At 39.5% G+C, this 144,179-nt stretch overlaps 2 protein-coding genes and 1 pseudogene across 3 annotated transcripts; 2 read left to right on the top strand and 1 right to left on the bottom strand.

Moving 5' to 3' along the window:
* The first annotated feature begins 6,325 nt into the window (after positions 1-6,325).
* On the top strand, positions 6,326-71,573 carry DNAI3 (dynein axonemal intermediate chain 3). The gene is made up of 22 exons (XM_045835544.1): positions 6,326-6,407; positions 6,813-6,851; positions 15,608-15,789; positions 17,132-17,236; positions 19,647-19,805; positions 20,869-21,068; positions 26,511-26,627; positions 29,894-30,084; positions 30,873-30,997; positions 32,939-33,028; positions 35,319-35,405; positions 36,236-36,364; positions 39,055-39,128; positions 42,180-42,324; positions 43,622-43,709; positions 53,859-53,989; positions 58,496-58,563; positions 62,869-63,010; positions 64,798-65,002; positions 66,084-66,175; positions 67,263-67,385; positions 71,427-71,573. The coding sequence occupies exons 1-22, from the start codon at positions 6,326-6,328 to the stop codon at positions 71,571-71,573; spliced, it is 2,721 nt and encodes a 906-aa protein (XP_045691500.1).
* Positions 71,574-87,621: 16,048 nt separating this feature from the next.
* Positions 87,622-138,451, bottom strand: SYDE2 (synapse defective Rho GTPase homolog 2). 2 transcript variants are annotated; one of them, XM_045835517.1, is made up of 8 exons: positions 137,003-138,451; positions 128,170-128,862; positions 117,227-118,329; positions 110,611-110,737; positions 98,438-98,619; positions 95,192-95,423; positions 90,321-90,368; positions 89,620-89,756 (listed from the first exon to the last, which is right to left on the bottom strand). In XM_045835517.1, the coding sequence occupies exons 1-7, from the start codon at positions 138,315-138,317 to the stop codon at positions 90,358-90,360; spliced, it is 3,663 nt and encodes a 1,220-aa protein (XP_045691473.1). In that variant the 5' UTR covers positions 138,318-138,451; the 3' UTR covers positions 89,620-89,756; positions 90,321-90,357. The 2 variants fall into 2 exon arrangements, with proteins under 2 accessions (XP_045691472.1, XP_045691473.1); XM_045835516.1 differs by lacking the exon at positions 90,321-90,368 and having other exon boundaries at positions 87,622-89,756.
* On the top strand, positions 124,116-124,198 carry LOC123816590 (annotated as a pseudogene).
* Positions 138,452-144,179: the final 5,728 nt, after the last annotated feature.

Below are 144,179 nucleotides of genomic sequence, written 5' to 3'. Positions count from 1 at the left end.
AACTAAGAAGAACTGGGAACTCTAAAAGCCTGTAGAACAACTTCATCTTCCTTTTTCCTTGGTCGCTAGTCAACATTTTAGACATAGGAGTTAATATTTGTGAAAGTACAAAGTGAGTTGTTCTGGTAAGGTAGCATACATTTAATGTTTCCTCAACTGTTGTCACCTGATGTACTGATGGAAAATTGACTTTGTTTTCCCCTGAATCTTGAAAGCTGAACCAGATTACCAAAGGTCATTTAATAGCAGCATTTGAAAAGAACTAGGCACAGTGATCACTTTATTTCTTGGGATGATTGTGTTAAACTGATACCTACATATTCAAGTTTAATACTAGTACAGCACCTCCTACTCCCTGGGAACTGAATATGTTAGCGTCTGTGTGCAAAGAGGAATTAAAGTTGCTAATCAGCTGATCTTAAAATAGGAAGACTATTATTCCAAATTTTCTAGGTGGGCACAGTGTAATCTTAGGGTCCTATTAAGTGAAAGAGGGAGAAAGAAGAGAAGGTCAGACAGAGTATGCAATGTGGGAAGGACTTAACCAGCCATTATTGGTTTTGAAGATGGTAAAAAAGAACCCACAAGCCAAGAAATGCTGGTGGTCCCTAAAAACTGGAAAAGGCAAGGTAACAGATTCTCCCTTAGAACCCCTAGAAACAATGGAACCCCACTGATACCTTGATTTTAGTCTAGTGAGATTCATGTCAGACTTCTGAATTACAGAACAGTAAGATAATAAATTTGTGTTACTTTAATACACTAAATTTGTGGTAATTTGTAACAACAGCAATAGAAAACTAACTCAGTATGCATATAGGTAATTCCTCGGGCCATTGGACAAAAGCCTTTTGTTTAGCCTAGAAATTCATAAGCTAAGAATGGTGGAAAGGAAGGGGGGAAGAAGGAATTATTAATTCAACCATTTTTTAAGTATGTACAACTCTGCCACTTACAAAGCTTACACCCTCCCAGAGTTTATAATCTAGTTTACAGTCCAACTTTGCACACCCAAAAGTAAACTCCTGATCTTTCCTTTCAAATCTTCTCTTCCTGAGGGATCCCCATCTCAACACACAGCAACCCCATGCTTTCAATTTATTAGGCTAAACTCGTTCAAGACATCCCTGATCCCTTTCTTTCTCTCAGAACCTACATCTGAGTCATCAGCAAATCCTACTGGCTCTACTTACAAAAGATACCCAGATCCTTGCCCCAGTGTGTGGCTCAGCTGGTTGAGCATCATACCACAAAGCAAAAAGTTGCTGGTTTGATTCCTGGTCAGGGCACATGTCTGGGTCACAGGTTTGGTCCCACTTGGAGTGAGGGTGAGAAGCAATTGATATGATGTTTCTCTCCCTTTCTTTCTCCCTCCCTTCCCATGTCTCTAGAAAATAAATTAATAAAATCTTTTAAAAAAAATAATCACTTTTTCCATTGTCACCTCCTTGGTCTCAGTTGCCATCATCTCCGTCTCAGAGGATTGAATGTCTCCTACTTGGACTCCCAGCTTCAGCCCTTTCCTCATTGCTGACAACACAGCAGCCACAGTGATTCTTAAAATGCGAGTCAGATCAAATAAAGTTACCCCTCAGCTCAGTATCATCCATCAGCTCTCCACCTCATTCTGAGTAAAAACCCAAGTCCTTATTCATGATATAGATCCCTTGTGGTATATTATATAATCACACCCGCCTGTCTCCTCCTTTCTCTGTAAGAGGATCATATAATCTCACCATTGTCATGGAAGCAGATAGTCTTCCCCCTTTATTGGGATTGGCTGTGTGATTTGCTTGGGCCAGTGGAATGATAGCAGAAACGACAGTCTGTCGGTGCCGAGGAGAAGATTTAGAAGGCATAACGTGGTTCTGTAAGCTCTCTCGCTTTTTCTTCTGCCATGAAAGTGGATTGTATCAAATAAGGACTGCTCCTCCAGCCCGGTTCCCAGAACAAGACTTGAAGCAGCAACTCACTCACAGAACATGAGAAGACATAAATGATTGCTGTGTGTTACTGAGACCTGGGGGATATCGTTACTGCAGCTGAGCTGACTGATATATACCCCCATCACCTCTCTGACCAACTTCATCTCCTAGTCTTCCCCTCACTCACTCTACTCCAGCCAGCACGACCTTCTTGCTGTTTCCTTAAATGTGCCAGGCACACTCCTGCCCCAGGACCTTTACACTTACTGTTTCCTCCCCCTGGAAATCCCCTTCTTCCCTCAGATACCTGCATTTTTGCCTTCCTCCCTTCTCTGAGGTCTTTGCTCCAATGTTGCTAAAGTGAGGCCTTCCTTGACTATTCAATAGAAAATTACAATGTCTTCACCCCTACAATCCCTCTCCCCTTCTTACTTGATTGTTCTCTTTAATAGTTATCACCATCTAAATCACTAATTATTTTGCTCCTTTATTTTTTTGCTGCCTGTCTCCCCCCAAGAATCTGAGCTCTAACAGGGCAAGGGTTTGCCTCTTTTGTTCACTGCTGTATTTCTAACACGTAGGACAGCACCTGGCACATAACAGTTTCTCAATAAGTATTTCTGGAATGCACAGTGGTGGGGTGATGGTGGTGATGGTGAAGGTGTGTGTGCGTGTGTGTGTGTGTGTGTGTGTGTGTGTGTCTGTGTGTGTACGGTGAGTCCAGGTGGTATTCGTGAGTATTTTAAGTCAAATGCAGCTGGAATAGAATATGGAGAGGGGTGCTTTTACAAAGAATATTTTGGAAACAGGATTCATTTCCAGACATGAAATTATGCTGCAGCTGGAAAGTGAGATGGGCATCTGACAAGCGGAAGAGACCAGTCAGAAGCACCCATTGCAGAGTATTTAAAAAGTAGAAATTCCTAATTGTCAGAAACATAAAATGCTAATCACACCATAACTTTCTAGATAAAGATAATTATTTTAAATAACTTCATTTGTACTGAAGCACAGTAAATAATTACTCCTGAAATCCAAGGCATAGTCTTTTGTTTTTTTAAGATTTTATTTCTTTTTAGAGAGAGGGGAAGGGAGGGAGAGAAATATCATCGAACCGGCGACCTTTGGCTTACAGCTCGATGTCCAGTCCACCAAGCCATGCCGGCCTGAGCTGAGGGACAGTCTTGTACAAAGTTAGGAGCGCAGACCTTGGAGCCAGACCCCTGGGGCTCACACTTTGCCTCTTGCTTGCAGCTTATGTGTCCCCTCAGGCAAGTTACTTGGTCTCTTTTGAGGCCTCTGATTGCATGTCATAAAGTGGAAATAAAGATAACAGCATTAATAAAATGCCTACCTAAAGTGGTTAAAATTAAATTTAAAAAATACATGCAAATTACTTCGGATCATGCCTGGCACATAGCAGTCAACAAACATGAGCTATCATTATTACCATTTGAAAAAATACATGTGAAAAATCCGAAGAAAAAAATGTGTGTGTCCAAACACTTACACACACACACACACACACACACACACACTTTGGTCAAGATTTAGTAATGGAGGCAGGAGGCATGTTTGGCTCTAGGTAATGGCAGGGTTACAGACCCAGCTGCCTCTAGGTGTGTCTTAGTGGTGTGTGGATTGTTTTGAGCTAAAGGCAACCAAAACCCTGCAGGCTTGAGAGAAACTGCTGCTCTCCACCCCTAACTACCTAGAAGAATTTAAATTAGGAGCCTGACCCACAAGAAGAGTTAAAACCAAGAGTGACTTTTAAGTTACCTGTCTGTGTGGCAGGACAAGATAATGATTACTGAACACGTGCTCTCTTTGAAATAACCGTTTGAAACCAGGGTGCATTACCTCTGCCCTAGCTCAGAATGTCATATGTACCTCAACTTCTCTTTCTGTCTCTGAACCTCTTGTGCATGTGGCATCCCTGACTCTCTTGTGTACTCAGGGTTCCCATACAAACATATATGTTAAATTTGGTTATATTCTCTGGTTCATCTGTCTCATACCTATTTGATTATTAGACCAACCAAAAGAATCTTGAGGGCAGAGAAAAGTGTCATTCTTTCCCATACTGTGAAAGAATATTCAGTCTGTGTTGGGTTATTAAAATGAGTCAAACGGTGTAAGATGACTGAATTGATACTGATGTAACTTTACATCATGACATCCTCACAACCGCCTTGTGAGATAAGTTTTATTATTGCCATTAAACCAATGAGTCAGTTGAGAATTAGAAGATCAACAATGTGCCCAGAGTTACACAGCTGGTACAGCCTGTTTTTAAACCCTGCTGGTTATGTTAACAGGAGACACCTGGTTCTTTTTGCTAACGCTTGTAACGGATTACAGATTGGCAAATCTATCAGCACGCAATCAGGGTTTATTGGTGATCCATTGCCATGAAAGAGAACCGGCCCAGCCAAGGTCAGGGGGTGGGGGAAAGGCATAGGTTCAGGGCAAAGCAGGGCAGTGAAAGTAAGGGCAGCCAAAGGCTGGGGTGGCAAGCACCATGGGTCCTTTGTTCTGAGGACTTACATAGTTGGCAGGATGGGGTGAAGAAATTACATATTGATGGACTGGTAAAGATGGTGCCAGCTTTCACGGGGGAGTTGAGTACCCAGACTTAGGTATGTGTGGGGGTCTGTCAGCCCAAATCCTTATCTTGCTCCAGACTCCATTTGTTCATCTTGTTGTAAAACAGATACATGACAGGAGGCAGTTGATTAAAGTTGGGGCAGTTACCCAGAGTTATTTATGGGCTCTTTATTTAAGCATTAGGGACTCCCTCATAGACAGTGAACAGAGGTGGGCAAATAACCAAAGTTATTTCATGGGCTTCTTCCTTTAGGCATTTTGGACCCTCTCCTGCCTTTTAGGCCTTGGGATAAAAGCACTGCTTCAAGGCCTTCTTCCCCAGATAGTGGAAACGATACACAGAATTTCAAGGACTTCCCTCCTCCAGCGCTAACATAGTGTTTCTTGTGATGTTGGAACACCTGGCAATATTATTGGACCAGGCTCAGGACTGCTGAGTTAGCGGGTGAGACATGTCTCCCACTCCTCCTCCCTACCTGGTGTGCCATTCATTCTACCTAAGTGCTAAGAGGCATTTCCCGGAAACCAGGATGCTAGACACTGGCCAATAATGGCAGTGCAGACTCAGAGTTCTTCCTATGTTGTCTCCTGCCTCGGGTAGTGTAGGAAACTGTTCTGCGTAGCATGGACCCAGCTCCCACTGGGAGATGCATGGGATCTACGCCCACAGATAGGTTCTCCCGTGGGGAATCAGGCCTGCAATGTACCTAGGCCACTATGAGTCTTGCTTTTTGCTAAAACTTCCTCACCCTGAATTGAGGACATTTACTGCAAAGTAACTTCCTAAAATCCATGCTAAACCTTCCAAGGTTGAGTGTAACCATTCAACCACTTTTGCCTTTTTACTTGCCAATATCTCTCTTCTGTGATCTGAATTAGTAGCATTGGCTCCTTTGTTTTCTGTAAAAGGTAACCACCTTAAGTGAACCTGTGCATAGTAAATGAGGACCATCATGTAATGGGCAGAGAAACCCAAAAAAGGCCTGTCATGGCGGAGGCTGGGGCTTTTGCTCCTCTTGAGAGAGAAGCCATGCTGTCCCTTTTCCTCCACCGGACTCAGTGGTCTGTGTGAATGTCTCATTTCATCCATAATGATGCAGACACTGCAGGCCAGTGTCTGCATCAGGGTAGACTCCTGAAATCACAATCCTAACCATTTAACAAGAGGTGCACATCGAACAGATGAGGAGGATTTGATGTCTCAGTAAGACCCCTGGCCAGTGTTACGTCCTGTCAAAACTACTGAGCAATTTCGGAGAAACTTTCAGAGGCATTCTCTGACAGTGCAAATAAGGACAAGTGGTTACATGTACACATGCTAGGACAGAAGTACTGTTTAAATTATGTTAATTTTAAAATTATGTACATATATGCACATTGTGGGCCTGTGTCTGACCACAGACTTTAAACCTCTTTGTAGCTGGGACACCTGCCAGGGAGGCAGGCCCTGGATGGCACAGAGCAACTCCCTGGGTGCAGAACTGCAGCAACAGGCCGGGGGAGCAGCGTCCCCCTGCATGCCTGGGGCTGAAACCGTGAAGTGTTGGCAGGTCACTTCCTGGTGCTTCAGCTGAATAGCGAGCTGCAGTGGCAAGATCTGTCAATAAGATCATTGTTGCAACAAACCTTTGCCCACAGAAAACCCGTTCTATGAAGATACATGTTGATTTAACTGCAGGCTAAACTTGGAAAGCATATTCTCATGTTTACTAAATGATAATGCTTACTATTTGAAACTGTAAACCAGACACTTCCTAATGATATTGTCTCTTTGTGCAGCCTAAGTCACAGCCATGGCTCCAAAATCGAAAAAACAGAAGAGCTCAGGTGTCAAAAAAGGGATAAAACATGACAAAAATAAGGAGTTACCACCTGGTAGGATTGTCTTTTTGATAATGGGATTTTTAATGGCTTTAGTATTTGTACATATATTAGCAGCAAAACTGCTCATGGTTTTTGTATCAAATAAACTTAAATATTTTGGTTTTAAAAAAGCTAACATAAGTGGAATTCAAATATGGGCATTTATTCTTACTTTGTATTTATTTCATTATACTATCAAATAAATGCCATAGGAAACATATCATTAAGAGATAATTCTATGGGAAAGGCAATTATTCAGATTCTGTCTACTTAATTATTCATAAAATAAGCTTAAGAATTCATTGTATATTTGCATTTATATTTTGTGTTTTGAGACCTAGTTAAAAAAATGTAATAAACTAAGATATTTATTTGATTCAAAAAATGTAAATTTGACATCATTTTATTACACTCTAGTTGGTGAAGAAGAGGAAGCCATAAACATGGAGAGCATGGGTAAGTGGAATACAATTTAGAAATTGTCCCGAGTTACAATAGTTCAATATGCAATAAGCAAGTGAAAATATTGTAAATTGAAGTGATTAATCAAAGTGTAGATGGACTAAAATTACACCAGGTCATTTAGAATATAAAATGAAAATGTTTAAAGAAAGAATAAAAAGCAAGAGTGGAAGAGAGAATTTTAAATTGAGAAATAGATTCAGGCCAACCAGCCCCTTCAAAATCCAAATTGAATGATTTTTGAGAGAACTTTTGTAATTATGAAGTGTAAAACTGCAAGTTATTACTTTTAGTAGAATAATATTTTTTAAAACTCTGACTCATGAGCAATATTTATCTGTACTTCACAGTAAGATTCTAGTATTTCAAGGAGGAAGGCTGATTTTTAAGCAAAAAAAAAAAAACACTAGAACTTAGACAACCAAACTAATGTTGGTCCTACTTTTAGAGATAAATAACTAACAAGCCTTTATTTTTGTTGTTGTTGAAACTTTCTGTTAGACTTGAACTAGATGATGCTCATTACATCTAGAAACAGAGGAAACAGCCAGGGTGGAAAAGAGGAAGCTCTAAAACCTTGTAGACCATTGCCAAGATTTTGGCTATTAACCATACAGGATAGACAGGTATTGGTGGTATTTTGGCAGAGGAGTGACGTGATCTGACTTTTGTTTTGACTGGGTCACCCTGACTACTCTGTTGAGAAGGGCAGTGGCAAGGGCAGAGCAGAAAATGGTTAGGGAGCTATTGCAACCATCCAAGAATGAGAAGGGGGTGGGTTGGGCCTGGGTGGCACAGGGGTGGAGACCTGGAGTGCAGAGGTAGGGAGACAGTGGAGGATGTCAGCGAACAGTAAGTGGCGGTGGAGCAGGCTATGCCTCCCAATATGTGTTTATTGAATTAATGAACGTACCACCCAGAAATGTGGGAGTCATTCTTGACCCCACTCTCTCCCTCAACACCTCCCCACTGCCATTGAAACCATCCTGGCTCCTGTCAATTCCACCTCTAAAATACATCTCAAATCCATCCATTTCTCCTTGTCTCCACGTCTACTACCTCAGTCCAAGCCTCCATATTTCTCACTTAGATGACTTGCTTAGCTCCTACCTGGTTTGCCGCTTCCACTCAGCATCCTTCAACCATTCTACACATGGAACTTGCCATGTCTCCTTCCTGCTCTCCTGTGGCTTTTTGGTCCTTACGGTGGTCCTGGCTCTGCCTTCCTCTCTGATCTTTTCTCTTGACTTTCCATCCCCACCTGTGGTTCGCCACTCTTGCCTAGCACAGAACATAATAAATTTGCTCCCACCGCAGGTGCCTGGATAGATTTTCCCCTCGTTCTGTATGTAATTATCTCCTCATCATTCAGATCCTGACTCTAAACCCATCTCTGGAAGAGGCATTTCCTGAAGACCTGTCTTTCACCTAGTACCCTTGCCTTCATAAAACTTATCATAATTCTGAAGTTAAAGTACAGTCAATTCTCATTATTTATGAAAGGTCCATACAGTTGCTATGAACACTGAATGAGCAAATATTGAGCCATTGCTCTTAGGGGAAATACAGGGTTAGGCTCCCATGAGCCTCTGGTCATAACATTTTCATTAACCAAGCAATATATAGCATTTTACATGTGTTTCTTTTTAAAGACACTTTACTTAATATACATTCTTAATTCATTAACACTGAACTCACAGACAACAGCTCTATAACTCATGCCTTAACCCTACATATCTAATATATGTATTTTCTCTACAAAGCACATAACAGCCTTTTTGTGCTTAGGAACATTATACAGCACTTTAGTACCACGCTTGGGTATCCTATTTAAATAACAAAATCACCAATAAAAAGCACAAAAATGTGGACAATGTGCCACTAACTAGACAGGGGAAAGGACACTTGTTTCCAGTATGAGAGCTGAAACAAGATGGCAGAGCATTTCCCGGTCTGACTCAGTGGGACTGACTTAAGGGGAACTGTGACTCAGAGCTGGCTGCAGACTGCGGTGGTTACCACAGTGGAAGAAACTCCCAGTCTCACATGAGAGTTCATTGGAAAGTGGGCTAGAACCCAGCAGGTGAGCTGCATTGTTCCCTCTCTGGCCCCTCCCCAACAGGCATTGCTGCAGCACAGCAAGGAGGGCTGCCCTGCCAAGGTGAATACCTCAGGCCCTGCCCCCTTACAGCTTAACAGGGGCCCCAAACAAATAGAGCCAAAATGAAAGAACACAGCAAAACTTAAGAAAGAAAGCTAAGTGATGAGGAGCTAGCCAACCTATCTGATGGAGAATTTAAAGCCCTGGTAATCAAAATGCTCACAGAACTGATTGAGCTTGGTCAAAAAATGAAAGAACAAATGAAGGATACCCAAAATTAAATAAAGCAAAATATTCAGGGAACCAACAGTGACAGGAAGGAAACCAGGACTCAAAGCAACAATCTGGAACAAAAGGAAGAAATAAACATCCAACCAGAACAGACTGAAGAAATAAGAATTTAAAAAAATGAAGAGAGACTTCTGAACCTCTGGGACAACTTGAAATGTTCCAATATCCAAATTACAGGGGTGCCAGAAGGAGAACAACAACAGCAAGAAACTGAAAACTTATCTGAATGAATAATGAAGGAAAACTTCCCCAATATGGTGAAGGAAATAGACTTCCAGGAAGTCCAGGAAGCCCAGAGAGTACCAAAGAAGTTGGGCCCAAAGAGGAACACACCAAGGCACATCATCATTAAGTTACCCAAGATTAAAGACAAAGAGAGAATCTTAAAAGCAGCAAGAGGAAAGGAAAGAATTACCTACAAAGAAGTGCCTGTCCATAAGACTGTCAGCTGATTTCTCAAAAGAAACCTGACAGATAAGAAGGGGCTGGAAAGAAGTATTCAAAATCATGAAAGGCAAGGACCTACATCCAAGATTATTCTATCCAGCAAAGCTATCATTTAGAATGGAAGGGCAGATAAAGTGCTTCCCAGATAAGGTCAAGTTAAAGGAGTTCATCATCACCAAGCCTTTATTACATGAAATGTTAAAGGGACTGATCTAAGAAAAAGAAGATCAAAACTATGAATAGTAAAATGACAACAAACTCACAACTATCAACAAATGAACCTAAAAGAAAAGAAAAACAAAAACTAAGCAAATAACTGGAACAGGAACAGAATCAGAGAAATGGACATCCCATGGAGGGTTTTCAGTGGGGAGGGGGAAGGGAGGAATAGGGGGGAAAAGGTACAGGGAAGAAGAAGCATAATCGGTAGACATTAAGTGGACAGAGAGAGGTCAAAAATGGTATAGGAAGCAGAGAACTTGAAGAACTTATATGTATAACCCATAGCATGTACAAAGGGGGAAAGAAAATTGGGAAAACTGTAATAACATAATCAATAAAATATACTTTAAAAAATGGATCATAAACCTAAATATAATACCAAGTATTACAAAACTTCTAGAAGACAACATAGGAGAAAATCTTGTGAACTTGAGATACCACACCAAAGCCATAAATCTTAAGAAATTTTTGCCTAATCAACTTTTTTCTTTTATGGAATACTAGTTAAAACACAAAAGGATAAACAATTGCTACATGCAACCACATAAATGAATCTCAAAATAATTATGCTGAGTAAAGGAAGACAAAACAAAAAGAACACATAGTTTGCAATTGCACTTATAAATATTCCATAGAAAAACTAATTTATAGTTAATTTATCGTATCAGCAGGTAGATCACTAGTTGCCTGGAGGTGGGGAGGGGTGTTGAGAGGAAGGGGCCAGAGGAAGTTAGGGCGTTATGGATGTGGTCTTTATCTCAGCTGTGCTGATGATTTCAGGAGTGTGTGCATTTATTTAGTAAATTGTATGCTTTAAATACATGCAGTTTATTATTTGTCAATTAAATCTCAATAAAACTTTTTGAAAAAGTAAACAGCGATGAAAATGTTTTTTAAAAAAGATACAGATGACATGAATGGAAGTTATTTAAATTAATTCTGTTTCAATATACAGGACATAATGTTTATTGCCAAGGCCTCTTCCCTTTTACACAGTAAGGCTCTGAGGAGTGAGTTGTGTAGAGGTTGAGCCTGTTTTTGGCCCCTGCTCCATCAGTCTACTAGGTGAATAACTGCCACTCACTGCCTCCTGTGGAATGTAACCCCTGTTAACTCTGACTGTGTGGAGAAGGAGCAGGGCCCTCTCCTGTGCTCTGCTGTGTTCACAAAACCAGAAAAGCTGGTGGTGTTCATGCCGCCTGCCACCTACCAGACCCAATAAACTGAGACAGGGATTGAATCTTTATGGGCACTTTATTCAGATGGCCAGCGATCTGAGAAGACACGGGTTTGTACCCTAACTGACTGTCCCACATTTCCTCTGAAGCCAGCCTTTTTATAACAGAGAACAAAGTGCAGTGGTGGGTTTTGAAATTCATGAAAAATTAGATTAAAAAACTGCAGCACTCTCGCCCTGGGCGGTTAGCTGTCTCTGAATGGGCGGTCATCTGCCTCTTCCTGGAACACAGTGGCTCGGATGTCTCCAGCTGTGCCCCAGGAGGTCGGCTGTCTCCCCGGGAGCCAGGGTGGGCCGCACCCTGCAGTTCCTGAAACAACAGCTTTAACATATTACCTACAAGGCTTATTCCTATTTACCTTAAACTAAAATATTCCAACTCTTGGGTTCTCTGTCATTCACACATCAGCAAGAAAGCAAAGCATGGTAGTAAGAGTGCAGGGACTTCGGTTTGAATCCCAGCTCCCCTGTTTCCAACTCCTAGCTCCTGACCTTGAATATGGTGTTTGAACTCTGTAGGCCTCTGTTTCCTCAGCTAAAAAAAAAATGGAGACGATTATAATAACCAGCCCAGAGTGTTGTTGTGAACATTAAGTGAATTGACCATCTACTTAAAGTGCTGATAGCAGCACCTGGCATTCAGTAGGTGCTCTACAGAAGTTACAATAATTAGACATTGAAATTAAGAACAAATTGACAGTAACCGGAGGGGAGGTGGGAGAGGATAATGGGGGTGAGGGGAAAGGGGAAACAATTTTTCAGGAACATATATAAAGGACACGTGGACAAAACCAAAGGGGGGTAGGATCAAGGATGGGAAGTGGGGAGTGGTGGGGGGAGAATGGAGACAACTGTACTTGAACAACAATAAAAAAAATGTGAAGGAAAAAACCCTGGGAAAACCTACTCTCCACAGCACCTCTTGACAGGAAGGCTTACAAATTTTTACTTTTGCAATAAAATGTATTGTACCTGGCTGATGCCTCAGAGAATTGTGTCCAGATCTTGCCTGTGGAAAACGAACACTAAGAATAAAAAAGCAACAACAAGAAGTTGACGCAGACACTGGCCCACAATGTCCAAGGCATCATGGGTGAGACATGAGACATTCACATGGACTACTGAGTCCTGTAGAGGAAAAGGGACGGCCAGGCTACCCTCTCAAGGGGAGGGTGCCTCAGAGAAGCCTGGCTACTCCCTCAAAGGAGAGTGCCCCGATCCTTCCTTCACAGGGTTTTTATTGGGTTTCACTTTGCACAGGAATACAGGTAAAGTTCACTAATCACTGTCAGGCAGTAAGGATCAAACAACAGATAATGTTCAAAGAACTAAAAAGGGCTCCCCCTGAGTTGGGGCCTTATCACCTAAAAAACTACAGCACTTGAGGAACTAAATTCATTTCCTGTCTGGGCCTTTATAATCTAATTAAGAGCATCCTCAGTAAGCAGGTTTCACAGGCTTGTACATATTCCTTTTTCAGGTCTGATCCTCTGGGGAAGTCCGCAGTGACCAGTGTGGATTGCACCACCTCTTGTTATTGTCACAGGCTTGAGTCGGGCAGAGGAGACAAAGGCAGCCGGGAGGTTTGGATGTCTCTCAGGCAGAATGAGGACTCAGGCTTTGTCAAAGCCGAGGGGCAAGGGTTGATCACCCCTTTTTCCACAGCCCCCCAAGTCCTTCCCTGGGGCCTTCACATGATCATGCCTGTCTTAGCTGATCCCCCCCTTGGAGAATCTTACCTGTCATTGGCTAACTGATCAAGTATTGGGGGCCAGGCAAGGAGCAGAAGCAGCGCTCCTGCAGGAAGATAAGCTTGTCTCCTTAGTGGCTTCTGGTCCGGAGGTCTCTCACTCAGCCTTAGCCATGGGGGGGTCACAGCTCCTGAAATCAAGCAGGGTGGACTCTAACAGAAGTCACAATAATTAACATGGCTATTATTCACCCACATTGTTATGCACTCAGCAGCCTAGCCCAGCACCCTATCCAGCAGGTCTTGCCCTTGTGGCAGGACCCCTGACCTCTGTAAGCTTCAGGTGGCCCTGTAGGCCTTCTCCTCTGCCCTATCATCTTTCTGATGCTCCTAGAGCAACCAGCATCCCACTCTGCTGGGCCAGTAGCACTTAGCGTACCCCACTGCTAATCACCACGGCCTCCCTCGTTGTTATATGCCCGGGGTGTTGTCTTCAGTGTAGACCTCAAGGCCTGAATAACAACATTCTTTATTGAATTTTGCCAGAGACCCTTGGGAGTGGCCAAAAGCATCAGGCCTACCTGTGTTTAGTGTGGCCATTGTTCAGGTGGTGCTGGAAGGTAGCAGACTGTGGGAGTTTTGTGTGGTCTGTTGGCTACCAGTTGCCTAGAGTTATCACTGATTGCTAATTGCAGTGAGAAAGAGTCTATTAGTTTTACTACCAGATAAAGGAAAGTTAGAGCCTATGTGAAAGTTGCCTTGATAAAGTCTAATTAGTGTGAAAGGGTCATTTTAGGGGAAAATGTCCAGCTAGTAGAATTTGAAGCATGTTTGGTGGGAGGAGGTGACATCGAACACAACCTTTGTCACTGTCTTCTGTTTCCTGGGTGGCAGAGGGCTTTCTGGCTTTTGCGAATACCTCCATTCGTGGGCCCCACAGTTCCACCTAGTGGTTTTCTGCAGGCAAAACTGCAGAACTTTTTATTATGCATTAGACACTACAAATTATCCTTTGCAGAATGTTTTCACAGGGGCAATCTGTATGTGAATAAACTAAACTCAACAGCTGTTTATTGAGTGTCTTCTACATGCCAAAAGTTAGGGTTAGCACTTTGAGGAAGATAAAAATGGGCAGTTGTCTTTAACTTATGAACAACTTGTATTCCAAATGTTTATTATGCCAACAGATTGCAATTTGGAATACACATCCATATATATAATCAGTGTTATACATATAATCATTAACCCTCCCCCCAAATTACCTGGATAACTGTACCATAGAGCCACCAACATGAAGTGTAAATGTTTGTGTGGGAAAATTCAGAATTCCAATGTGAGAGGCCACATGCACTGCCCCCCTTGACATACCTGAGCAGTAGGAGGGAGGCTGTCAGGACATCCAGGCGTGTAGGGCCTGGAGTAGCTGCAGGACCCTCAGCCTGGGAGGGACTCTCAGGCTGGAAGAACGGAGTTGGGCAGAGAGTTCTGGGGGCAGGTGCAGAGCTGAGACTGGGGTGCCCGAAGCTGATGTGATAAGAAAATGAGAAGAAGGCTTGTTAGAGGGGATGACATCAGACAAGATGATACCTATCCTCCTCCACCCCCTGTCCAAGGGCCTGCTGCAGCCAAGGACTGGCCTGGGGTGGGGGAGAAAGGGACAGGAGGGACAGGAAGAGAGAAATGGAAGCCTCTTGAACCTCCCTTCCCTCTTCTTCAGAGGGCAAACCTGGGACTGCGGAACCACAAGAGGGAAAAGGGAGTCCCTACCCCACCTTCCTCCCCATTTCCAAGGGTTTGCTAAGAGGACTTCTTTGGGAAGTCAGTAGCTTTAAGATGTGAAGAATGGAGTGACAAGTTTAACTATGAAAAGAAGGAGCCCTAGGGAGCAGAGGTACCTATATAAAGTCAACAGAAGGTTTCTTCAAAATGGGAGGCCACTGGGCAAATCTGCATGCTGAGGGAAAACAGCCCAGAGGCAGGACAAGTTGAAGGGCAAGGAAAAGTGAATGGGCCTGAAGGCTGAGAAGGGTGGAGAGGGGCCGGCAGGTCTCTCAAGAGGAGGGGAGGGTGGAAAGGCGGTGCCTGTGCCAATCAGCTGGGAGACCAGGCTGCGGGACTGCCAGAGTCCTGTGCTGTACAGACGCAGAATCAATCACAGAATCGTTTCTGCGAGGTAGGAAGTGAGGCCACCTCATGAGAGAGAGCGATGGGGGAGGGAGTGGGGTGGGGGTGATGCTTTAGAAAAACAATACAGTCTTGATAGAGCCTGAAAAGGTGATCATACCTTGGGACCAATAATTTCAATTTTTAAAAATATCCTAAGAAAATTTGAAATGTGATTTTAAAAAATTATACATTAGATATTTGCTTGTAGAGTTGTTTACAATCATTGTAAAGAAATGAAGGGAAAATGTAATGTTTTTCAACAACAGAACTATTAAAAACTATAATACATAATAAAATACTTGTGACATAAGTGTTAAAGGCAGGATGTAAAATTTCATGTAAAATACTACACATGGAGTGGCTGGAAGGAAATAGAGGGTCTCCCTTGAGATGTAGTATTATGGGTAACTATTATTTTCCTTTTTATCTTTTTTGACATTTTTTGTAATGGATAGACTTGCTTTAAAAGGAAGATTTTAAAGTCTTTTAAAATTTTTAACCAAGACAAGTATTTAGAACAAACAATTGCATGTTTCCCATTGCTAGTATTTTAAATGGTTACACTTAATGTCAAAATTCGACTTTGTCTTCCCTAGGTCATCCAGAAATCTATCCGTTAGTGCTAACTACAAAGACCCAAGAAATATTTAACTGCCGAGTAGATGAAGACATGACAGATGAACAACCTTATAAGTTTCTCAAAAAACAAGATATTTTGGCAGACTTTTCCAACAGAGCTGCAGTGTCTGATTTCTACCCAGTCAAAAAAATCATCCAGGTAAGCACAACATCCTGTTTATTTTTCAGTCTCGCTCCAAGGGGTTCCTGGTACATAACAATGAAAGTTGCAGAGATTGCCGCATTCAAATCTGGCATTTGCCATCACTTAGTACAAATACTAGCTTGCCCACACGTTCTTGGGAATCCTTCTTGGTGATCTCTGCGAAAAGCAAACACATACCTTACCCCACACCCAGAAAAACTGATCCTTGCCCAGTTTTTTTTTATTTTATTTTAATCATTGTTCAAGTACAGTTTTCTGTCCTTTACTTCCATCCCAGCCCACCCACCTACCCCTCCCCACCTCCCTCCCATTTCCATCCCCCCCTAATTTTTCTTGCCCAGTTTTAATTAGAGTAGGAATCTATCCTTATGTTCCCACACTGCTTTAATTGTTTAGTTCATCACTTTGGTCCTGATTTGTCTCCTAGCATGCAACAGAGCATAATGCCAAATAAAAGCAATGCTTCTTTTTTTTCCTGTTAGAAATATCATTGCTTAGTACATTTCTCTATTTGGACCTATTGTGTTTTAAAAGATTTTTGGAGTTAATAAAACTCATTTTTTTTTAGTTTGCAACTTGGGTTTATTAGCCATAGATTAGCACTAAGATAACCATAGATAACTATGCTTAGCTTTTATGAGTGATTGATTAGAGAAATATCAAATTTTTTAAAGATTTTTTAATGTATTGTTAGAGAGAGGAGAAAGAGAGGGAGAGAAACATCAATGTATGGTTGCCTCTCACGTGCCACCTTCTGGGGACCTGGCCCGCAACCCAGGCATGTGCCCTGACTGGAAATTGAAGCCACGACCCCTTGGTTCACAGTCCTGTGCTAAATCCACTGAGCTGTGCCAGCCAGGGAGAGAGAAGTATCAATTTTGTATTGATGTCTGCATAAATAGAATGACCACTGGATGTCATTAACCTTCATTGGCTCTCTCTTACTATTCAGTAGCATATTGTCTGTTTAATCTCTACATATTGTAAATTTTCCAGTTTTCTTTGTGTAATTTATTTCTAGTTTCATGCCAGTGTCATCAGAAAATATGCTTAATATAATTTTAATCCTCTTAAATTTATTAAGACTTGTTTTGTGACCTAACATATCATCTAGCCTTTAAAATGTTCCATGTGCCCTTGAAAAGAATGTACAGTGGTGGGCAAAGTAGGTTTCCAGTTGTATGTGAAGCACAGTTTATTCTTGTATTGTTACTTATTACTTATTGCATTGTTTTCCATACAAACAACTGTAAGGCTACTTTTGCCAACTCCTGTATATTCTGTTGCTTTGGGATGAAATGTTCTATAACCTTCTCTTTTGATTAAATTCCTTTAGGCATATCCTGGAGATGAGATTCTGCTTGTTTATGACAAAGACTTCAAATATGGCCTTAACTTTTATATTATTGGAACTGAAGAGGGCAAGGAGCTCTATTTCAATGTAAGCACACCCAAGTCCTTGGGTTCTGTGCAGTGTCAGAAGGAAGCAGTGCCTTTGGGGGACATCTCTGCTTGGTTATGATCCTTCTTGTTCAGCTCCATTTCCCTGGGGCCTAGAGCAGGTTCTGGCACCTAGAGGAGGTGAGCAGTAACTGGGACAAACTAAGTCAAACATCTCAGGGTAGCAGGTACTCTACTTATCTGCTTCACTGACCCCGGGAGAGCCCAAACAGGTGACCTGGAGTACCACTGCTCTCGGCCACTCCTTGGCCTTATTCCTGGTTCTCCTCTTACAATCTGCATAACCTGGGGTGAGTTCCTGCACCACTCTGTGAAAACAGTGGTGCCAGGGGTATCCCTTTCCAAGGCTGTTGTGAAACTTAAACGGATGAATACAGGGTAAAACCTTTGCAGTGCCTGACACAGAGCTGGGTACTCCACGAGCGTTTGCCATGATTATTTAAAAGAAGGAGTTTGAAAGGACAACTTGGTCAGTGGGCAGTTGATGGGGAGGGAAGCAGAAAAGAAAAGAATGGTAATTTCCAAAGAAAAAAATCAGTTCACCTTTAGGGTGGGTTTTTTTAAAGTGGTTATGGAAGTTAACAATTTTCTGAGACTTGCCTTCTGATCTGGCATTCTTGTGGGGAGGTGTGGTAAAACGGAGGCAGACAGAGGGTTTTGAGTGGTTGTTCAATAAACAAGAAAAATAAAGGAAAGCATAGAATTTTAAAATATCTAACACTTTTAAACTAAAAATAATCTTTTACTTAGCCTTAACATTTTCAATTTTATTTTTATGGTTGTTTTTCTCTGTGTTTAAATTTTTTTTATCACAGTCTTGTGCTGCTTAACCACAGGGACACACACATCTGAGAAATGTGTCGTTAGGTGATTCCCTCATTATGGGAACATCACAGGGGGCACCTGCATGATCCCAGGTGGTGCAGCCTATTGCTCCTGGGCTACTATTACCGCACAAGCAACACGAGATTAAATCAAGCACAAGACAAAATAATGCAACCAAGATATGCAGTAAACATGAGATATTTGCAGTTGCTGTCGACGTACCACGGCCTGTTGTGTCTTATAGCAAACTATTTTCGTAATAAGAAGGAGTACACTCTACAGTAATGATAAAAAGTATAGTGAATACATAAATCAGTAACATACTACTCATTTATTACCATTGGCAAGTATCATGTACTGTACATAGTTGTGCGTGCTCTACTTTTCTACGTCCGATGGCACAATAGGTTTGTTTGCGCCAACATCACCACCAACATGGAAGAAGTACATTGTGTTATGACTTTACCACAGCTACCACATCACCAGGTAGCAAGGAATTTTAGCTCCAGCATAATCTTACGGGACTATCATCATTGACCGAAATGTCATTATACAGCGCATGACTGTGTATAGTGGAATAGTTTCAAACATATAGAAACATACAGAGAGTAGTATAACAAATATCCATGCAAACACTACCCAGAACTAACAAATATTAATGTCTGATCATATTTACTTTATTTTTTTAAAGAAATAAAATATAATAGATAAGGCTCCACTCCCCCTCGTATCCTCTGTAATTCCACTTCTCTCTACAAGGAACCATTATTCAAAAGTTGTTCTGTTTTCTTCCTGTCCATGGTGTTGTGTTTTTACCACATGTGGATGCTCCACAAATAATGTACTTTATTGTTTTACTAAAAGTCACATAAAATTATGCAAATCATTCTGTAATCTTTGTTTTTCATTAAATGATAAAATTCTAGGCCACCATCCATGTTGATATATTTAGATATCATATATATGTAGATTAAGTTTGTTTATTGAAACTGCTTTGTGGGATTTTGTTTTATGATAACACAATGTATCAGTTCACTTCTATCGATACTTATTCAATTTATAGATAGATTATAGAGATATAGATATAGGTTTTGATATATTGACATGTGTCTCTATGTATCTTTTTGTGGACATTTTGATTTTAAAATGTTCACTTATTATTTAATGTATATCATATTTATTCATACTTATAATCCTGTTGTCAAAGAAATTTTATTAAGTCAGAGAGAACTAGTTTTATACTTAACATTCAGTTTTAGTATTCCATATTTATAAAGATATGCAGTAAATGCTGTCTTATTATCACATATCTTTTCCGTTTTTACTCTCCCATCTTTTTATTCTGTTATTCTGTCTGTATCCTTGATATTTTTTTTGTTCTTTGTTCTTTTTTTTTTTGCTTGGTTTCCTTTTCATAATTGAAAAGCATGAACCAACAAAGAAGAAAAATAATACAGAAGCACTTAGTGAATTTATATAAAAGTAAACTTTGTTGCAAAACATACAGATGCAGCTATAACCTAAATTTGGTCATATATTTCGGAATGTTATTTGTGTTACTCCAGCCTCCAGAAGTTCCAGAAGAACAGGAGGAACATATAGAATTTAAAGAGCTTGCTCCTGAAGATGTGTTTACCTACAAACCACCCTGCTCTAAACCATGGGTTTCTTTGGGCAGTGAAAAAGAGATCGAGGAAGAATCGGTTAAGGAATCTACAAAGCAGGTCAGAGGCTTGAACTGTTACCTCCAGTCATCACCTCCCTGTAGCCGAATAACATTTATTCCTGAAGGATATGTGAGGCTTCCATGTTTGCTATAGTCACGTGGTTTTTCTTTGGATAGAAGAATGGTCTTTGTCTTAGGTGTGCATTATGGGTTGAATTATCTCTACCCCGCAAAAGATATGAGGTCCCAACCCCTAAAACCTCAGAATATTACCTATTGGAAAATGGGAGGGTGCTTTTCCAATAGCTGGGGTTCTTATAAAAAGAGGGCCATATGAAGACACAGAGACACAGGGAGAAAGAACAACATATGAAGAAGGAAGCAGAGATTGGAGTGCTGTTATCTACAAGGCAAGGGACACCAAGGATTGTGTCACCACTAGAAGCTAGAGAAAGACAAGCAACAGATTCTCCCTCAGAGACCACATTAAAAAACCAACCTCCGACACCTTGATCTTGGACTTCTAGCCTCCATACTGTGAGTGAATAAATCTCTGTTGTTTTAGCCACCCAGTCTGTGGTACTTGGTTATAGCAGCCCTATAACAGAGAGGCATTGCCAGAGCAGCCCCTGAGAAGAGGATTTGGATGTGAGTAGTGTGAAAGTGTCCCATGAGAAAACAGGCAAAGCAGTGGGAGAGGGACCTGGGAAAAACCTTGCAGGGGTGCAATCTCAGGCAAAATTTCTGCGGAGGGAAGACTTCAGTCAGAACCCCTAGGGGAACTCTGGGTGGTAAATTACACCTCAGAGTTGTCCCAAAGAGAAGCAAGAGAGATGAGCTTCCCAACTGTCTCCTGCCAGTCCATGATGGGTTGAGATGTAAATAGCCAGTCACTTCTTGCTCTTTGTACCTACGGTAAAAATGGTCTCTATAGCCCTGGAGCAGTGCTTCACAGACCAGCAGCAGGGGGTGGCCAGAAGAACAAAAAGCACAAGGGGCTCGAGGGCGCACAGAAATTACACACAAAGTTCACGTGGGCAGAGCACCCTCGTGGGCTGCCACACGTCCATTTTTCTCCAGGTAATTGATTGTGTTACCTTTACTGCTCACCTGTGTTGTAGATTACATATATGATTTCTCGAAAACGACATGAATTTGGTGCACCAATTAAGTTTAGTGACCAGAATGCTTCCAGTGTGAAAGATGGGTATATTGAATGTACAGCCTACTCAGATAGAAATTTTGTTATTAAGCAATTTGAGAAAGATGTTGGCATGCAAGCAATCCCCCAAGTCATGGACACAAGTACTCAGACAAAATGGTAAGTAAGCAGTGGGTTTATGTATTTTCAAAGGCAATTACAGTAAAATCTAGCAATGTCCAGGATTATTTTGAGAGATCTTTTTAATAGAAATGGATTGACAATGGTGACATAGATCTCTATAGAGTCAATTCAGGAAGTCAATTGCTTTCAACTATGCCTTTTCAAATCTTAATAGGAAAATGTGATACAAGTATATAAGACTGTAAGACTATATGGTGGGAAAATGATGGATGTTGGTAATAATTACAGTATTGTTTTCACCTGGAGTATTACAATTGCTGCCTTCCTGCTCCATTCTACCTAAATCATTTTACACACCAAATCAGATTGTGTCACTTCACTGCCTAAATCTCCTCTTTGCCCCATTGCCATCACATCCAGAGCCCTTGGGACAGCATTATAAAGTTCTTCTTCCCTGTCAAGGCACTGTAGGGCTCGCCAGCCTCTTCCCCCTCCCCCACCCCACTCCCAAACAAGTCCTCTGTGTTCCGGCCCTGTTCTGCTTCCGTCTCCCAGAACACTCGCTCTTCTGCAGCTTCCTGCCTTTGCCAATGTTGCTCTGCCTAAAATGCCCTTCACTGCCTTGTCCAACTTGTCCCTCTTTACCCTTTAAGTTCAGTGCCCTCTCCTCTGTGATTTCCTGGAAACACCAGGTAGAGTTGATCGCTACCTTCTCTGGGGCCCCACTAGACCTTAAAGGTATCTTTATCACAGCACTGAGGACTCATATTGTGCTCATCTGCTTACCTGTCTGTTGGCCTAGATCCAGAGCACCTGGAGGCTACAAACAACACCACATCACATGTCAAGCTCTTACTTAAATATATTCAGTGAGTTAATTGATGTGAAATGGATTGTCAAGGGAGTACTTTGAGCTGAGCTTTGAATGTTGTATAAATTTGGAGGTATATTTAGCTAAGCTATATATTTTACAATAAAAAACATTTTATTTTGAAATAACTTTAGATTTATAGAAGAAAAACCACAAATGTTACATATAATTTGGAGAAATGGAGAAAGGGAGAGCAGCCCCAATTTTTTTCAATTCAAGAGAACGGGAAGAACAGAGTTTGCATGGGACCGCGAGGAGCCCAGCCTGGGTACAACGAAGTGGGTAGCAGAGGTGGACAGAGAAGTGGTTTGTCTGTGCAGACAGTAGGGAACTTTGCCAAATTCTGAAGCTAAAGAGAGCGGCAAGGTGGTAAGGTATTAAAATCAGATGAGCCAGGCAGTATGTATTGGAAAGCAGAGGGGAAACAGGCCTGGAGTGGAAGCAATTGGCCAAGTAGGAGCCTGCTGTCATTAAACAGGGAAAAATGTGACCAGTGTCTAAAGTAAGGTGGTGGCAGTAAACTGAGAGGAAACAATGGAAAGGAGACATGTAAGGAAAAAATGCTGTGACTCCCACCATTTAAACAAATAAACAAACAAATAAAACCCAACTTTCTTGAACCTTCCAGCTATCATCTCATTTCTCTGTTTTTCTTTGCAACAAAACTCCTCACAGCAGTTGTCCACACTCTCTACTTCCACTTCCTCATCTACCACTCTGTCTGGAGCCCATTCTAAACAGTCTTCAGGTCGCCAAAGACCTCCAATGGTCCGATTGCCAATCCAATTGTAATACCTCTTCTTTCTCTGCTTCTCAGCAGTATTTAACATGGTTTACTATTTCTCCCCTTTATGACACATTTCCACTTGGCTTATGGACAGCACTTACTGTATACTTCCTAACTCACTGGCAGCTCCGTGTCAGTCTCTTCACTGGATCCTTCTCTTTCCAACTTCTAAATATTTGAGGATCCCCCAGGCTAACTCCTTTAGGTGTTTCTTCTGACTACACTTAGTCCCTGGGTGAACTTATCCAGTCCTTTGTTGTTACCCATTCTCTGCTTGTTCCCAAATCTATGCCTTCAACCTCAGTCGCTCCCCTGAACTCCACATGCTTATGTTCATCTGCCTTATTGGATGTCTAATAAGGGTCTCAAATTTAGCATGCCCCCCAAAATTTAAAAAAAAAACACCTCTACCTCCAAATCTGAAACTCACTGAATGTTCCTCATTTCAGTAAATGACAATGATATTCTTGTAATTACTCAGACCCAAAACCTTGGATTTTGTTGGGTCTACCCTCAAAATATATTCATTGCCATCATTTTGCACCAATCCATCCTCATCTTCTTTCTGGATTATTGTAATGCCTGCGAACTGAACTTCCTCTACCCATCCCTGCCCTCCTGCATTCTGCTCTCCATAGAAGAGCCAGATTAAGTTGGATCCCACTTGCCCTTCTGCCCTCATTTCCCATAATTCCCCTGGCTCACCCCTCCCAGCCACACTGGCTTCTCTGTTCCTTAAATTCAGCAACCATACTCATACCTGGTGTGTTTATGCTCACAGTTCCTCTACGTAGGCTGCTGTTCTCCCATCCTTAGGGTTCATTTCCTCCTTCATTCAGATCTCTTCTTGAAAGAGGAATTCCTCAGTATTCCTTTATAAAAGCAACAGCCCCTATTTCTATTTGTCCCCTTACTGTATTTTTTTCTTCATGGCGTTATTATCACTTGTCTCTCTTTTCTCACCTTCTTCCCACCTACCACTTAGAATTTAAGCTCATGAGACTGGAACTTGGTCTATTTTGTTCATGTCTATATCCCCAACTTCTAGCACAGTTCTTGGCACAGATTTATTAAATGAGGGGAATAAAGGAATGTTAAAGGAAAGAAGAAACAGAGAAATCAAGTTAAGGATGAATATCAGAATAGATGACTGGCTTGAGTTCAATGTTAAGAGAAGAGCCACGAGCCCTGGCTGGTGCGGCTGAGTGGACTGAGCGCTGGTCTTCAAACCAAGGATCACCAGTTCAATTCCCAGTCAGGGCACATGCCTGGGTTGCAGGCCAGGTCCCTAGCTGGGGGCGTGTAAGAGGCAACCAATGGTTACATCTCTCATGCATTGATGATTCTCTCCCTCCCTTTCTCTCTCCCTTCCCCTCTTTCTAAAAATAAATAATAAATTAAAAAATATTTTTAAAAAGAGTAATATATACTTATAAAAAAGAAGGAAAGAAGAGAAGAGCCCTGAAATATCAGCAGGAGAGACTGTGGCCAGGAGAATCAGGTTCAGCATGTGGAGTGTAGTAAAAAACTAGCTTTTCAGACCTACATTATGTGATGCGTGTAGTACAGAGTTAAAGTCGAGGCACACATACATAGAATCCAGGGGTTGGGATAAGAAATGGGTCAGAAACCAAGAAGGCAGATGAACATACAGGCCAGAGCCAAACAGTTGAAGAGAAAGACAAGGATTGATACTTGGAGTCTAAGCAGAGTATTAGAGCGTCAGAGATTCATTAACACCAAGAAGTGAGGGTGAGACTAGAAGGAGAGAGATGGTGCATTAGTACCAACAAATCTTAGATTTTGAAAGAAATTTCTTGGTCAAGCCAACTAGAATCTTCTTTTCTGTTCCTGCCAGGGTACAGAAAAGTGACAAGAATGAGTCAGCCAGGGCAGACTCAGGAGGCAGGCTCAGAAAGGGACAGGGAACTTTCAACAACAGGGGCCTTGACAGGATCTCTATGGATGCTGACTGATGGCAATGGACAGTTGTTTCTATACGGCTGGAATGGACGGATGAGAAACAAGGGCAGGTTCTCACCTACAAAGTGAAAAAAACAAATCAAAAGAACTCAAATGGTTCAAATCTAGGTGACAGAGAATGCTGGTACCACTGACTAAGATTAGGAAATTAGCTTGTTTGAGGAGAAAGTGGGATATATGATTGTGATGAGAGAAGTAAAAAGAAATCAAAGATGAAGTTTGAAGAATAATGACAATGAAAGCAATGTTTACAGCACTCTTACCACATAACGGGCATGCCTGTAAGCATTTTGCATACATCGGCTCAATTAATCTTCACAACTGCCCTTTGAGGTAGGCACTATCCCCATTTTACAAACATAGAAACTGAAGCAGAGAGGTTAAAAATGAAAACTCAATATTTGGAACAATTTAAATTTGAATCAATAATGAATAGATTTGCTGAATAACAACAACACAAATCACATTAAAAAAATAAGAGTGCCCCTTAGCCATGTTGCTACTTTGATGAAGCCGCCAGGTGTCATATAATCCTGTGAGACAGAATTTAAAGGTGAAGTTATGATTTGAAGCCAAGTCTCTTCAGTTCTAGTACCAACATTCTTTCTTTGCATCACTCTGCCTCTGCTGTGGATGCGGATCTAGGCGGGAAAAAAGGATGAATTACTGTATTCAATATAAGTAAAACTCTTTTTAGCCCTCTGTTTGACTACTCTCATTCAATATATTTACCTCTCACAGAGACATTTTACTGGCATTTGCTTTAAAAGCACGGATTAAATACAACCTAATAGTTTATTAAGCACTTAAAATGTGCTAGCAGTGTTTTAAAAGCTTTGTATGTATTAACACATTCAATTCTCACAATAACCCTACCTATGAACAAGGTACTTGAAGAATTCTATTTAGAGATGAGAAAAGAGGTGCAGAGAGGTTCAATAATTAGCTCAGGGTCACATAACTAGTAAATGGTAGCATCAGGCTTCCAAGCCAGGCAGCCAGTCAGAGTGCACACTCTTAAGGACTGTCATATGGCCTCTCTGTAGCCCCGCACTCTACGATCAAGGAGCTTCCCCAGTCTGGCAGGTGAGGCTGACAAAGCCCAGAGGTACAATACTACATGCTATGTTCAAGGGTGAAGGTAAGCTCTGCAAGCAGTCGGCCTGATTGGAGTAAGTTTTTCTCCAGAGACTGTACTTCCATTGCTGCCCAAATGTAAATTGTCCTTAGTTTCGTACATTTAGAGCAGAATTTCCTAACCTCAACACTACTGACATTTTGGGCTGCATAGTTATCTGTTGGGGGAGGGGAGGGGCCTCGTGTGTTTCAGGGTGGTTAACGGCATTCCTGAGCTCCCGTCACCAGGTGTCTGTGGCACCTCCTACTTGTGACTACCAAAAATGTGTTCAGACATTGCCAAATGTTCTCAGGGTGTGAGGGCAGAACAGGATTGCACTGGTTTAGAAACACTGATTTAATGAAATGAAGAGAAATAAAATGATAAAGAAATGTGACAACTTGTTAAAAATTGATGAATGGGAGTAAAGGGTATATGGGAATTCCTTATACCCTTCTTATAACTTTCCTATAAGTTTAGGATGATATTTAAATAATTTTTTAAAATAAGAGCTTATTGATTATGTTTGAGAGAAATATGCATATAGTTTGAATGGCAGTCAATATCAATTGTCTACAATAAAGAAAAAATTCAATGTATAAATTTTAAATATAAAATAAATCCTAATACTGTCACAGAAATAAATCTTTGACCTGTCATGATTATATTTGCTTTTCTTTGATCTAATATTTATTATTTAATTTTCTTTCAATATATTAGGGCATATCCCAAAACCGCTACTACGCAATATTATCCAAGAGAATTTTTAGAAGAGGAAAAAGAAATACTAAAACAATCAAAGCCATTAGCTGATTTTCTTAACAACATGAGCATAAGGTAAAAACTGTGTTTTAAATTTTGAAAATAAAACACAAAATGTGTATTTTTAGTTAATAATCATAGTCTTTGAAAACAGTCCCATACATGGTATCTACACAATCATGAAGCCAGTTACCAGACGTGCAATCGCAAATGACACTGTACGCAGATCCTCGGTCTTTCTTTCGCCTTAATTGCTAAGCAGCATCTTGAACCTCGAAAGCGAGGGCCACACCAAACAGGGTAAAAATGGAAGAAGTATACAGTTGAGCATGTGAGGATGTTTTCCTAACAGCAAATTAACATTTATTTACCATGATCTCTTTTAAGTTTTCTTCTCCACTCTGCACTCCCCTTCTTAGCGTCATTGAATTGTGTAGGATTACAAAGATGAAGAGGCCATGGATGACAATGACCATTGTTACAATGATGTCAGGAACTTACAAAAATATCTTTGTAAATAAGAACCTGAATTCAACTCAGAGGTACTTCTTGGATGGCATCGTCCTTATCTCTAATTCCTGTGTTGCCACCACCCTTACTGATGCTGAAAGAGAGGTGTCTTCAAAATGCCTCTGCAGTGGCACTAGGACCCTGGGCAGAGCCTGGTGGCTTCTAGACCAGAGAGAGAGCGTGACAAGTTCTCATCAAGTTGATACCAGAGTTCAGAGAAGTAGAACCAATGATGGACAGGTTTGCCAGTTGCACCCAATAGGCTGGTTTCCATTTCTTTCCGTAATTAAATATTTGGTGGTCAAGTTCAGAGATGGTCCAAGTTAAGCTTTTTTACTTAAAAAAAACATCATTAGTTCTTTCAACTGTATTAAATGTCATGAAAATTATCCATGCCTAGGGAGAATCTAGTTCAGAAACTCATCAATGATGCAGAGTGTGCATTAATTATTTGCCACTCATAGGAAGCATGCTATAGTTCTATTTTATGTGGGCAAAAAGAAAGAAACAAGAAAACCAAAGGTTTCTTTTTCCCTTTATGAAAATAAAGCATCTAAATTTTTCCTACTAAGAACATTAAAAATGAGAAGTGTATAACCTATTTCAAGGAAATAATTGGCCTGTAGTCATTTCTCAATTACCCACATTGTGCATTATCTTTAGTCTGGAGTTTTATTCTTCCCTTTCAATTGCTGTGTTTGTGAAGAGAGGAGCATAATGCCTTCCCCGAGATGTGGGAGGAAGAAGCCGGAACTATAAGAAGAGAGAGGAAATGGGCACAAGAATTAAAATAGCACTGGCCAGGAATAAATAAGAAACCCATGTTTATACACTGCCATTCTTCCCACTATAGCACTGCTTACGGCTTTTTTTTTTTTAATTTAAATTAATATAAGCCTAGATTTGTTCTGGAAAAGAGCTCTTTCATAAAAGAGTTTTGTTTTTTTTTCATAGAGTTTTATCCAAAGTGAACCTAAGGGAAGCCTGGCTTGCAAAAGAAGAAAATTATGTTAGAGGAGAGAAACTTCCAGGGGATTCTCAAAGCAACTAAGAAACTTATTTGGAGATTTAAAAAAAAAAGATACCCAGGGACTTGAGCTCAGATAACAGTTTTGCCAGCCTGCAATTCCTGACCCTCGGGAACCAGGCGGCAGAGTGCAGGGGAATCAAGAAACAGGAAACCAGAGAAACACACCGTGGTTGTGTCTGCCCTGCAGAGGACTTCCCCATTCAGCTGGAAGGGAAGAACAGGAAACCAGAGCGAAGGCCCTCTCTCTCATTTCTCCCTCCGAATTCCATTCTTATTCTGGCTGAAACAGAGAGAAACACAATTTTGAAAATATTTACAAACGCTTCTACTTGAAACTGGTTTAAACCCTGAAGCTCCAGGGTGCCAACCTACCCTACCCACGGTTACTCAAATTTTAATGTGCATACACACCCCCTGCGCATCTGGTTAAAAAGCAGGCTCTGCCTCAGTCGTCTGGGATGACGCCTGTGACTCGCATTTCTGACAGCTCCTGGCAGTACTGACTCTGCTGGTCCTAGGAAATGCTCTCATTGGAAAGATGAAGGGCAAGAAGAACTTAACCCAGAGTATTCAATTAAGCAGCAAATGGTAGTGTTAATGTTTAGTGACAGAGGGCATTAAATGGTGTGGTGCCTTTGCTTAATTTTGAAGCATATCTATTATGATATTTGATGTTTATGTCTGGTTGTCTAAATAAGTTTTTTCTTATTTTAGAAAATTCCTAATTCATAGGCACTCTTTCAGCTTACCACACCTATTACAATAGCAGGCTACTTGGACTTTAAATCATTAGGGTAAAACCGTGGGTGGAATTCTTGTGCAGCAGCTCCTAAAGGCCTTGGGAGTGAGTGCAGCTTTCAAACCTATGCAAATGAGGGGACAAGAAACAGTACAGTAACTTAGTGTAGCTTGTAGGACAGGAGCCTGTCAAGCCAGGGACCTTAGACTATTAGGAGATGAGCGTAGCACTGAGATTGTTTCTTAAAGAAGCAAGCGTAGTATTTTTAGCCAGATACTTCTCCATTTTAGGGACTATCTCATGCATTGCTGGAGGTTTAGTAATGGAATTAAACACATGAGATCCTCCCAGGCATTGACAAGTAAAACCACTATCACTACACACACACACACACACACACACACACACACACACCCCTAAACTGCAAATTCCCCCTTAAGAATCTCTAATTTGTTGTTTTGAATTATACACACACACATAACTCTAATTATATGTTAATATAATATTTAGTACACATGATTGCTTATTACTGAATATAGAGCTAAGAAAATTGCTTTTTTTGTCCGTATGGAATTTTCAGGAGGCGAATAAGACCAGTTCAAAGTGGAGGCTTACTGGGGGATACACTGTGGAAAATAAAGAATAAGAAGGAGGATCCGGTAGGGAGCACTTCAGATGGTCTCAGCCAGCCCAGCAGGGAGCTGCAGAGGGAAACGCCTGCAGGAGGTGCCCAGCTGGAGGCAGAGGCACAGGGCTCTGCTGACCTCACAGCTGCCATGCTCATTGGCCTGGGAACCCACTGAGGCAGTGAAGGTGCTAGACGCTGTCCACTAACCACGTCCTGGAAGCTGAACAGCAAGTTCTTAGAAGTCCTGAGTAGCACACTGCCTGAATGCTTTTCTCTTACGTCCTTATTTCACATGAGGTTAACCCTTAGTTACCAAATGTAATTGAGAATATTTTTTTTGGTACAAATGAGGCAGGAAGAGCTAGTGAAAGCATATCATTGAGTAATAAAATCCAATGTCTTCATTGCTTTTATTTTCTGTTTTTACAAAATAGTGTTGAAATAGCCCTGCAACAAAATGAAATCACAAACACATTTATTGATGACTGGAAATGCCTGGCAGAAGAAGAAGGCACCTTTGGGGACAAGACTGATACCCACCTGAAGGAGTACCAGTCTTTTACCGACCTTCATAACCTAACGGAGAAAATGGTCACCTGTGTTTCGTGGCATCCACAGATCTACGGTGAGATGGAAAAGACTTCAGTTCCATTTGGGATGACATTGTAATGGTCTGTTGCTTTTATGTGTAAAATTGAAAATCAGCTCAATTTCAGCAAGACAACTCCCATTTGCTGAGTGCCAGGCACCTGCTAAGTTCTTTCTTTCTGTACCTTCTCTCAGTTGTGTGTCTTCCAAGCAACTCTGGGGTACCCACTGTGACCTCTACTTTACAAGGATAGGACAGACCTCAACTCAGGGAAGTGGTTGGCTCAGGTCCCCAGCTGGTGCAGTGCCCAGTCTGGATTTGACTCAAGCCTCCAGGGCACAGAAGGCTAACTTTATTCTCCCGACACTTGCCTCGCTGGTCACTGGACCAGACAGAAGCTTCACCTGCTTTAGAGCTCTCAGCAGCCAAGGGAGGCAGGAATGTGTGAAGGTGGGACTTCAGAGCGAGGGGGAAGTCCTTGCCCTCCTCTTTCTTCCTCCTCTCCTCTCCCACATTGGCCCTTTCCTCACATGCACACACACAGATTTTTTATACTAAATATTCAAAGTCTGCTGTTTATTTTATACTATCAGTATATCTCAATTTGGAGTGGACACATTTCAGCTGCTAAATAAGCCATGTGTGGCTGCTGGCAACCACATTAAACAGCGGAGCTCTAAAAAGCTCCTGGTCTCCTGTAGAATATTTTCACTCGAGTTTCACCTAAAGGGAAATGAACAGTGATCACGCAGAAGCGCAAACCCTACAAGCTCTTCGCCACACACAGCCGCTGCAGACCTCCATTTTCATTGTGTTTCAATCAGGGCTAATAGCCGTGTCAGTGGCCGTTCGACTCTCCTTCGAAGACAGAGTTCACTTTTCTGGCAAATTATTGCTGCAGCCATCACTGATTCTTTTTTGGAGCTTCTCCGACCCCATACATCCTCAGGTAATAAGGGGGCGTTGTCCCCATAGTCTAAAAATTTCAAATATCACTTCCACATGTCTCTTTTAGCAGTTTCAATCAGTGCCACAAAATGATTTACAGCTCTCAATGTTGTAAAGTTTACAGTGTAAACCCTTATAAAATCAGGCTTTCTTCAATTCGGAATTTGTAGTCAATTTGAGCAAAACAAAACTTTACACTTCATTTACTGAAAAGGTTTGTTAAACAGATCATATTATTTTTTAAAAAAGATTGTAAGAGCAATAGTCAACCGATTTTAAAGAGCAATCTCTTTCATGGGCTTTATTTAAATACTAATTGTTCAAACGCAAGTAGATTTTAGTTTCACATGAGTTTCCTCAATTCCCAGGATCACCAGTAGGTGCTGATAGTGAGTAAAGACGAGTGTGTGGGAGAACGGTGGGAGCCCATCTGTGGGGACAGCTGCTCGTCAGCTCTTACTGCCAGGTGGTCCCACTTGGGAATTATCAAGAGAATCCAGTTAATTGGGAATTTTGTGTGAAATCTCCAAATTTTTAAGTAGCTATTCTACAGCCAAACCAAAACACACAAAAGCACCCACTCGAACCAAACCAAAACACACAACAATCCAAATAAAACAAGGCTGAAGTCTGAGTTTGCCCCACCTGGTTCTATCTCCAATATCTGCTCAAACACAGTTCTGCTTAGGGGGAGGGCACCTTATAGGGTTAGATGAGTTTTTTTTTCAATGTACTTAAGTATAATAACAATTTGTTTCTATAAAATATTGTGTAGTTAAGGCTTCCCTAATAAATACTAGCCCTGCCTTATTCCTTCTTCCTTAATTCATTTTAATGAAGTCAGTTTTTCTGTAATAAAGTCTAGATACTTTAATTATTATAGACTCAGAAAGCAAAAAGACAGCTCTCCAGTTATTTCTTATCAGCCTAGTTAGCACAAAAAATGGTGCCACTCTCTTTCCATGTTCTCTGTTGTTTGCTAGTCCAGTAGATCTGCTCACTGCCACGTGACCTGGAAGTCTGCCTGAACTTCCAGGCAAATAGCAAGAGGAAAGACTCTCCTTTCCTCTATTTTGATGAATAGCTTAAAAAGACAAATAATTTCTTAAAGAAATGATGTAAATAATTTATTTTGTCTTTGTTCTTATCAAAACTATAAGAAAGTGTTAAAAGATTTTATTTTCAAAAGTAGAGCTTCTGTAGAAGCCACAGAGTACTAAATTAACCAATTAATCCACTTCTAGTTTACAATCTTTAGTTCAGTGATGGCAAACCAATGACCTTGGGGCATCTATTTTTGGCAGTTATGTTTATAGAAGAACAATAACCACGCATATGTTTTGCTTGGTGATAACTCAACAGTGCCGACACTACCTGTGGTTAACATACCTATTCCTTCACACTGGCGTATTCCTTGTAGAGCTTCCTCCCGACCCTACAAGCACTTGAGTTTATCTTCTGGGTTCTGTATTGTTTTGAAACGTGAACTATTATCACTGGCAACACCTTCACCCTCTCCCACACAACATGTTTTATTTTTGTGTGCCCCCATGTGCCAGCCTAGGTACGCAGCATGGAACAAAACAGACAAGTACCCTGTCTTCCCGGAGCTTACTTTCCATACTTTCAAAAAACATTGATCTCACAGTTTTTTTGTTTATGAAAAATTGTAGGATGTCCCAACAATGACCTATGGAGCATGGGTGAGGGTAGACCTGGTCGCCTTGAAAATACACCTGCTCCCTCCCATACATATGGCTAATGTTCACAATAAAATTCAACACAGGCATCTCCTCATTCAGAGGTATAATTCTGGAAATGTACTCTCTGTGCACGTTTCTTATAGATAGCTATAAAGTTAGACTTTTAACTGTCTCAACATTATTTTCTAGCCATGATCTTAGGTTTTCTCACTCTGTTGAATTTTGGGGGTTTCCTTTAGTTAATGCTGGAGAGCCCGGAAGACATTTTCTGCTTCAAGTTCTGTCCAAGTAACCCTAACATTATTGCTGGAGGCTGCATAAATGGGCAGGTACGCACGGGTTTTTTCCAGCTAATTATTAATGTAGACAACATTCTGTAATACATTTTGATTGGTAGGTTTTTGAACTTAAGGAGCCAATTGAGCAGAAAGAAGGTGTGCCAGCTGTGTGCCATGCCACCATGCCACCGTGCCGGCAACTGGAAAATAAAGATGTGTTAGGAGGTTGGGGGATGGGAATGTAAAAAAATAAAAATTTTAAAAACCTGCCTGCTGTAAGTAAATAAATAAATATATATTAGATGTGGTGTCAGGGCTGGAGATATTCACAGGGTGACCCAGTCATGATAACTGGAACAAAACCAGGTCATATCTATTTGTATTGCTGAGATAAAAATCACACGTTGGACCAGATTTCATGGAACAACAAAAACCACAAGCATTAATACCTCTTAGTCAGGAGGCCTCTTTTGAAATTTTCCTAGGGGTAGGAGATAGCAGATGGTATGAAATTTAAACAGAAATTCTCTGGAAAACATATATATATTATTGAATTTGTATGTGTAATTTGAAATCATGTTTTCCCTTTGTTATCTAACTTATGTAAAATTTAGATCCTATCCTAAATTGCCTATTTTTCCAATAAAGGAAAACACAACTCTTAAAGCTACTTTGTAATGAAAGTTTAAATTCACTGTGATCCAGGGAATCTGACCATTACAGGGTAGATGGTCTTTCCTGGTGTGCCTGGGAAAACTCACCGTGGTTGAAGTGCAAATGTCTGCAGCACCCATGCCCATTTACCCAAAACCAAATGCATCCAGGAAAACAAACTTTCTCCCAGGGTTTTGCCCAACAACAGCGGGGAGTCATCATGATGACCCAGGGACCAACGTCCAGGCCCAGCCATCCCTGAAATGCCTTTGTCACTCATTATGAAGGTTGTACTACTGTGTTTTAAAGTATTTTAGAAAAGCAAATGATGAAAATAAAAGCACTCACAGTTCTGTGATCCTGACATGTTAATATTTTAGTGTGCTAAAATGAATTTAATCATTAAAAACTAATCTCATTAGTGTTGCATGTTATACTTCATTCTGATTTTCAAAAAATGACCATGACTGTGCAAATTTGGAGTTGGCCATAACATCTGATTAAATAGAAATCATCATTTCTTAGACATTTTGGACAGTTGAGTGTATTTGATTCTGGAGGACAGGCCCTTTGCTCCTGGGTCTAAAACGGTTGTCCCCACAATCATAGCGCATTTCCCCCAACAGAGGGCGAACTCTCCCCAAAGCAGGGGGAATTGCATGCTGTTTACCTTGGATTTTAAAAATTACTGGCACTTTTAATGCAAGCACTAAAATCAAAGTGTTGAAAATACTTTTATATGGAAGAAAACATTTCTTTTACATTGGGTTGGCCAAAAAATCCATATGGTTTTTTCTGTAGAATAAAATACCTATTTTTCATTTTCACCAATAACTTTATTGATTTGGATATTTTGAGTATGTCAGCTATCTCCTACCTATTATAACGTTGATTGTTCTCAGTTAATATCTTGATTTGATTGCTGTCAACTCCAACTGGTCTACCCGATGGTGAAGCATTGTCCAGCGAGAAATCTCCAGCACAAAATTTCACAAACCACTTTTGACATGTTCGATCAGTCACAGCACCTTCTCCATACACTGCACAAATCTTTTTCTGTGTCTCAGTTGCCTTTTTAACCTTTCTTGAAATAGTAAAGCAGCCCTGGCTGGTTTACTGAGTACACTGAGCCCGGAGCTCAGTGGATTGAGCTCCGGCTGCAAACCAAAGTGTCGCAGGTTCGATTCCCAGCCAGGGTACATGCCTGGGTTGCAGGCCATCACCCCCAGCAATGATGTTTCTCTCTCTCTCTCTCTCTCTCTCTCTCCCTTCCCTCTCTAAAAATAAATAAAATCTTTAAAAAAAAAGAAATAGTAAAGCATAAGATGCCAAAAATGTTGCATATTTTCTTCCCTCTTTGATATTAAAATGGCTACACAAAAATTCACCAATTTTGATGAGCTTTTTTAATGCACACTGATATGACAGCTGTCATAATACAATCTAACAAAATTATTTCAAATGAAGTTCAAGACAACTAAATGCTACTAGAGCCATCTTATAGAGAAAAAAACTTAACTTTTTGGCCAACCCAATGTGAGCTTTAAAAGCTCCTGACTTACCTAAGATGTAGGCTGAGTTTGATTATCCCCCAAGGTGATTGATTCATCCAAGTGCATACCAATATGAATAAATTGTTTTAATCTTTAACCCTGAAAATATTTAGTAACATTTATTTCTGTTTCAGATTGTCATGTGGGATATCACTGCACATGCTGATCGCATAGAAAACATTAAAACAGGCGGTAGTAGAAGTAAAAAAGCCACACTCAAGGTTAGCTTTTTACCGTTTTTTTCTCTTTTGCCTTTTTTTCTGTCCAGGAGTTTATCAGAAAGTACACAATAGGGTTGCCAAGTTAAACAAAGACTCAATAGGAAAAAAAGTACTGTTTCCCAAACCTTCACATCTGCTTACGACACTGTTCTAAATCACTTCTTTGTAGGCCCTTGATTAAAAACACCGCAAAACAGGTGGCACCAGCCGTCCCAGGCTGTTAAATTCACTTTGTTGGTATTGTCATTAAATTAAACGAAGGGGCCGAGTGGTGTTCCTGAAGTGATGTAGTTGGAGGAGCACTGGACAGAAGGGCCGTGTACCCAGGCTCTGGGTCGCAGTCCTGTAAGCTCCGACATTTCCCTCACCTCAGCAAACATTAATTTTCTCCTGTATAAAATGAAGGGGGAATAATATACTAGGATTTTTCGAAGCTGTGGATTCTGCCAGGAGGGTTGGGGAAAGCTCCCCGAGCTCCCAGCTCGGTACTTACCCACCATTTGCACCGCTCCACCCCAGCGCTTCAACCTGAATGTCAACTGGTCTCTCAGCAAGAAACCCAGGGCCGCAGACGTCTGTGCACTGAAGGAAATACTCCTTCGGAGGTGGGATCTCACTGATTCCTTAGGCAGTGGGTCAACAATTTTTGAAGGGGAAATGAACATAATCTTATTACCTAAATACACAGTACATAGACACACTAATTTCTGTTTTTCTTTGAATTGGTATTTCTCCAAGTTATTAATTTTCATTGGTATGATGAGACAAGTATGAGTTCATTCATCAGATCTCTGAAGTTAGCACATGACTTTCTTTTAACAATTTTCCAGCCCATGTTTCTCCTTGAACCAGACATGAATAAAGAAGAAATGTATATCAGACACTGTGCCGTCTCCTCAATAGAAAACGGACATAAGAAAGTAATTACAGATATACATTGGCTGCCTGACACATTTGAGGTGAGTCTCAAGGGATTCATAGTCTTCTTCTGCTGGATTGAAAATGTTTGGAACATTTTGTTCAAAGAGAATGTTTCAAATCAACAAGCCATGTACATTTAAATTGTGAAACAGCCAGGAACTAGGCACCAGACAGTGATGTCACTGTTACCAGACCCACATCTGACTTGGAGATGAGAGCAGGGCCAATGTTTCAACTACCGTGGTTTAAAAAGCACTAAAAAATGCAGTTGGTGTCAATGCTGATATAATACAATAGTGCAGAAGATGAGGGTTTAGTATGTAAAAGTAGAGTATAAATATTTTACACCCTTGACAGATTTAAATATTGTAATGTCAGCTATTTGGAGCAGGCAGTTCCAAAGATCTGTGACATGGGAAGATGTCATTTTGCCCAGGCAGTCTCGAACTGAGTGCACCCTGCAGCTGTGGGGGCAAAAACTAGCTGTGCGGTGAGTGAGCCCAGCTGACTGCCCAGCCCCTATGCTGCAGTTTGGCTCTGTGGTTCTCAGCTTGACTCACAAAGTCATTTTTGTGAACTTGGAAACTGGTAAGATCCCCAATGTTTCACTCAATGGCACTAAAGGTCTACTATGTACTCTGAAGAACTAACAAGTGAAAATATAAAAGTATATCTGAAAAATGAGAGCTATGAAAGATGATTAGCCCTTTAAGGTATTCAAATGGGGTATGCAAAGCAAATAGGCCAGATATAGTTTCTGTTAAAAATAAAAGTTTAACATATAGTAATGGAATTTACAACCCAAGGGAGGAACTCCATTTTAACTCACACCATACACATATTAATTCAGGTGACTATAAAGTTAAATAAAAATAACAAATTACAGGAAAATTACAACACATCAGAATAAGATATCATATTTCTGTTATGGAGATAGTTTCCTAAACTAATTTATGTTGAAAGAAATTGAAAGTATACATGTAAATTTCTCAATTAAACAATAAAGAGCAAATAAAATGAAGAAAAATATTTGCTCCAAATACGGTAAATACAAAATCTCCAGTAAATAAGCAAAAGACATATACTGACTGGAAAACAATTAGTTTATAAACATGAAAGTCATTTAGCCTTTCTAACACCAAAGAAATTAATAATAGAGCAACAATAATTTGGACCTTTTACATTTTTTATTAAAAATTTTAAATAATAACCTGTATTAGATACGAGATGGTGCAACCATAAATTCTAACCATTGTTGGTTCCAACATAAAACTTTTAGAATACCATTAATCAATGTGCTTCTTAGGGCCTCCAAATGTTCAAACTTTTGACCAGTAATTTATACTTTGGGAATTCATACAAAGAAATAATGAAATTCCTGTCTCAAGATACAAAATTATATGGACACCCTGACAGATCATGTTGAAGTATATCCATAAAAGAAGAATGGGAAAAAACATAAGGTAGAATTATATTTTATTTTAAAACCTATTTTCCAAACCTATATAATATGCTTTTTTAAATAATCTAAACATAAAACCCCAATGCAAGCATATGTCTGGAGTCTCACACTTTCTACACTAGAGAAGCTCATTAGAAGAGGCAATGTGGTTTCTAGACTGTTTATTGGGTGCAAGTGGAGATTGCCGAGCCTGAAGCAAATCAGGCCACAGTGGTGTCAGCCAGGTTTCCAAGATCCGAGCCCCTGGGATGCCAACAGGCCTTGCCAGAACCTGTGGTCTTCTTCCTGTCCCCAACTTCACTGTTGATTTGCTGCCGGAACCCCTGTCTCTGCTGTTCTGCTCATCAGTCCTACCACGAGGGGAAGGCATGTTTTCCTTTGGTTCGAGAGTGGCACCTGCACAGGTTGCCCCAAAACCTGTTACCTCATTTGGGAGCTAGCTGGTTGGGATTTTGGACCTTCCAGGACCCCAAGGACTACTGATCCGCCTTGGAATTCTGTGAGTGCTAGCAGAGCTGTGCCACTGGTTACTCAGAAAATGTAGGTACCTCGACATTCACTGCATGCTGCTGGTGTCTGATCTAACAACAAGTCTCATTGACTTTACCTGTTTACCAGTCTCATAAAAGCTCCTGTTTGGGCTCCACAAACAATAGTAAAAATCAGAAAGAGCTACATTTCTAATAATAATGGGTAATGAAATTTATGATACATCATCTATAGATTATAAAACCATTAGAATGACTTATGAGTACACAGGTAAATTTTTCAAATTATAATCTCAGGATTGAAATTTATATGCATACTAATTAAAACTACATAAAAATGCATCTGTGAAAAGAGACTAGAAAATATATGGCAGAATTGTATTTGATTTTAAAACCTTATATTTCCCAAGTTTCTCTGATAGTGTTATGCCCTTTTAATAAAAATTTAAAACAACAAAAAAAGAAAAATTAAAAATATAAAAAAGCTGTGAGAAGCCCTAGCCGGCATGGCTCAGTTGGTTGGAGCATCATCCCAGAACCGAAGGGTTGCCGGTCAATTCCCAGCTGGGGCACATGCCCGGGTTGTGGGGTGATCCCCGGCTGGGGCACGCGCAGGAGGCCCACTGATCAGTGTTTCTCTCACATTGATGGTTTTCTCTCTCTCTCCCCCTTACCCTCTCTTGAGTGAGAATAAAATAAAACCTTTTTAAAAACTATGAGAAGAAAATCATTACTGTTCTAGGTTCACAGAACTTAATTCTTGCTTTTTTTTTAATAGATTAACAGAATGGGTTCCGTCTTCGAGAATCGAAGTGGGATATGCTGTCAGCTTGTCACCTGTTCGGCAGACTGGTAAGTCTTATCTTAAACATCACTGAATCTGTTTTCATGCAACACGTTCTTCTTTTCTTAGACGTTTCGAAGAGCATTGTCTTCCTCTCCTCCTTAAATAATCTTTATTGTGGTCATTAAACCTTGTATAACTAAATGAAAGAATGTTATAGATTGTTGCTTGTTAAAAAATATATTTATAGATATGAAATATGTTGTAAAGAGAATTAACTAGATTTCATGATTCATACTGTTATATAGCATTATCCACAGGCATTCTGCTTCTTCAAATTCTCTTGTAAGTTTGCAGTTTGTATTGTTTACATTCATTTTTGTCTCACAATTATGAAGAGTATAACATTTAATTTGAAAAGCTTTTATAAAGTAAGAGTTTTAGATTTTTATTGCATATTTATAAAAAGTGTTTTATAAATAATTTTGTAACTATGTTGAAGAATGTTTATTTTAAAAATTACATTTCCCAATTTATAGAATTCAAAATCATAATGAAATAGGAAATATAAAGAATAATAGTATTATCTAGCATCCAAATGCTGGTACAATTTTACCATTCCAAATAGCTTGGACCCCAATAGAAGCAATGATGCCTCAAGCTATAGGCTCTTCAGAAGTGTGTGGAGTGGCAGGCAGAGTCATCAGTAACATCAGCTTGGAAGAGGGGTGGAAGAGACAAGATTAACCCTGTGGGCATGCATTGGGTAAGGTTCTGTGACTGCAGGCAGTAGAAACTGACAATGGCTAACTTAAGGGGACAGAATAAATTTGCTGGAAATACATTAATTGGAAGTGTATGCCAAAACTCTACTAGGTGCTTTAATAGGTTAACTCTTTTATACTTGCAGTGACCCTGAAAAATACTTATAAAGGAAATAAGACTCAGAAGGTAAAGTTCACTATATATACTGAGTTATATATGTGCTTAAATCCTATATCATAGCTAGTAAGTAATGATGTTACTGAATAAAAGGAAGAGCTAACTCGGGTCTCAGAAAGGGCCCCAGGCATTTGGGTAGCGGGAGTAAATGGCCAACCCCTTCATTATGAATGAATCAGTCCGGCCCCGTGTCACTGGGGAATCTAGCTGACTTCCCTTACATTATGAACTCACCCCTTTGGCCAGGGAAGGAATGGCAGAGCACTTGGAAGGACAGTTTCAATTTGACTGCATCCAATAGGAAAGAGGCAGTTCCCTCCAAACAATTAGAAGGCTTTTGCCAAAAAATAGGTGAGGAGAGGGCGATTATTCCCCAGACAAAAGCAACACATGACATGTATAGGGCCATATGGAATATTGTGCATCAATTATAATTATATTATTATTTCATGGAGAAATGCTTGTGGTATAATGTTGATTGTAAACCACAAAGGCAGAGCTATACTGTTCTTCAGCAGCTTTGGAAAACATTTAGAAACACTGAGCAGACTAAAAATATTACATGTTCTATATTGGACATACAGATCCTTGATTATTATTTATAATGATGTCCCTTGAATTTAGAAATATCCTAAGAATAGTTCCTTGAAAAGTTGTTAAAATAAAAAAAAATTTATGCATTTAAAAAAGCTAACTTTTAGTTACTAAGATAAATGTTCCAGTAATTAAGAATGTGTGACTAATTTATACAGAAGTTCAACTGAAATTTTATGTATTTAACATAACAATTTCACAAATAATGTAAATTAATGATATAAATGCAATTCAAGAAGAGCTATATAATTTTGAAACAGTTTTAAATGAACTATAATTATATTTTTAAATAAATCTTATTTCATCATTTGTGGTACTCTCCCCAAAATTTATGTTTTTTTACAACACAAAATGATTACTATTTTCAATATTTTTATTTTAATAATTTCTTCATTTAAAATTTAATAATTTTATCAAAATTAACTCAAATAATTTTAATTTAACTGTTCATTATTAAGATGAATAAAGTATTAGTATTAATTAAATAATTTACATAAATGAATACAAGTCTTGTTTCTCTTTAGTTACCATCCATTTAGCTAAATGCATATAGATATAAGTCATAATAACATCTTAAGTCTATTGAATCAGGTTACTCATAACCTCAGTAATAGAAATTATGAAGCTAATATGGCATACTTTTTGTGGTTTTCATCATATGTTTTTACATAATTAATATAAATACCCTTTATACTACAGTACTGTACAAGTTTCACTATAAATTTTTACCAAGTTTATCACACTAAAAACATTATATATGTGCAGAACTTCATAAAGAATTCTCACACACATTGTATCATCTGATTTTCATAATCAACCTGTGAGGAAGGAGAAACAAGAAATGACATTTATTGGACATCAACTATGTAAAAAGCATATTAAATCCAACTCCGTCTGTATATGTGATGTTTTCACTATGTGTATATGAATAGGGAGTGACTGCTAACCTGTACAGGGTTTCTTTTAGAGGTGATAAAAATCTAAAATTGCCCTGACTGGTGTGGCTCCATGGGTTGAGTGCTGACCTGAAAACCAAAGGGTTGCTGGTTCAATTCCCAGTCAGGGCACATGCCTGGGTTGCAGGCCAGACCCCCAGTAGGGGGCACGTGAGGGACAACCACGTACTGATGTTTCTCTTCCTCTCTTTCTCCTTCCCTTCCCCTCTCTCTAAAAATAAATAAATAAAATCTTTTTAAAAAACTTCTAAAACTGCTGTGGCAATAGTTGTACAACTCTGTCAATATATTAAAAACCATTGAATTGTGCATTTTAAATGGATAAATTCGGGGGTATATGAGTTATATTTCAAAAAAGCTGTTATGTTAAAAAAAAGACCTTGTCAATCTCCCAACTCAATTCTCATATTTGATAATATAGTCTCAGGACCAGCAAAATTATTAAGTAACTCTATGAACTGCATAATTCTCTAAAATATTAAGAATTCATTTCATAAAAATCCTCCTTCCAGAGATATTAAAATATAGCCATGACCACATTGCTAATATGTAGCAGCAACAATCGTAGTCTGGAGGTTACACCTCTTATTTGTCTTTATTTTTAAAAATGTAAACTTTTTTTTAAAGCACAGTATGTTTTTGGGATATCAGACCACTGAAAACCATGACCCCTCAACCAACAGACAAAAAGAAGGAAGAAACTATTGAAATTCCTTCTGATATACCATCTACGTTTTTGCATCTAGATCTCTCCTGGAAACCCCTCGCTAAGGTAAGTAACATAGGATTTATTCTATATTCTTTATAATTTATATGCATAGGCATACATACATACACTCTAGAAGTAGAGCAGCTCGGATTCACATAGGACTTTATAATTCATGTATTCACACACTCAGTAAATCCATTGATTCGGTTATTATGATGCCTGCCTTCATCAAACCAAAACCCACAATCATCGTGACTTGAAATTTATATTTGTTCATGTGTAAGCAAGCCACAACTTACAAATGGCTTGCATAATAATTAATCAATTGCATATTGGTTGCTTTTGAGTGGGTATACTTTCAGGTTAGCCCTGAAAAGCTACTTTTACCTCTATTGTAGCCCAAATTCTGGATATTTTGCACATCAATAGTAGGAAAAGAGTATTGTAATACCTATGATCAAATAAAAATGAAAAGTAATTGAACAAGAAATTATTTGTACTTATCTTGAATGGCAGAGCTCTAAGAAAAAGAATTTTAATTTAAGGAAGATAAGGTTGTAGTGTGGTGAGTGTGCAAAGTACGAATGAGCTGCTGACATCGATGTCTGGCTGTCTGAAACATCTAACTCCAAAGTTAATACTTTTTTAAAATTGGATTTATAAGTATCACTAGAATTGAATTATTTTGTATTTGTTCCCAATAGAAGAGAAGTAACTAGGATTAGAAATTAGAAAGAGAGGATAAGAAATTTTCAGGGCTAGGATTCCATGAGCTGTAAATAGTTTTGAAAGAAACGAACAAGCAAAACCTCACCTGAGAATAAATGTATAGCATATGGACAAACATCCTGACTGAGGATGGCTGGCAGGGAGCCCAGAGGGGAAAGTGTAGAGTGGGACCATTTTCCATTCTGGTGCAGACCCAGGGCCACTTCTGGAACTCAAGGGCACACGTGTCTCCCCACGGGACTCAGCAGTGCTGGGCAGAGGCAAGGTTCCTGAACATCTTTCTGGAGCTTCCTTTAACTGAACGACTTAGGGAACAGAAGAATGAGCCATTGTTTTATATTAAAAGCAATAAGGACATGTTAGGAAATAGAATACAAAGCATTTTCAGAAATTATATAACACATAAGACTTTGGGATTAGGAAATGAGCCCCCACAGAAGTCCCTTTCAGCAGCATGGTTTCAGAAATGGTGTAGGTGCTTTCCCCAGGGAAAGGCAACTAGAACTTAGAGGGAGAGTGGGAAAGGAAAAAAGAGGGGGAGATGGAAGACAGCAATCTGGGGGCAGAAGGTAAAAGCAAGAATAACTGAAGGTTATATGGAAATCATCTTTCTTGTGTGTTCTCCCAAAAGCTGAAACTATCTAAAGGTGAAACAACTTTAGACCACTGCCCAACCAAAATAAGCCTGGGTGAGGAGCGTCTCCTTTACAAAACACAAGGTAACTGCCTGGGGTTATTAAAAAGGTATTTGATAGTCTGAGTGTTAATAGCTTTTTATGTCTAAAGTTACTTGCTAGGATAGTCTAATTTGTAAAAAGAGTACACAAAGTGAAACTCCACGCTGTGGAACTTTACAATGGCTATCATAGCCACAGCCAACACATTAAAACTGCATTTACACACGAAAAGATTTGAAACTATTCACTTCAATCCGGTTTCACATTATTGAGCTCATTCGTGTATTTGTGAAAGCTTAATACATTAAACAAAATTAATGAAGCCCACTTAATAAATAGGTGTATGTTCTAAGTATAATTCTGTAGAATGGGACATTTCTCAAATCTAGCAGAGTAACTTGTGAAGTACTAAAAAACAAAATTACCTTTCTCAATCTGAATATAACAGAAGAATTAATATTTTTACAGCACCATGACAAAACTGATAAAGAATAATAATTAACTTTTAAATCCATTTCAACCATACATCTTTGTTGCAGCAATTGAAAGGGGCACTGTAAACTGTCAAAACTACTAAAAAAAGTGTGTTTGACATCGCTGAGAATAATGCATAGTAAAAACGTACAAGAGTCACTAGCAACTAAAGGATTTTTCAAATATTTGCCTCATCAAAATGATTTCCATTTATAAATTTTTCAACCTTCTGTTAAATGATGGGACATCTAAGAAAAATCTATTCCATATCTAAAATGCACCTTGGGTAAAACTTGCTTTGAAGGCATGTGTTTTGTATAAGCCAAGAACTCATGCTAAAAATAAACAAAAATAAAAACAAACACAATGGCCTTCTGCCCTGGATGGTGTGGCCCATTTGGCTGAGTGTCAGCCTGTGAACCAAAAGGTCTCAGGTTCCACTGGGGTTTGGGATTGGTGGTGGGGGGGCATGAATAAAAGGCAGCCAGAGTTCTCTGCCTCTCTTTCTCCCTCCCTTTCCCTCTTTCTAAAATCAATAAGGATGTCCTCCCCTCCTGAGGATTAAACACACACACACACACACACACACACACACACACACACACACCTAAAGACTTGGAGGCTTGAAGAGAGATTCGTCCACAGTCAATATAATGGAAAACTCTGAGACTTACATGCTTTTTAACATCAACTTGAAGACTATATTAAAAAGCAGAAAACCAGAGGATTACAACCAGAGTTTTGCTTTAGAAAGGTGACAGAAGAATGTGCGTACAGATAAAAGGGACCACACTGCCCCACACCTGTCATGCTGTAGCAGAGAGGTTCCCTCAGACACTTCCCAAGTTTCCTGATTCTTACAAAAGGCTGAGAACAGTGGACAGTGGTCAGAAAAATCACGGCCCTTTCTTCAAACTCCGTGGCGTCTAAGCCCACCTATGCAAGGAGACGCCGCTGGCCCCTCTGCAGCCCAGCGCAGAGAGGATGCCAGCCACCGGGCAGAGTGCCGCCCTGCAGCTGTCAGGCGGGAGTTGGTTACCGAGGCGCGAGGAGAAGGTACCGGCAGCAGGATGCGGAGAGGAGCACCTGGCAGTGTGGCAGCAGAAGCATCATGCAGATGGAGGGTCCTACAAAGAGAATGAGAGAGAGGCGCAGGTGGAGCCAGGGAGCGCAGAAAAGCCAGGACATGGGAAGAAGAGCCACAGACAGCAGGACACCACCAAGGAAGGACGGAGGTCCAGCAGAGAAGCAGCCACTTCGGAAAGACAGCACGCAGAAGAGGGGCCTGCGGGATGAAGCTGTCCTCAGCAATTGCTGCTGATGCTAAATCAGTAACACTATTGTTCTGATATTAAATGATTTGTGTCCGTTGGAAAGGCTGGAATAAATTAGAATAAAGCCCTCAAGAAAACAAATTTAGATTCCCAACTCAGACTCTGTTAAAATAGAAAACCTAGATGGTTTAAAGATGTAAATGTAAAAACTAAAATATAAAATACTAGAGGAAAATTGTTTTTAATCTCGGAGTATGAATGACCTTCCCAAATAATACACATTAGCCAAGGGCCGTAAAAGAAGAAAAAATAATACATATAATTACAGAAACATTTAAAATCTGTAGGGGAAAATTGGAATCACTATTCAAAGCAGTATTAAAAATTGAGCATATTTTTTTATCTATTTCGGATTTTTTCATTCCAGGGGAACTCTAGGTGAGTTTCTTCCACCCAACCCCTCCCCTCTATATTCAATTATTGGCTACAATTTATTGAATTCCAGCCAAGGGTCAGACACGTGCTAATACTGCACATGCTTTCATTCACTTAGCAGATATTTACAAAGTGCTAGGCCCTGAGGGTACCACAGTGAGTAAAACAGACAGATGCTAATGGTCCCAAAGTCCTGCAAGCTGGGAATTTCCATTACCATCTCACAATTCAGGAAACCCAGACCAAGAGAGGTGAATGCAACTCATAAAAAGCATTAAATGCCCCAGTCTTACTTTTTAACCTCATTAAAAGAGTTGGTTAGGAGGATGTTTATTGCTTTTATACAGTTTACAGTAATGATATCACTGTATGTTTTAAAGGGTGTTTTTTTTTCCTTTTTCACTTTTATTGAAATGTAGTTGACATACAATGAAATGCACATGTGAAAACATTCAATTTAATATGTATTGACATAGTAAAAACCTGTGAAACCATCACTATAACCAAGGTAACGAACATACTCATCACCCCCAAAAGTTAACATCTAGAGGAATTCCCCTGGTAGTCCCTCCAGCACCTCCCCCACCTCCGCCCTCAGTCCACCACTGATTTATTTTCTATTGCTATGTGTCAGTTTATATGTTCTACAAGTTTATGTAAATTGTATGATATATACTCCTTTTTGGTCTGGCTTCTTTCAATCAGCTTAATTATTTTGGGATTCATCCATATTGTTGTGTGTACGAATGAATACTTTATTCTTTTTTATTGTAAAATAGTATTTAATTGTATAAATATACCACAGATGTTTACCCATTCACCTCTTGATGGGCATTTGGATTGTTTTCAGCTTAAGACTATTAGAAGAAGAGTTTCCGTGAACATTCATATCCAGGTCTTTGTTTGGACATATGCTTTCAATTGTCGGGTAAATACTTAGGAATGGAACAATTAGACTGTGGGCAAGTGTATGTTTCACTTTTTCAGAAACTGCCAAAGTGTTTTCCAAAGTGGTTGTACCATTTCACACTCCCCCCAGCAGTGCATGAGGGTTCCAGTTTGTCCACATCCTCACCAACAGTTAGTATGGCTAGCCCTTTTAATTTAATCATTCTAAAAGATGAGCATTGATGTCTCATTTGCATTTACCTATTGACTAACGGTGTTGAGCATTGCATTATTAGATATGTAAATGTTTAGGATTATTACATCCTCTTGATGAATTGGTAATATCCTTTACCCAGAAATCTACTTCGTCTAATATTATGGTAGCCATCCAGCTTTCTTTCGGTTAATGTTAGCACAGTATACCCTTTGTATCCTTTGACTTTTTACCTGTTTGTGTCACATTTGACATGCATTTCTGGTAGGTCTAGCTTTTTAAAAAATCCAATTTGGTAATCTTTGTCTTTTCGTGGGAACATTTGGAACATTATAACATTTAGATTTAATGTGACTATTGATGTGATTAGGTTTGAAAATACCATCCTTTTTTCTACCATCTCTTAGGGATTAAGGTCCTTTGTGATCTAATGTCCAATTTTAAAAAAATTTTAGTTTTATGTATTTTGCCTGTTTTTTGTTGTTTCACATGAGAGAGCTTAAGTCCAGCACTAATTGCTCCATCTTGGCCACAGCAGAAGGTTCTCTAATGTGTGTTTTTGAAATGTCTTTGAGATATGACTTTTTTAAAGCAAATGTATCTAAACTTCAATATCTTCAACGTGAGTGTAATTTCTGTTGATCCTTTATTTCTTTACCAGTATTATTAGACTCCTAGGCAATGTCTTGCTGTAGACTGCCTAAATATGGTACCATTTCCAAAGACAGAGGCCTGTTTTGCCTTTTAAAGAACATTACGTTTTATGTTGGCATAGGGACTGCTAACACTATGGAATAGACACATAATGCTAAATGTGACCAGAAAATTAAGATGGAAATATTGTGATCCTTTAGTTTTTAAAAGAATAATGTTTATATTGTTATCTCCTTATTTATATGTGTGTTTATTATTCAAAACATTCATTAAATTTCTACAGAGTGCCAGGCCCTGAGGATACAGCTGTGAAAAAGGCCAGTCCCTCCTGCCCTGGGTTTGCATTCTGTTGAGATAGACACTGAAATAACTGACAAGCACACATCCACCTCCACTTAAGGAAGTGCCTGTTTAAACTGAAGAACCTTGAAGCATGTCCCAAATGGTATCAGATGGGAATATTCCTCATCAAATGAATGTTCTCTTTCCAGTCAGTCATTTGGGGTTTTCTTAAAGAAAGGCATATTTGGCTAATTCAGTTCATAAAGAGAATGGACACGTTTTTAGATTCTCATCTGAGACTCTAATTGGCCATGTCCCCTTATGTATGTCCTGAAATCCACGTTACAGACAATTCCACAGGTCCGGACAGAATGACATTTCACTTGGCAATGCTGTGGACCTTGCTGACTCTTGCCTCTGATCTCTAGTGGCTGTTGCTACAGCCATGTCCTACCTCTTATGTAGAGGGCCAGCTGTCAGGACTTACTTGAAATCTAACTATGGTCTTTCGGGTCTCCTTCACACACACTGACAGCTGTCCACCTCCTCTGGCCTGACTTGGGCCTGCTGACTAAAAAACACTCACATGCCTCTTTACCACATTTTGCTTTTTGACCTGGTAGTGGTTCCTCAACTGTCAATCACAAATCCAGGCTGTTCTGAAGGCCTCACTCATCTCAGTGTCAGCATCTGGTTCTCTGTCGCCATCTAGTGGCCACAGGCCACTCACCCTTTGCCTGCCATGTTAGGTTGTAATAGTGCCCTTCCAAGCAGCTTGAAAGAAATCCAGCATTTATTCCAAAGAGGAAAACTTTGCTGTAAATGGCTTTGGAATTCCCCATTTGGGATTACCTTTGGAGCCTGTGTTATGTTCTTCTAAGCAATGTGGCATAATGGTTAAGGGTGTGGAGTCTGGAGTCCATGGTTTGGGTTTAAATCCCAAAACCACAATTTATTGTTTGACCAGGTTAAATTACTTTACCACTGTGTGCCTAACTTTTTTTTTAACCTGTTTGCCCAGAGACAAAAGAAAATAGGAGGGGGCAGGACAGGGTAAATAATAGAGATAAGTACCTCACAGAGTACTGTGAAGATAAAATCAGCTGTTATGTGTACAACTTGAACAACAGCACATGACCATCTCACAATAAATGTTAGTCACCAGGTGTGACATCTTGGCCAAGTTGCTTAACCCCTCTGAGCCTCAGTTGACTCTTCCTGAAGGCAGATTAATGTTTAACCACCTCGAGTCATTGTGAGAATTGAATGCAATTGTTCATAAGCACACAGTTTAGTGCCTGGCATGTGGTAAGCTTTCAATAAATGTTCACTGCTATTATCACTACTCTCCTCAGGGGTGGAAAATCCATGAGGATGACGGTGAATTTAATAAACACCCAAGTTACTTCCGTCAAGTCTGAGTAAACACGTTGATGATAACATTTTCCTTTCGCCACCTGCTCTTTGACTGTACCACATTAAATACTACCCACTAAGCCCCTTCTCTTGCTTTTGTGATTTTTTCTGTTACTCCTTTAGTTTCTCTTCTCAGCCTTCTTCCCTGGTCCCATTTCTACCTTGCTGCCCTCATCATGGAATTATACCTCAGATTCCAACTTCCGCTGTGTGCTTTCATCATTACACTCTCCCCCCAGTGATGTGTACCCCTTTATCTATGCCAAGGATTCTCCCCCTCCTTTTTCTCCTTCTGCAGAGCAGAACTGGAGTCACCTAGACTCTCTCCTCAGGCCCAGATGTCCAGTCCTTTGCCCAGAACAATTAAGTTGTCAGTCACAGTGCGTCTCACACATGCCTCTTCCTTTGCATTACCAGTAGTGACCCCTGGATCAGGCTTTTGTCTTCCTTTGTTACGCCAGAGGGCTCCAAATGTTTCCATTTTGCACCCCTTCCAGAAACCTTTTTGAGCACATATTCCCAATGAACATGTGTTTATTTATAAACTATGTACATGTCCTACTTTACTAGTAGATATTTTCTCTTCCAATTTGTATGCTGGCTTTATTAGGTTTGGTCTCTAACCCTCTTACAGCTTGTTTTACTTTAAACATGGCTTACTTTTTTAAATTTTATTCTAAAATTTTTTTCAGCTAGTTTACATTCAATATTATTTTATATTAGTTTCAGGTGTACTGCATAGTGGTTAGACAGTCACATACTTTACAAAGTGTTCTCCCTGGTATTTCCAGTACCTAAGTGGTACCACACATAGTTATTATAATATTACTGATCATATTCCCTACACTGTACTTTCTTTCTCCATGACTATTTTGCAACTACCAATCTGTACTTCTCAATCCCTCCACCTTTTCACCCAGTGCCTCCCACTGTCCCCCTGGTGACCATCAGTCTGCATTCTCTGTGTGTACCTATGAGTCTGTTTGGTTTGCTTGTTTATATCATTCTTTAGGTTCCACGTGTAAGTGAGAACCTACTAATCTATTTATGTATATTGTTTCAGAAGAGAAAGACATTGAGAGTGAAATGAGAATTTAAAATAAATAAGTTAATGACTCTAACTGTATATTAAATGGGTACAAAGTATCTTTTTGCTCTTGCTAAATGTATTAAGAGTATCTTTTCATAAGAACAATGTGTTTGAATGTGCCTAGTTATTTCTGAAATGCTGATGGACACTTTGTAACCCAGTTATCTAAAGATGTGATCCATGGTTGGCTTAACTTGGATACTTGTTTTTAATGTCTTGTCTAATAGGGAAAACAAACCCCCTCAAAACATGCTGATCCCAAACAATGGAAGTGTTGGTTGACTGCACCTACTAAGTCATGATAATTATTTTTTATGCTAAAGATTTTCTGAAATGCAATAATATATTTTTAGTGGAGCTGAAGTTTTCTTCTTCTATTTTAGTTTTCATTTGTATGTTTGTTTGGTTGATTTTGTGTTTGTGTTTTGTTTCCCCGGGGGCGATATAACCTGGGGGGTATATTGAGAAGATGTGGTGAGGAGGGTTTTGGGAGCATTGTTTCTCTACCATCTTTCCCTGAAATTGAATATCATATTTCTTAAAAACTAGTAAGTGACCTGAAGCAATGTCTAAGATACATCATTAAGAGAATAGAAAAGTGAGCTATAACACTAAAATACCCAGTTTAAACACATACACACATACACAGAGGCAACTACAGAAAAATATACCAATATTTTCATAGCAGTAACCTCTGCAAGATATAATAATGGATGAGTTCCATAATTTCCCTCATGCTTTTCTCTTTTCAGTAAATCATATTGATCAATTTTAGATCATAAAAATTTTTGTTTTAAAACAAAATGACATGAGACACTTTGGAAAAGAAACAGGCCACACTTGAATCTCATCCCCCAGATCAGCTGTGCTTTTCTGCTGACAGGCGTAGTTACAGCTGCAACACAGTGGGGCCCCTGATGTTCATAAGCAATAGATCTGGGCTAACCGGAAAACAAGTAATATTCTACCTGCTGTGCTTGTGACAAGCAAGTGATACATTTTAAGTGAATTTATTTTTTAGAAGTTAAAGAATTTTTTCCATATAAAAGGGTAATCTCGAATTGTTTGAAAATTTTCCAAGGACTTCCGGCCAAGATGGTGGCACAGGTAGACACACTGTGCCTCCTCACACAACCAAAATAAGGACAACAACAATTTAGAAACAAAAACCAACCAGTACTGACAGAAAATTGAACTGTATGGAAATCGGACAACCAAGGAGTTAAAGTAGACACATTCATCCAGACTGGTAGGAAGGGTGGAATCGGGTGGCCGGGGCAGAGAGAGCTTGCTGGCAAGGCTGCAGCTGGCAGACCCAGCGAGGTGGTGGATTGTGGAGGGGCGCAGCGCACAAGGCGGCTGGCAGACCAAGTGGTTCCACATTCAAGTGCAGATAAACCAGGTGAAGTTGGGGAACAAGACAGACCACACAACCCAGAGTCCCAGCTCAGGGAAATAAACCCTCAAAACACCCATTGAAAACACCTGTGGGGATTGAGGCACCAGGAGAGACTCCCAGCCTCACAGGAGAGTTCCTGGGAGAGACCCACAGGGTCCTGGAACATACACAAGCCCACCCACCTGGGAATCAGCACCAAAAGAGCCCAGTTTGCTTGGGGGAAGCAGGGGAAGTGACTTAAATCCAGCAGAGAGCGGAGCAAGCACCATTTTTCTGTCTTGGACCCCTTCTGCAAATACAGAGTCACAACCCAGCGATGTGAGTTGCTACATCCTGGTGAACACCTAAGGCTCAGCCCCTCACTATATAACAAGTATGTCAAGACAAAAAAATGGCCCAAATGAAAGAACAGATCAAAGCTCCCCCAAAAATACAACTAAGCGATGAAGAGATAGCCAACCCATCAGATGCATACTTCAAAACACTGGTAATCTGGGTGCTCACAGAATTGGTTGAATTTGGTTGTAAATTAGATGAATAAATGAAGGCTATGCTAAGTGACATAAAGGAAAATGTATAGGGAACCAATAGTGACGGGAAGGAAACTGGGACTCACATCAATGGAGTGGACCAGAAGGAAGAAAGAAACATCCAATCAGAAATGAATGAAGAAACAAGAATTCAAAAAAAAAAAATTAGGAGAGGCTTAGGAACCTCCAGGACATCTTTAAACATTCCAACATCCAAATTATAGGGGTACCAGAAGGGGAAGGGGAAGAGCAACAAGTGGAAAAGTTATTTGAACAAATAATAAAGGAGAACTTCCCCATTCTGGCAAAGGAAATGGACTTCCAGGAAGTCCAGGAAGCTTAGAGAGTCCCAAAGAAGTTGGGCCCAAAGAGGAACACACCAAGGCACATCATCATCAAGTTGCCCAAGATTAAAAACAAAGAGAGAATCTTAAAAGTAGCAAGAGGAAAGGAAAGAGTTACCTACAAAGGAGTGCCCATCAGACTGTCAGCTGATTTCTCAAAAGAGACCTTACAGGCAAGAAAGAAGTATTCCAAGTCATGAAAGGCAAGGACCTACATCCAAGATTGCTCTATCCAGCAAAGCTATCATTTAGAATGGAAGGGCAGATAAAGTGCTTCCCAGATAAGGTCAAGTGAAAGGGGTTCATCATCACCAAGCCCTTATTATATGAAGTGTTAAAGGGACTTATCTAAGAAAAAGAAGATAAAAATCATGTACAGTAAAATGACAGCAAACTCACAATTATTAACAACCACACCTAAAACAAAAACAAAAACAAACTAAGCAAACAACTAGAACAGGAACAGAACCACAGAAATGGAGATTACATGGAGGCTTATCAACAAGGGAGTGGGAGGAAGAGAGATGGGGAAAAAGGTACAGAGAATAAGTAGCATAGATTGTAGGTTGAAAATAGACAGGGGGGGAGTAAGAATAGTATGGGAAATGTAGAAGCTAAAGAACTTACAAGTATGACACATGGACATGAACTAAAGGGGGGAATGCAGGTGGGAGGGGGTGTGCAGGGTAGAGGTGAGTGAAGAGGGAAAATGGTACAACTGTGATAACATAATAAAATATATTTTAAAGAATTTCTATGTGGCACCAACTGAATAAAAATGACACAAGTTTCTCATTAGAAAATTGTATTGAGAATATCAAGGGCGAGAGAACCCAGGGGGTGTACTTTGTGTCCAACATTTACTGTAAGTGATTTCAAAATGATGTAAACATATAGAAGTGGTTTCCAAGCTGTGTACCGGGCACATTTCAGAGCTCCCTGCAAGGGAAACAGTGGGGTCTCCCTGTTACCTCCCAGGAAACACTTCAAAGAGCAATGCAGCTTCTATCAGTTTTATATACCGGGCGCCCTACATAAACTTCTACTGCTAAATTAGAAGTCTAAAAATGCTTGGATTGTTGCCTGCCACACTGAGGAGGAAATGGGGCAGTCGTATAAACATAAACTCACTCATTTTAAAAGATCATCCACTATAAATATGTGCTTCTTCCACGCACACTTCTCTGAAAGACAAAGCGTTAGCTGAGAACAAAGCCATGAAGTCGGGAGAAATGAACCCCTACCAGAACCTGGAAAGCGGGCTGGCCAACATTCTCAAGCCAATAGAGGACTTCTGCACAAAGTTCTTTGTGGGCACTGAGGTGAGTGGAATTATAGTTTTTAAATTAATATTTTAGTTGTACTGAAATATATGATGATAACCTCTATTGCACCTTTGCTTTATGAAAACTTATTTATATCATTTTCACATTTTAAAATGCTTATTTGCTCTTAACATTTTTAGCCACAGTGCCTCATAGATTCATGTTTAAAATGTCCCTGGAAAAATTTGTAGAATTAAGCATGATCATTTTTAATAATAATGTATTGATTAACCTGCAAATTTTATCAAGCACCACTACCATGGAAGAAACCATACTAAGTGCTAGAGATTTACTATTTTTTTAGGCTGCCATCATCTACCAAGAAAGATAGTAAAAAACTCACTCAATTTAAGAGGTAAATAACAGCTGGATATAATAACAATAACACCTGCCATTTTTCAGTTGTTACTATTATAACCAAAGTGGGCTCACTTTTATTAGACATTTTCTATACAGCAGTCTGTGCCAGGTATTCTCCAAATTACATCTCATATAGTCTTAATAATCCTGTGAGGGTGATATCACTATTCCCATTTTATAGATGAGGACACAAGGCTCAGAACTTTATTTTATGGCCACGCAGCAGCAGAGATGCCTGGTCATTCATGACTCTGTTTTCCTGAAATAAAGGGTCTTTCTCCCTGGCGATACCACTGTGGGGAAATGCTGTAGTTCAGTCTCACCTATAGCTCAGTCTAACCAAGTGCAATTTGCCTTCACACTTCAGTATTACAAGGGAATTAGTCAGTTCCATCAGCTCTTGGGAATGTACTGCCTGCCAGGCGCTGCACTAGGCCCTGGATCAGAAACGAATGGATAGCATGGTCCCTGCCCTCAGGGTGCTCACTGCCCAGTTAAGGTGTAGACGCATGGACAGCACACCAGCACCAGCCCAGGGGCCAAAGGGCCAGGAAGGAAGAGGCTGGGGAAGGTGCTCTTCGAGCCAACTGGACATTGGAGGCTGCGGAGGCACCTGAAAGGTCAGGGTGAGGGTACACTTTGCAGCAGACACAACAGCCTGGACTGTATTTGGGTTACAAGGGGCTGGGGTTTGTCTACAGACAGTGGGACAGTTTGGTGCAGGAAGCAAAGCTATGCCTAGAATGTTGGGTCGGGGCCTACAAAGGGTCTTTTCTGCCTCATTAAGTAACTTGAATTTCACTGGGTGAGCAATGGAGCACTACTGAACAGAAACATGTTTTATAACATGGGCTTCCCACCAAAGTTTTTAGGTTTTTTAATTCTGAAAAACACATAACAAAATTTACCATCTTAACCACTTTTAAGTGTCCAAGTCAATGGTAATGAACGCATTCCTGTCACAGAGCAGCCACAGGCACTGCTCCTCCCCAGAACTGTTTCGCCATCCAAACAGAGTCTGCGCCCACTAACCCAGCGACTCGCCTTCCAACCCCCATCCCCCCCCGCCCCCGCCCCAGCCCCTGGCAGCCAGCACTCTGCTCCCTGTCTCTCTGAGTTCCACGACGCTGGCACCTCGTGTGAGTGGGATCACATAGTTTTAGTCCCTGTGCTCACGAAAATTTTAAAGCAGGGAAAGACAGCTTTAGAAAGATAAATAACTGCAAAATCTTAAAACAGAAATTAAAACATAATACCCTTTGCTTAAACTCTTCATTGATGACTCAGCGAAACATGAATAAAATCTGAGTACCTCACACTGTGGCCTATAAGATTCTGCATAATTCGGCCCCGCCCTGTGTCTCCATCCCATCTGCACCAGTCTCCCTCAGCCACTCCAGCTGCTCCGATTTGTCCCTCATTCTTCTTACCCACCAGACTCTTTCCTGCTTACCTAGCCCTTGCCCCGCTTGGAATTAACTTCATCCATCATTCATCAGGTATCACTGAGCATTTAATACATGCCCCGCACTGTTTTTGGCCCAGGGAACAGAGCAGTGAATAAAACAGACAAAATTCCCTGCCCTCATGGGCTGGCAAGCCAGTGGAAGGATCTTGCCCAACCCTTGCCATGGCTACTCCTTCTGTTCTAGGACCTGGGCAGCTGGTGCAGGGCTGCAGCAGGAACGCAGAGGGGTCAGACTGGCGAGGCTTTCAGAGGGCCAACCCAGAGACAAAGAGGCCCTGACCAAGGGGGCCGAGAACAGCACCAGAGAGGCTGAGGACATTGGAATTGTCAGAACTGAGTAACCAGATGGAGAAGGAAGTGATGCTTTCCGACTACATGGCTGATGATATAATGAGGACTCAACACTTGTTACAGAACAGAGCCAAGGCGGGTGTACAATATACTATTACTGAAAGGACCCCCCACTAGGTTCACCATTCCTGCTGCCAGAGGAAAGACGTTTCTCAATGCCAGAGATTTGTGAAAAGGAAAGGAAATATTTATTTAAAGCTATACAGACTTAGAGTAGTGACTTAATGTCTTCATTAAAACATTAAAGTTCTTTAGGATACCCACAGATGCACACAGTCCTTCCTTCTCCCTCTGCCTTAATCTGAGTACCGTATCTCAGGAAAAGAAGAAGTCCGTGCTTCGGGCTCCTGGCACCATCCGCTGTGTCGCCGCCACGATCTCCCGTTAATCCAAAGCCGTGTGGCACCTTCTCCTGGCCCACCAGCAAGAGTCCTTTCACCCCCTTTCTTCCAGGCAAAGTCTCTCCTGCTTCCTAAGCCACATGGCAAAAGGGAGCACCCCAAAACCACATGGTCCTCACTCTTGTCAAGGCTGCGGGGTCCCCACTCTGCCAAAGCCATGTGATTATCTCCTCGCATGGCTGCCATGTCTGGGTTTAAATCCCCGTGCCATTCTTCCTCTGCAGCCCCATTTCTGACTCCTACAATCAGTTACACCTGCCAGCATTCCTGTATTTTCCAGGTTTACTGGGCTGCCATCATAAGTCCAGGCAGGTGTGGCCCCATGTCATGGAGCCAATCTTCTCCAAGCTCTCACACAGGCTCTGTAACCAGGGGGAGCTGCCCCCCAGTTACATCTTGGGTGGAAGTCACTCCTCTCCCCCTGGCTTAAAGCATGGCTGCAGCTATTTAACATATCTATGAAATCAGTTAAAGGTTATAGATATGTTAAATGACCATGCCAGAGGTTAGCTGCAAAGCCCATGGCTGTACAAAACAGCATGGTCCTGCCCCATGTGTCCCTTTCCCCAACTCAAACCTGTGGGGGCGAGGGGTGAGGACACCCTATATATTTTCCTAATATTTCCTGGACACCTTGAGTTCTGGACCCCATTCCAAATCCCTATTTGGGGCCCCCCATCTTGGCTGTACCCTGTTACACATTGACTAATTGGCCTGATTCTAACTATTCCTGTTTGACTTGGATTCATTTCAGTGCTCTATGTACCAGCCATGAGTCCCAGGAGACTTTAATAACTCTCTTACAGGACTCTGGGAAGGGCTGGGGCCACACCCATAAAGCTCCTCACAATTCTGGCAAGCAGTGGGTGCTCAATGAATGGTAACGACGACAGGCTAGCCGTGTGCAGCCTGTCTGCACCCTTAGACTGTGCCTGTGAGTGGAGGGTGTGTTTGTCCTCTCACTGACTTTCCAGCACCGAGCACACTCCTTCTTTGTTAAATACATTAACAGGATGAATAAAGCACAGATGGGTGCATGAGTGGGCCCTGGCCCCAGTGAGCTTTTCCTTCACTTTGCATAAATGAAATGTCTTCCCAGCTCCCCTCCCTCACCTACACATCCCAATCCATCCCTTCCTCCGAGTCCTTTCAACTTCTGTTTTTATACAACCTTCTCTGTGATGTTCCCTTATTATCCAGTGGGGGTAGGGGGAATTGAAATGAGGAGACTGCATTTGGATGACCTTGAGTAAGTCACTAAACCTCTCCAAGTCTCAGGTTTTGCATCTGTAAGACGAAATTTGAGGGGGCTAAATCTTTTCACTTAACCTCTCCCTCCTCTGCCATTGACTGGTTCTGTCCTTCCCATTTGTGTGGCTGTTTCTGCCTCTTCCTCACCCAGGTCCCTCTGCCTTCCCCTGTCCTTAAAGTGGCTGTAAGTGGAAGTGGGATATATATTACTTACCATGTTATTTGGATGGGATTTTATGGTTCCTGTTCTCAACTGTACGTGGTAATGAGTACCATACTATGAATCCATATTCTTTCTTTCTCTCTTACCCCACAATTATTTATTCAGTACTGTTTTGTAACATGCTGAGAATAAATCATGAGTAAGTTGGATGAGATCCCTCGCCTGGAGCTTTCAGTCCCTTGGGACAATCTCCTATTGACAACAAAACTTTGGAAACCCAGTAGCTGGAACGCATATACATAGATTATCTCCATAATGGTTGGTGTTCTCCGTGTCACTGTATATAGATAAAAGCTCAACAAACTCATTTTCTTTTGGTTTAAGATAAAATCAAGTAATCATGTTGAGACTTTTCCCAACATTGTATTACATCTTAGCACATGACTATGAGGTATTTTCTTGTTTTTTAAGTGGTCACTGTACTCATCAGGAACCTGTGATATTTTTAGGAAGGTGAAGTGATATACACAGATTGGAAACTGGAAAGAGACCCTGAAACTGGCCGACTGATGAGTAAGTTTTGATGTGTGTGCCATTTTTAACAGTTTGTCCCTGTTTCACAAAGTCCTGAGTAACCATGGCCTTGCTAATGGAATGGAAGGCACCTGAGGCCTCGAGGCCACACTTGTCACTCAGAGCGAGGGCCTCAGACAAGCAGCACAGGTGTCAGCTGGGAGCTGGTTGGAAATACAGAGTCCTGGACCCTATCGCAGGCCTACTGAATCTGAGTATGGATTTTAATAAAATTCACCAGGTGATTTGTCTTCACACCAAAACTTGAGCACAATTTTAAAAGAATCATGCTGAGACAGGATAGTAAGGATCTAGGAAAATTCTCTGGCAAGTGGAAAAGGAAAACTGAGACAAATCGCTGAACAAACTGGCCCAGTAATTTACAACCTGATACAAAAGGTCACCTCCCTAGAGATAACATCCAGGAGTCAGTTGTATGTCAACTGCAAGCTAAAACACAGAAAAGCAGTAGAATCAGGTGGGCAACACCAGAACCAATGGCAACGACTAACACCTGTCCTGTCACTGACCAATCAGGGAAGACCATGGCCCTGAGGGGTGCACCTGGAGAACAGATGACTGTTCAACTGAAACCCTCCCCTGAGACCTGCCCTGAGATTCCCTCCTGCAAGAGATAAAAGCCTCAGGACAAAGGACCCAGTGCACACCCTCTTCCTCGGAGGAGCACCCACACCATCCCCTTTCCCTCTCTCCCTCCCCACCAGGCACAGCATCTCCTGACCTCTAAGGGACCCTGAGACTTACAGTCAAGGGAGCAATGGGCAGCAGCAGCTTGTCGCAGGCTGATCCCCTGAACTGTCCCCAAGGCCCCTTTTCTCTGACTTCCCAGTGAGCTGAGGCAGCCCAGCCTGGGCTCTCCTGTTGCTTCTTCTATGCTAAGCCCTTCCTCACTTCACAGTCCCCAGCTTCAATAAATGTACCCTCACAGTCACCTGGACTCGTGTGGTGAAATCTTTCCTACATGAAGTCACGAACCCACACACAAATAGCTGGCCTGGGCAGACCCACTCAGGGCCAGGCCCTTGTCTGGTAGCAATGCTGTTTCAATAACTCAACAACATGGTAGTTCATCTATGTGGAAAGTCTAAGTCAATGTGAAATTGCAAGCTATGAAAGTTATGATCATCTTGAAGACCTCGGGGCAGTATGGGAGAAGTACCTGTAGGACCCTGTTTTGGGGCTAGGACTGGCGGTGCCCATGTGTTCCCTGTTTCCAGGGCCAGACTTGGGGCAGCTGAGCAGAGGTATTAGGGTCACACCCAGGGGTGAATAGGAATCAGCCAAGATTCAGGCTCCTTGGTAAGCAAAGCTTCCTGTCAAAGCTCAAAGCCTTGGAGTTTCCTACAGTGGCTACTTACTTTAAAGCTTTGGAGTTTTCTTGGCACAAAAGTTTATATGATCCACAGCCCAAAGCAGGGAGTAACCATAAGCAAAGGAAGAGGCAGCTTGCAGGAGTGCTAGAACACTGGAAAGCAGTGAGGTGGAGCCACCGGCCTGATATTGCTCAAGGGGATCTGGTCAATCCCATGAGTGTCTGGACAAGTGGACGTGAGTGACTGACAGGGTCAGAGGTCAGAGCCACAGCCTGCAAGGAAGAGCTGCTGGGACTCAGGGTTCTGCCTCAAACTTCACTCCCTTCACTTCTGTCTGCTGAGTTGGGTTCCTAAACTAGAGCCTGCCTCAGACCTGGGAAGGCTTGCTTAGTCAGCATCGCTTCCAGGGAGCCATGTTAGTCTGGAAATGAGCATTCCCACTTTCCTGACATAGGGTCCCCTGGACAGACACCCAAAGGGGTGTTATTGATGGGATTAGGGCATTGAGAGGGGATTAATGTGACCCAAGGGAGGGTCAAGTGCATGCAGAACTGAGACTGATTTTCCACCTTCAATTTACTCCCAATTCTGTGATTTGAAGTTGAATACGAAATTATCTATTGGATATAATGAATTATAATCAGCTACCTCTATGCTTATCATGTTTCTATTTATTCAGTACTTTACTAGTGTGCATTGTGCACATATGAATTCCAGGCACCGTGTCCGTGGCAGCAGTCCCCACCACGGCCCCAGGACTCAAGCATGAGGCTGGGACTGATTACACACAGGTGGACACTGGTTCCTCCTGGTTTCAGAGACTTTCTGGGGGCCTTTCCTTCTCCTGCAGCTCCTGAACTGCTTTTGAAAAAGCCCAAGATAAACAGGTTTAGTTATTTTTTTAATTAATTTTATTCCATTTATAGAATAACCAATCACAATAAACTTAAAAACCAAAAGTTTTATATTTGAACCTCCCTGATGTTTGTTTTTTCTTTCTTAATTTCATTTATTCATCAAAGCACCACTAAGAACCTACTATGTACCAGGCACTGGTGATACAAAGGTGAACAAGATACTATCCTCCTCTAGAGGAGTCCCACAGTCTACTGGAAAAGTCAAACACATAGAAGAATGATGACTGATTCTCTTGAGCTGTTAAGAAAAGGCCCTACTGCACTGGCCAGGTAGCTCAGTTGGTCAGAACATCATCTTGATACGTCAAGGTTTTGGGTTTGATCCCCGGTCAGGACACATGCAAGAATCAACCAATAAATGCATAAATAAGTGGAACAACAAATCGATGTCTCCCTCTCTGTCTCTCTCCAATCAATAAAAAAATAAATTTAAAAAAAGGCTCTGTTGAAGAGAGATGCAGTTGAGCTGGATTCTAAAGCGTACATTGCAATTTTTCAGATGAAGAATGACATTTCATGTAGAAAGAGTAACAAGTGCATAAACATGGAAGCCCAAGAGACCAGGGGACAGTGAGGAAACAGGGACATCTCCTGGCCCAACCATAGCAATAAAGAAGGCAACAGCAAAGAAGAGATGCCAGGAAGGACATCAGGTCCAGGTGGCAAAGAGATCTGGGTGCCCTGCTAATTGCTGCAGGCTTCATCCTAGACCCACCAAATAATCAGAAAATCACTCTGGCAGGAGGACAGGAGCTGGATTAATTTATTGGTGGTAGTTAACACTCATCTCTGAGGCTTGTGATGTGGGCAGCAAGGAGTGAGAGACATCCAGCTCTGAGGACAGGCCTGGAGGAAAGGAAACCCAAGCAATGGCATGTAAACAGGCCAGAGAAGCTGGAGGCCCCCGGGCCAGGGGCAGAGACTGCAGGGGAAGTCCTGATCTTCAAGTCCAAACCCGCTCCTCCTCTAGTCTCCCCAGTTTCCATAAATAAAAACTCAGCAGAGCCAGTTGCTTTTACCAGAAGCCTGGCTGTTATTCTCAGCACATCTCTCTCACTCCTCGTCTTTAAGCCATCTCCAAGCCCTGTCTGTCCTAGCCTGCAAATGTCTCGATTATCTACTCTTCTCCATTGCACCCGCATCCAAGTCGACATCTGCTCTCACCAGAACTACCACAACAGCCTCTTCTGGAGTTCCCTCTTTGCTTTTGCCTGCCACTAATCCGTTCTTCCCACAGCAGCCAGAGAATGGTTTGGGAATATCAATCAGATTGTCTTCTAGGCCTAAAGCACGCATTAAAACATATGACACTTAGAATATACCCTAAGCCCCTTTCCTACAAGGCCCTGCATGGTCTGGAAGCACCTGGTCCCTGTTTGTTTTACATGTCTCACCCTGAGATTGCCAGACTCGATCTTACTGCTCTCTTCAAATTTATTAAGACACAAAACTCTCGTTTCTCAGGATTTGGGTGTATGTTGCTCCCTCTGTCCGGGATGCCCCTCCACACCAAAATCTTCCCTGGTCAAACTGCTATCAGGCCTAAGTGACTCACCTTCAGAGAAGACTTTTCTGTGCTTTCAGCCTAATTTATGCATGCCTTTTTAATTTTTTCTTGTAATATTTTTTATTTGTAACACTTCTCACATGTTTTATTGTGTAGTTTGGAATTTGTGTAGCAAGCACATGTCCATTTTTCCCATTAGATTGTGAGCTCCATGGGGGCAGGATCATGTTTGTTTATTAACCATTGTTTACTCAGCCATCTATAGTGCCTGGTGCATAGAGTCAGTGCATGAATTTTTATTGACCAATTGAATGAATGAGAACATGAAGTATTCCTCTGAAAAGTGGCTTTGATGGGAAATTCCCTAGGCATTTTATGAAAAAGAAGAGGAGCTATTCCTTCATTCATTTGCCCCAGCTGACCTGTGATTCTTTACTCTTTGGTCTCATTCATCAAGACCTGTCTGTCCATCCATTGGAAGTCACTTCATTATTTTATAATGTGTACAGTGTTATTAAAGGTGAAATGGCCTTTTCTACTCCAACAGCAAGGAAGCCAGTGAGCCTCTACACTGTCCATGATAGTGCCGTCCATGATGGTGCTGTCCACACCGTTCAGAGGTCACCCTTTTACAAGGACATCATCCTCACCGTCGGGGGATGGAACGTGGCCATCTGGAAGGAAAATGTCATGGTACGTTGCTTGCAACAGGGAGGAATGGGTGTGTGGTCCTTTGTTATTGAGAAAGACAATGGGAACAATAGGCCGTTCTGATATAACAGTGCCTTTGGGGCACTTTTTAGGGAAATTGAAACAGATGGCCTGGCTCCAGCTTGGCTCCAGCAGAACTACTTATAAGCCCTTTGAAAACCCAACCATTTGCTTTTCTTCCCTGAGGGAAGGAAACATTTTTAAGTCACTTGTTCTCTGAAAGCTAACAGTCTTTTCTTTGAAATAGATATATATAATGATCAGATGATTAGTATTTTTCCTCCCCTTAACATACAAGAAGGGATGCTGATTGTTATTTGAAGCCCAAGGAGAAACACAAGTCCCGTCACCCTTGCTGCTGTACCGGGAGTGTGTCAGCAGGTTCAGGAAGTGGGAGTCAGAAAGCTAAAGCATCCATCCCAGGCAGACCAGAGGTGTGCATGGGTCAAAGTGAGACAGTGCTGAGGAGATCCAGTGGTCAGGGTTAGGGAAGGCCAGGTCCTGACCGATAGAGGCTAAACTGCCAAAAACTAGAAAGACTGAGAAAATCCAGTGAGATAAGGGTATGGAGAAATCATTATAGTATGTCCCTTTGGTGAGCAATTTAAGATGATTAAAACCTTGAAAAATATATATATATGCTTTGAATAAATAATCTGTGTAATGTACTTATGTATACATACAAATTTTTATGAATATTTTTTCTTTGCCCTAACACTTTCACTTCTGAGACTATAACACAAATCTCAAAAAAAGGAAAAAATGCATGAATATATGTACAACTCCTTCACTGAACAAATTAGAAACTACTTCAGTGCCTATCTGCAAAAGAACTTCTGCTTTGTACAATTTACTTCTGTATCTCCTCCTCCTCCTTCTTTTACAGTTGGCAAGTGCTAGTTTTGTAATTGAAGGAAAATAAAAAGGAAATCTAGGCAAGTTTGTCCAAAGACCATGCAGGGGCAGTAGGCGGGTTACCCACAGAAGCCACGGCATCTGGCAAAGTGGGCAAGGTCAGGTTTGAAGGGTCACCTTTTAGGCGTTCCTCCTTCCCCGGAGGAAAGGTTGCTTCTTCTGCATGTACTGGAGGGTATGAGACAGTTCGGTTGAGTTCAGTTCCTGCAGATGTAAATAGATAAATGAGCATACCTGGTTGCCAGGTGGAGCACAACAGTGGGACGAAGAAAGCACACTTTAATCTTCTGTCCCTGTGAAAACCTCCCACAGAAGGCAAATCACCCCGTGGTAGAGAAAGGACAAGATGATCTTATGATGCTTTGCTGGTCTACAATCTCTTCCTGATAATATCTGTAAGTCATTGGATGCAGCTCACAGCTAGAATTGGCTTTTTATTTGCTTTTCCTGGCTACCAGAGCTGTTTTCATGGAAACAGACACCTGAGAGCAAAATAAAGGTATAAGCAAAATTTTATAGTCTTTACTTATCCAATATACACCAATCTCTAGAGGAATATCAATAGACTTCAGTAGCAGTTGGATTATTAGGATCATCGACAGCTTGATTTGAAGGTTTGCTCTTTTGTAAAAAGCAATTAAAATAAGAAGAAAATGGTATTATAAAAATATATGGGAAAGAAGAGAACTGGCAATATATAAAAATCCTACAAGGAAAAGAAATAGGAGCTCTCAGTAGGCATAATTGTGCTGTTACATGAGCATAGCTATCTATGTTGTATTTAAAATCATTGTGAATATCCCTTTGATAATAATGCAAGCTTTTAATTTGTCTGTTAAAAAATTTGCTTACAGATTGGACCCCTCCTTCAGTCATCCTGTGCTCCAAAAAGGTACACCTCAGGGCACTGGTCTCTGACAAGGCCCGGAGTCTTCTATATTGGCCGAGAAGATGGATACATCGATATCTGGGACCTTCTAGAGAAAACCCATGAACCAGCCCAGTCACAAAACATCTGTATAACTATGATCACCTGCATCAAACCCTGGACCTTTTCTGGTATGTTAATTCTGGTCAAACAAGCTAAGTCATCTTGCCTTTTTTGTGTAACTCAAGAAAATATTGACATTTACCTGGAAAGCCTCCAGTATTTTCTCAGGTTCCTGTTTTTCTTCCCTTCCTCCCTCTTTTCTCTCTCTTCCCCCTCCCTGCCTTTCCTTCCCATTCCGCCCCTTCTCTCTTGCACTGTCTTGGATACAACCTGAGCTTCTCTCACTAATTTCCTCATCAACAATTATTTCTGAGACACATTTAGTGCGCTGAGCAGAAGGTGATTTTGAATCACACAACAAAAAGCATCCTTCTTATCTTCTCCTAATAATTTATTTCCTTTGTCCCAGTTTCAACCAAGTACTATGTTCTATGTTAATTCGATATATTTGCCTCTTTTTAAAGAAGTTAAAAACACCAAAGTATGTTTTCCTCTCTTTGCTACAAAACATTGCCTTTGCATACATAGAGGGATTACAAGTTTAGGACTTAGCAATTTGAACCAGATTTTCTGAAAATGAGAAGAAGGAAAAACACACACATGATGAAATAAAAAATAAAAATGCTCAAACACATTTGGGTTTTATATCCATCTCAAAAGCTCAAAGGGAACAATGTGGTGTTCATTCTAGCTTCTGGTTTTGGCTGTGTCTCTGAAATTCATCTGCATAATCCTTTAGCCCTTCCTGTGTCTTTGGTCACCATTGGCCTCATGAGTTTTCTCTGGAAATCTTTCCATGTGTTTTCCCTGCTTTCCTCCCAGGTCTGCTCAGTGGGCCCCGCCATAGAGAGAGTCAGCCTCAGCAAGGGGCCACGCTTGCCCACAGACACAAAGGAAGGAAGATTTGAGATGGGCAGGGTGGCTGACAAAGGCTCAGGGTCTCAGCTTTCATTTCATCAACTGGAAACAATGACTTCAATGTCCATATGGTCCCCACTCATGAATGTCTAACAGAGATGCCAACCAAGGTCATTGTAACCACTGCAGATCCTTTGGGAAACCACAAAACAAAACCACATCTCCTGTTTATCCTCTAAGATGGGTTTCTGGTTGCTGAGTTGTTTCTTTCCCCTATTTTTTATCTTTCAGCTAAGCAGCAATTTATAGCCATAGCTGATTATTATGGGACTCTGCATATATTAGAAATTCCTTGGACATTAAGTCACCCTTCTGCCAATGAGGTCAGTAACTTTTGGCTTTGAGAATTTATGTGACTGATATTGCTGTGGCATGTTTTAAAAATGTGTTCAGAAAAGACAGCATTTTTACTTTATAAAAGAACTAAAGACTCATCCAGTCATAAATAAGGGGATGTATTTCTGTTTTATGACTTAAATAGTTTGAAACTGGAAAAAAAAAAAAGCATGCAATGAAAGGGAAGCCACGTAAATAAAACCCAGATCCAGAGAAGAATGATTTGGAGATTCATAATCATAAGATGTTATTCCTGGGTTGTAACTGAAGCGTGGGACCCTTATGTCAGTGATGCCCTTCCCAGAGGGTGCATTTGACATTTGTACTCCTCTTCCCATTGCCCACCACCACCTCATCCTCCCCCGACTTGGTGTACAACAAGCAGCATGTCTGAAGTGGCAATATTCTGCCCCATCATACCCACCACCCAAGGGTTGCAGGCAATGTTAATAAGGTGGTTATAAAAAGATTAATAAATAGAACTACATACGCACACATACACCCAACATTAAATATATAGATTGCAATCTGTTGCAAGTCTCGACAATATCAGCCTAGTTACTGCCAGGCAAAACACTTTCCCTACCCTGGTCACCTTGCCCAAGGTCTCTGTCTACTCTCCGGTTTCTATTCTGACGCCTACACGCCAATCCCTCCAGGGGACCAGGAACTCAACTCTGCTCCCAGTCCTTTTTGGGTCTACTTTGATGCCCTCATGTGCTTTTTCCAAGTTCTGTTGATGATACAAAACGTCCTCTAGTGTAGAAGTGAGAAGGAAGGAAAGGGGAAACGAGTAACTCCTCACTATTCTTTCTACAAAAGTGCAAATTTTTTTGCAGCTCTCTCCTTGCCATCTCACTCCCTTCCTGGAATACTCTAATTCGCAGGGTCCTGAAACTAGTTAGCACAGAAGCCCCCAAATTGTGTTACTTTAGTAGTAGACCTGCTAGCAGTATGCCAAAATAGGTAGTGTATCTGGTGAATTGCAAGCTGCCAGAAGTCTTCCAGAGCTTTGTGAAGAACATAGTGGGTGTCTGTGTGGGCTCCCCTCATGTGGGCCTGTGTTTCCGACAGGTATCAAGTGTAAGCCACTACTTTCAGAGAGAGGTCAAGCACCTGGAATATGTGAGACAGCGCAAGGAAATTCGTGAGCAAGAAAAAAAAGAAATGGAGCTGGAGCTAGAGAAGAAAAAAATTGTAAGTTAAATTTCAGAAATGGTAGTTGATTTCCTCTAAACCCAGTGGAAATAAGTGTGCTTGGCTCTCACGCTTGTATTCCACAGTTTGACCAGGGAAATTATACCTTTTCACATTCTTCTCTCATCCTCGTGAGAGTCAGGAAGTCATTTGTCCGATTTCCTAGCTTACCATGCAGGCATGAGCAACCATCATCAGACACATAAGATCCTGCCTCGCTGAAGTTTCTGTAATTTTCTATCATATCCAAGTTTTTCAGATACAATGATATCCAAAGACCATTTATACACACAATGATTCAAAGTCTGAATGCTTTCATTATACAGAATTTTAACATCTGGTGACTAATGCACTGAAACGGGTAGTGCAAAGAGTGGAATATGGAATCAAGACACGTGAGCTCAAGTGCCAACTCTGCCACTTACCCACCATGAGATCGGGAGCCAGGCTCGTATCCTGGCTGAGCCTCAGTTGTCCTGTCTTTAAAACGGGAATCCTAACAACTACCTTTTAGGATGCCTGCAAGGCTTCCAGTTAAGGAACCTGAGGAATGGTACACTTCCATTAAATGGAAGCTCGTGTACAGATAGACACACAGACAGCCAGACAGATATGAATTTGGCTCTAAAATACTGCTGGTGTGAAATCTGGGACAGAGGAGAATTTGCTTCAGTACGCGCTCATCTTCAAAGGCCCTCCGGCGCTGAGTACCCGCCCCCATCCCCCTCCTTTTCTGCTTCTCTGGTTGACGTGAGCTCTGTCACTCTGTGGGCCTTCCCTCGCCCACGGGAATGTGAGGCCTTTAAACCTGCTGTGTGTTGAGCCCTTCTCTGTTACCTGAGGTCCTCTCAGCCCCTATTGCTGTTTCTTTCTTGCTCACACTCTCCCTTGCCCTTCTGTCCCCAGCGTTTCCGTCCCTAATCCCACCTGTGGTCTCCCAGCAGCAAAATGAGCCTCCTCCGACCCAACTGCTCACGTGAGGTCCTAGGCCTCAAGAGCACGAGCCGGTGCAAATATTTCAAAATGCTGAATTAGCAAATCGATTAAAATTAGTGATTTTCAACCTTTTTCATGTCACGGCACACATAAACTAATTACTAAAATTCTGCAGCACACCAAAAAATACATTTTTTGTTGATCTGACCAAAAAATAGTTATAATTTTGATTCATTCACATCAACAGTTGGTGTGTTAGCTGTTGTCGTTTTTCAATTTGGCAACCTAAAGGAAAAGAGGTCAGTGCCCTGACTAAAGAGTCAGGCACGGCATGTTTTAAAAATTCCTGCAGCACACCCGTTGAAAACCGCTGGATTAACATGACCACATATTGATAGCTACTAATTAGTGAAATAAAACAGGGGGCCTCGTTTCAGAAACTGTTTCAAGGTGACAGGTCCAAAAGAATACCAGTAAGCTTGCTTCTCACTGCTTCCCCCAGCTTGCAAACAGGGGTCTCGGTTGGTTTTCTTTGTAGTCACAAATAGTGTTGGAATTTGGTCACGGGAGGTGATCTGCCACCCTGTCCCTGTGCCGGCAATTGTCTCTGATTATTATGTGTTTTCAAATACCATCGCAACAGCTCCTGCTTATCCATGTCGGTGGAAGCAAGTAGAATTGTGGGTGATAAAACAATAGTTTGCCCGTGAAATACTTTTAAAACATCTGAATATTATAATAATCATAGTATATCATGTGTTCAAGTTTCCAAAACTTTTCCAACTCCCTCTGGTGACTTTATCTCCCTTGGACGCTGCACCCTCTTTTAGGTAGAGCTGCCACGGCTCAGGTGTCCTCTGGAGCTGGACTGTGTCTCCGCGAGTGGACTTTAAAGGGCCCCTCTGTTAGCACACAGAACATGAAAGGTTACCAAGGAAAAACAACTAGTATTAGTCAGAAATATCTTTTTATCAGCAACTGCCGATGAAAGGGAACATGGAAACAATGTACCAACCCCAGAGGACTGCCGTGAGGACTAAAGGAGTTCATATATTTATAGCACTTAGCCAGGGACTGGCACACAGAATGTGCTAGTAAGAGTTTGCTATTCGTACCATTCCAGAGGGCAGGAGAACATCACATGTCCGTCCAGCAAGGCTGGTCTTTAGGGGTGCCCCCCAGTTGCCAGGGAATACACTGGATGCCACAACCCATGATATGAGGGAAATACTACACCCACCTCCTTGTAAACATTGAGTCTGAATTCATTTCTTAAAAAAATAGTAGTAATTATAGCTCAAACAGGAAATAGGAATTTTCCTAACTGGAATTTCTGCTAGAGACCCAAAGCTGGGAAAAGCAGCAGTTTCCATGGGGTCCGTAAGCTGTGCCCTCTGTCTGGGACTTAGAAGGGAATTCTGTACCCTCTGGTCGAGTACCCACCCTCCAGATTGCAAAAGGGAAGCAAGAGTTACGGGGAAGGAGACTGAAAGGGGTATGGTTTTTGGAGAGAGGTGTCAGAGGGCTACGTATTCCCTCCTTTCCACTTCTGCAGCAGCAGACTTGTTAGAGACAGCTCGGTGGCCAGGATAGACATTTGGCTGCTGACACCTGGCAGGAGGCTTGCTGAGCCACAGAAATCCAAAGGCCAGGAATTACCAAGTGACCAGAGTAGAATGTCTAAGGAGAGTCTGAGAAACCCGGAGACTAGGGCCTGGACTCCTGAGGCTGGAAAATCTAGAGGCAAGAGACTGATTTAAACTGCTCGGACAGAGGCAATGAACTTCTACTGATGGCAGAGTGAGGGTGCTGAGTTTTCCTGGGGCCGAGTGGAGCTCTGGAAAGCAGCTAGGCCTCAGAAGTGCCACAAGGACTTTCTCACCAGGTGAGGCACCCTCTGCAGAAAGAGGCTGAGGGCGCACAGTATAGTGAGAAGGCCCCGAGGGGCAGTCTCCATTTTGATATTAAACTTGCCTTCAAATAGCTAACATCTACAACTATCTCAAAGTGACACTATTCCTACTACCTAAAAGTGATAGGAAGTACTATGGGATCTGTCACATATGTTGCAAAGGACCGGATTGGAAGAATAGTATTTTCCCACTCTCACCCTATCAAGTCCTGCTCTTTTGTGAATTGGTTACTGTCACTAACATTTCCGAAGTGCTTACTGGGCGTCAGGCACTATTCCGAGGACTTGATGTGTTTAGTAATTCCCATAACCCTCATAGTACTATGAAGTAGGTACAACAGGGTGTGGACACAAGGAATCTGGAAAAGCAGCTACACTAAGAGAGAAAAAGCAAACATAAGGAAAGAATACGGCAGAGGGAAGGGACCACCCATCATTGGGAATGCTTAAAAAAGAAAATATCTCTTAGATATGATTCTCTAAAAACACTAGAATAAAAACTTAGAGTACTGGCCCCTGGCTGGAATCGGCAAAGACAGAGCTTTGTGACACAGGGGCAGAGGCACGGCGGGCAGCGGGTGAGGGCATACTGAGAGGAGGAGAAACAAAGGCCACTCGAGGGTGACACCTAAAATTCGTCAGAAAGAGGACACAGATGAGGGCACAGCTCTTGAAAATCACAACCGCCTGGGCCGATGTCACAAGGAACTCCAATGCTGCTGTCGTTAGACCAGAACAGCACTAGCACAGACACTGACAGGCCCCAGACCCAGACAGGCTACTCAGCAAGTGGTACATTCACTGACTAAATGCCCCTTGTTGTTGCTATTCCCCCTCCCAGTGTGCTCCTCCCTCAGTCAGAGGCAGGAGCTCGCAGGCCAGCCTGGACTCCCCACAGCCCCTGAGAGGCTATATCCAGCCCACCGCACGCCGTGTCTGCCCGCCTCCAGGAGACGCCTAGAGGCCACCACACTTCTCCACTCTGTCCCGGCCACTTGCCGTCAGAGCCAGCAGCTCCTCTCCCTGGCTGTCTAAGAGATGCCCTCCCACCTTCCTGCCTCCTGCCCCCTGCCCTCCTGCGACCCCCCCACCCCCAGACAGCAGCCAGGCCCACTGTTCAAACACAGCCCCTTGTCATCCTTTGGTATCTGGAATGTCAGTGTTTTATAGGAATGACTTGTTTCTCCCCCCAGAAAACTTATCAGAAGACAAAAGAACAGCTGGAGGCTGAACTGAAACTGGAGTACGAGAGCTATTTGGAGCTAGAAAGGACAACCCTCATCAACCTGGGCCTGCTCAAGGCGCCCGACACGCTGCCGTCGTTCATGGAGATGATGTAGGAAGCCCTCCGTGGAGCTGTTTAGGGGGGTCGTGGGCCCTTCTTTTCTTTTTATGCATTGTTTTTTATGTAAGGTGAACTAGCAAACTGAACATCAAATAGGCTTATTTAGAAATAGTAGGCTTTTATCTCATGGCTATTAAAATTTTTGAATTATAACAATTAGTAAGACCTGTTTTGATTTCTAAACTGACTATGTACTGAACTTTGTACCAACTCTGAAAGTTATGGATAATGAAACTTTCATTTCCCTTTAGAAATACACAGCTTCAGCCACCCCCTCCACTCCCAAGCCTCGACATCCACTCAGAACCCCAATCCCAGTCAGAAGTGGAAATTAAACTCTGCTCCTAATTATCTGGTTGCTTTTGGTCACCTTCCCAAAAAGTACTCCCTTTGGGCCACTGCACAGATTTCAGGGCATATGCTAAACAAAATATTAGCAAACTGAATCTGGAAATATATGTATAAAGAAAGGATAACATATGAAGATCATGCTGGGTTTATCCAGGGAATATAGTTAATTTATCAGCAGAAAATAAATCAATGATTGATTAAAGGAGAGAAATTATGATACCCAATAGATGCAGGAAAATATTTGATAACACTTGATAATAGATGCAGGAAAATATTTGATAACACTTGATATCCATTCCTGATAAAGACAAGAATAAATCCTTAGCAACTACAAAAAGAAGGAAACATTCTTAACCTGACGCAGGGCATCTAAAACAACCTAGGACAGGCAGCATACTCAAGGGTGAAGGTTGAAAGCTGGACTCCGACGTGTGGAACAAGACAGATGCCCGCCGTCATGTCCTCTCCTCAGCCCCGTACGGGCCATACTCCCGCAGTGCGGGCATGAAAAAGAAATGGCATGTGAAACTCAGCTGTGAAAGAGCTTGGTGTATCCCAATAAGAGATCCAATGTCAGAAAAGTGACTGATACGGGACGTGGGGCCGGGGGAGGCCAGCATGAGATGAGACTGGAAGAGAAGCTTGGAGCCAGATTGTAAAGGCTCCTGTAAATCAAGCTTAAAAAGCTGGATTATAGTTTGCACATAATGAGGGATTAATAGCAGGGCCAAGCAGGAAGGTGGCACAATCAACTTTATGTTCAGGGAGATAAGGAATGGATTAGAGCTGGGAGAGAGAGTCTCGTGGCAGGAAATCCTATTAGGAGACCGTAGGAATAGTTTAAAGTAAAAGATCAGGTAGGGAAGGATGATGCCAAGGTTTATGAGTTCAGTTGCCAGAGGAAATGAACCCAATGCTTTATTTATTAATTCTACAAAAGTCAGATAGACAGCAGCACTTAACCATCTGTGTGCCTTTGGACAGATGTTTTTCACTGAACAGATCCCACTCCTTTCAAGGCAGGTTGAAAGGGTTTACCCTGCAACATTTTTATAAGGACCCAGCACCTCGGCATCCTCACCGTGGGCCTGTCCCAGGACTCATCCTTGCACTTGAACATCTGTTTTCCTTGTTCTGTCTTTTAACCCACACTCATGTCTTGGGTGAACCCATCCAGCCCCACAGCTTTAATTACTACCTATGCCCCTGGCCTGGACCTCTCCCATAAAAACAAGAGCTTTGTGTCCTTTGACTACTTAACGTCTCCACTTGAATGTGCAATAGGCATCTCAAGTTTAAATATGTTCAACAGTGAGTGCCTGGTTTTCCCTCCGAAACCCAGTTTCCCTGCAGACTCCCCAAAGACTTTGCTTCTAGTTCCTCAGGCAAAAAAATCTTGATGTTACCCTTCATTTCTCTCTCGGACAATCCACACCCAATCTGTGTGTGAATCTTTAAAATACACGCAGAACCCGATCGCTCCTCTCCCTTCACACTGCCACCCCATGGACCGAGCCTCTGTCAGCACCCGCTGGGGTCCTTGCAGCGCCCTCCCGACTCTTCTCCCTGCGTCTCGGTTACTCACTTGAGCCTCTCTCAGCCGCAGCCAGATGGTGATTCCAGATGGAAGTCAGCTCGCGTCAGTCCTCCTCCTCCTCAGCGTCCCAGCGCACTCAGAGCAGGGGCCAAAGGCTGTCCTGTGACCTGCAAGCCCTCGTGTGACCGGACCATCCACTACCCCCCGCCCACCCTCCGTCGCACCTCTCCTTCCCCACCCTCCTCCACACCACCCGGTCACGCTGGCCTCCAATTCTCACCACACGTGACAGGCGTGTGTCTGCCCCAGCACAGCTGTGCTTGCTGTTCCAAATTTTCTTCGATGATTTTTCCCTACTTTCTTTTCATGTGTTCACTCAAAGAGAAAAAAAGATATTTTGAGTGCTTAACTACGTGCCCTAACTACATGCCCTGGTTTACCGTTGTAAACGGAGTGCTCAGGCTAGGTCTTACAGGTAAGGCGACATTTACGCCAAGGCCTGCGAAGGTGAGGGGTTTTGCCCTGTTGTCTTCGGGAGAAGCCTGCTCCATCACCCAGTGCCGCAGCGCCACCCTTAGCCGGCCACTGCTTGGGTCTGCTGGACAGACCTGGGCTGTGTGGGCGCCCCTCTGTGCAAAAGAAGCCGGGACTACAGAGAACAGGGGCGTCACGATTGTGTGGCATGAGCTATTACCTCGGGCTGGCACGTTGTCTCAAACAAAAGCAAGGTTTTATTAGCATAGAAGAAGGGGGTAATGGAGAGTGAATTAGTGTCTGCCTTTTATCAAGTGAGGAGCTTAGTATAGTATCTGGCATAAAACAAGCAGTATGTTCGCCATCATTTCATCTAATTTATAAATGCAACATGATTATAATATCTTTGCTATAGAAACTAAAACATGAGGTTTGTCTTACTTATGATAGAAATTATTACTGATTCAGTACGATATCTGCATTGTGTGTTACATCCTCAGTTTTTCCAGGTCTTGTCCCCTCACCAGCCTACAGCCACCAATAGGGTCACATAAAACAGCCATAGCCCAAGTTTTAACAGCTCTTGCCCCACCTGTTTATTGGATATTTCTTCCCACTGCAAAGGGCCCCCAGGTGTGTCCTGTAAACCCTGGGATGAAGATGGAGTTCAATAAACATGTGTAAAAGCAAACCTGCCACCACCAGGCACTCCAGGCTCCCATCTCTCAATATGCCTGATGGCCTGTAACATAGGTGCTGGGACGACACCTCTGTGCTAGTTCAGGTCTTGCAAGAAGCAGACGCCAAGGTAGGCTTACGGGTGTAAGAGATTTACAGGGAGAGAGAGCAAAAGAAGCCCAGCGAGTCTCGGCCCTCTCTGCGGGTCTGGTGCCTTTGGAAGGAGCGAGGGAAGGAAAGAGGAAGGGGTCGAATGCCCGGGACCACTCCTCGCTCTGCACACTCACTCCCCTCTGACTCTGAGGCACTGGAACTCCGGCAGACTCACTGTGCTGCCTCCTGGGAAGAGTTCCCTCTGAGACTCTGCAGTTCCTCAAGCTAATGTCTTTTCTCTCACCCAGACTCTCCACGCTGCAGATAGGCCAGACCTGCTGAATTGCAGAAGAGAACACAGTTAAGTCTCAAGCCAGGAAGCTAGTAGCTTCCTATAATTGAAAATGTAGGAATACTGGGCGTGAATAAAAAGGGGATAACCTGGTACGCCTCCTTACATTCCCCTTTACCCCAAACTTCACCCTTTTCCAAGGGCACCATGGGGTCAACCCAGTCTCCTTATCCTGCCCTCCAGTCTTCTGGTTTGGCGTACGATACTGAAAGGAAAGGGAGCTTGGGATCCTGGCAGACCTGAGTCCAAATCCTAACCTCGTCACCCTAGGCAAGCTGCACTCTCCCTGAGCCTTGGTTATATCATCTGTAAAATGGGGATAATAGTTCTGCCTACCTCAGACAAATATCATACAAAGACAATGTATGTAAAATACCGAGCTCATAGTTGGTGTTTAATAAATGTAGTGCCTCCTTTTCTTGCTTGGTCTCAGGTACACACACACACACACACACACACACACACACACCATGTAAACCATATGTTTCCTCTCTGTCCTATGTAACAATCTTCTATTTTAACATTGTTATTAATAATAATGGGAGTGTCTCTCCCTCTCAGATAGGACTTATGCAGGGACTCTGCATGCCTGGTTTAATATTGGCCTTTGATTACTTTAATGAGACCAGCTATACTGGACACAGTATTTAAAATCTGAGCAGTAGCTTTCTTTTTTGCATAACTTAAAATGCTTTTGGCTTCTCAGAAAATTAATCATTCTAATAATGCTGGATTTATTTAGATTAAGTTTAATTACCATTCAACTTTACACATTGCTTTTTACCCCTCAAGAAGTGTTGTAGAAGTAAATGTATTTTCAGGTCCTCAGATAAACATTATCACTTCAGCTGTGTGCACTTCAGCTGAAAAGACAGTCTCTCTAGGAGATGCTGGCCCGGGTCCACTTCCACAGCTTCACTAATCCGCCACTGTAAATAATTAACATCTCATTGGGCCCTCAGCCCAGGCCGCTTGGGATAGATGGAGTGCCACCAGGTTGCTAGGCTGCCAATTGCCTGGTCAGATACTGTGTAACCAAGCAAGGACCCACAACGGAAATGAAATATCTCAGCGAAGGGCAAATTAAGCCCTGACTGATGAATTCCTTTCTTCCATGGCTGATGAGCTGTTGGAGGGTGGCAGGCTTGTGTAAAACAACTGCACACACAATCAGACAAGAATCCCAAACACCAAAGAAAACAACCACACAAGTTTATTGGGGGAAACAATGGTTTCAGAAAAATAAGTGTAATTGCTTCGAAATGCTTTGTTGTTCACAAATAGGACATTAAAAATAGACACAGTGACTTTGGTAAATAATATAGGTTGTTTTTTCATGTAATAATATCAACTTGAAAGCACAGAAAATCAGTTTGCTCTAAGTCCCCTGTATATGTGATGTTCTAGGCTGTTTTTATTTTTTCCTTAGCGAAGGCAAGAAAATGTAAAGTAGAAGATTTCACATTCTTTCCTGTCAACTAGGGACATTTTCCAGCCCTTTTTAGGAGCCATATTTTAAAGAATAATCCCCCCACCAAAAAAAAAAAAAACTCTAAGAAGAAAACAGCACTAAGTCAAATCTAAAATATGACCAGTGTCTGTTTTATTTCAGCCTTAATAAACAAATTAAATTAACAGTTGAAATTAATGACTGTTTTTCACTTTTAATGAAGTTGCTAGACTGCATGAATCTAAATATAACAAATTAAAAAAAAACAAAATTCAAATTTTCCAGAATTCTAACAACCAAAACTAGAACCTTATTATTTTCTAGTTTTGCGATGAACATTTATTATGGCAACACAAGACAAATAACATCTTGTTGGTAAGAGTGCTAATGGAGTTACTAAGATAAACTGTAAACTTCATGTTAAAAGAGTGAATATTAGCCAGAACAAAATTGTAATGTGTAGAAGGAATCCATATGCCCATCAATAGAAAAATGACAAAATAGATTCTATTCAACCGGAAAAAGAGCTACCTAGTCTTTAGCTGAGCTGAGGAATGATAGATCTATTCACTCTGACAAAGAAAGATATCCACAAATTATTTAGGGAAAAATAAAATTGTATAATAATTTGCATACTGTGAACACATATGTCACATTTGTATATGTGTTTATACAAATATGTAGATATGTATATTTTACTGTATATGTGCCAATGGTCCAGAAGTAAGACCATCAGAATGCTCCTTATGTTTACTGCTGAGCAATGGAGTGGCAGCAGAGGGAACCTGTGCGAAGCAAAGAGGGAGCTTTTCCGTTCCAGCTGCGATAAAGATCAGTACAGGGCTAATCTTTAATCTACTGGCCTTTCCCTCCAGATCATTTTGAAGCAAGGGGACTTTTACTTGTATTTCTTGAATTACTTGAATTACTTGTACTACTTGGATATTTTATAATAGGCCTTTATGGTTTGATAGTGGTTCTGCTCGCTGCTGAAAACTTAATGGCTGCCGTAGTAGTTACAACAACAGCTAACACTTCATGCGCCCTTGCTACAGTGTCAGTTATTGTTCTAGATGCTTTAAATACATTAACTCATTTAATCCCCTCAACAACTCTGTAAGGTAGTGGTACTAGAGTTATGCCCATTTTACAGTTTAAAAAACTGAGACATAGAAAAAGTAGGTTCCTTCCCAAGCCACATAGCAAGACACAAACCATCTGAGTCCAGAGCTTGTGCTTTTCACTGGCAATATTATGCTCCTCTATGAGTCTAATATATATAATACACATATACACACTTTTTTAAAATTAAAGTTCATTTATTTTTAGAGAGGGGGAAGGGAGGGAGAAAGAAAAGAAGAAAACAGTGATGTGGTAAGAGACGTCAGCTGCCCTTCCTGTGCTCGGGACCTCTGACAGAGCCTGCAGCCCAGGCCTGCGTCCTGCCCAGGAATTGAACTGGAGAGTTTCTGTTTCTGCAGCAACGCCCAACTAGCCCAGCCACAGTCAGGACACCGACACACCTTCAATAGTGTCACTGAGTTATAACTTACATAAAATGTACCACATATATTTAAAGTATACAACTGGTTGACTCTTGTCGTATATATACATACATGAAATTAACACCAAAATCCAAGAGCTAAACATACCCATCACCCATTCAAGTTTCTGAATGCCCTTCTTTAATACTCCCCTGACAATTCTCTCCCAGTTCCCAGGCCGGCACTGACCGGCTCTCTGTTACTGTAGAGTGGTCTGTCTTCATTTTCTATTTTATATAAATAGAATCATATGGCATTTACTTGTTTTGTCTTATTCTTTAACTTTAAGAGTCATCCATGTTGTGTGTATTGGTATCATCACCCATCATTGCTGAGTGGTGTTCCATTGTACGGACACTCAGGGTGGGGCAAAAGTCAGCTTACAGTTGAGAGCACACAAACAGTTTATTCCTGTATTATTATTTATTCATCATTGTGTTGTTTTCCATATGAGCATGTGTAAACCTACTTTTGCCCCACCCTGTACTTACCATAATGTGTTTGCTAGATGTTTGGTTTGGTTGTTTCCATTTTGGAGCAATTACAAATTAGTCTGTTCAAACACCACATGATTATGCTCATATGTGGAATCTCACGAACAGACCAAACAAGGAAGATGAGGACAGACTCGCAGATGGAGAGCAGGATGACAGCTAGTGGAGGGAGGCGAGGGGTGCAGGGATGGAGCAAAAAGGAAAAAAGGACTCGTGGACATGGTCAACAGTGTGGGGTTTGCTGGGGGTGGGGAGTATAAAGGGACAAAATGGTAATGGAAAAAATACAATAAAGAGTAACTTTAAAATTAGTCTGCTAAGATCATTTTTTGCAAGTATTTTTATGGACATATGCTTTTATCTTGGGTAACTAGGAATAGAACATCTGGATCACGCGATGTGTGTATGTCCAACTTTTTAAGAGATTGCCGAATGTTTGTAGAGCAGGGGTGCCATTTTGCGTTCCCCCCAGCAGTGGAGGGCAGCCGCGGTGCTCCATGCGCTCACCACTTACGGGCAGGCTTGGCATTGAGCCGTTCTAATCAGTGTGCAGTAGCAGTCACTGCAGCGTCCATTTGCATTTCCTCAATGACTAATAATGTTGAGACTATTTTCATGCGTTTATTTTTAACCACGTATCTTCTTTCAAGAAACGCAATGTTTGTTCACATATGTTGCTCATTATTTTTGTAGGGTTACTTTTATTATTGAGATTTGAAAGTTCCTTGTATATACTGAATGTAAGTCCTTTACCAGACACATGCAAACATTTACTCCCCAACTGTGATGTAGCTGCTCATTTTCTTAGCTATGTCTTTGAAAGGGCTGAAGTTTTCAAGTTGGATGAAGTTTAGTTTGTCCATCTGTTTTTCTATGAACCATGGTCTTGGTGACCTGAGAAATCTTTGCATAACCCAAGCTTTTCTTCTAGAACTTAAGGGTTTACATGTAGGTCTCTGATCATTTCAAGTTGATTGTTACATGTGGGATGAGGTGTGAATCAAAGTTGTTCATTCCTTTGTTTATTTGCATACGACTGTGCAGTTGTTCCCGCAGCCATCATTGGGAAGACTAACCTTTCCCCACTGGGTGGTCTTTGTCAAAAAGCAGTTCTACTGTGTGTGGGTCTGTCTGTGGACTCTCCGTTGGGTTCCACGGGCTTGTCTGTCTCTCCTGGTGCCAATACTACACTGCTTTTGTAACAGTCACTTTATAAATTATCATGAAATCAGGTAGTATTAGTTTTCCAACACTGTTTTTCCCCCCAAAGTTGTTTTGGGTAGTCTAGGCCCTTCATGTGTATATTTATATTAATTTACATATGCAATTCTGACTTTCATAAGATTTCCACTAGGTGATTTGCTAGAAGCCCAGTGTCTCCGTTACTCAAGGCCCGTGTCAGTGCATTCACAAGAGCGTAAGTGCTGCTCTGTGCCGGGTGAGGACACAAGCAGCTGCGGGAAGCTGAGACGGCTAACACGAAAGCTGACAATCTTTCAGAAGTGAACAAGACATGCACGGGTGGCAGCAGCACCGAGGGACCCCAATTAACAGAAAGAATTGAAACTAAAGAAGTTCCAATGATAGTCTCTTGTGCACATCCTTTAAAAGTGGTTTAATAAGCTCTCATTTTTAAAATAAAGTACTAACAAACTCACAGGTGAGACCACAGAACCAATGGAAAGCAACTTTCCCCTGGAGGCAGAGGAGGCCGAGGAGGCAGAGGAGGGGGTGGATCCTGCCAGGAATGGAAGGAAAGGCCAAGACTGGTTGGGATACTAAGGCTCAAGGCAGCAGAGCTGGCCATGGCACAAGATTTATCAAGGGAGGTTAGAATATGCCCAACTTTGGCCACTTTGCACATTAACTAGAGTGCCCAATGGCAGTAATTGCCTAGCAATTATCTGAAAAGTCTTTACATATTGTTTTTGGCAGCCAACACACAGTTCAAAGTTCGGCATTCCCATTTCCTGCTCCATCTGATGAAGGGCCCCAAAGTTCATCCTGTGACACAGGGTCACCGGGGGAGGAAGCAATAGGAGTGATTGTGAAGGGACAACACTCCGGACTTCTCCTGTTGCTGCAGATGGGAGGGAACTTCTCCACCTCTCGAGAGGGAAGCACACGGGAGGCTCACTTCCAGCCTCTCTCTGCACCACCACCCCCTACCCCCTGCCCACCAGCCACATTTAAGTCAGAAGACTGGCTCCTCTGAGCTACAAACCGAGCAGGGCTTGCTCACGCTTGGCTGGAAGCCTTCTGGCTTCTCTCACCCACAGTGCCAGCACATGTGTTTTTGTAGCGCTGGCAGGCTCTCCACCCCTGCCGGGAGAGGCCTGTTTTGAGCCAACTCTGCCAGTTACTGGATGGAAATGATCACATCACGGGGGCTGCAGAAAGAAGCCCACTTGGCCATAGACCCAAGCTATATTTTCCAGTTTACCTTTATCAGTAGGAAATCTGGTCTTTTGACCTTCATATGTCTGGTTCCTGTATCTGGGTTCTAAATTCAGGAAGGAAAGATGGGTGTGTGGTGGTCTCCCGCCACACCTATGATCACACAGAGGTAGTTTGGAGAAGATATGCTGGTGGCAGAGGGACAAAATATAAGAGGAAACTGAAAGAAAAAGAAAATGCAGTCAGGACCAGAGCCCCGAGAAGTCCACAAAGTAGCAACTCAGGATGCGAGGACTGGGCGTTTGGCCCTGTTGCTGCCAGTGCAGGCCTGCGGGGCAGCTGGGCTTCACCACAGAGGGCTCCCCTGGGGCGCCCTCTCAGACAGGCCACAGGCCCTTCTCGGCCCTTCTGTGGGAAGCCTGTCACCTGTCCCCATTGCCAGCTCACACTCAGGCTTGGGAGAGTCTGCATGTGGTGCTTTTGTCCCTGAGAAGGAGAATAGCCTGGTGTCATCCATGTTCAACTTCCAATGCAGTTTTGACTCTTCTGTGTCCAGTATTTGTGATGAAAAAGGGGAAGGATGGGGACTATAACTCAGTATTTCCCAAAGCATGGAATGCAGGCCAAGATGTACCTTATAAATTTATTTTTAGTATGTAGAAAAAACACGGGTAACTTGTTTATGACAGAGGATACATACTGCTTTTCCATTTATGGCAGTAATATGAAGTTTGACTCTAAAGATAACCTTAATTGAAAAAAAGGTATTTTAGACTCAGGCAGGGTGTCCAACCTTTTGGTGTCCCTGGGCCACACTGGAAGAAGAGTTGTCTTGGGCCACACATTAAATATATTGTGACACATAATCACAAAAAAAATCTCATGTTTTAAGTAAATTTATGATTTTGTGTTGGGCTGTATTCATAGCCATCCTGGACACCCCGTCAGAGGAAATAAGAAAATATTCCACATAGTACCTGAGCATGGCAGAAACTGGGAAGGCTGTCTGTGAGTGATGGGAGTTGGGGAGAGCTCAAAGTAATATGGAAAGGATCACAAGAGACCTCAAACATGTAGTACTTTTTAGAGGTTGTTAATAGCAATGTTTGATCTTTCTAACCATGATGAAATCTAGGATTTGTGGCAAACATGTGCTATGTGACTCTTTTAGAGGTTAGTTATATTCACACAAAGTTCAGCTCCAATCCAGGTGCTTCCCCCCCCACCGCCCCTGCTTCTGAAATGACACTTTGTGAAATATACTTACATCTTTGACTTGCTTTAAAATATACCAAAATTAAGACAGTTAATGGGGGGTAGATAGATGATCAAATAAATATGGCAAAATGTTTAAAATTATAGAATCCAGCTGGTAGATATATGGGTATTCACTGTATAATTTTCAAGTTATCTTTATATTTTAAAATGTTCATCATAAAATGTTGATAGAAAAAGACACTAATGTGTCTTCTTTTATGCATGGTTTGGTTGGCTTTACAGATGAGCTTTTTTTTTAAGATTTTATTTAATTATTTTATTTATCCCCCAAGGTGATTGATTTATCTGAGTGCATACCAATATGAATAGATTTTTCAAAATCTTTAACCCTGAAAATATGTAATAACATTTATTTCTGTTTCAGATTGTCATGTGGGATATTACCACACATGCTGGCCACACAGAAAACATTAAGACAGGCAGTAGTAGAAGTAAAAAAGCCACACTCAAGGTTAGCTTTTTATAATTTTTAAAAAGATTTTATTTATTTATTTTTAGACAGAGTGGGAGGGAGAAAGAGAGGGAGAGAAACATCAATGTGTGGTTGCCAATGTGTGGGAGCCCACAACCAGGGACCCAGCCTGCAACCCAAGCATGTGCCCTGATAGGAATCGAACCCGTGACCCTTTGGTTCACAGGCCAGCACTAAATCCACTAAGCCACACCAGCCAGGTCTACAGATGAGTTTTGACATCAGGTACAGGTCAAACACAAATTCATAACCTTGGACAGACAGCACTTTATTCTCTGACATTTCTTATCTACCAGTTTAGACATGTTTCACTCACTTGATGATTCAAACTTGCTCTTCAGTTAAAATGTGGGCTTTGCAATGGCTACAGGGGGAAGAGTTAGGCAAGAACAGATACAACAGGCTGGCCACCTGCCTCCCTTTTCTTGTACAAAGGTCAAGAACAAGGGGTGACTGTTCAGTAACTGCAGCTGCGGGAGAATGTGAGCAGCAGGCTTTGCTGTCTCATCACTTGCACAAAAGCATTTTGGAGGCGAGGGACTTTCCAATTTTTTTATTTAATATCCATTGTACTTTTTCTAAAGTTGGCATTTTAAACTCTCCTTGGAAGAGTTTAGTTTGAAGAGACTGTCCAAAGAAGTATAAGGAATATTGAGGCCAACTCGCACTGTATAAATACCTCCATTAAGCAAAAAAAGATGAACTCAATGACTTAAAAGCATGCCAGTGGCCTTATCAAACAATAAGGATTAAGTTGACCCAACTCAGAGGTCAATATTTAGGCATTTTTCTCACTTGCTTGAAACAAACACTTGATATTGAGAAAAATAAAAGTATTAAATATAGTGTCTGTTTCCCAAAGTGGTTTCTGCTTTTCTTTCTAATCAGAGTTCTATTTATAGAGTTCATTCAACTTTATGAAGTCAACTTTATGAAGTTAGTAAGATGAAAAATAGGTTTTTCCAGTTCTAGCAAAAAGTGTACACTGAAGTCAATCAGGCCAAAATTAAGAGGACATTATTTGCTCACAATTTCCATAAAGAAATAAATGATACATTTTAACAAAAGTTTTCTTAGAGACCTTCCTTTCTTATGGTGAGATGCACTTTTTCATACGTTATTTAAATAATTGTTTTTACTGAAGTCTGCAGCAAAAAAATTACAAAATGTTACCCAAAATTTACCAACCCACTAACATTTTAAGTCACTAATTTTTGTAATGCCATTCTAGTTCCAAAAGAAACATTAAGTCATTTTTTAAAAAAGATAATGTTACTTTCCTAACCACAAATAATTTATTACTCAGGAGCGAATACTTGAAAAATTACGTAGACATGGCATCTCTTAGTCCTTAGTCTTTTTCTGAGAAAAAGACAATCATTCTCTGACAATACCTTTATATTTATTCATTTATTAATAATTAACTCAACATCTTACAGTTTCTTGGCCCATGGCAACGAACTAAAAATGCAAGGTTCCTGCTGCCACGGAGCCAACATTAAGAAGGGTAGACATAGGTAATACAACAGAGTAATTTCAGATGGTGATAAAAAGCCTGTGAAAATGAGCCAGGGTGATAAGACGGTGACAATGGACTTTTTAAAGTTTTTCTTCTCAAATTTAGTTTAAGTGTAAACATTTTACAAAGGTATACCTGTTTTGAGTTTAATCAAATAGTACCATAACTATTTGGTACTTGTTAGGGGAAATAGAAATCTCCATCTTTTTCTTCCCTCAGTTCTCAAAGCAGGTTGCCAAGTGGGTTTTCAGAGCAGTCTCTGTAGTAACATTTGAGCAGAGAAGTGAAATGACAAACAAGAGCTACCCAAGTAAGAGCTGGAGAAGCAGCTTTCCAGACAGAGGGAATGGCAAGTGCTAAGATGCCGAGAGAGGAATAGGCCCTCAGTGATGCTAGAGCACAGGGAGCAGGAGATGGTGTGGACCTAGGAAATGGTGTGGTTTATCATGTTAAAAGATCGCCTTACTTCTGTGGATAGAAAGGACCGTGGGTGTGGAGAGAGGAAAGTGATAGCAAGGAGATGAAACAGGAAGAGACAGGTTGATGATGGCCTGGACTGCAGTGTTAGAAGTAACATGTGCACACTATCAGGATACAGCAGAATCCGAATTGTTGATGGGTCGGATATGGAGAGCAGGAGGAAGACTCCAATTTGGGGGGCGACAGGAAGAGATGAAAACTAGGGAAGGCTTATGGATATTTGTTACTGCTCAGCCTGCTCTGTAGCTAAATCCCCTTCTTACATTCAGAGAATGTACCATTGTGTGAGTTTCTGGGAAAGGATGTAGTTCTGCCTCCTGGAAGTTGGGACACAGTGCCATGCTTGTCAGGGACTCTGAATCAATCAGGAATGGTGCAGAAGAAAAGGGATGTTTTACAATCCCAGGGGTGTCCACAGTGGGCTATCAGGTGGCAGTGACAGCAACAGCAGCACTCTAGTCAGGCCTACCCTTGGCGACTGTCATTCTTGTCACCTAGCCTCTCTGAGACCTGTTTCCCTAGCTTTCCCATTTAAAAAATTGCTTAAAAATATATAAAGGATATGTATATTGTAGAATTGTATACCTGAAACTTGTATAATTTTATTAACCAATTTCAATTTCATCCCAATAAATCAATGAAATATTTATAAATATATGTAAAGGACACAAATCTTAAATGTACAACTTGATACGTAAACATCGGTGAAACTTCTGCCTAGATCAAAAGTTTCTGCCTGGGTTAGCCGGTTTTTAGTCAGATTGCGATGAAGAATACTGATTTCTGGACTCTCAATGTGTATCAGATGTGAGCCTCACTAAAGTCAACAGGAACACTGGGCAGGAAGAAGGGAGCACTCCTTTGTACCAAAGTCCTCAAGTCCAAAAGACTCAGATAAGTACTTGTTATTAAACATGCTACAATGTTATCACTATCCAAGAACCTAAAAACCAATAGTTTTAAATTATAAAATCTTATGACTCCAAATCATTCTACAGTCTGGAGATTAAATTCTTTTCAGGAATCATACCACTGCCCAAACCCGTTTCTTTAAGGTCCCTAAGATGAAGCTACACAACCTGACATTTTCCAGGCGGTTATGATGTGGGACTTTGCTTAGATACACATGAAGCCCTCTCACCTTCTTATACTCACAGTGACTCTGAGGGCATCATTACCAGGTACAGAAGCATTAGTACTTTTGGCTAACTGGGCATTACAGGACATTGGATAACTATTAATAATAGCAACGTCCATTTTAAGGAGCTCATTTTTAAAAATATGAGAGCTCTGGTTGGTGTGGCTCAGTGGATTGAGTGCTGGCCTGTGAACCAGGGGGTTGCCAGTTTGATTCCCAGTCAGGGCACATGCCTGGGTTGTAGGCCAGGTCCCCATTGGGGGACGTGTGAGAGGCAACCACACATTGATGATTTTCTCCCTCCTTTTCCCTCTCTCTAAAAATAAATAAAATCTTTAAATAAAAATATGAGAGTCATCTCAATCTCATTTGATGGTAACCCCATCCTTCAGTTATAACTAGTAATTTAAAGTCATAAAGGAAACCAAAAGAACTAAAAACATAAAATAGGGAGGAGAAATGAAGTAAGATAAACTGCTTAATCAACAGATATTGATTAAATGACAAATCAAGGAACAACAGCAGTAACTCTTGAGTGATGGAGGTAGTACTTGAAGAAAAAGTTGTATATCTGAAATTTATATAGTTATTAGCCAATGTTACCTCAATAAATTTAACTTTTTTAAAAAAGCAATTGTTACCTCTGAAAAGTAAGATTGGTATAGATGGCAGGGAGAAAACACTTTTACTCTTTATCTCCTATCTACCTGGATTATTTAAAATTTTTATTCAAGTACATACACTAAAATTCAATTGCTTTTAATCCTAAAAAACATTAAGGCTGACAGACTTTGAAAGAAATGACAGTTGAGTCTAATACTATGGAAAGATCCCAGGAGATTATAAAAAGCAGGTGTAAAAACTCAAAAATTTGAAATAAAGGTCATTTAAAATAAAAATACAGCCCTGACTTGGTATGGCTCAGTGGACTAAGCACTGGTCTGAGAAGCAAAGGATCTCTAGTTTGAGTTGCAGTCAGGGCGCATGCCTGGGCTGCAGGCCAGGTCCCCAGCAGGGGACAGGCCAGAGGCAACCACACATTGATGTTTCTCTCCCTCTCTTTCTCCCTCCCTTTCCCTCTGTCTAAAAATAACATAAATTAAAAATCTTATAAAAAGTAAAGGTACAAACTTATTGAGCACTACTGAGTACAGCTAGAGTCAATTAAAGAGGTTTATAGTTATGTCTCGGTGAGTCAGACAACAAAAAATGTTTAGTATTTTCTATTTAAAATGGCAGAGATTAACTTGAAAATTATTTCCATCCAAAATAATATAACATGTCCCGCCTGGTGTGGCTCAGTGGGTTGGAGTATCAGCCTACAACCCCAAAGGCCACCAGTTTGATTCCCAGTCAGGTCACACGCCTGGGTTATGGGCCAGGTCCCCGGTTGGGGTGTGTGCAAAAAGCAACCAATCGCTGTTTCCCTCACACATCGATGTTTCTCTCCCTCTTTTTCTCTCTCATCCTCTCTCTAAAAATGAATACTTAAAATCTTTTTAAAAATAGCCCTGGCTGGTGTGGCTCAGTGAATTGAGTGACAGCCTGCAAATCGAAGGGTTGCCAGTTTGATTCCCAGTCAGGGCACATGTCTGGGTTCCAGGCCAGATCCCCAGTAGGGGGCGCATAAGGGGCAACCACACAGTGATGTTTCTCTCTTTCTCCTGTCTAAAAATAAATAAATAAAAACTTTTTTTAAATCTTTAAAAAATAATAATATAACAAAATTAATGTGACCCTTAAAATATATCAGATTCTGGGAAATTCAATTTCTGACAAAAGTTATTACATATATTTACAGATAACATATTAATGGGCCAATACTTTAACACATTTGTTTAAAAAAATGGCATTAAAATAAGTGAACCTTAAAATCATTACAACAGCATGACACCAAGATTATAATATTTTAATAAAATTTTACATTTCTGGAACTTAATTAATACAATATACATGATATAGCAAACAAAAGGAAGAAGCCTGAGACAGTCTCCCTTCAAATTACTTAAAGTACATTTCTTCTGATTGTTTACTCAATCTATATACCTGTCACATATTCTTTTGGTATTCTTCTGAATTATTATACAAAGCTTAAAAACTGAAAATTTCACATAAAAATATTTATCTTTTTTAAACAATTGAGCATTCAAATTAAATAAAAAGGTGTTTTGTTTACCGATGTATATTGCATAGAAATAGTTAAATACTTTAATATTTAGAAAAACATCAAGTCAGGTTTTTTAATGGCTGCTACATCTTTTAAGTTGGTATTTCAAATTTTATTTATAATTTTAAAATTATACATTCTGTAGGCATAAAAAATTTTTAAATACATTCCAATTTAATTTAAAAAGGCTTCTAAATGTACATTTCAAACACTGCTGTGATTACTATAATGACTACCCTGTAAATATACTAAGCCAAAATAAGTTAATTTTTAAAAATCAGTAACATAGTATGCTGGCAAGATTTCTTTAGAAACAAATGAGGGTAATTATAACATCAATGTTATAAGTGTTCTATTACCAATAAATGTTTTATCTATAATTTTTTTTTAAAAGTAGAACTTAAAACTGCACAAAACAGATGAAAATTTTTATAATCTAAGTCATCAGTGCAGAAATCTGGAACTTAATCCTTTCAGTTAGAGAATTGCAGTTTAAAAGATGGCTTTTCATTGGGAATATTGTGACTTTCTGTAAATAAAAAAAAGTCTATTATTTGTATTCAGATGTGTCTAGTGTTTTGGTTTGTGTGTTTCTATGCACCCCCTTTAACTTAAATGTTCTCTCCCTGAAAAAGATATTTTTAAGCTAATGATTTTGGCCCCTTGACATATATATTTTAAAGATACATGTGATTTGGCAACCATTCTAATAACTACACATATATGAACTTAAAAACATATACATATTTCAGGATTATAAAAATATTTAATTTTATAAGCTTCAATAATTACTGTTAATACAGAATACATTAATATTTGTATACTTTTACTTTTATTTATAAAAAGGTTTTCTTATAGCAGCATTTGCATTGCAAATGGAATGGGATCAAATGGTGGTGCAGAGCACGCGGACTCAGCTGCAATGGTCCTCCAAAAGGAGCACCTGTGTCAGTTGCAGAGGAGCAGTTCCTGTAACATACAAAATCTTGAGGGGCTAATAACTTATCTGAACCCTTTAAGTGCACTTAAAGTTATCTCCACAGAATTGGCAAGATTTATTAAAATATATCCAAGAAGTCCAAGTTATCTTTACCCAACGTAAAATTTTCTAGTGAGATGTTATATTAGTGAATAGTGTTTTTAATTGAATCACATTAACTTAGTAGAAATTAATTGAAGGCTTTGAGAAAAAGATAAAAACATCATTGTGAGAATGATTTGAAACTTTAAAACATTATGAAAAAACAAAAAAAAACCTCTTTAATCTCAAACACTCATACTAAGCTTGTTTTTGTTGAGCTCACGCTCCAGATTTCCAATCAGTGTATCAATACTTTCTTGTAGATCTTTGAGATTGACTTTTTGATCCACTGTGGACTCAATTGTCTGCATTGTCAAATATGTCTGAAATGTGCACTCTTTGGACAAGGAAATTGGCTGTTTAATCATTATATCAGGTCTATACATTTTGCTGCAATTTTCTCCATTTTCTCCATCTTCTGAAGGGACATCATCATAATCCACATCATTTAAATTTTCTTTTGTATTTAAAAAGTAGTTTTCTCCACAGCTGCTCCAGTCTCCTGCATAACGATTGCTAAGCGGACTGTCTAACCTGGCTTGCCGTGGCCTCAGTACTCTCGATGAGTTAGTGTCACTCAAATTTAACATGCAAGGTCGTTCCTTCTTCTTCCTCAAATAATTTAGAGAAGATTTCTGCTCTGTTGTTGATTCTTTGACAGTTATACGTTGCACTAAAAACAAAACATAAATTTGCTTTGGTGATAGTAATCCAACTAGCCTTTAAAAAACAGAGCTAAGGATAAGGCATTTAATAACTACAAACATGCATTAAAACAAAAACATGCGCACTATCAAAGAAAGCATTCCGTAATTATTTTTTCTATGACCAGACATAATCAAGATTAGGGACAGAAGCTAGTAGAATGTACAGTGATGCTAATTCATGCTATATCATAACATCCCCAAATGAATCAAATTTCCAGTGTTGATTAATGTCTGTTAATTATCTACCCATAATTCAAACAGTAGCTAAGGTGGTAGCTTCTTCTAAATTAAAAGCTACAGCAAAAAGCAGGCAAGGCATGTTGATATGCAAACAAAACAAAACAAAAGGTTCCTTTGTCTGCAAATATATAAATGAGGCAAAGGCATCTAAAGTGCTCACTCTAAAAGTTCTGACCTTTGTGATTTTTTGCAATTCTATTAGCAGCAGTGTCATAATTTTCTTTACCAAGCAGCCCAAATTTCACTTTGATAAAATGCACAAATATATACTAGACTTGACCAAATGTTACCTGAGTTTGATTATACAGCATTAGTGACTTATAGTCTTCATTTATTGCCTGAAAATAGTACAGATATTTTATTTTCCCATTGCGGTTAGGTATCTAACAATCTAAAGTAACGTTCTTCATAGGAAGACTAATTTCTTCTAAGGGCAGACATCGTGCTGACTATACAGATAACCACAGAAATGCACATTATCTCATAACAAACCAAGGCTTCAGCATTTACTTTTGTGTATATTGAACAAAACATTTGTCTAAGATTCTTCTGTATATAAAACAAACTTAATTTAAATATTGAGGCATAGCTATTAAAAATCTTTTCATAATACCTCTCTCCTTCTGCTTATTTATTCTCTGTTACTAAGTATCTCTCCATTTATACTTCCCTTCTCTACAATAAAGGGAACATATCAGTGATAATGCAGCAACTTGACACTCTCCAACAGATACTGAACACTTGTTTCCTATTATACAAAATAAGATAATTGAAAAATAATACATACATGTATTGTATATGGTTCTAGTTTTCCAGACTTAGTGATATTATAGCATTTTCTAGAGATTACATCATTTTTTACTTATTTATTAAAATAATAATTATGTGTAGATGTTTTTAACATTTCTGTTTATCTGAATTTTTTATGATGGTTATTACATATTATGAATAGCTAAAATCTCTTGATTTAAAGATTCTAGAAAATAAAGGTCTGGTATTTACTTTAAATTGATCTTTAATATCAGTATTAATAAAAAATATCCCACACCATTAACTGATATAATTGCAGAATGTATATCTAAATTTTTCTACTGTTTAATTATTCATATTCCTTTTTCTCCTCTAGCTTCTTATCTCCACTATGTCTCCTTCCTTTTCTCTCTTCATTTTCTGTGGTATTTCTTAGTGCCTAAGTGTCATGCTTGTTGTTTTCGTCAACCCATGACAGTCTCTTGCTAACCCTGAGGTCATCTGCTTCGTGATGCAACCACACTAAAACAGTTGTTACTCTGTGTTTGAGCTTGTGTACTGCGCCTGCATTTTCTGACATTCACCAGTAAAACCCAGGTTTATTTTACTAAGTTGTTAACCAAATCTTTATTCAAACATTTTTGTATATTTTCTTAGAAAATATCTAAGAAACTTACTATGGTGATATTTATATCTTTTAGACTAAAAATTCAATTTCTGAAAAATCAATCTCACTGGCTTTTTAAACTACTGATGGTGGAATGGTTTCCTATTAATAATGCAGAGAAAATGGCTTTTTAAAAAAACTCCTCACTCAAGGATTTCAGAGACAGAGGGAGGGAGAAAGAAGCATGGATTGGTTACCTCCCATATGCACCCCAACTGGGGACTGAACCTGCAACCTAGGTATCATGGGAATCTACCCGCAACGTTTGGTGTATGGGACAACATTCCAACCAAATGAGCCACCCAACCAAGGCAGAAAATGGCTAATTTTAACCACTCCAAAAAAAGTTCTAGTTTTCCCAGCACTGCTGACCATCTACCTTCAACAGAATAAAATAAAAACTACAGGCATTATGGTTGCTGGAAAAGTTTCAAAATATAATGATAAGTACTAAGAAATTTAATTTTCTTATCTTGTTTTCTACCATTATGTTTATATCTTTAATAAACCACTTTATTAGCCTTTTATCTACAGTATAATTGGCTTATTTAACAGAATGTATTGGCTGGTAGTGCCAAGCATTCTGTTAGGAGTTGGGAATTTAAGTCCCTGCCCTCCTGAAGTTTTGTCTAGTGAGAAAAATTAAACAAAAAGGATTAGGAAAAAATCAATAGCGTTTCCAAAAAACCCTGCCCCAAATCTACTCAGCACAGAAAATGTGATAGAGCAAACAGCTAGTCTAGAGTTACACTCTCTCTAAAGCTATTTCCCTATCTGTAAAGTGAAAGGGTGGTCTACTAGTAATTTTCAATATTCTTCTTAGAAGAGATACTTATTTTTAAAAAACAACAATTTTGTACAAACTTACTACATTAAGAAAATATGAAAAGAAGACTGTTTTGGTCAAAAGGGAAGTGGGTTTCTATTTTGTTCCTTAACATGCTACCAATCTGGCCCTGAAGCTGCTTCTAAAGAACCTTAGGGCTTTAGCAGAAGAAAATCTGAAAAACATTGGTAGGACGATTTCTCCTTCCAATGCAAATAGGCTCGAGTTCTAACTGATCACTTTGAAGACAAAATTTATCAAATGGAAAGCTCAAAGGCAGTTATAATCTTATCCAAAATGAATAAAACAAAAAATAACACAAAACAAAAAACTAATAAAGCAAAAAGAAAGGGTGGAACTAACTCTTTTTAAAGATTTTAATTATTTATTTTTAGAGAGAGGGGAAGGGAGGGAGAAAGAAAGGGAGAGAAACAGCAATGTGTGGTTGCCTCTTACATGCCCCCAACCAAGGACCTGGCCAGCAACCCAGGCATGTGCCCCAACTGAGAATCAAACCAGCAATCCTTTCATTTGCAGGCCGTGCTCAATCCACTGAGCTACATCAGCTAGGGGAAATAACTCCTTTTACCTCTTCAGTGGAGGAAATTCCAAAAGGAAAAGTAAGTAAGATATGCATAGCAAGGAGAGCCAAAACCTTCTGCTGAATTCATGAGATGGGCATTCACCAAGTTGATAAGCTGTGGCCCATTCTGTGATCCCCTCAACTTTCTCAGGCTCAGTAACTGCCTCATGTTTACTTGATTTCTGCCTTTTCTTGAGTCCAAAAGGAAATGGTTTAGAAGGCAAAACTAACTGCTGTTTCCTCTTATCTTTGTTCCCTATTCTGTCCTTTGGTCAAGGAAGAATAACTAAAGAAAAATAAAAGATTATAGAAAAAGTGTCAGTTATTATTAAATCTAACAATACAAATCTTTGGAATAATGTATTAATGCACTAAGAGTCAGTTGTTTAAGGCTATCATTGAAATACAGTGAATCTGAAATCTAAACCTGCTTTTTCTATAACAAAGGATATGATTTAATTTTTGCTTCTAAACCCAAAACAAAGGTGGCTGTTACAAAATAATGAAGTGACATGAACCTCTGGTACAGAATGATAAAGCACTCAGATACTAATAGTAAACCTAATGACATCTCCCGGCAAGCAAGTTTTCATTTGTGCTTAGAATAGTAAGAAAACTCCTCTCCCAATTCCTGATGTTTACTGGAATTAAAGCAGTTTTAGGAAAAGCTAGGAAACACACTTTTAAAACTTTAACTGAAGTGATTTTCCTTATATTGGGCACCAAATACAGAAATCAGACCAATTATACAGAGAATCTTGACTAAGAATTTTAAGATAATAGTACATACTAATTCAGTTAAAATACCAATTAGAAATTATTTTTAAGCTGATGTTTAAAAATTTTACTTTCTAAATTTAAAAGTTGAAAAATTTTATTAGCTTAAATTTTAATTCACTTTGAAAAAGATTTTCTTTTAGTTTTTATTTATTTATTTTTAGAGAGGGAAACATCAATGTGTGGTTGCCTCTCATGCACCCGCTACTGGGGACCTGGCCGGCAACCCAGGAATGTGCCCTGACTGGTAATTGAACCTGTGACCCGCTGGTTCTCAAGCCAGCACTCAATCCACTGAGCCACACAAGCCAGGGCTAAAAAGATTTATTTTAAAAGACTAAATCAGCCCCTGGCTGGCGTAGCTCAGTGGATTGAGTGCAGGCTGCGAACCAAAGCATCGCAGGTTTGATTCCCAGTCAGGGCACATACCTGGGCTGCAGACCAGGTCCCCAGTGGGGGCCACATGAGAGGCAACCACACATTGATGTTTCTCTCTCTCTCTTTCTCCCTCCCTTCCCGTCTCTAAAAAAATAAATAAATAAAATATTTTTTAAAAAAAAGACTAAATCAGGCATTCTTTGTACTTTAATCTCTCCTTCTCATATATGTCTATAAAAGAATAACAGGGCACATTTATTGAAAGCTAACTTTGTGCCAAACACTCTATTCGCTGCCCTAGATACTTTATCTCAACCTCTACAACAACCCTGAGGTAGGCACTATTTACAAAGAAGCAAACTGAAGTTTGAGGAAACTAAAGTATTTGCCTGAGCCCACACTGTTGGTGAATGCCACAATCCAAATCTGAACCCAAACCTGACTCCAGGGCCAAGGCGCTTTTATTGCCGTGCGTTCCACTAGGCCTCTGAGTACAATACTATGCAGTGCTGGGGGAGGAAGCAGGGGTTACTTCAGGATAAGAAAAATTTGGAACTTAAATACAGGATCCTTTATGGAACATCTAATTAAATACATGTTTCTTTTACCTCTGAAACTATATAAGAGATATATGTGGAAAATAACGGTCAGCCTTTTGTTACTATTACAGGGAGGGATAAGAAAGATAAAAAGGTCAAAGATAACTGTCAATTCAAGCCTGAATAATTTGAAGAAAGACTGTAAATACAGTAAGTATGTCAGAAAGAAGAAATTATTTAAGGAGAAAAATAAATTACATTTGTTGAATACCTATTATGTGCCAAGGAATGTGCAGAGCACCTTACATACCTAATTTTTTACTCAGTCCTCCTTTAAGTTCCACAAACACATGAAAGCCGTATGACAAACGGTGATACTGAGGCTCTAAGTTGTTAAGGAACCTGCCCAGGGTAAGACTGCTAATAAGTGACACAACCAGATTCAAATCCAGATCTGACCAAATCCAGAATGTAGTATTATCAGAAAAAGCATAAAATTTAAATGGAGAAACCTACAGGGCAGGTATCAAATACCAAAGTCTAGAAGAGATTTTCTTCAATCACATATGATATATTTAATGATTAGCTAATTCAAATACCCTATCATTGAAAGAGAAAAATATTGCCATAGAACCATTTACCTGGCCAGAGCTGAAGTAAGTAATGAAGAACTTCAATATGTTTTTTAAAATCCAAAGCACTTGCAAGTTCTTCTGAATCAGTAAAGACTCTGTTGTTATGATTGGAAGTCTCTTGCTTCTGACTTAACAATACTGGTCCAAAGCACACGGCTAAATTCTGGCAGGTCATCTTATTCACTTCATGATAAGAAGCCACCAATTTCAAATGATCCAACAACATCTTGAGGGTTGCCTAAATTAAATTAAATTAAGTTTCACTTAATATAATTATATAAGGGAAAACTCAAGGGCACAATTTATAGCAAAAAATATAGTTAGGCATTCTGTTACTTTTGAAAGATTATTTCATGAATAAGCAAGACAAACAAACAAACAAAACTAACAGACACAGACAACAGCATGGTGGTTACCAGAAGGCAGAGTGGGTCAAATACATGGTGACAGAAGGAGATTCAACTTTGGGTGGTGAACACACAATGCAACATACAGATGATGTAATACAGAATTATATACTTGAAACCTATGTAATTTTATTAACCAATGTCACTCCAATATATTTAATTAAAAAATTTAGAAAATAGAACCACCCAAATAAAAACAAATAACAAGTCATTTCAAAGATCTGCTTATAAGTTAGGTGTTTGGAACTTGAAACATTTAATTATAGAAATGTTACACAGGACCCTTAGGTTACAACAACATTAATTTGATCTATTAAGTGGTTAAAATATATACTCTTTATAAAATGTTCATGAATGCATTCCAAATTTCAGCTGGAATCCTAGGTAAATACACCATCAACATTTCCCTCTCTTCCCTCCTCTAAAATGACAAGAGTGAAAGGATTGTCAGGGAAAGAGGATTAGGGTAAGAGTGCTCGTTTTTAAGTGCAGACAAATCCTGTAGTCAAAAGTAGGGTGCTGTCATCCTTAAATCTAGGAAGCTGAACATTTTAGAACATGGCCAGGTTCTCCTGTGACCTAGATTAGGAAAAAGACCAATGTGCTTCTTAACTAATTGATATTTTAAGTTGACAAACCATGGAAAAGGGAAAAGCAGTATAGTTACAAATTAAAGCAAATTTATTGAGAAAAAATCCTTAAAGAAACTAATCCAAAAAAAAAAATCCTTAAAGAAACTAATAAGGGGAATTTGCTCAAGAAATGGAATGATTATTTAGGTTTAAGTAATTATGAAAAGGAATGATTTTTTTTAAGTTACAGTAGTGGTATGCAATAAATCATTTAACAAATGAGTGCGTAATTTCTTCTTCATAATTGTACCGAAGAAATGAATCCCAACTAAAACTGTAATTTTAAAAAATTATAAGAACAAACAAAATGAAATATTTATTCCTAGAGCTATAAGTGACACTTGGATTTGGGGATCAGAAGGTCATTAGTAATCTTGGCAAGAACAAATCCAGAGAGATGGGGTAGAAAGCAGGATTACAAAGTGTTGAGTAACAAATGAGCAGTAAAGAAATAATGAGAGCTGGAATAAATGTTCTTTCAGTGTTTAGCTATGAAGAGAAGGAAGTAAGAGAAAATGGAAGCTAGAAAAGAATATAAACTGATATTTTGAAATAAAGTTCTGTCTCATACACACACACAAGCACATTTTTAACTGGTTAAAAATATTAGGTTCAGCCCTGGCTGGTGTGGATTGAGTGCCAGCCTGCAAAATGAAAGGTTGCTGGTTTGATTCCCAGTCAGGGAACAAGTCTGGGTTGAGGGGCCAGGTCCCCAACTGCAAATCTGCAAGAGGCAGCCAATTGATGTATCTCTCGTATGTGCACGTTCCTCTCCCTCTCTTTCCCCTTCCCTTCCCCTCTTTGTAAAAATAAATGATTTTTTTAATATTTAAAAAATATTAGCTTCAATCTCAACAAACAAAAAATGCAACTTAAAATAAGAAATCTATTTTGTCTATTAAATAAGATGAGCCAAAAACATATAACTCTTTTCTCCCTTTTGAAAACTAATATAAAAACATTATTAAAAGCCTTAAAATGTTCACATCATTTAAATCAGCAATTCTACTCTGAGATTCTTATATAATTCTAGCTTAAAAAAAATTTCTGAATATATACAAATAGATTCAAAACCTCAATATTATACAAAAGAGAGTAGTGACATATCAAATCCACTCAGTGGAATATTATGCAGTCTTTTTAGAAAGGATGTTAATAGCAAGAGGTTTAGGGTCAGAAAGACGTAAATTCATGTGACAGACTATTACACTCATAAAAGTTGTCTAGCCTTGGTCAAGTGATTTAAATTCCCTGACATGAATTTCTTCACTTACACGTAAAATGACACTTACATTGGTGTCAATATGTCAATGTTAAATGATACCTTGTATCGGTGAGGGAATATTTCTGCCCTTCACTCCACCCTTCTACATCTGCTCACCTCTTTATAGCTACTCTCCTCCCTCCACCAAAAGGAGTAGTTAATTGCTAATCTAACTGGACAGAGTACAGGACAACCAGAAGACTACAGTAAACCAGTGAGTGAAGCTATTGGGCTTAACATGTCTACCCACTAACTCTTGACCATTCTGCCCTCACATAAGAAATCTAGGCAGTCAACCTTACCTAGACAAGCTCAACCCCATGTTTTTCCCTTATTTTTCCTTTTAGTCTAAGAAACAACAGCTAAAGTTAGGTTAAGACTGGTTCTGCACATCCAGCCATCCTACTCTCTCTCCTGCAGGCATACCTGAAGACACTGGTCCCAAGATTGAGATTCTGGGGAGGGGACTAATGGGAAAAGGCAAGCAGGAAGGAAATAGTGCTGGGGGTTGCTTGACTGTTGAGGCTAAGCCATATACACCAAACCAGCTGCCATATTTTTAAAATACTAAAAGGAAATAAAACAAAATATTAAGTATAAGTTGCCTATGGGTTTTGATCATTGTAATTTTTCCATCTTTCTCTATATATTCCCAATTATTCTATAATAAACATATTATTGTAATAATAAGATAACAATACTCTTTAAAAACTTATAAGTATTTATGCCTAGGCAAAAATAATACAGAAAAGATAACTATTTTTTCTAAATTTATTCTGTTTAAGAAGCAGTTTCTAGATTTATACTGTTTAAGAAGTCATTAGTAAAGGCAGAGCTAAAATGCAAGAGTGCCACAAATGTCAAAATAGCTAAAAAATTATCAGTACTAGAGCTAAGTATATAATTCACTAGCTGGTTTTCATGAAAAATGTATGCCAATTACGTTTACCTTCTCGACATCAGGCAGGCAGTCCAGTAGGTCTACAGTGTACTTGGAGTCACTTGTATCGTTCTCACAACCATTTGATGACATTTTCAAGGGATTTTTTGCCATGGCATCTAATACACCCTCATAAAGCTGCTTTGTTATCAGAGGAGAAGGGAGTTCTCTTAAATAATCCTTAAGAACACCTTTAGAAAACAAACAAACCAGAGACAATTAGCAATTGGTCTTCAAAGTGAAATAAAAAAAAACTGTGGTGATTTTTTAAAATTTAAATATTATTACAGCCAACTTTTAATATTCTAAAAATCATAAAAGTGATAATATAAAAATGTATAACAAAACACTAGCATTTTGTATTTATTAAGTGTCTCATCAACTGACTTTTAGTTTTGAACCCATCCTAAAAATGCATGCATATAATTTCCAATGATCATACATATTAGGTCTGTTCATAAAATAAGTCATTTTTGGTATACATACCCTATTGATTCTGACCCCTCATAAGAAGCTTCTCTATGTACATGTAAAAGTTAAGAAAGCAGGGCATTTCATAAGTTATTCCAATTATATGAATTTTGGATTTCTAGATTTTTAATTGATGGTGAAAGAGTACCAATGGTCCAAAGCCTTAGCAAATAAGTGAGCTATATATTTTCTCTTTAATACAGGACATATGTCTTACACATATGTACTGGATGGCTGGATTATCTCTAACACTACACTATGGAAGAGAAAAATCATTCCTAAAACCAAATAAACAAAACCAAAAGCCAAGAACAGAAAACATCAAACTTGTTATTATAATAGGAAAGAAGTTAATTTCAAACACATCATAATTTCAAACACAACCTTAGTTCATAAGGTTATGAACTAAGAGTAGAGGAAATGGTTGTTACATATAAGCAAGGTAGATAAGTTTTTAGTTAAAGACTAGAATGTGATCACAAGGAAAAATAAGAGGTATTTCTGACACCAAAAACCTAAGTACAGACAATATTGATGCAGAACATGTTCTGATCTTGAAACTTAGTTTGAAAGCTCAGTTTGAACTTAAACATGATCATATAGAAAACTCCCCATCTGATAATCTTTTAAATTTTAATAGTAGCCATGTTTCATTAGTTTCTTATGCATCCTTCCAGTTTTATGAAAATATGTATTACCATATGTGATAACAAAAGTACAAATTATATATTATTACACTCCTCTTTCGTACATAAAAGATAACATGTATGTCCTGTTCTGTTACTGGTTTTTTTATGTACATCATATGCTTGAGATCTCTTTAGCACATAGCCTCCTCAAACATTTCACAGCCATATCATGTTATTTCAGTGCATGGATGTCCCAAAGTCAATTGCTGCAGATGGATACTTGGGTTGTTTCTAATGCTTTATTATTCTAAAACATGCTACAATGAATAATCTTATACATAATTACTTTGTATGTGTGGAATAATTCCCAAAACAGGACTGCTAGGTAAAAAAATGCACTTGTAATTTTGAGAGAAAAGGAGTAAGGCTGTTTCCTAGGTTTCGGGCTACAGCGTCAAGGTGAATAGTAGTATCATTACTTGAAACAGGAAAAAAGGAGGAAAACAATGTTTTCAGGGGTAGATAGGAGTTTTATTTTGAACACATGAAGGTACCTATGAAACATGCAAAGCTGCTGGATATAAAAATCTGAGGCTCAGGATAGAGATGGCTAGAGACACAGACCTAAGAACGATCAACTTAAGATGGTAACTGGAAGCCTAAGAATGATGGACTATGAGGGAGGCGTAATGAGTGATATAAGAGGACCTAGTGAAAAGTAAAGACCCTATCCCTGACTGGTGTGTGTCAGTTGGTTAGGCATCATTCTGCAAAGCCAAAGGCCACTGGTTCAATTCCCAGTCAAGGCACATGTCTGGGTTGTGAGCTCAGTCTCCAGATGGGGCATATATGAAAGGCAACTGATCAGTGTTTCTCTCACATTGATGTTTCTCTCCCTCTCTTTCTCCCTCTCTTTCTTTCTTTCTAAAAATAAATAAATAAGATCTTTTAAAAAAGAAGACCCTGAAGAAGGCTCTTAATGGGTCGTCAGGAAGAGCATCTTCAAAAAGTGACTAAAGGATAAATGGCTAAAGAAGTATTAGTGGTAAGAAGAGGTGGAGAAGGGGATGGAGGATGACTGGAAAATATGCTGCCAAGGAAGTCAAGGCAACAATGTTTCAAGAGTCCACAGTATCAATTGATACCCAACAACAGTAAGGTTAGATAAGAACTGTGTTAAATACTATGGTGAACAGTGTTTCTAAAACTTGACTACACAATGAAATAACCTGAAGAACTTTAAAACAATAGATTCCAGAGGCCCATGTCAGTTGTACTAAATCAGAATCTCTAGGGGTCAGGGCTCTTGTCCCATATTTTTAACAAATATCTGTTGTGGTTCTAAGGCAACAGGGTTTTATAAATAGGGATAAAAAACAATGAGACAAGAACCAAAAAATGTACACCACAGAAGAAAAGCAACCTTGGTAAGCACAATTTCAGGACAATAAAGGACACAGAAGTCAAGTTGGAGTGGATTAGGAAGCAAATGGACATTAAGGAAATAAAGAAAAAGGGAAAAAGATAGGCAACCTGCTCCAGAAATTTGGCTTTGAGAGGTGATAACCACAGAGGAGCAGAAATAGCAAGGGTGAAGTAGGATCAAAGTAGGATTATTTTTTAAAGATGGGAGAGATTTCAACATTTAAATGCTAATGAAAAGAAAATATTAAAATTGTTTTTAAGGTCCAGGAAAGAGGAAAACAGTCAATTGAGCAAAGCCCCCAAAGAAGAAGGAAGAAGAGACCTGTGAGAACACATGAGAATTAAAATTAATCCAAAATGTGAGGAAGATCATTTCTATAATGCTGCAGAAAGGATAGCGGAAAAGCAGGCAGGTTGGCAGGTTGAGTCACAAGAAGCAGAGCACATTCCTACCTGATAGTTTCTATTTTCTCTGTGAAGTTGGAGACACAGTCATCAATAAGAATGATATTGTTGAAATAAGAATAGAAGAGAGTGAGAAGATATTAAATAGACATTCCAGAGAATGAAAGAGAAGAGAGAGACAGAAAATGAGAACAAGAAAAGATAAATATTAACTATTTTATTTTCATTATCTTTTATTTATTGTGTTCACTTCCTTCCTCCCTCTATGCCCCCATCCCCCACCACCAGAATGTAGCCTCCATGAGAACAGGAATCTTCTCTCTTTTGACCCCTGTGTTCCCAGCACATACTGTAGAACACGCTCCAGTACATGATCAACTCAACCAAACCAATGGCCTCAGTTTCTTCCTTAAGAAACTAAAAAAAGAGGAGCATGTTATACTCAAAGTATGTAGAAGAAGGAAAAATATCAGAGTAGAAATTAATGGAGCAGATAATATAAAACAATAAAGAAAATCAACAAAACCAAAAATTGGTTCTTTGAAAAGATTAACGAAAATGACAAATCTTCAACTAGGTTGACCAAGAAAAAAAGAGAAGACAACTTAAATCATTACCACCTCACAGAAATAAAAAGAATTTTAAGATAATACTATGAACACCTCTATGCCAATAGATTAGACAACTCACATGCAAGTAGAACTCAAAGAGATAAACAACTGAAAGTTATGCAAGAAACAGAAGACCTGAATAGACAAGATATTGAATTAATAATTTTATTAATATATTTTATGGATTATGCTATTACAGTTGTCCCATTTTTTCTCCCCTTTATTCTCCTTTGCCCTGCACTGCCCCTCCCACCTGCACTCCCCCTCCCCCCTTAGTTCATGTCCATGGGTTGTACATATAAATTCTTTTGCTTCTCCATTTCCTATATTATTCTTAACCTCCTCCAGTCTTATTTTGTACCTGCCAATTATGCTTCTTATTCCCTGTACCTTCTCTCCCCCTTTCCTCCCCTCATCCTCCCTGCTGATAACCTTCCATATGATCTCTATTTCTGTGGTTCTGTTGCTATTCTAGTTGTCTGCTTAGTTTGTTTTTGTTTTTTTTATGTTCAGTTGTTGACAGTTGTGAGTCTGTTGTCATTTTACTGTTCACAGTTTTGATCTTCTTCTTAGATAAATCCCTTTAACACTTTATCTAATAAGAGCTTGGTGATGATGAACTCCTTTATCTTTACATTATCCGGGAAGCATTTTATCTGCCCTTCCATTCTAAATGATAGCTTTGCTAGACAGAGTAATCTTGGGTCCTTGCCTTTCATGACTTCAAATACTTCTTTCCAGCCCCTTCTTGCCTGCAGTTTCCTTTGAGAAATCAGGTGTCAGTCTTATGAGAACTCCTTTTAGGTAACTGTCTCCTTTTCTCTTGCTGCTTTTAAGATTCCCCCCTTATCTTTAATCTTGGGTGATGTAATTATGATGTGCCTTGGGTGTGTGCTTCCTTGGATCCAACTTCTTTAGGACTCTCTGAGATCCCTGGGCTTCTTGGAAGTCTACTTCCTTTGCCATATTGAGGAAGTTCACCTTCATTATTTTTTCAAATAAGCTTTTCATTTCTTGGTCTTCCTCTTCTCCTTCTGATACCCTATGATTCTAATGTTGGAACATTGTCCTGGAGGTTCCTAAGTCTCTCCTCATTTTTTGGAATTCTTGTTTCTTTATTCTGTTCTGGTTGAATGTTTATTTCTTCCTTCTGCTCCAATTCATTGATCTGAGTCCTGGTTTCCTTCCCTTCATTGTTAATTCCCTGTATATTTTTCTTTATTTCACTTTGCATAGCCTTCACTTTTTCCTCTATTTTGTGACCATACTCAACCACTTCTGTGAGCATCCTCACCAGTGTTTGGAACTCTGTGTCTGATAGGTTGACTATCTCTTCATTGCTTAATTCTGTTTTTGGAGCTTTGATCTGTTTTTTCATTTGGGCCATGTTTTTTGTCTCAAGGGGCCTGTTATGTTGTAAGGGGCAGAGCCTTAGGTATTCACCAGGGTGGGGCAACCCACGTGACTACATTGTGGCACTGCATGTGGGGCAGGGTCAGAGAGGGAACAATGCCTCTTGCTCCGCTCTCAGCCAGCTTTCAGTCACTTCCCCATTGGGCCCTTCTGGTGCTGATTTGTGGGTGGATAGGTTTGTGTACATTCTAGGACCCTGTGGGTCTCTCCAATGAACTCTCTTGTGAGGCTGGGAATTTCTTCTTCTGCTGCAACCCCCACAGGTTTTTACAGCCAGAGGTTTGAGGCTTTATTCTCCTGTACAGGACCCCTGGGTTGTGTGATCTATCTCTCTCTCTCCAGTTTTCCTCCCAGTTTATCCGCACGCAAATGTGAGACTGCCCAGTCTGCCAGCTGCCACATCTCACCTACCCAGTCCACCAGCCACTGCCTTGCCGCACATCCTCTCTGCCCTAGCTGCCCATCTCCACCCCTCCTACCGCTCTGGATAAATGTTTGTTCTCTAACTCCTTAGCTATCGGACTTCTACACAGTTTGATTTTCTGGCAGGTCTGGTTATTTTTTGTTTTTAAATTTGATGCTGACCTTCTTTTGGTTGTAGGAGGAAGCAAAATGTATCTACCTATGCCTCCATCTTGGCTGGAGGTCTTTGAGTTAGTCACTTTAAAACTCCCCACAAAATAAAGCCAAGCCCAGATAGTTTTTCTGATGAATACTACCCAATATTGAAGAAATAATTAATATCATTTTTCACAAAGTCTTCCCCAAAATAGGAAAGAACATTTCCCAACTCATTCTACAAGGCCAGCATTACCCTCATACCAAAACCAGACAAAGACATCACAAGGAAACTACAGGTCAATATTCAGGAATATAGACACAAAATATAGAAACAAAATACTAACACATTAGGAGTTCCAGCCAAGATGGAGGTGTAGGTAGAAATTCTTCGCTTCCTCGCACAACCAAAAAGAGGATAACAACCAATCTAAAATCAATAAACAACCAGAACTGCCAGAAAATCAAACTGCATGGAGGTCTGACAACCAAGGTATTAAAGAAACAGTCAAACAGAACAACCAGACTGATAAGAACCCACAGCAAGGCCAGGAACCATGCGGGCAGGGCCAGCTGAGAGAAACTGCGGTGAGGTGGTAGACCACGCAGTCAGGGCTGGCTGAATGGGAAACTGAGACTCAGAGCTCACTGTGGACTACAGTGGTTGCCGCCATGGGAGAAACTCCCAGTCTCACACAAGAGATCTTTGGAAAGTGAGCTACAGTGGAACAGGCAAGCTGCATTGTTCCCTCTCTGGCCCCTCCCCAACAGGCAGCCCACAGCACAGCAAGGAGGGCTGCCCTGACCAGGTGAACACCTAAGGCTCCGCCCCCTTACAATTTAACAGGTGCACCCAGACAAAGAAATATGGCCAAAATGAAAGAACAGAGCAAAGCTTCGGAAAAAGAGCTAAGTGATGAGGAGACAGCCAAATTATCTGATGGAGAATTTAAAGCCCTGGTAATCAAAATACTCACAGAACTGATTGAGCTTGGTTGAAAATGAAAAAGACAAATGAAAGATACCCAAATGAAATAAAGAAAAATATTCAGGGAACCAACAGTGACAGGAAGGAAACCAGGACTCAAAGCAACAATTTGGAACAAGAGGAAGAAATAAACATGCAACTGGAACTGAGTGAAGAAATAAGAATTAAAAAAATGAAGAGAGGCTAAGGAATCTCAGGGACAACCTGAAATGTTCCAATATATGAATTATAGGGGTGCCAGAAGGAGAACAACAACAGCAAGAAATTGAAAATTTATTTGAATAAATAATGAAGGAAAATTTCCCCAATCTGGTGAAGGAAATCAACTTCTAGGAAGCCTAGAGAGTCCCAAAGAAGGTAGACCCAAGGAAGTACACACCAAGGCACATCATCAAGTTATCCAAGATTAAAGACAAAGAGAGAATCTTAAAAGCAGCAAGAGGAAAGGAAAGAATTACCTACAAAAGAGTGCCCATAAGACTAGCAGCTGATTTCTCAAAAGAAACCTTACAGGCAAGAAGAGGCTGGAAAGAAATATTTGAAGTCATGAAAGGCAAGGACCTATATACAAGATTACTCTACCCAGCAAAGCTATCATAGCTTTGCTTTAGAATGGAAGGGCAGATAAAGTGCTTCCCAGATAAGGTCAAGTTAAAGGAGTTCATCATCACCAAGCCTTTATTACATGAAATGGTAAAGGGACTCATCTAAGAAAAAGATCAAAACTATGAACAGTAAAATGACAACAAATTCACAACTATCAACAAATGAACCTAAAAGAAAAGACAAACAAAGAAAACCAAAACTAAGCAAACAACTAGAACAGGAACAGAATCAGAGAAATGGACATTCCATGGACAGATTTCAGTGGTGAAAGGAAAGGGAGGTATAGAGGGGAAAAGGTACAGGGAAGAAGAATCATGATTGGTAGGCATAAAATAGACGGGAAAAGATAAAAAATGGTATAGGAAACAGAGAACTCAAAGAACTTATACATACAACCCATGGATATGAACTAAGGGTGGGAGGAATGCTGGGGGGTGCAGGGTGGAATAGCATAGTCAATAAAATATACTTAAAAAACAAGCAAAATACTAACACATTAGATTCAGCAAGATATTAAAAAAAAAAAAAGGATACATCATCACCAAGTGGGGTTTATCTCTGGAATACAAGGTTGGTTTAACATCTGAAAACCAATTAATGTAATATACTATATCAATAAAATAAATGAAAAAACCACATGATCATTTCAGTAGAAAGGAACTCCCCTGACTTGATAAAGGGGACCTATGAAAAACCCATTTCATGTCATAACTGATAGTTATAGACTGCTTTTTCCTAAAATCAGAAACAAGATAAGGATGTTCACTCTTACCGCTGATACTCAACTATTATATTAGAGGTTCTAGCAAGACAATTAGGCAAGAAAAAGAAATAAAAAGAATCCATTTTAAAAAGAGAGAAATAAAACTCTCTTCATTTGCCAATGACAATCTCATATAGAGCAAATACTAAGGAATTCACTAAAAAACTAATAGAACTAGTAAACAAGTTTAGAAGGTACAAGATCAATATGCAAAAATTGGTTGTGTTTCTATCACTAAAAATGAACAGTCAAAAAAAATTAAGATAATTCCATTTATAATAGCATCAAATAGAATTACTTATTCAGGGTGGGCTGGGCAGAGGAGGGCAAAGAGGGAGAAATTGGGACAACTGTAATGGAACAACAATCAAAAACAATTACTTTTGGATAAATTTAACAAAATGGTACAAATCTTGTACTCTGAAAATTAAAAAGCACTTATAAAAATTACCTAAATAAATCAAAAGCTATACCTTATGTTAATAGATCAGAGGACTTAATACTATTAAAGTGGCAATATTCCTAAATTGATTATGGATTTAATGCAAAACCAGATAACTTTTCACAGAAATTTACAAGCTGATTCTAAAATTCCTATGGAAATGCAAGAAACCAAAAATAGCAAAAAAACAAAAAACAAAAACAAAAAAAAAACCCAACATCAAAAAACAGGGGTGTCCAACCTTTTGAAATCTCTGCACCACACTGGAAGAAGAGTTGTCTTGAGCCACACATTAAATACATTGCAACATGTAATCACAAAAAAATCTCAGTGTTTTAAGTAAATTTACAATATTGTGTCGGGTCACATTCACAGTCATCCTGGGCCGCATGCACCCCATGGGCCATGGGTTGGACACCCCTGCAAAAAAAAGAACACTGGAAGACTAATACCTCCCAATTTCAAAGTTTACTACAAAGCTTCAGTAATCAAAACAGTGTGGTAATGGCATAAAGACAAACATATAGATCAATGAAATAGAATTTAGAGTCCAGAAATAAACCCTCACATTTATAGTCAATTGTTTCTTGACAAGGTGCAAAAACAATTTAATGGGGAAAGAAGAATGTTTTAACAAATGGACTCTGAATTGGTCATTAGTATGTTAAAACAGCTTAGGACGATGATAAGACTTTGGTTGGAAATATAACAATACAGAAGATTATCAAAGTCTTTACTGAATAAATGGGAATGCCCAAAAGTTCTGTAGATGATGTTAAATAAGGAAGGTTAAGGTGATGTAGGAATGTGCCATTAGCCCCAAGAAAGCTTCATTCCTCAAGAGAGCATAAGTTTCTACTAAACAGTGAAAGGTAATCTGGAAAGAGCACACTGGGGGCCAAGAGAATATTGACCAAACTTCTTCTTTGACATAATGAAGACATATGACACATACAAATAGTGCTTGGCATTTCAAAGTAATCAATATATGTTAGATGTACATGGTAATGAAGATAAAAACACTTTGTGAACAGTAGGCATGCTATAACTGTTTATTTCCATTCCTTAATCTATATCATATGATCTTTACTACCATCATTAGTTTTGCAGTCTAAAACTATCTACAATGAACAGCAACATTTTGTGTAAAGAAAACAGTTGAATTACAATTAGTGGAAATAAAATTTTCTGTAGCTACCACGTAAAGACCTACTAAGCCTCTAGCACATACTTTAAAAAAACAAAAACAACTCCATGTGTTCCTTGACAAAGCAAGACTTGTTAGTTCTAACAGAACTCAATATGCCCTGGGAGTGTGAGACTTGTCCTATCATGCATTTATATTAAATTACAACCTAAATGATCTCTACAAAAGATAATGTTATAACTTACTGAAAAATATATTTCAAATATCATTATCCTTTATATAATTGATGTTAAATGATCATTAATATAAATGGAATTTTAAATTAATCTAAGTTCAAGATTACTTATTTCACTATCATTTAGGGGCAAATAATGGAGAATTACTAACCAATACTAAACACTTAAAGTATGCTCAATGCACATTATGTTCAATGAAGTAAAAGTTAAGTTTCTTTTCTACAAGCAAAGGGTTCATAGGGAAGAAATTTTTTAAATTTTACAAAATGATACAGAGAAGAGGTATTTATGTATGTTGTGACAAAGAAAAATATAACTACTCATCAACCTAGAAATTAGTTATATGGCCTTACCCCCAAAATTAAGTGGCAGACAGGAACATCTTAAGTCATATTTCCTTCTTAACATCTTTCAAACATTTTGGGGACATAAAAAGCCTAAGTCTTTCATGACAATCTTTAATGCTATAGGAGCTACTTAAGGAAGACTTAGAGGAAATTTATGATGAAGTTTATTTAGTGCAACACAGTAAACTTTTATCATGTACTTGAAAAATGCAGGCAATTAAAGGAAATAAAGAAATGGTTCTGACTACATCTCTGAAACTGCTCTGTAACAGATACTATGAAACCACATGACTCTCACCTTCATTCAAGCACAAAGACTAACTACACAGGGAAATTTTACTCATCTGATGGTGGAGTACAGATATCATCGCACTAAAAAATACATATATTTTAAACATATAAATATTTTATATATATTTTAAAATATTTTTATTTAAATATATAAATACTTTATATTTATATTAAAATTTTATATATTTTACATATTTCTATTTTAATATAAATATATTTTAAAGTATTTTATGTATTTTAAAATATATTTATATATAAATATTAAGCACATATATAAAAATTATATACATAAAACCATTCTAATCACTAATACTACTTCTACCTCCTGGAGGCAGAGAGGCAGGATGGTTTGTAGTACCTTTGCTTTAGTCCATCACAAATTTCACCCTGTTCTCTCTGCCGAGAGCTCTATCCCTAAATCTTCCAATGGCTATAACTCCTTATCATATAGATAGGTCAAAGCTTGAAATGTATTTCTCAGAGTTTCTTCTCTGACCACTGTAGTACCGGAGTCACCAAGCCGACTACTAACTCCAATCAGCATCATGCCTGCTGCCCAAGTATCACCATTAAGTTACTACATCTTATTATCCATTGGTTTCATTACTGATTTTCGCCCCAAGACACTGTTCATTTCGTTCATTTGTCCCTGGTGCCTAGAAGAATGTCTGGTATGTAATAAATGTTCAGTAAATACTTAGTAAGTAAATAATTTCCAGATATGGATGGATAAGTGATTAAGTGAATTCTAGTCATTCCTGTGCACAGACTTCCCTTCTCCTTTGGGATTCTCACTTTAATCTCTACTACCACTATCATGCTAGCACCCCAGAAATATATAGTGTTAGGTTTAAAATGCCAGTTCTGATTTGGAGAAAAAAATAAAAAATAATCTTTCAGATTTTAGCCTTTAGCAATATAACACAAAGAAACAATTTTTTATTTTAAAGTTTTTTTCTAAATACATAAGAATAACCAAAAAAGATTTTAGAATTGCACATATTCACCTTAAATAATTGGTGATCACTATTATTCTTACCTTTTTTTCAGCTCTCCTAGTTACCTGTATGTTTCTAATGTGGAGTGCTGTTATAAAACCTAATACATGGAAAATCTCATCCAACTAACTTGGAAGGAAGGAAGGAAGGACGGAAAGAAGGCAGGCAGAAGAGGAAAAGGAGGCAGGAGGGGAGTGAGGGGAGAAGAAAGGGGGAAAAAAATGAAGTTGGGCAAGAGGGGAGGCGAGGGGAGGGGAGGGGAGGGAAATAACCAGGTTCTAACTCTGCTGTTTCTAATGATCCTCACTGTCAGTTCTGGGTGCCAGTGTGAGAAAGCATTGCAGCCATCTTTCACCACTGTCCAGCCTATTGCCTTCCTCTTAGCAAGTGCTACGAGTTATATAATTTCCCATCTCCAAGATTTTGCTAATAGAGTGCCCTCCTCCAGACTTTGCCTAAGTACAGATCACATTTTAAAACAGTCGGGACCCTGGCTGGTGTGGCTCAGTGGATTGAGCACCAGCCTGTGAACCAAAGGGTAGCCAGTTCAATTCCCAATCAGAGCACATAGCTGAGTTGCAGGCCAGGTCCCCAGTAGGTGGCATGTGAGAGGCAACCACACATTGATGCTTCTCCCCCTCTCTTCTTCCCTCCCTTCCCCTTGAAAATGTTTTTTTAAAAATAGTCTGAGGTATCACCTCCTCCAGGAAGTTGTCCCTAATTTTCCCAGAATAAGTTAAGACTTCAGGATAAAACCAAATTAAAGTTAGGCTAAAAAACAGTATTTCAATTCTCTTTCCTACAGACGTAGTCTTTCCAAAATGTGTACATAAAGTTAAACCTATTTATTACCTGTTATCACATTTATATCTGGGTATTGGTTTTCACAGAGAACAACAGCTTTGCTATCCCTCTCAAAAGCCTCTCGGAGTTCTTTCTTGACTGCTGCCGAACCACATAATCGGTACAGGCCGACTACCTAGAAATAAAATCATGGCCATATTGTGGTAAATTTGACAAAGAGAAAATATAATAGTATAGTATGTATAAATCATACAAGCTTGGCAATCAAATATGTTCTAATGACATTAAAAATACCTCAAATACAGCTTTTGAAATTTCACCATCGACCACATTGATTAGTTTTAATAAAAACATTCTATTCTTCCATTTAAATTCAAACAATATACTGACTTCTGTAGTGCTGTCTACCTTATCTTAAGCAAAAATGTAATCCATTCCCTTTAGTGTTATATGCTCAACCAGCATCTCCATGCTAAAACCAAGCCCTTTGATTTGATGTCTTTGCTCTAGACTGAAATACAGAGCAAACTCGTTTGCCATTACAGTGGTTAAAATGAGGGTTTTGAATTCATAAAGTCTCACTTTATCACTCCTTCCTTGGTGAATTTGGGCAAGTTTATATAATCTCTTTAAAATTCAATTTATTTACCTATTTTGAAAAGTATATAGCAGAAATAAAGTTCCAATGTACTATTTGTGTAAAATTATCTTTTCAGGAAAAAAAAGATTCTCAGGAAGAAATAAAAACAAACCTAGGATTTAAGAAAAAGATTTAATTTACTTGTTTTTAGAGAGAAGGAGGGAGGGAAGAAAGAGAAGGAGAGAAACATTGATGTGCAAGAGATACATCAATAGGTTGCCCCTTGGACACCCCCAACTGAGGACCTGGCCCACAACCCAGGGATGTGCTCTGACTGGGAATCAAACTGATGACCTTTCAGTTTTCAGGCCAGCACCCAATCCACTGAGCCATACCAGCCAGGGCTAGGATTTCTTTCTTTAATTTATCAAATTAATTGATTACAGAGTGATAGAGGAAATTCAGTGAAATATATTAGAGGTAATAATAAAACCTCCAGTTCAAAATGTATATAAGATGCACAGATACTACCCATCCTCCCCTCAACTTATATTACAAGGGATTGTTTTTAAAACACCATTAGCACATACAGGTTCTAAAATATTAAGTCTTAAGAAGACCACCATAAATTCACTGAGAAAAAAAATCAACATGATATCTGTATAGAGAAAACATGCCTGATTAAGCAACCAAAGTTTTTTAAAAGAATAAACCTTCAAGAAAATCAAGGAAAATAAGTGGTTGGCATCTGCACTTCCACATCAAAGACTATTCAGCAAGTTCAGTCACCTTGAATTGAAGAAAGTTATGGATAAAGAAATTATGTCAATGCAGAAATAAAGTAAAAATAACTGATAGAACTTGAACTAGAAATCACTTTAAAATGTTATAAATGATCTAGAGGAAGGAGTACACAAATGAAACTTCCAGGTTTCCTTATGGCACTAACCTCTTCTGAGTAATTAAATGACTGTCAGAACAAACTGCAGAAGACGGGTCTCTTTATAGGATAAGGTCAATAAGAGATACAGAGAAATGTTATCCAAAATATTTGAGGTGATAAGCTATTAAGTATTAATTGAAAGGTAGTAAGGGACCTACAGCTATTTCTAAAAGAAGGTAATGCAAGGTGCCATTATATTCAAAAGGATCAACATAATATGGGAAACCAAGTGATGAACTGAGAAGAAAATTCAGATTTCCTACTCCTGTCCACATTCATAGTGCACTTATACTGAGAATAGCATGTGCTATGCTAATCACATCACTGCAAGAAAAACATGGTAGAACTATAGATGGTCAAGAAAATAAAACTAAAATATTAAATAGAATCAAAGAAAATGCCATCACTTTAAAAGAAACTAACCTAAGTAGAGCCCTTCTTGTGTTGGCACAATAAGGGCCACAAAATCCCATAAGATGTATCACCTTGAACTTGAGGAGATGAACCAAGAAGAAATTAAACAAAGTAATACTTTTGGGGGGGACAGATATTGACAGCCTTTTTTGTTGTTGTTCTTTTCCAATTATATTGATTATTGCTATTACAGTTGTCCCAATTTTTATCCCTTTGCCCTCCACCCAGCACCCCAACTCCCTTAGGCCATCCCCACACCATTGTTCATGTCCATGGGTCACACATATAAGTTCTTTGGCTGTTACTCTATTTCCTATACTATACTTTATGGACCTATGGTTATTCTGTGACTACCAATTTGTACTTCTTAATCACCTCACCTCTTCACTCATTCCCCCAAACCAGCACCCTATATGACAACCATCAAAATGCTCTCCATATTCATGATTCTGTCTCTGTTCTTCCTGTTTGCTTAGTTTGTTTTCTAGATTCAATCATTGCTAGATATGTATTTATTGCCATTTTACTGTTAATAGTTATCTTTTTATTTTTCTCAAATAAATCCCTTTAATATTTCATATAATAACAGTTTGGTGATGATGAGCTCCTTTAGTTTTTTCTTGTCTGGGAAGCTCTTTACCTGCCCTTCGATTCTAAATGACAGCTTTGATGGGTAGGGCAATCTTGGCTGTAGGTCACTGCTTATCATGGCTTTTGAATATGTCTTGCCAATCCCCTCAAGCCTGCAAAGTTTCTTTTGAGAAATCAGCTGACAGTCTGATGGGAACTCCCCTGTAGGAAACTAACTTCTTTTCTCTTGCTGCTTTTAAGATTCTCTCTTTATCTATAACCTTTGGCTTTTTAATTACAATGTGTCTTGTCATGGGCCTCTTTGCATCCATCTTGTTTGGGATTCTCTATGCTTCCTGGACTTGCATGTCTATTTCCTTCACCAAATTGGGGAAGTTTTCTTTCATCATTTTTTCAAATAGATTTCCAATTTCTTGCTCTTTCTCTTCTCTTTCTGGCACCCCTACGATGTGAATTTTGGAACACTTGAAGTTGTCCCAGCGGCTGCTTACTTTCCTTGTTTTTTCATATTCTTTTTTCTTCTTGTTTTTCGGATTGTTTTTTGTTGTTGCTGTTGTTCAATAGCTTATCACCTCAAATATTTTGGATAACATTTCTCTGTATCTCTTATGGACACTATCCGATATTGAGACCCGTCTTCTGCAGCTTGTTAAATCAAATCATTGCTTTGATTCTCGGCTTTATCCACTCTCCTTGTTTCCCTGTATGTTGTTCTTTATTTCAACTAATATACCCTTCATTTCTGACTGGATCTTCTTTATGTTGTTGAGGTCCTCACTGAGTTCCTTGAACATCTTTATGACCAGTGTTTTGAACTCTGCATCTGCTAGATTTCTTATCTCCATTTTGTTTAGTTCTTCTTTGGTGTTTTGATCTGTTCTTTCATTTGGGCCATGTTTCTTTGTCTTCCCACTTCGGCAGCTCCCTATGTTTGTTTCTGTGTATCAGGTAGAGCTGCTATGACTCCTGGTCTTGGAGGCATGGCATAATGTAATAGGTGTCCTGTAGGGTCCAGAGGCACTATTACCCAAGTTGAGTACTCAAGGTGTACCCTCCTCTTGTAGTTGAGCTTTGATTGCTCAACTACAGGTCAATGGAATTTACCCAAGCCAGGCAGCTATAAGGACTGGCTGTGACCACTGACCACCAACTCTGCCCTCTGTGGAGGATTAGCTGTGCAGTGGCAGGGTGGTGGTGCTCTGACATGGTCTGTAGCTGCCCACTGGGTATGCTGGCTCTGCTGTTTCCAGGTGGTGCAGGCCAAAGTCAGCCCCCACCTATGTTCTGTCCAGAGCCACCCTGCCTGAGCTATAAAGCAGTCTGAGATTCTTGCTACTTGTGCTGGGCTTGGAGATTCCCAGTTGAAGCCAAGCTGTGAATCTAGGCTGGCTGTGGCTACTGCTGGGTGTGTTGCCCCTTAGCAAGAGGTGCAGGGGCCAGGGGTTCACTGAGGCCAGCTGTTACTTGTCTGATAGGATTTAGGAAGTTGCGAAGCATGAGCCAAGACCAGCTATTCATACAGAAAAGTCATAGGCAATAGTTTGGGTGGTCTCTTAAATTGGATGGGTACAGAGGGCACAGAAAAGCGACAGTGGATTCTGACCAACTTTCTGTCTGAGAGAAAACTATCCTCTAGCTCCTGCCTTGATGCCAGACTCTTCAGCTCCTCCCTGTATGACACTGGTACCTTTCAAGCTACTACCCAGATGCTGGAGGTCAGAGGAAGTGAATATGAGTAAGTCCATGTGTGAGTTCCTTAAAGGGAACTGCTTGGGTCTCCAGAAGTTTTGTCCACCACTCAATCCCCACTGGTTTTTTTTAGCCAGAAGTAACAGGGACTTTTCTTCTTGGCACTGGAACCCTGGGCTAGGGAGCCTGGTGTGGGGATGGGACTCCTCGCTCCTAAGATATCCCTTCTGAATTTTTATCCACCACACATGGCTGTGGGACAAGCCTGTTCAGTGTCTCCGACCCTCCTACCAGTCTGGATGGATGTGGTTTCTTTAATTCCATAGTTGTCAGACTCCATTCAACTGGATTTCTGATGGTTCTGAGTGATGGTTGTTCTATATTTTAATTGTAATTTTGACGTGGTTGTGTAAGGAGATGACCCATTTTTATCTATGCCACCATCTTGACTGGAAGTCAAGAAAGTAATACTTCAATAGTAATAAATTAATGGACTGTGTTATCCCAAAACCTGAAATTATAATCGTATTTTTAAAATTAGATTTTTAAAGGAAAAAAATCTAATATAGATATTTCAAGGAAAGGATATTTCAAAATATATCCCAAACTTCAGAGTTTAACATCTTAAATCAAACACTTGAAGTACATGCTTGATGCCATCTATACTAAATGGACCATCGGTATTATTTCTATAGTAAATTTTTCCATTGGAAGTAAGAGATGGGCAGCCTTCAAAGAATTTTTAAGACACCATAGACTATTTTTGCATGACTATCAATACCTGATTTTCATGGTGAAAAAAATGAGAATACTGGCTAAAAAGGCAAACAAAATTTAAACAGTATACTAGTCTGTAAAATGCAGGTAGACTATGCCTCTTTTTGGAAGGCTGGGTGTGGGGAGAAGCAAAAGAGACAAAATAAGTTTTTTAAAAGTACAGTCCCGATGTACAACTGAAACTTATTTTTTAGTTCATTTAAAGTAAGTCTTCATTAAAATCGATCTTCCTGAATTTTAAGTATACAAATAAAAGACATTGCTAAAAATGTTTTCTTGGCATTTAAAATAAGGTACAACAATCTTATATACCTGCTCTTTATAAAATATTTTAGAATATAAACTATAAAAGTACAGTGCTATTTGAATTACTTTCATACTCAACTGTAAAAGTTTCTGTTTAATAATTAGCTTTAAAATCTGCCTAATCTCCCTCACCTCTTTATATGCTGCCTGAAAAAAAAAAGTAGATGGGAAATTGAGAACCTTAAGAAAAAGTAACTGGACCAAAAGTTGGATTAGAAACTAAAGGCCTCACTCCTACAGAGACAACATTAACTCAACTTGATGTATCATATATCTGAGGAGAGATTTCAAAAGTTCAGGTGTTCTACCTTTCAGCTTTAGGGAGCTAGTGCATCTATTTTTGTAGATATAAGCAAAGAAGACAAAAAGATTAAATGACTTTTCCAATATCACACAGCTATTAATGAAGAAGAAACCAGAATCTGTTTCCTGAATCTTAACACAAAACTCCATTAACTTACTCTGTTTCTATATCTCTCTGTTTCCATAAGTTCAAAATAGATTATTTTAAATTTCTTTCTATATATAAAGAAACCTCAGGTTTTGTGATATCTACTCTTGACATTTTTAATCGTTAAAAATTCTGATAGCACTAAAGTAGAAATACCTCAAAACATAATGATTTTTAGGCTTAATTTATGTTGCAAAAATGAGTATGAACAATTACTTATACCTCAGAATAATATCCTCAGTGATATGCTGTTTCTCATTGTCATAGTCTGCATGTATCAATACAAATAAAGAAAAATAAGTTCAACTACCTGGTTAATATTTGCATATCTTGTTATAAATAGCACCAGGCTTTTTGTTTGTTTTAATGGGCTGCTTTGACCTTCTTATTTAAAAGGAAAAGAGAATAAGATGTGTTTTTATTAGTAGAAACCACTCTTCATCCTCCATGCTATCCCAAAGTTATGAGACAAAAAAGCTTATGCTTTTCAAAGAGTGGGACTAAGGGAGAGAAGGGAATAAGGGCAGGAAGTTAATTTTAGGAGTGAAGCAGAGTTATTAGATTCTCTGTTGGAACTAAACCATGGAGAAACATTACTTAAATTAATTAATTATTTGCCTATGTTATCAGCTCTGGCTTATTCTAGGTATAAGGCCCATCAGCTCTGGATTACAACATAAAATGTGGAACCATCTACCACACTCTCAATCATTGCCAACATAGGTTAAGGTATGAATTATACCCTAAATAGTAACGTAATAAAAATAAACAATAGAAAAGAAAAATGTCTAAATTAGATTTTTTTACCTTTAATTCCTTCCCCGAAATTACTACAAATAAATTTAATTAACTAATTAACTCATTAAGATAGATGGATAGATAAGGGGATAGTAGAGAAACAGTAAAATAATACCTGACAGCCTCTCTTTACAATTTCCGTAATACACTTCTGTATCAGGAGTGGCACCATCAATCCTGTATTTTCTTTCTCTACAACTTTTTGAATATCAACACCAAACACTACTGGTTCTCGATTTATATCTAGTCCATGAAGAGAATTCTCCCACTGTTCCAAAAGAGTCACTTTCACATAAATAAGACCTCTAGGTTCAAGTTTGACAGCCAATTGATGTGTCTTTGTTACTCTGAATAAGGTGGGGAGAACAACAGTTCCATGACAACACACTCGATTTTTTCTTGGAGTAGGTTCCCAACTGAATACTACTAATTTCAAATGCTGAGCATTTTCAATTTCTATGTTGAAAGTGTGATCCATGTCTAAAAATGTCGTCCGACATGTAAGCAAAGCAGTTCTCGCTTTATTTACTGAATCTACCTGAATTGCACAAAAAACATCCTTTGAATCTATCCGAGGTGGTTTTAAATCCTCAGCACCATAGAAATGCACACTCATGAGCCCAGATATGTACTGTGAACACTTAGGTTGATCAGAAAAACTGTAATGTCTAAAAGCATCAATGTCAATTTCATTCTTGCTGCAGCTACTTGGGATTGTTTCTTTTCCCTTTCCAAATTTGTTTTCAGATCCAAGTTTGCTAGATTTAGTTACAAGTTCAGGTGAATCTCCATCACTGAGATAACCACCTCTGCAGGAATACTTAGAACTCATAGAGGTTTTCTTCTGGTAGCTGTGCTGAGAAGATACACTGGTATCAAGATGGTACAGACTTATAACATTCCTCTTAGCAGCTGTGGTTGTGTTCCCAGAAGGCAGAATAACTGTATGATGAATCTCTTGACAATTACATTTAGACAAGGAAGGAGTATTATCTGGGCTGTTTATATAATTCAAGTTTCCTTTAACACTCAGTTTCCGGCTAAGCTCGGGCAACCTTTTCATTTTCATGGAGAGTTTCCTCACAGTTCGTGGAGATTTTATTTTATCTGGGAAAGACCAATTAATTGAACTGCCTTTTTTCACAGGGCTAGGGTTTGGAGAAGATGGTTCTATAACTCCCCATTCAGGTTTATTTGTAGGAGCTAGGATCCCAGGACCTTTAAAAAAAGAAAAAAGGTATTATAAGTTTATATATTTTGATTGATACTTTATAAACCACCCACTTAACAACCTCTCACATGAACAGAAATTCCTCCCTTGTCTCATCTCAGTGTTAAGTTTAGGTGAATCTTTATTACCATGTTCAAGCAGAATAATAAGGATCTCCAAATGGCTTCTAGGGGAAAGAAGCATCTCCCTCTCCATCTGCTTTTCAATTCTGAAGGTTTGGAGAGGATAATATAGGTTCTTGTAAGATCTTTTCCACTGTAATATACTTCAGTGAGTATGTTATTTTATAACTATAGTGTATATGAGAGGAAACTAGGAAAGTTCCATATTTTAATATAGTAAAATATTTATTTTAACGTATTTCCTATTTAAATGTTTATTTAGAAATGCTACTCTAATGTAAGAACATTTCCTCTATATTTATAATCCTCTCAAAAGTAAATTTTTACCTAGTGATTCCACTTCTGGGACTAGATCCCAAGAAACCCAAAACACTGATTTGAAAGAATATATGAACCCCTGTGTTTATTGCAGCATTATTTACAATAGCCAAGATTTGAAAACAGTCCAAGTGTCGATCAGTAGATGAGTAGATAAAAAAGCTGTGGTACATTTACACAATGGAATACTACTTAGCTATAAAAAAAGAAGGAAATTTTACCTTTTGTGACAGTATGGATGGACCTTGAGAGTATTAGGCTAAGTGAAATAAGCTAGTCAGAGAAAGACAAATACTATATGATTCACTCATGAACAAAATAAACAAACAAAATAGAGATTCATAGATACAGAAAACAGACTGAAAGCTATCAGAGCAGAGAGGGGATTGGGGGGGCTGGCCGAAAAGATGAAGGGATTCAGCAAAAAGCCTCATAAACACAGACAACAATATTGTGATTACTAGAAGGAAAGTGGGTTAGGGAGGGAAAAGGGGGGGAGAAATGGTGACAAAAGGAGACCTGACTTTGGTTGATGAACACAAAATGCAATATACAGATGACATTATAGAACTGTGTACCTGAAACCTATATAATTTTATTAACCAATGTCACTCGAATAAATTCAATAAAAAATTTTTTAAGTAAATATATAAGCATACATATGGTAATAAACACAGAAAATGTATCAGGGAGCCATATAATGAATCCTCTTTTTTGTTTTCAGAAATCAATTTATAATAAAAATAATCTTCTCTTAAAATAATAAAATGAAATTTCTCACATAGTAATGCTAGTTGAAAAAGAAGTTAAAGTTAAGGACCAAACAAGTTTATAATTTTGACAACTAAGAGCCCCTCTTGTGCTAAAATTCTATTAGAACATATCAGCAAAGATTATATAGAATAAATTCTAGTCAATCAAGAATAACTGAATGCCCCAGCCAGTGTGCCTCAGTTGGTTGGGCAGCATCCTGCAAAATGAAAGGCGCTGGTTTGATTCCCAGCCTGGGTACATGCTTGGATTGCAGGTTCAGTCTCCAGTTGGGGTGTGTATGGAAGACATCCAATCAATGTTTCTCTCTCACATTGATGTTTCTCTTCCTCTCTGTCTGTCTCCCTTCCCCCCATCTCTAAAGTCAAAAATAAAAATAAAACATAAAAAAAGGAACTGAATGTTGAGTATCAAATCTAAGTCAATAATTTTCAAAACTGTAAAGCCATTTTCTTTCTCTATTATTTCTATACAATACCCTAGACCTTGAAATGCTAAATCAATGCCTTTCGTTGAAATTTCAACATATTAAACAGACAACACAGAGATATAAATAAGTTTTCTTATAATTTTCATTTTTCATAAAGAATAAAACATTGAAATATTTTTTAAATTTTTCCACACAAAAATAGCTTTAATTTTTTTCTGAATGTCATAATTATCCAGGTTTTCAACAGAAGTTTTAAAAAGATATTCAATACAAAAATGAACAACTAAAATAAATAACAGCCTAAACTGCACTAGCAAGTGATTAACCAGTGTAAATACTGTGGTGAAAATAGTATTAAAAGTAGTTTAATATGACATTATGAATATTTAATTATTATTAAAGTAACACCAGCCAATATTTATTGAGCTAGACAAAATATGAAAAATTAATTTAACAGTATACATAGACCCTCATTCAATTCTCATAACACTGAGTTAAAATATTCCTAGCACTGTACTCTCCAGATAAGAAACCCCATGCACAGAGATAACTAATTTTTCTAAGATAACACAGCTGTTAAGAGGCAGAGCCACAGTTCAAACCCAGCCACAGGCCTTCAGAACCTATGCTCTTCAATTCTACACTTTTGGCTTCCTCATCCTTCTAAACGTTTTTCTGCACATATATACAAGGTGGGGCAAAAGTAAGTTTACAGTTGTGAGTTCACAAAATACAGAATTTATCTTGTATTATTATTTATTAATTACTGTATTATTTTCCATATAAACTACTTTTGCCCTACCCTGTATATTTGCCCTACCCTATATAGGATAAAACTACTTTTGCCCTACCACCCTATATATTTCAAAGACTTTTCTCAACTATAAAGAAGTTACCGTCTATTTAACCTTAAATTTTCTTTCTTTTTTTTTTAAACATTTTATTTATTTATTTTTAGGGAGGGAGGGAAGGAGGGAGAGAGAGAGAGAAAGAGAGAGAGAGAAACATCAATGTGCGGTTGCTGGAGGTTATGGCCTACAACCCAGGAATGTACCCTGGCTGGGAATCGAACCTGGGACACTTTGGTTCCCAGCCCGCGCTCAATCCACTGAGCTACGCCAGCCAGGACTTAACCTTAAATTTTCAATCCCACAGTTTAAAAAAAACATGTACAGAATAATCAGTTTTATTTTTAAATTTGAACCTGGTTTTAGTACATTTTCAAATTAATAAAGCAAAATGAAAATATCTTCTAAAACATAGTAAACTTTAACTATTCCACTAAAGAAACAATTGTTATTGAATTATTTAAAATTTAAATAAACTTTTCATACTTAATCTTAGTATTCCTTATAAAAATCCCTAATAACCCTAATATCAGAGGCTACTCTACGCAATACTAGAAATGAGGAAAAACGTATTTATTCATTTTAAAAATCAATACCCTGACTGGTATAGCTCAATGGACTGGGCACCATCCTGCAAACCAAAAAGGTCTCCAGTTCAATTCCTGGTCAGGGCACATGCCTGGGTTGCAGGTCAGTTTGGTTGTGGACGCATCAGAGGCAACCAATCAATGTTTCTCTCACACATCAATGTTTCTCTCCCTCTCTTTCTCCCTCCCTTCCCCTCTCTCCGAAAATAAATAATCTTTTAAAAAATCAATAGATTAAATGACATTTCTTTCAAGTATTAATATAACATTCTCCCTCCACCCTTCTTTATTTCTCCCAATGACAAAGAAGTGGTTTCTTTATAGAAAAAGTACTATTTTAAGTATGCCTGCTAGGCTTTTCTGGTAAGCAACTAATAAGAAATGAAGTGTTTGATAAACCAGACAAAGTGTTCCCTTATACTGTAAATCATAGTACAATTCTACTGGTTTACTGTTCTAAAACATTTTATAGTAATTGGAGTCCTGCTTTAGTCTATAATCTATCTATTTTGTCACAGTATAAAAAAGCTACCCAGTATATTAAATTGCTCTAAGTTTTATTAAATTATAAAGGAGTTAATGTAACATTCTTACTTTTTTTATTGTATAGATATTTAATTGTGCATTAACTATTTCCTACTGAAGTCCTTAACTAAAATAATATACTGTAGAAGTTAGCAATTTCTACTATAGACAACAATTTCTTTTATTAAAAGAAAAATGCTTTTTTAAATAAAATCTAAGAATGGAAATATTACCAAATTCAACAATCACTTCAAACTAAACCACAATTATGCTAATCAAATCAAAGACTAGCAATATGGGGAAAATATAAAATGAAAATATTTAAATATAAATTTATGAACCAGGCTAGAATCAAGTGAAACTGGCATACTCCTTCAGTAACTGGCACACAGCAGAAACTCAGTGTTTACTGAATAAATAAAATCAACCAACCAATTGTTAGTTGCCTATAAATTGGTAAACTTTTTAGGAAAAACAATTTAGGAATTACCTACAGTAGTTACCAGCTATAAAGAACTAGTAATGAGTCCTGGCCGGGTGGCTCAGTTGACTGGAGCATCGTCCATACACCAAAATATTATGGTTTTCATCCCCAGTCAGGGCACATACCTAGGTTTCAAGTTCCATCCCTGGTCAGGGTTGTATACGGGAGGCAGCAAATCCATGTTTCTCTCTCACATTGCTGTCTGTCTGTCTCTTTCTTTCCCCCTTCCTTCCTCTCTCCACCCCCCTCTTGCCTTCCCCTTACTCTCTAAAAGCAATAAATATTTCCTCAGGTGAAGATTAAAAAAAACAGTAGTTATACTAGTAATCAATCCTAATGAAGCAAAAAAGATCGTGACAAAAATCACTGCCATAGTAATGAAAACAATCTATTAACACCCATCAGGGAACCGGACTTCCGGCAAGATGGAGGAATAGGTGGACACACCGTACCTCCTCGCACAACCAAGATTAGAACAACAATAATTTACAGATAGAATAACACTCAGAACTGATAGAGGATTTATCTGAATGGAAGTCGGACAGCCAAGAAGTTGAAGTAGACCTGTACATCCAGACTGGTAGGAGACGACGACGAGCCCGGCGGGCGCGGGGTGCGCGGAGGTCAGGGAAAACTTGGCGTGAAATCGGCGCGACAGCCATCGGGGCACAAGAACGCAGTGGTGATCCCTGAGTACGCAAGCTGCGGCTGGCAGACCCAGTGAGGCAGTGTTTGTGGACCAGGGCAGAGCTCGCAGCCCAGGACCCCAGAGAAGGGTCTGAGCCCAGGAGAACGGAACTACCGCCATTGTTCCCTCCCGCCCCCGCCTCCACATATAACATCACAATCTAGCGACTGGGGTGCCCAGCCCCGGTGAACACCTAAGGCTCCGCCCCCCACCGTAACAAGAGCGACCAGACCGGAAATAAGACATGTTTCCAACAGAACAGATCAGTCCCCCAGGACTCATCCTTTTGAGCGACCAAGAAATAGCCAATCTATCAGATGCACAGTTCAAAACACTGGTGATCAGAAAGCTCAGGGAATTGGTTGATTTGGGGCGCAATTTAGATGAAAGGATGCAGGTTACCATAAAAGAGATGCAGGAAGATACGCGGAGGAGAGCCAATAGTGAAAGGAAGGAATCTGAGTCTCAAAACAATACAGTGGACCAGAAGGAAGATAGAATCAACCAAGCAGGAAAGCATGATGAAATAAGAATTCAAAAAAATCAAGGAAAAGCTTAAGAGCCTCCAGGACACCTTTAAACATTCCAACATCCGAATTATAGGGGGTACCAGAATGGGAAGGGGGGAAAGCAACAAATTGAGCACGTATTTGAACAAATAATAAAGGAGAACTTCCCCAATCTGGCAAAGGGAACAGTCTTCCAAGAAATCCAAGAAGCTCAGAGAGCCCCAAAGAAGTTGGACCCAAGAAGAAACACACCAAGGCACATCATAATTACATTAGCCAAGGTAAAAACGAAGGAGAGAATCCTAGAAGCAGCAAGAGATAAGGGGACAGTAACCTACAAAGGAGTTCCCATCAGACTGTCAGCTGATTTCTCCAAAGAGACCTTACAGGCAAGAAGGGGCTGGAAAGAAATATTCCAAGTCACGAAAGACAAGGACCTACATCCCAGATTGCTCCATCCAGCAAAGCTCTCATTTAGATTGGAAGGGAGAAAGACTATACTTTCAGGGATCATTTCTATAGTTCGTTACTAGAATGGAAGGGAAGATAAAGTGCTTTTCAGATAAGGTCAAGTTAAAGGAGTTCATCATCACCAAGCCCTTATTTTATGAAATGCTAAAGGGACTTATCTAAGAAAAGAAGATAAAGAAAAGACATGTATAGTAAAAGGACAGCAAACTCACAATTATTAACAATTACACCTAAAGCAAAACCAAAAGAAACTAAGTAAACAACTAGAACAGGAACAGAACCACAGAAATGGAGGGCACATGGAGGGCTAGCAACAGGGGGGGTGGGAGGAGGGGAGGGGGGGAAAGGTATAGAGAATAAGTAGCATAGAATGTAGGTTGAAAATAGATAGGGGGAGGGCAAGAATAGTACGGGAAAGGTAGAAGCTAAAGAACTCATAAGAATTGCACATGGAAGTGAACTAAAGGGGGGGGAACGTGGGTGGGAGAGGGGGTACAGGGTGGAGGGGAGGGAAGGGGGGAATAGGGACAAATGTAATAGCATAATCAATAAATTAAAAAATATATATATAAAAAAAGAAAAGAAGATAAAGAAAAGACATGTATAGTAAAAGGACAGCAAACTCACAATTATTAACAATTACACCTAAAGCAAAACCAAAAGAAACTAAGCAAACAACTAGAACAGGAACAGAACCACAGAAATGGAGGGCACATGGAGGGCTAGCAGCAGGGGGGTGGGAGGAAGAGAGAGGGGAAAAAGGCACAGAGAATAAGTAGCATAGAATGTAGGTTGAAAATAGATGGGGGGAGGGCAAGAATAGTACGGGAAATGTAGAAGCTAAAGAACTCATAAGTATGACACATGGACATGAACTAAAGGGGGGGAACGTGGATGGGAGAGGGGGTACAGGGTGGAGGGGAGAGAAGGGGGCAAATGGGACAACTGTAATAGCATAATCAATAAAATATATTTTTTAAAAAAAACACCAATCAGGGAACCAATCACACATATTAGGGCACATCAACCCAATTAAACATTATACTGATTGGGAAACAATAATGTTAATAATAATGTTAAACATGTACAATACAAGATGAAGATATAACATGGAAATAACAATAAAAAATAGCCCACTGTGATTTCAACTATGTAAAAGATACATCTAGAAGTTAATAAGTAAAAAAACAAGTCATAATTGGGGTAGAATATTTTTAAAACTGTCATTCATATTCAAATACTTCAGCCTTCCTATTCCTTGATCAAAATTTCTTATAACATTTTTATTATTTTTTAAAGTTTTTATTTATTGATTTTTTAAAAGATTTTACTTATTTATTTTTAGAGAAAAGGTAAGGAAGTGAGAAAGAGAGGGAGAGAAACATCAATGTGTGCTTGCCTCTCATGTGGCCCCTCCAAGGGACCTGGCCTGCAACCCAGACATGTGCCCTGACTGGAAATCAAACCAGTGACCCTTTGGTTCACAGGCTGGCACTCACTCTACTGAGCCACACCAGCCAGGGCTATTGGTGTTATTTTAGAAAGAGAGGAAGGGAGAAGAGAAAAAGAGAGAAACATTGATTTGTGGTTCCACTTATTTATGCTTTCATTGATTGATTCTTGTTTGTGCCCTGACCAGTGATCGAACCCACTCTAACCTACTGAGCTACCCAGCCAGGGTTCAAAACTTATTTTGAAATTCAACCATTCTCTTTGCCTATTTCTCAAAAGCTTTCTGGCAATATTGCTAAAGAAAACAGGTCACTTTATATAACCTTTCTGATTAAACTAAAACAAAAAAACATGGCATATAAATAAACTAAATATTTCCTTTGTTAAATTTAGAAATGTGTTTATTATATTTTAATATGTTGAAGTAGAGATTGTCAACCTTTTTTATTTCATGGCTTACATAAACTATTACTAAAATTCTGCAGCACACCAAAAAAAATATATTTTTGGCCAATCTGACAAAGAAATAGGTATAATTTTGATTCATTCACATTGGATGACTATTGTGTTGGCTTTTGTCATTCTTTATGTTGGCAATTCAAGGGAAAAGAGGTCAGAGCCCCCTGACTAAATGGTCAGGTGTTGCATGTTTTAAAAATTCTCATGACACACCAGTTTAAAATCCCTGTTAAAGGGAAAAAAGACACTAAGGAAAATGATAGAAATGACAGTGCTACCATATTTTTTTAAATGTCTGCTAGACATTCCAGGTTCAATATTTGTCATGGACAGAAAAAATTAAAGTTTAAAGGCAGTAACTTAAAGTGTGTAACACTTTCCAGACACTGGTTTTCTAACTTTGCTCTTGTCCTCATGCCCTCTTGCCTTTTCTGCTCCATTCCATACCCATCACTGTTTGCCACACACCTGTAAGCTTCCCCTCAGTCTACCTTTATCACAACCTGAACTCCAAACTATTAGTTTATATAGTATTTATTCTTCTGTCCATCCAAATTACAAAAGAAATACAAACTTACTATGGAAAATCAGACTACAATTAGAAATGCACACACAAAATTTTTTAATTACCTTCAACCCCAACACAGAAGGAGGAGGTCCATTAACATTTCCAGTATAACTTTCCAACATTTCTTGCAAAATTGGCATCAGATAGTACAATTTTGTAACTTGATTTTTTCTATTAACAATATAACATTTACTCCACCTCCTCATATCCCTAAGAAAAGGACTCAAATGCAAGTAGCTTACTTATAAAGTACTGAAACAACAGCAAGGAAGTGAGAAAATGCATGGGAAAGTTCAAGGTGAATTATGAAGACTGCTACCACTATGGACAACTGGAGTTTAACCTCATGAGAAAACTCTGGGAAACATGTAGAATTATCCCACCCAAGGAGGAGGGAGCTGGGGTGGTTCTGCTCCAGCTCCTGTCATCAGTGCTTCAAGCTCCCAGGCTGCCCTGCAGAGACTCCCTAACACTTTGAAAGGAGCCTCAAGCAGAGATGCAGACACTGATGTCTGGAAGTAGGCTGCCCCCATTTCAATAAGTAATAAAACCCAAGGGATACGGACAAGGTGCTGACAGCATCACTACATCCCACATCTTTAAATATTCTGTACCATTTGAAATTTTATAAATTAAAATAATGATGTAAAACAGAACTGCTTTCTTACCAATATTTGATATTTGCAACTAAATATGCCTTATGCTCTGTTTCCTCCTGGGTGGTGTGTCTGTAGCTAAATTTGAAAAGCAGCACATGAGAAAATTAAAAGCAGCACTGGCTGGTATGACTCAGTGGTCTGGGTGCCAAACTACAAACCCAAGCATTGCCAATTCTAATCCTGGTCAGGGCACAGGCCTGGGTGCCACCAATCGATACTTCTCTCCTCCTCTTTCTCCCTCCCTTCCCCTCTCTCTAGAAATAAATAAAATCTTTTTAAAAAATCAAAAGCAATCAAGGAAGAATAAAACCATTAGGTTAAGCTGTGTGAAATACTGTTTTCTTGCATATCAATAACAGTTAAATATCAGAAATTTCATATAGTTCAATCCAATATGTATCAAAGTTCAATTATTTCCTTTAAACAAAAGAATATCTTTCTTGCCCTGTCTGATGTGGCTCAGTGGATTCAGTGCCAGCATACAGAACAAAGGGTCACCGGTTCTATTCCCAATCAGGGCACATGCCTGAGTCATGGGCCAAGTCCCCATTTGGGGGCACACTAGAGGCAACCACACATTGATGCTTCTCTCCCACTTCGCCCTCCCTTTCCCTCTCTCTAGAAGTAAATAAATAAAATCTTTAAAAAAAAGAAAGAATATCTTTCTCTTCTACTTCCCATCATGCCATTCTTGCAACTAAGAGAAAGATAATTACTATCTCAAAAGAACACACTAACAAACTCAAGTGTATGGTAAAAATAATTAATCACCATGTATATAAAAAGTTTATAAATGATTTTGATTTTCATGAAAATACATTCAATTTGTAAGGAAAAGTATATAGCTATAACAGACATCTATATTTAGTTTTAGGTACCACCAAAGAATTCAAAAATGGGAGAAGAAAGAAATGGCAGATATATAATCATCTTTACCTGCAAAAGGAGATTTCAACACGGGAGTGTCGTCCACTATTACACTATCTGGCATCTTGTGCCCAAGCCTTTGCTTGTACTGCTGCAGAAAGTCCGTGGAATGGATGGAATCTACAGGATTCATTTCATTTGATTGTGTGGTCTGAACATTCTCTGTATGTTCAGAAGAGCAAAACAAGTCTTCAGAACGCTGCTCTGCTTTCAGGTCACTACTGGATAATACTCTCAAACTGACAGCAGGAAACTTCAGAACACCAGAGTTTGCCTCACCCAAACTCAAAGCATTTGATATACCAGAGTCATCATCCTCAGGAATGGGGTTGTACCATATTTCCCCTTCATCATCTGCATCATTTTCCTCATTGAAGTCAAAAGAACAGTTTCTTGATAATGAAGAATCTGTAGTATTACACACCACATACGTACAATATTCTTCGGATGATTTAAGGAAAGGTTGCGACAGCTGACGTTTAGGTAGAGAAGCAGGTGAGATGGATAAATGGCTTATATCTTGGCATTTCTTAGTTTCTTCTTCCAAATTAAATGATCTCAGAGTACTCTGATATAGCCAATTACGTTTCTTTGACACAGTGATGCTGTTAAGTGGCTTAGGACCCCTGAATCCAATATTACCCTTCAAGTCATCAAGTTCTTTTCTCCTCATTGTAGAGCCATAAACATTTTCAAATAAATCTGTTTTAAAGAAAAAAAGAAGGTAGAATATAATTCCTGGTATACAAAGAATAAGATGGCCCTTGAGACCAGTTATTCAAATACTATTTCTAAAAAGGCAGAAAAGTAATTATTAATCACATTCAGAAATTAAAACTGACAAGAAAAATGTTAGATTTTCTGCCTAAAAATTATTTCTATTATTTAGAAAGACTGAGAATATAAGAATTCATAAGAATTCTAAAAAAAGGATAAACACACTATGAGACTGCCATTATAAACATGATAGGGCAACAGGCCTTACCCTAAGGAAAACACACTCTATAAAAAAGCTTATATATAATGTTCTGTACACAGTATACTTTTAATTAATATTTGAATAATTTCAACTAGCTACAAGGACCAGAAGTCTTTAGAAAACACAAGTAATATTCCTACCTCTAAAAAGATTAACTTTGAATAAATCTTTCAAAATAAGTAAACCTTACTCATTATTAAGATGCCTGATTATTAAAATGTCAACATTTTGTTTCCTAACCATATAACACAGTAGCATCTTATGCAGGGTTTAAGTTCTAAATATCTAAAGCAAAAACAAAAATCCCTTAAGAAGGCCCTGTATTAGAACCCAAAATACTGTCACACAGTAAACACAACATAGCCATTATTACTGGCCAGGCACAAAATTAAGAAAATCCTTTAAAAATGTAAATCTGTCCTTTTTAAATTATAAACATTACCCAACCAGATTAAAAATTAATAAACAGATAAAATATTTTTAAACCTTAAACAATTGGGTTTCAAGTTCAATCAGTTCCAGAGGCATGAAGAGACTAGCAATCAGAAAGGGAGAAAGCAGCCCTGGCTGGCGTAGTTTAGTGGATTGAGCACGGGCTGCGAACCAAAGTGTTGCAGGTTTGATTCCCAGTCAGGGTACATGCTTGGGTTGCAGGCCACGGCCCCCAGCAACCACACATTGATGTTTCTCTTTCTCTCTCTCTCTCTCTCTCTCTCTCTCCCCTCCCTTCACTTCCCTCTCTAAAAATAAATAAATAAAATCTTAAAAAAAATGAAAAAAAAAGAAACTTTGGATAAAAAGAAAAAAGGAAGAAAGCTCCCATGAATGCCTACTATGTCAGACATTTTTCTCAACACTTCTCATTGTATCAGGTATAAGAGATAAAGCAATAAGAAAGCCCTTAGCCTCATTTAACCCTCACAATAATCCTATGAGACAAGTATAATTATTTTCATAAGCCTCAAAAAATATGAGAAATACGGTCAAGATGCTAGCCCTAAATGCAAATTTAAGCCTGTCTAACCCTAAAATCCATGCTCTTACCAGTCTTTCTAACACCATGCTACCCACTAAAAGGTGAAAAGCAGGCAACCCTCTCTGAACACGGTGATATATCAACCCAGCTAACCTTACAGGGTGCTGGCTGCTGGTAAGGATTAAGGAAAATATTAGAAAACTATATAATTGTAAAAAAAACAATAAAAATTTTGTGAAGAAAAAGAAAACTACATAGTACTACTACGAAAAGTCAAGCCCAAGATCACCCAGTTGGAAAATGGAAGAGGCAGCACTCAAACCCTTTTTACTTCGAAATCTGTAATAGTACACCTGGGATACTTAGCTCCACCTTCCAGAATTTAATATGCAAACACGTAACAGATGTTCAATATCTTGAATTGATCCAGTTTAATTAACAAAACCCTGAGGATTCAAAGGTATTTCTTTGGTTCTGTCTCCCTTACACTTAAAATTCAGAACTGAAAATCAGCACATACACAATCACTGTTAGAATCACTGGAGTTTCTGGGTTTTTAGAGACTACATCCTTTTGCCGAATACACTGCAGTCTAGATCTAGTTACCAACCCAAATCCCATATTATTTAATAGCATTTCAGACCTTCACAGGATATTACATGTAGTTGTAACACATAAATTTGAAGCACGAAGTGTAAAATTATACTACTCACAACTGCCATAAGCCACATCTTACTTTCCTTTCTCTCAATGTCTCTAAAAACATGCAAAAAATTTAAATAGTTTGACATATTTGGAGTTTTTTGACATATATTCTCAACATACTGCTACTTGTACAACTACAAGGAACTACAATGAGAAATATAAAGATACCATTATCCCATATTTAAGCAAATGTAATACTTCTATTCATATAAGCATTTAATGAATGTGTAATAAATAGTAAAAGGAATAATTATCTTTTGTAGTCTCATGAGACACATTATTTTTCATGAGACTACAAACTTCAAAAACTTGAAACCAAGGTTGCACTGCTGTTGCTGAATATTTCAAAATGTGTGATGGTGGAGCTTAAATTTAGATAAATAGGTACATTATTATAATTTAGATAAATAGGTACATTACTATAAAGGCCAAATTTATTCAGTTATTAAAACTGAATATAAGCAAGGGAATGAATGAGGAGGTAAGGGGATTAAAAAGTACAAATAGGTAGTTACAGAATAGCCATGGGAATGTAAAGTACAGTATTGGAAATGCAGTAGCCAAAGAACTTACACACATGACCCATGCACATGAACAATGGTGTGGGGATTGCCTGAGAGAGTTGGGGGTGCTGGGGGGAGGGGCGCAAAAGGGGAAAAACTGAGACAACTGTAATAGCATGGTCAATAAAATATAATTTTTAAAAAGCTGAATATAAGCTACATATTCAGGACAATAAATTTTACTTGAGCAATTATTTATACATAATTTAAATCATTTCATTTGTACCACAGTTAGTTAAATGGATGTGTATAAATATACATTATATAAAAAATGGAAGGCTATTTGCAATCTTCCCTTCATTCCTTTTTTATGCTAAAATTAATGTTAAACCTTATTTACATAAACTTAAAACTTACCTTTAGCTTCAGATTTTATACTATATAAAGTAAAATTAAAAAATATAAAGCACAAGTAAAATATATAAAAATAAATGTGCAAAGTTACAAGGCAAAAAAGTTTTTGTTCTCTTGCAACAATATAATTATCAGGTTCTAATTAAAATCACTTTTACTTTAAATACCTATAAGAAAATTCAGAAGTGGTAATTAAAATTTTTTACTCAGAAAAATATTTACATAGTGAACTACTCAAGCCAATTTTGTGCTCTCAACTTCTATTTCATAATAAATCTACATGACTCAATATTACTGAACAATTAACTAGTGCCCCAAATCATCAGCAAACACTTTGAGAAATAATGTATTTCAACCTTCAGTGAAAGTGTACAATGTCTACAGATATCTTTTCATTTTAATATTTCTACTACAGAAACAAACTGTTGCTTTTGCTTGCTTCTCTTTTAAAAACCTAAGTATAAGTGTTCTCATGAACACTGTATTCAAGTTCAAATAAATACAAGCAGCCCAGCTTATAGTGTCAAGTTGGGCAGCCCAAAAGAAATGACTAAAGTAAGCTTAAGCTTTAGCCTTAGGTGTGTATATATAAGTGTATATATGGTCTTTTCCAAATAAATCTAAATGGAGAGAGAAGTACACTGAAAAGGAAGGTGCTTTTTCTTTTACTTTTCCTCCCTTTTGATTAGCAATAAAAACCCTAAGAAAAAAGCTGTGTTAGCTTTTGTGACAGGAAAGTAGAGAAGAAAACACTGAGACTATTTTCAGTTCCACAAAAGTAATGTGGAGGAGCAAGAAAAAAAGAGCACAAAAGAAATGAGTAGAGTAAGTAAGTGATCCTAAAGGGGTATACTCTAGCTCAATTCCCAATGCTCCGCCAAGGCAGTACTCCTCAACCTCTGATTATTTCACTCTCCATCCCGAATTCCAATCATCTGTGGCAAGCAGCATTCTCACAAAGCCTGCTTGCCTTTCTCTTGATAACAGCTAAGCATCAGGCATGGTACCAAGTGGATTTTCTTTTTTAATCCTCATAGCAACCTGAGGACTGAGGCTATGCAGTGTTGAGTAACTTGTCCAAGTTCACAAGCCTAGTAAGTGGTGGATCTAATCAGAAACCCAGAACCTGTATTCTGTTTACCACCATACTATATGGCTTGTAGATTCCAAATTCTCATTTTTATTGGTGCAAGATCAGACCAATCTGGAGAGAATTGCTTAAACTTACTATATATAAGTAGTAATAAAAATTCATACATATAAAATTAAAGCAGAAAGAGCTCAAATGCTTTTCTCTAATAGGGGTCAGTGTTAATTATCAGAATAAAATATAATGATTTTTCAAAAGTTTAACCAATGTATTAAAAGAAGTGATTGGATGGATTAAGAATTCTAGAACCTTTCTACTTAAAATGAGTATCAAACAGTAGCATCCTTACTAGCAGTGAAAATGCAGACTCTCAGTTCTGCATATTAAATCTGCATTTTAACAAGATTTTCAGGGAATTCATATGCACATTAAACTTGAAAAGCACTGCCTTACAACTGTGAAACACACACACACACACACACACACACACACACACACACACAGTGACTGGCGAAGGTCTAGAAAATACCCTTAGTGATTCTCAAAATACAAACACTACCTAGAAATGTGGGACTTCCAGCCCTGGCCAGGTGGCTCAGTTGCTTGCAGCATCTTTCCCTGCACCAAAAAGTTGTGGGTTTGATTCCCTAACAGGGCACATGCCTGGGTTGCACTTTGATCCCCAGTTGGGATGCATGTGGGAGACAACCAATCAATGTTTTTCTCACATTGATGTTTCTCTTTCCCTTCCTATGTCTCCAGAATCAGTGAACACACCCTTGGGTGAGGTGAGGATGGATGGAGGGAGAGTGGGAGGGAGTTTTCCCACCACCAGCAACTCCAATATTCTATTGTACCCTTCCCCCCAAAAAACACACATACAACAGAAACAAAAATTGGACTTGCTTCTAGGGCCACAATGGCAGAATTTCTCAGAGAGGGATTTAAAACTACTGATAGAACACAGTAGCTGTATGCCTATAGCTACTAATCTCAAAGGGCAGATGCATAAAAGAGCTTCTTAGAAAAATAAAGACTGTATCCCACAAATGTAAGAAATTAGGTGAGAAAATAGATGAAATAGAGAAGAATCTGCATTAAAAGTATCAACTGCACTTCTAGATATAATGCACAAGATCATACCTACTAATTAATACTAATTTAAAAGAACTCTCTAAAGATTATAGACAAAATATTCACAAGTTGCATGTCCTAAATTTTTTTCTTCCACAGATTATGGAGCAAGAAAAACAGAGTCAAAGTAAGGCTAATTATTTTTTAAAGCGGTAAAAGGACAACATGGCTCAAACTGGAGCTTTTGAATTTATTTCTGAGTACTATATGCTAATGAAAATGTATTTATAAACACAATGAAGTATAGTCGGCAAATAGGTTAAAATTCCTTCATAATCTTAAGGCTTGCAGGAACTTGACAATATTTACTGAGTGTAATGGCTTTAGATTTCTTAAATAATCATCTCAATTAGGAACAAATTGGCCAATCTGTGAATCCTACATCCTCAACTGCAACAAATCACTGGCATTACTATACTACCATAAGTTTTAGTGGTTTTTAGTAATAGACAAAAATCAAAATAGAATTATCATTTTGGCTACCATATATCATATGGGTCAAAAATTTCCAAAATACCCACATAGATTAGGTATCTCTATCCCATTACATTCTGTGTTATAGATTCTAAGTATAACTGCTTTAAAGAAAATATACTCATAAAAATACTGTGTAGAAAAATGAATATAAAATAAACCCTTTAGGCTATTTAACATCTTTATACCACCAAGAATGTAATGATTCATCTAGACTGACCAATTAATTTTTCAGAAAACACATTTAAAAGTAGAATCCAAGTAACGTCAATTTGAACTAAGTAAAGATTTAAAGGTAAAGGTTTAAAATAGATATGGCAGTTGATTAAAAAATGTCTAAAAACCTATTCTAGAATTCCCTTATCTTCTTTGCAACTTTGAGGAAGTTGCTGAATCTTGTAAACTTTGTTGAAATTACATCCATCTCCTCAATCCAAATCATTTAATAGAATTAATTGAATCAAACTTCAAAAGAACTTTAGAGTCTCTTTGACCTTTAATACAAATAGGGATTTTAGAGTCATAAAGACTTGAGTTTGAATCCAGTACTGACCTTCGGCAAACTACTCAACCTCTCTGTTTCTTTGGTGGTGGTTAACAGTGACAGTAAACAGCCACCAAAGACCGCGGGGGGCGGGGGGGCGCAGCCTGCAGATAAAGATTATAAAGATTTTACGGGAACCATGTAAAGTATCCAGGATGTTTTAAATAATTTTTAACTAACCTCCATGAAAAATAGTTATTAAAAAAATAAACTCTCCAAATCTATACTAGATATGTAAACACTGCAAATTATTTTTATCTTTTGTAAAAAGATAAACTGATATGAAAGGAAGTACATCTGAGAAAGTCATTTAAACCAGAGATTAAGCTTTTGCTTAGAATTCTTGTAAAATATCTAAAATACCATGACATGGTAATTCTAATGTTTCATTTTAATTTCTTTTAGTTTCATTTAATTCATTTCTCAATAAAAAATATCAATAGTTTACTTGTAAAGATTACATTTATTATTGCTTTTAAAACCTTGAATGTTTACACTACAACTAAGGGCATTAAAAATCATCCAATAGTAAAAGTTTAACCTTTGCAACGAGAGTAAAAAAATATTTGAAGTTCTATACAGGTTTTTTGTTGTGGCTCAAATTTAACTCTGCTACAAAGAGTTAACTGAATCAGAATCAGGGGAGGTGCAGCTACAATGGCAATAAAATGTAATAAATGATTATAAATACTTTACTCCTGAAATGTGTATTATAATTTGAACTTAACATAAAGTTCACCTTCACAACAGCAACAAAAAAAATCACATTCTACTACCCTGTTATTCCAGTGAAATGGAATAAATTTGAGGGAGATTTTTGACAGGCGTGTATTATAGATTTATAGATCCAAAGAAACTTTTCATGTTCCTATACACTTTAAGTCAATAATTTGATTTGTTCTCATTGTGAGATTAGAAGTCTTGGGAACTTTGTGTCTCCTCACTGTTTTGTATTTATTGGTTAAACAAAGTCAATGTGTATAAACCCAGTCCTGTAGAATTCATAATTCTTACCACAGCAACTGCCAAGTGCTGTGAATATATTTTACATTTCGACATTTCATGTTTTAAAAATTATTACTGACATGTAAGTCATCTTCACTGAAAGTCCTCATATTTAAGAGTGAGATTCAAAAAGTTGTGTTGTTTTTGGCTCAGCCTGAAGGTTTTATAGTTCTTTCAGAAGAGAATTTTTACTATTTACAACATAAAAGATTTCTAGAACTGATAACCTAAACCTACAGTGGAAATTAAAAATCACACACATACAAAATAGGTATCAAAATCCTATTATGAGGACGAGTATACTTAAGTTTACAAATGCCTTTATGTCTACAGTTTCTTATGTAAACAGTATTTTTCTTTTGATTAAAATATTTGTGCCATTGTTTTTCCACAATAAAAAAAATATATTTAACTTTGTTAGGAGGGGAGGGAATGATGGAGAGAAGTACGTGAAATCCTACCTGATTAAAAATAAATTTTACTATGGCACTTTTTTCTTGGTTTGCTAGGGTTTTGGTGTTTGGTGTATGTGTCTGTGAGCACACGCGCCTGGGAGGGGGTAGGTATAATGAGTAAAATGACAGTTTATGAAGTCTGTAAAGCCTACCTTGGATCAAATTCAAATGTACAAACTCCACAAGTCTACGGATTTGCCTAGAGCTACAAAGAATAAAAATCAAGGCAGCACCGCCCAACTCCAAACTTACTAAAAGCGTGTGGTGAACTTAACCTTTACTCACTGTTGCACTTAAGAAGTAGGCACACTGACTGGTTCATAAAGAAATAACAACAAACCCAAGTTCCTCATGCCACTGTCTTGGTGGGGGGTGGGGGGGAGCAAAACGAGTGGATGCATTATACTAAGTAACCTCGAAATCGCATTAAGCTGCCACTTACATGACACTTACTTTGTTTGGCACGGGCACGTACCAGTCTGCAAAATCCCTCTAAACCCAGAAGCCCAGTTAGTTAACATTGAGGCTCGAAGTGTTTGCATTTTTAATGCAAACTATTCTACCTGTCAGCGTAATTCTTTCATCTGGAGGCACCGAGAGGACTTGGCTTTCACACATTTTCAAAGCGCCCAGATTTGGAGAGGTGCCCTGCGCTCCCGTGACTTTCGGGGGTGTCCCACCGGCGCGACCCTTCATTCCCAGGGACAGCAGGCGTCCTTTGTACATCCACTTCTGCAGCTTCTTGACTGTCACCGCAGGCGGCTTGAGGAAGGGGAGCCCCTCCTGGCCGTCTCCTTTGCTGCGTATCACAGGGGACCCCGCAGGATCCCCGAAAGTGCTCTCCAGGGTACGGACGGGGTCCTTGGAGCGTGGACTCAGGAGGCCGGAAGGCTCGGCAACCCGGGAGCTGCCTCCGCTCCAGCCGTCCATCCCGCCTCCACGTGGCGGAGGCTCGTCCAGGTCCTCCCGCGCGCCGCACCTGATCCAGCTGTCGCTCGGCCACCGCTGGAAGGGAGTGGACTTGGCGCCTACTCGGAGGCTCTCGAGGCTTCTGCTGCAGGACAGACGCATCCGAGGAGTCCGTGGGCGGCCTCCCCACGACTCCCTCGGAGGCGACCAGGGCGGGGACACCTGCTGCCAAGAGCAGCCCCCACCTCCCCGCTCCCAGTCTCTGGGGCGAGCTCGGCGGCCCGCAGCGCCGCAGCCGGAAGACGGCTGGCCCTGAGCCCAGGCTCCCGCCCGGCAGCCGCGATCCGCCCAGCCCCGCCGCGAGCCCGAGTCTGGGGGCAGGTCGTGCATAGCCTGGATCAGCAGATAATAGGCCTCTCGCAACTGGGTCTGCAGCCTGCCCGTCTCCAGGAGGCCGCCCTCCGCCCGCGGGGAGGAGCCCACCGCCGGGGGAGGCGGGGGCCACCGCTCCGCCTCCGCCCCCGCCCCCTCAGGCTCCAGCGCGGACTGGGAGCCGCCGGGCAGGTTCTCGTAGTAGTCCGCGGCGTCCTCGTCTGCGTCCTCTCCGCTGCCCTCGGAGCCCGGCGGGGCGTGCAGAGGAGCACGAGTGAGCCCGCGGCTCCGAGGGGCGGCCTCCGTTCCGCCGCGCGGCCGAGGCCCGAGCGCCCTCGACTGCTCCGGGCGCGGTCCCGGGACCCGCGTCTTCGGACCCCACGCTTGTAGCGACAGCGGGGGCGGCTCCAAGCTCTGTGGGGCTCCGCCGGCGTGCTCGCGTGGGGGGCCGTCCGAAACACCCCCGGCGTCTCCTTGGGCAGCGGAGGAGGCCGCCACAGTAGCTGCAGCGGCCGCCCGAGGTCCGAGTCCCCCGGTGGCGCGGGGCCCTCGCCTTCCCCGGAGCCTGGACAGCGTTTTCCTCAGAGGGTCCGCCATCCCCTCGGCCTCAGGAGCCAGGCTCGCTCCCGCCGCGGGGGGAGGTCCGAGCCCCGCTCTGGCAGAAAGTGGCGTTCGAGGAGGCTGCCGCGGTTCCCCATGGCCAGCGCGGGCCCTCGCGGGCTCTTCACATACTTGGCATAACTCTGCCGCTGGGAGGGGTGGGGGAGGGCGGTGGCGCGCAGGCGCATGCCCCAGGGTCTGGGCCCGCGACGGGGCGTGCGGGCCGCAAGCCGGGGTAGTTGCGGGGCACGGGGCCAGGTGGAGGGCGGGACGGGGGGTTGGGTGAGGGTGAGCTAAAGTACACTGAAGGAGGGAGGGTGAGCTGGCGGAGCGTGGCAGTGTAGTGGGGAGGCAGGAAGAAACGAGGTGAATCTGTCTGGGCTGGAGGCTGGAAAGTTTTGGTTAGGAAGACTGAAAGGGAAAGTGCCTTCCTGGCCGCCACCCATCATTTTCACCACCCTTCCCATTGTCACCATTGCACAAGCAAGCCCTAGCTCGAGAGAAAACAAAGATTGCTGTGACTGACAAAGTACGAGGACAGGTGTAACTCGTTGCCATGTGTTCTAGAAACTTTCCAAATCGTTTTATTTGCACAGAGAGCTAGCTACCTAAAGGACATTTGCATCGATTCCTTTTCAATCAGGATAAATCCTTGTATGTTAAAAGTAAGAAAATCACCTTCGGTGTCTCTCTTTCAAGTCTTTTTTTTCCCAATCAGTTAATGCTAAAACAAAATTAATCCTGACATCGACCAAAACTTGTAAAATGGGGCCACAAATGTAGTGTCCCCTCCATCACCCAGATAAACTTCATTTTTATTAAAGCTGGGTTGAGGAACAATTAGATTGAAATTGAGAAACAATGCCATTTGGAAATACCAACTCTCTCAAAAACATGTTCTATGTAACAGTTGTAAACTGAAGTATGTTCTGATGGAATCAGTGTGTTGCATCACCCCTAATTTCAGCAACATTTTTCAGTGTTTACATATTAGGGCCTTTGTCTGCATAGCTCATGAATGTACTTTTAGCACAATACTTGTACATAGTAAGTACTCAAGAAATATTTGTTGAATAAAAGCTCACTAACTGAATAAGAGAATTTAGCTCTAACTTACATTTCCATCTGTATTTTTGCTATGTAAGATTTTTCCTCCCCAACCATTCAAAGTTTCCAATTTCTAAATGTGCTTTGATCTATACTAACTGTTAATACCTGATCTCTGCCTCGGAATGTTTTTACCTGCATCTCCATTTTCAGAAATCTTACCCATCCTTTAAGATTCCACTTAGTGCTGGCTGGTGTGGCACAGTGGACTGAGTGCCAGCCTGGGAACCAGGGATCACCAATTTGATTCCCAGTCAAGGCATGTCCCTGGGAGGGGTGTCAGAGGCAGCCATGTTTCTTTCTCTTTCTCCCTCCTTTCCCCTCTCTCTAAAAAGAAATAAATAAAATATTTTTTTAAAAGATTCTAACCAACCGCCTTATTTATAAAGTCATCTCTGATTTCCCAAATGGACATAATCTCCCATTCTTCCAAACTCCAAACTCCAACAGTACTTTATTTGTACCTGCACATAGTATATTTATTGCTTTTTTTTGTATTATTCAAAACATACTCTCTCCTGTAGAACAAAATTCATAAACTCCTGAAGGGCAGAGATTAAAATAGACTTTTGTATTGTTTGCACAGTATAAATGTATTTTTTCACATTTTTTTATTGTTCAAGTTCAGTTGTCTCCGCCTTCCCCCTTCCCCACCTCCCAACCATGATTGCACCCCCCTTTGATTTTGTCCCTGTGTCCTTTATATATGTTCCTGAAAACTGTTCCCCCTTTTAAATGTAATGTCTTATATACTGGACATGATAAATAAATATTTTTAAATCAATGTCAACTTTAATTTGAAGGAACTAAATGGCTTTAATTTCCAGTCTGATGACTAACTCTCCACTGGACCATACTACAGCAGTGTTGTTTTAAAATTCTTTTGGTGATGGAGAAGAACACAGTTTGTTAAATTATCTTAATTCTGATCTAGGAAAATACCATGAAATGTTACATTGTAATTTGCATACATTACTATTTTTAGTTCCACAGTATTTTTTATTCCGTGGAACCAAAGCTATTTAATGAATAGTGAAGGCATAAAATTATGTCCCAGTGAAGTATTCCCACAGGAAAGGACTGATAGTAAAGCTGCCAAAAATGGTGTCCATAAACACAATTGGATCTCTAGCTCAGAAATTACTTCCACTCCAACTCCTGGTTGCAAGCCCTTTTTATTCTTGTGGTTAACATAGTTATTAAGACTAGCACAAGTTTTATTGATATATAACTATATAATGTATGAATAGAAAAATATTCTTAATACAACTTGTCGACTTCCTAAATTGGGAGTTAAAGAACACAGTATAAAATAAAAATATTATGCATTGTTCTAAGCATTACTTAAAACTAGTCTGATGTTGCACAGAACAACTGAATTTAATGACACTAAAGCTGAGAATGTTCTGTCACATAAATTCACAAGTTTTAACAAATATTTTGGTCAAAACAGAAGTTAAGGCAGCCACAACAATGAGAAACTACTTAATAACCTTAAAAATGCAAATCCCACTTTATGTGCATTACTCTTCCTTTTTGTTAGCTCAATTTTCATATATGTCTAATCAACGGATCCCTATGAAGATTGAAGCAGGTGGGGGAACCCATTTTCCAGTGTTTGTACTTGTTTCTCACCAACTTGGAACTCATTTGGATGCCCCACGAATTAACAGCTATGTGTCAGCACTGTCACAAAAGATGAAACAGCTGTGGGATAATAGGGCTCCAGTACAGCAGAGAGCCAAACTAGACACGGGGCAGGACTGACAATCTGGAAGAGGGGGGTGGGGGAGGGAGGGCAGGTTGAGGCAGAGAACTCAGTTTAAAAGTAATAGAAGGAAAATGTCTAGGTATGTTACGGTTATTTTCTAGGCAATTAGAGTGCATTTCTGTCTCACTGCTGCTCAGTCTTCCATATATACTTGTAGTGGAACCGAAGACAAGTTTAACTCTGGAAAATGCCCCGTTCTCTCTCTAAACTGCCTTTTAGGGATCCTCTGGTATAGTAGACCTGCCTGGTCTGCCATGCAGTTCCATCAGTATTAAGAAAGTGCTCAGCCTAAAACTGACTACACTACCACTGCCCTTAGGATGAAAGATGGCATGTGCTCAATACAGCAGTGTTTACTACTCATATCTTCATAATTAACAGTTTCTGGCAATTGGCAACATTTTTTACTTTATCACACTCTAAAGTGATTTTAAAAAGAGGCTTTTGCCTCTTTTTCCATATGTCTTTTCCAACTTTTCAGAAATGTATAATGTTCAGAATATTCACTGATATTTCAGATTCTCTTATTATATATTTAAGATACTCAGAGTAACTTGCTCAAGGTCACCCTAATAGTGAGGGGGAATTCGAACCCTGTCTATCTGATTCCACATCCACTACATTCCTGGCACGTTTCCTTGAATAGAAAAAGAGAATTGACACTTGCTCTAATAGCACTTGCACTGACTTGAGCCTTCATTTTTATAAACTATTTAGTTGGTTACCTATCAGAAAAGAGTTTAATATTTTATGAACTTTTGTGAAATGCAGCCTAACATTGGAAGCTGTTGAACATTTGAATGCTTCTCAGGGCTGTCCTCTTTAAGGGTGTTACGAACTAAATCCTATTATATATTCCTATTTAACAGTAAATCTATTCATATTTAAGCCATGATGTGCATCGTGTAAATGTAGTCTAACTTTAAAAGCAGGACAAGCTACCACTAAATACCTGGCTTAAGGGTAAAATATATGCATCCTTAGAACCACAGGAGCCCTGAGGTAAGCCTCTTTTAAAAGTAAACAGATGGTATAGCCTGTCTTTCCTAGATGACTTCTACCTCAGAGTAACCTGTGGCTGATAAAGGGAAGTTACTATCTTTAAAAAATTATCGATCTAATAAAAAAGTGATAGAACATCACTAATTGGCACCCTAATGAAATAATGGATCTAGGCAAGAGCTACCAGTGGCTACTAACATCCACAGAGAAAGACACAGGCTGATGTTAGTGGCCTCTGATCAAACACACATCACCGCCTACGAGGCGTTCTTACCAAAAAATGAACCTGAGTCTGATTAGTGTCAACATCTGATTACCAATTTCCAAAAATTTCAGAGAACAGAGGAGCATGTAAAATAACACCATTGGAAATGGAATAATGAAATCCAGACTATGGTAGAAAACAGGTCAGAGAATCCAGCTTCTTCAACATATTAAAAATTACAATGTATGGACTTTACTTGAAGTGTAATTTAAAGAAACAGCTGTTTAAAGCTAATTATTACCCAATCAGGGAGATTTGAGCACTGACTAGGAACTTGATGAAACTGAGGAATTTTAACTTTAGTTGTAATTTTAAAAATAGTTCTGTATCCTTTAAAGGTAAATACTGAAATATTGATAAAATGACATGGAATAGTCAGAGATTTGTTTCAAAATAATTGAGGAAAGAGATAGGATGTAGAAAAAGGAAATGAGCTTTGAGTTGACCATTGTTGGAACTGGGTGATGAGTACATGGGGGTTTGTTTTAGTAGTGTCTCTCTGTCTGTGCATGTTTGACATTTTCCATAATATATATTTTTTATTTTAACAGAAATCAGACTTTTAAAATAGATCCTGACAGCTGTTTAAAGCAATATGACTTTGAGAGCAGCCACTGGTTAACTCTGCAGGATAGCAAGAGAATACTGAAATCTAGGTCCAAGAATTATAATTCCAATCCAAATCTGAGGTGGTATAACGGAAATGATTTGAAATCAGATAGAAGTAGTTCAAATCCTAACTGGAAAAGTCACATACACAAAAACCACATATCATGGAGAGCTCTTGTTCACCTTTGCTAATTCCAAATCCTTATTCCTTCCTCCTAAAAATTCACAGCTCAATGTTGAAATACATGGCATTAAACTGTATCACCTGCTGCCTCTGCTTTTTTGTAGTCATCTACCAACTTCCCCTTCCTTCATTCTAGCACCTGCCTCTCTATCTCTTTCTCTCTGCCGATTTTCTTGTCATCACTTTTCATGATTTCATTATTCACAAAAAGGACCCTTCCAATAAATACCCTGGCCTGTGGTTTCCCTGAACTCTTTTCCTCCACCCACATCAGCCACCCAATCCCAGAGCCATGCATTAGAGTTTGCCATAACTGATCACTACAAACTGTCTGAACACCAGTTCCTATTTTATAGCTCACTCCCTCCAGCACCCAGCTTCCCACAATACATTGATCCCGCTGTCATTCCAGTGTATCACTCCCTCTGTCCTTTCTTCCATGCTTTCCCAGTTTACACTGCATGGCCCTTGTATAATCACTTCCGTGCATACAATTTCAACTCTCTTGTCCCACTTTCCCATGGTCCTACTCACTTGGCAAAACCTCAACTCCAGTTAGAGCTAACTTTTGATATACTTTGCATAGACACTCAGACAGCTTAACGTGAGTAGGGAAAAACACATCACAAACTTTAAGTGGTCCCTCAGTGCTGCTCAACAACTCCACTAAATTTCAAGTGCACTCATCCTCTTCCTCAATTAGGACCCTTCTTTTTGTTAAACTTTTAAGATAAAACCCTCAAAAGAAAACTTCCTCATCTTTCCACCACCAAATCTAGCCTGCATTGTTTGTTCTCTAATACTCCACCTCTCCCCAAGCCTCTTTGTCATAGACAGACGAGCGGCCCGGTGCCTACCTGAGGCCCCCCCTCTGCCTCCTCTGCCTCTTTTGTCTCCTCCCTCCTCTCATTGCCCTCCAGC

This window comes from Phyllostomus hastatus, unplaced genomic scaffold (genome assembly GCF_019186645.2).
Source record: "Phyllostomus hastatus isolate PE091 unplaced genomic scaffold, TTU_PhHast_1.1 phas_contig_209, whole genome shotgun sequence".
Lineage (NCBI taxonomy): Eukaryota > Metazoa > Chordata > Mammalia > Chiroptera > Phyllostomidae > Phyllostomus > Phyllostomus hastatus.
Note: the sequence above shows the minus strand (reverse complement) of the source record. Positions and strands in the feature narration are given on the sequence as shown.

Excerpts from the sequence above, each read along its gene's own strand:
- DNAI3 (XM_045835544.1), top strand. The coding sequence starts at position 6,326 with ATGGCTCCAAAATCGAAAAAACAGAAGAGCTCAGGTGTCAAAAAAGGG. Across the intron at positions 30,998-32,938 it reads CCGACCCCATACATCCTCAG|TTAATGCTGGAGAGCCCGGA; the intron begins GTAATAAGGGGG and ends GGTTTCCTTTAG. Across the intron at positions 42,325-43,621 it reads CCTGGAAACCCCTCGCTAAG|CTGAAACTATCTAAAGGTGA; the intron begins GTAAGTAACATA and ends TTCTCCCAAAAG.
- SYDE2 (XM_045835516.1), bottom strand. The coding sequence starts at position 138,317 with ATGGCGGACCCTCTGAGGAAAACGCTGTCCAGGCTCCGGGGAAGGCGA. Across the intron at positions 110,738-117,226 it reads TTGTAAAGAGAGGCTGTCAG|GTAGTCGGCCTGTACCGATT; the intron begins GTATTATTTTAC and ends TTTTATTTCTAG. Across the intron at positions 95,424-98,437 it reads GCCTGCCTGATGTCGAGAAG|GCAACCCTCAAGATGTTGTT; the intron begins GTAAACGTAATT and ends AATTTAATTTAG.